The following is a 144,179-nucleotide window of genomic DNA, read 5'->3' on the forward strand; positions in this document are numbered from 1 at the left end:
GAGGTTACGGCCACACAGAGGGATGACTTCTGCTGCTGTTACACAGTGGACATGGCTGACGGTGTCACCCTGTGTGTATGAATGCCATGCCACAAAGAAATAAACACTCAAGGTGCTAGATGTACAAGTTTCCATGATTTGACATTACACATGCATAAATGTATCAAGATATCAGATTGTTTTGCTAAGCAATATGAATTTGTACAATTATTACTCGTTAGTTATCAATAAAATAAAGAAAAATTTAAAGGGTGCAAATGAAGTTTTTTTTAAAAAAATATCTCATGTACATATTTATAAACTAGATCATATCAAAGTTGCTTCTTTGAAATCTGCCTGTGATAGTTGGTGTTAATTGTCAACTTGACTGAATCTGGAGTCACCTGGGAAGTGGGACTCTGGAAATGCCTGTGGGGATTATCTCAATGACCTTCATAGATGCTGGAAAGATCTACTCACTGTGGGTGGTGCCATTCCCTGCCTAGGATCCTGGACTGTGGACATGGAGGAAGCAGGCAGAGCAGATGAGGCATGCATCACTTCTGTCTCCTGACTGGATGTGAAGCGACCAGCTGCTGCGACCTTCTGCTGTCCTTACCTCCCCATCACAGTTCATCATGCCTTAAATCGTGAGCCAGAACAAACCCTTTCGCCCTTGGTTGCTTTTGTTGGAGTAGTCTATCCAGCAATAGAAGAAGAACCTAAGACACTCTCCTCCCCAGGGTACATTTTTCTCTGTTCCGTTGTATTTTTCTACTGGTCCATTTTTTTAAATTTCTATTTCACATTCTTTTAAATAAATGTGCCAGCATTTAGTTAATCAGTCACTTTTACATATGGAAATTGTTTCCAGACATTCATAAAAGTGCTGTAATAATCATATATGGAGCAAAATTCATCCAAAGTATTCATATTTATTCCTTTAGAGGAATTGGATACAATCTAGGATCCTCTTAATTTATATCTATGTTTTGTCTTTTCTGGTAGTGGGATTGCATAGTCAAAAGGCTATAGATAACACACCATTTTACATTCCTACTTGTGTAGTGGAGTTGTTCCTGCATGCTCCAGCCTCACCATTTGGATATGTGGTCACATTTTGAACAAATTTCTGAATGACCAGATTTCAAAAGATATGGAGCAACACAGAAAACAGCCACCAACAATAAGCCCTCCAGTCCACATGTAGGCAGGACAGACTACAGAGCAAAGCCAGCTCAACAAGGAAGCACTTTGTTACAGTCATGTCTACTTATGGTAGTATGGGGGTCTCAGAAAGTGATAATTAACCCATCACTGGTGGCGTCTACCTTCAGACTGTGCTAGAGAAGGTTTTAGCATATGGACTAAGGACCTTCAAGACTGAAGATAAACACATAGTCATATTGATTATCTCATTTTAAAACTCCAGAGTCCAAGAGCCTTAATTAGGCCTTTAGAGCTGCTTGGAAATCATATTGTCATATTACATGTCTGTAGTCATTTACCTTCTCATTTACTTCTGTCTCCTGCTGTCTCCTTATCCCTGACCTCCTCCATCACCCATATTATTGCTTGTAGTTCATCGGCATCCATTAGAGCAGAGTCCTCACAGATTTTCCCTATATCCCTGCACCTAGAGTCATCTGCATATGTGCTCTTCCTTCAGTGGTTGACACAGTAAATCTTCTGTGCTCCTAACTTCCTGAGCACCAGATCTTTCTCTACCAGTGATCTATGAGCATCTCAAGGTCCAACTTTGCCCTAGTCACAGTTGCATCCTAAATGATGTACATAATGCCAGGCCTTCATAACTTAACACTTGATAAGCTGAGTTTCATACACTTAGTGAAGTCACCATGTTCCAAAGCAGCAAGTTGTTTGGGAATGTTCTTACCCTTCGATGGTCTTAGTGTTCTAGATTGAAACTTGTATGACTGGGAGTTTATGATGTGTGGCCATGTGTGTATGTATGTATGTGTTTGTATGTGTGGGTGTAGGCACATATGTACCATGGTACACACGTAGAAGTCAGAGAACAACCTCAGGTGCTGATCCTAGCTTCCACTTTGTTTGAGCTATGGTCTTTGCAGTTGTTTGCCCCTGTGCACTCCAGGCTAGCTGGTCCCTAGCTTCTTAAGAGCCCATCTTCCACCCCACCCTAGGATTACAGAGCATGCTACTCACCTGGTTTGACACAAGTTCTGGGGATTTGAACAGTAAACACTGAGGCTCCTCCCCAGGCCTCCTCCATATTCTTATGGGGATTAGGCATGAGTAGGTTCTGGAGGGCAGACCTTTCAAACTATGAGTAAAGCTAATTTCATGGAATTTAATTTTTTTTCTTTTCTACAAGGTTCTGGGATTTGTAGGAAAGAAAATCTTTTCTGTGAAAGGGATTCTTTCTGGATAATCATCCATCCATTCTTAATAATGGATCATAGGGTTGACATTAAGGCTTTTTGAATTATTCAAATAGTCCTCTATTTGCTCTTTTTAATGATTGGCTTGTGTGTGTGTGTGTGTGTGTGTGTGTGTGTGTGTGTGTGTGTGTCTGTCTGTCTGTCTGTCTATGTGTCTGGGAGGCTCTGCAGAGATCAGAAGGCTGTTGGGTTTTTGGGATCTGGAGTAAAACAGTGTGAGCCACTCAACTTCGGTGCTGGGAACTGAACTCTGGTCCTCTGTAGGAATAGCGAGCACTCTTAGCTTCTGAACCATCTTTCCAGACCTCTTTCTCTACCCTTGCCTGTGGATATAATGTGAGCAGACCTCATTACTTCAGTTACCCTTTCCCCTGGACCTGGGGAACATGAGAAACAGAGGAAATGCTGGACGCAGTGTTGGTGATACAAAAATAACTTCTAGAATCAGGACAACTAAAGCTGTCCCCAGACCAAACAGAATGAATGAAAGGGCCAGGGGAGGTCCACCCAGTGTCTTCTCATTAAGCATGCAGCCAGTCAGGCGTAGCATCTCCTCTGCTTGTGTCTCCTGTGGTAGTCCTACTGTTTCCAGAAAGGTGTTGTGTAGTTGGAGAGCTTCTCTCCAGGTGCCACCAAGCCCCTGCGGTCCCACAACCCATGTATAAAATAATCACTCAGATGCTTATATTACTTATAAACTGTATGTCCGTGGCAGGCTTCTTGTTATCTATTTCTTCTATCTTAAATTAACCCATTTCTGTTAGTCTATACTTTGCCACGTGGCTCGTGGCTTACCAGTACCTTACATTTCGCTTGTCATGGTGGTGGCTGGCAGTATCTCTCTCCCTCAGCCTTCCACCTCCCAGAATTCTCTTCTCTCTTGTCCTGCCTGTATTTCCTGCCTGGCCACTGGCCAAACAGCATTTTATTTATACAGAGCGATACCCACAGCAGTGTTGTCCTTAAATGTCTGAGGAACGGATCCTGTCAGAGCTTAGGACACATGGCCACTGCTTAGCCTATGGCCATGAGGACACAGGGTTAAATAAGCTGGGTAGGAAGGAGGGTTATTGGCTACATGTGCTGGCCTTGCACCCTGTGGGTTTTTCTTCTCTGACTTGAACTGTCTCTGATCCATTATTTATGAGGCAGAAGCTATAGCCTCTTCTGCTACAGCAGTGTCTCTCAAAGATTATCTGGAAGGCTTGTTAAAGCATGGCTTTAACCCTCACCCTCTGAACTGCAGACAGAGCCAGTTAGTGAAAAGAAGAACCCAGAATACCTGCCATTTTCATTTTCTCCCCATTATGCCCTGACATCAGAATGATGCCAAATGGTGAGTGATCACTCAAATATGCAACTCTGCAATGGTGGTTTTCAGAGTGGCCTGCACTCCATCGGACAGGGAAGTTCTCAGGCCTCACTCCAGAGCTATGGAATCACTCAGGAGCCACCATCAGCCCTACTGCTGATCACACAGAGGGCCTGCTGAGACAATTCCTCTCACCAAGCCTCAGTTTCCCTATTTGTCAAATGGAGGGTTTGAGATAGAATATCCTTGTAGATCCTTGGCTCTCAAAGTTAGCCTGAATCAGAATCATACAGGGTGCTTGAAAACCAAAACCTGCATGCCTGATGTGGAGCCAGTGAGTGGTTAATAACAGGCTTTCTAAAGCACAACCAAACAGAGTGAGACTAAACAGTGTTTGTCCAGGTCTGTGGTGTAAATAAATACTCCTACCATGGCCAAGTTCAAGCTAAGAATGTAAAATCCTGGCAAGAAGTTAAGGCTTGTGGAGGGGGAGGGAAGGATGAGGGGCAGAGAAGGAGAGAGGAAGGGAGGGAGGGAGTGAGTGAGTAAGAGACAGAGAAGACAGAGAAAGAGAGAAAGAGAGAAAGAGAAAGATAAAAATCCCATCAGCACTAGGACCACCTATAACAAAATAGTCTAGGAGAGAGGATTTCCAAGAGAAAGTAGACAGTATGTAAATGACCATTTAAAGGCTCACTAAGCCTCTCAGAGCTCCTCTTCCAGCTCTGAGGCCCTCTCAGGAGCCCGTCCTTCCTTCCTTCCTTCCCTTCCTTCCTTCCTTCCTTCCTTCCTTCCTCCCTCCCTCCCTCCCTGCCTCCTTTCCTCCCTCCTTCCCTTCTTCCCTCCTTCTTTCGTTCCTTTGTTTTCTCCACAAACTGTCTCTTTCCATCACTATTCATGTAACCCTGGTCCAATTCCTTATTTTGAGGTACAAGAACCTGGAAATCTAAGCAGATTCTCTTGGACTCAGATCTCTGCCTGTAAGAAAGTTAGTGTCTTTCACACTGTAAAGAGGTGTATATGTGGACTCCAGGTCATCATCCCTATGCTGACTCTGAACCTCCGGGAGGAGACCTAGGTGTTAAGTCTCAAACCTCAGGGTAAATGGCTGAGGTACCTATTTAACATATCAAAGCAGGCCTGGCCATCAGGTTCTCCCAGCATCCCTCAGTCCCTACCTGTTACAGGGTCCTCCTGGCTTGCATACCTTACCTCCTACTCCAAACTCCCCAGTCCAGGGGACTGGGCTGCTCTTCCCTGTATAATCCAGACATCTTGGTTACCTGCCCCTTTCATAGTATGCTCTCTTAGCTGCTGCACCTAGTTCCCCCTCTATCCTCTTTTCCTCTCCCTCCCCCTACATGGTCCAGCTCAGTCAGGATCATAGAAACCCAGGACTCTCCCCGCTGTCCCTGCCTCTGGCTGTGCTCTCCCTTTTATCTACAATAAACTTTCTCCTCTACCATACATACCTAGGAGCAGTCAGGTCCTTTTCTTTTCATTTCTTTTGCCGTTGACTAGGTTTTAGAATTCTAACACCCAGGCAGGAGACTTCAGAGGATCTTCTCATTTCTCCATTCTGATTAAATGACAGGTTCTCACACTGGTGATGGAAGTTGGACAACTATTCCCTCTTGAGGAAGTGCAGAGCTAGAGAGATTGATCCGCCGTTGATCCAGGGATTCAGAGCTGCTGCTAGAATAGCATTAAAGGCCAGTTAAAACAAACAAACAAACAAACAAAATACCTTCTGCCCAAGAGAATAGAATCCTGGGCCTGGGTGGAGACCTAACATTCTAATTTAAGAGGGTTAATGACTTGGTCAAGGGACCACCTCTTGGGAAGGTGGTTTCGCCTCAGGCCATGCGGAAGAGATAGGAGAAATAATTATTCCTTTAATGAGATAGTATAAGTATATTTTTTCCTTCCCAGAATTCCTGTCTCCTAGCACAGTCTCTACAACACAGCCATGAGGTTTAGCTGCTCTGGCCACCTTTCTGAATAAACTTTTACTTTTTCTGTCTCTTTTGGAAGCTGGCCAGAACCTAAGGCTGCCTTTTCTCATCCTCTGGGTTCCTTGCTCTTTCTCTAATGGTCCTCTCCCCACTGCCTGATGCTGTGTGGCGGACTTCCACGCTGGGAAGTCAAATGGCATGGCTCCTTTCCTTCTCTCATCCATTATTCTCTGAGAAGCTGATGAGATTTACAGATTGTCCTGTATTTTTGTTTGTTTTGCTTCTTCTTTCTTTTAAACCATTAAAAAAAATTGTCCCAAACTTCTGTTGAATTCATTTTTAAATTCTTTTTATTAATGAGATTAGGAACTCCAAGAAGGGACCAGATTTTCATGGTATCATTGTGTCCATTCTAGCCTGTCTGGGACTCTGTGTCCATATGCACTTCTCCCTGTCCTCTGTGAGTGCCTATCTTTCCATCCCTCCTGGATGCTGAGCAGGAGATTGCAACAGAGTAACAGCATCCTAGTTCATCTCTTCTCCCTGTGGGCTGACCCGCCACCATAACCTTCTTCTCTCTGCGGTCCTGAAAGCCTGTCTGTCTGGTCCGGAGCTATTTCTGTGCAGGTGCCTCACCTTGGTAACCTCTGTGCTGACCAAAGGCAGGGGAGAAGACACTTTTGTCATGGGGGGATGCTGAAAAATGGAGGCCACTGGGGAGCCCAGGGGCATTGTGTTTTGAATGTGAGAGGTTCCTCCTAGCCTCATGTGTTTGAATACTTGGCTCGCAGCTGGTATCCCTGTTCTGGAAGATGATGGAACTTTTAGTGGGTACAGCCTCACTGGAGGAAGTAGGTTACCAGGGGTGGCCCTTGAGGTGTTATAGTCTGGTCCTACTTCCTGTCTGCTTTCTTTCCTATCAAGATGTGAGGTGATGAGGAATGCCAAATGCTGCCACCATGGACCAGCTTCTTCCACGCTGCAAGCTCCTGCCATGATGAACAGAGTCCTTTACTGTGCCTTCTGCTCCACAAGAAACTGCATCCCTTCCCACTGTGAGCCTAAATGACTCCCTGTCCTTTGAGATGCTCCTTTAGATATTTGGTTAGAGTAACTAACAAATGTATTGAGGGTTACAAACCCCTCTCTTTCCAGGCTGCCATGCAAAGTCATCCTCAGGCCCTCCTGGGCATGCTCTTTTAGGGGTGCTTGGGAGAATGTCCCAAGTGTATAGATGCTGCTAGTGTAGCAGAAACCATCAGTGTCTGAGTTTCTGAGCTGTTGAGCTCCACTGATCTTGCCTTCTGTACTTGTCTTCTCTCAGTGATTCAGGTGTAGGACTTTGCTGGTCACCCTGTGTCATTGCTGAGTCCTCCCTCCTCTCTACCATCTCTTGGAAGCATGGCTCTCTTTGCAATGATGTCAATGTTCCACAGCCATGCTATGAGCTTCCATGGGCTCCGACCAGCCTCATCTGGGTCTGGAGGGCAGAACTCATGCTGTGGGGTTGGAAGCCCTTTGAGTAGTCTGTAGGCATTACTCAGATTCTCTGAGGGCTCCCTTTATATCACCAGCTGTGAGGCCAGCTGGCCTACAGTCTTCCCTGTCTGTGTAATGGGAATAACATCTGCAAAAAATTACTACAGTTGCAAAATGTATGAGTGATGAGCATGTGCCTCTTTGCACAGCTCCTGGTGTTCATGTGTTGGGCTGATTACCAGACACTTCACATGAACTACTTGATTCCCCTGCCTCAGTTTCTTTGTGTATAAAATGGGCATTATACTGAACTTAGTGCTGATAGGAGGCTTAGAGAAGCAAAAGCCATGAATACCGTGTGCAACTTAGTACTGAGATTCCACTCTCCTTCAGTGTATGGCTGTGTCTGGGGAAAGACTCTGCCCGTGTGTATGTGAACATCTGTGTGTGCAGATATGGCCAGGCAGGCCCCCTTCTCTCTGGGTGGGGTTTGCTGTTTGGCTCATGCCTGGGCTCCCTGAGCCAGCTAGAACCTGCAAAAGGGATGGAATTTCCATTAAGAATTAAGCAGGGCAGTGCTTGGGAAGCCAAGCAGGCAGAAGGGAGGGGGTACAAGGGAGGATACTTTAACACCAAGCTCCTGGGGTAGCTTTATTCCTGATTAGCCTTGAAGATCTCATCAGCCATGGCCCAAGAGGATGGGAGGAGAGAATGGAGCAGCTCTCAGGGTCCTCTGTAAGGTCACCTGAATCACTACAGCCCAGACTGTGGCCATGAGGCGGCCACCAGGGGATGGCGAATCCACCCGAGAGGGTCCAGGCAACTGGGGCTTATGGGGAGCCCAGGAGTCCAGGAGGCTGTGCTGTGTTGTAGGTATCTGGGAAGGGTATGTGTATGCATTTGTGTGCATACATATGTGCGCATGTATATGGGCATGTATGTGTGTCAGTGTATGTGTGCATGTGTGTATGTGTGCTATGTATATGTCTCTGTGTATATTTGTGTGTTCCTGTGTACATGTACACATGTGCATGTATGTTATACATATGCATGTGTGTATATGTGTATATGTTTGTGTGCATGTATGTATGTTTGGGTGTCTCTGTCTTTGTGTGTATATACGTATGTTTGTGTCTGTGTGTATTTATGGGTGTATACGTGCATATGTGTCTGTGTGTATATATGTATGTATTTGTGTATATGTATGTATGTGTTTATGTGTTATGTGTGTGTGTGTACGTGTGTGTGTGTGTGTGTGTGTGTGTGTGTGTGTGTGTGTGTGTGTGGTGTGCATGTGTGTATGTTGGTTGGGTTGAAACCTTAACCACAAGAGCCTAAAGAGTGCAGGTAACAAAATAAATGATTCTTCTTACTTCAGATATAAGTACAAGATTGGACTGAGGATAAAAGCCCTCTGAGGCCTCTTGCTAACAGGGTGCTGATTAAGACCTACGCCTCCCTTCTGACGTGCTATATACCATTTTGTCTTCCCTGAGCTTTCAGACTTTTAAAGCCTATGAGCAGGCAGACCTGGGGATGAGTCTGTTACATATTTGGGGAAACTAAAGCTCAGAGCAGTTGCGTGATATGACAGAGGTAGAGCCAGAAAGTAGTAGAGGGAGACAGAGTCCAGGTTATGTGCGTGTCCCTTCACCTGCCAGTGGCACATGGAGATACGGGTCTGCAAACTGCCTACTTGAGGAAAATGTGGTGGAGTGTCAGCACCCAGCCCATGTCCCCTAGAGGCCCCTACCCTGTTCCAGGGAAGGAAACAGACCTGAGGATAAGGTATTGAAGTCCTCTCACACAGCTGGGGGCAAAGTCCTGCTGTCTGGGTGGAAGCAGACTGGAATTGAAATTGGCTCCTGGGGAATGACTGGGCCACCTGCAGAGCCCTGAGCCCCCAGGGAGCCAAGGTGAGTGATTTGATGTCAAAGTTGTGGTATGCCCAAGGCCAGACAGCCCAGGAGCCAGCCAGAACCTGGAGCAAGGAACAGGAGTGTTTAGAGTCAGGACATTGTCCCATGGAGGTGACGCTGAGCTGGCTATCCCTAAATATACAATGTGAGCAAACCGGCAAACCTCCCTTCAGGCCCCAGGTGGTGGAGAACTGTCTTTTCTTGGCACTCTAGGAAGGGAGAGGCTCCTCAGGTTCCAGGGATTCATAGCAGGGTGGGAGCCATTAGATGGAATGAACTAGAAGCTTCCTTTCAGTCTAAAAATGTAGCATTCCAGAGCTTTTGGTCCTGGACCAGACTTTTGTGGACTTTGCCATCTGACATGGAGCCCAGGGGTGAGGGTGAGGTAGGGAGGCGTCTCATCAACACCCCCTGTCATTTTTGGCAGGTCTGTGATGTGGAGAGTGACTTAAGTGGGTAACTGAGTTTCCAAAGGGAAGCACCTGCCGTGGACAAACCCTGTTACATTCCTGGCATTTGGGGCTGCTCAGTGAGGCTGTGCCCTCCTCAGGGATGTGAATTGCGCCCAAATCTCTCCCTGTTTTCTTTCAGCTCCAGGAAACTGATCGTGGCAACACAGTCCCTTCCCCTCTCCAGATGTTGGCATGCAGGACACATGTGGGCGCCCTCGCCTGGCCGGCTCTGGTGGCTCCGGGTGATGGCCCAGCCCAGGGGTGAGTCGGGTCTCTAATTAGACCCGACCACGTCCCCATTCCAGAGCTCCCACAGATGACAGCGCGCGGTCTCCACTGTGGCCAGGGGCTCCGAAATAGCCCTCGCTCCCCGGCAGAGCCTCTCAGGCCACGGTGCTTGGCGCAGGACAAACGTTTAGCTGGGTGTGCACCGCTAGGGAAGAGCCTGGGGTTTGGGGGGTGGGGGGAGCAGGCAGCCTCCAGCAGCGCCGGCCCCAGCGGCCACTTTGTGCCTGGCCTCTGGAGTTCCAGCTGCTGTGAGCTGCCACCCATCGCTGGCCTCTGCACACAGCCGCTTTCTGCCTTGTAAGCTCAGAGTAAGTAAGCAGAGGGGATGGCTAGCTCCTGTGGCTGGATTCAGGGGCTGGGGCTGGACTGGGGCTGCTGGCATAATTATGACCTCTAGGACAGCAGGTGTGATTGTGTCAGTGTGAGAGTTTGTGAGTAGGAGCTGGTATCAGTGGAAGGGAGTGTGTCTAGCACAGGATGTCAGCATGTGGAATTTTCTAGCATGTGCTCGTGGGGGGGGGGAGTGGTGGAGCATGCTCAAAGGTGGCTGCTGTGTCTGTGGCACACAGGTGGGCCTACCTGTGCCAATGGAAGTGAAGTGCCTCTGTGTAGGGGACAGGAACCTGTTGTCTAGAGGGAGGGAATGGGCCAGTGTGGATGATGGATGAGGGTGAGAGACAGCTCAGAAGGTAGATAAGAAGCAATAGACACCTGAGCTCACACTTTCTAGGGTGACCTGATTTGTCCCCAGCTGTTGTCCTCAACTGGGGTGTCTTGCTTGTAGGTCAGGCAGCTTTGGTTTCTCAGGGCTTCGGGCCACATCAGAACTTAAAGCTTCTATCCAATATAAGAATGAATGGATCTCGGTGGACCTTCCTCTGCAGGGCCACTTACATAACCAGGAGAAGAGGCAGGGTGTGGGGTCAGGGGACAGGGGACACTCACTCATGTACACTAACAGTGCAGTCACATTCCACAGACTGTACATCCATGGCAAATGGCATGTGTACAGCATGCATCCATGTTGTAAATGCATATGCAAAACCACACAGCCTTGAATTGACCCTGGCATCTGCCTCTAGCCCCCCTTTTACTTCCTGTACCTTCATTGGGCATCTCTGACAAAAATGGGTTCAGAAACAAGGCCTCAGTAGGGGGATACTTTCCACTGAGGGCTTTGGCTGGGGATTAAGGCGGGAGGTGATATGATGCCTTTGGGTATCTCATCCATGAATCCTAGCCACCCTTTGGCCTTAAGGTCTAGGTGGGAAACACAGTAGTTGCTCGTTTAGAGGGGAGAAGGTCTATCTTAGTGATAAGGGAAATGAGGAGGTGAGTGACCCTGAGCACCTGCAGCTTGCCCCAGACTCAAGTTCATGACTTCGGTTCATCCTGTTACAGAAGTGCAGTGGGACTGTGGGGCTGGACTGGGGAGGGTGTGGTGAACGGGACTGGACCTATTCCTTCTGTGCTTGGGTTCTAGTCATCTTGCCTGCAGCTGCTGGGGAGACAGCCTTTCAACAACCCCCTGTCCTTCAGCAGTTATGTGGAGACCATTGGGAGCACCAATCACAGTGCTTAGAACACTGAGTACCCCCAAATGCCAGGGACTGGTACTTACATTTACAGTTATTTCATTATGGCTTCTAGAGCCCTTCTGCCCAGGCCATTCTCTTCTCCATAGGTTTCTGTGATGTTGTCCAAATTCGATGTGCTTCTTTGGTTGGGAAGTGAGGGAAGATTTCGTGTTTGTGATTTGGCCTGAAGGCTGCCCTTTCAGTCTGTTGAAATGGGGAATGATCCAGGCTTAGTCATTTCCAGAGTTGTCCACTAGGGTTTACCTTTCCTTTGGTCCAAACCTAGATCGGACCCTTAGAGATGGATAACGCGGGCGGGTGTGGCTAGCGTAGCAGGCTTGCTGCAGAGAGAAGGAGCTGTTTCCTCTTTCATGTTTCCCTTCTCCATCTTACTGAGTTAAAAGAGTCATTGCTTGAGTTCTGATTTCCACTTTAACAACTTATAGAGTACATTTCTTTAGCTGTGGATTCCCTTATAGAGGAAACGAGAATAATACTAATACTAATACTAATAAAAAGAATAACCACCAATCAAGAATTCTGTTAGTCTCTGAAGATTGAAGCCACATTGTTTGGACTTTTTTTTCTTTTCTTTTCTTTTCTTTTCTTTTCTTTTTCCTTCCTTCTTCCTTCCTTCCTTCCTTCCTTTCTTCCTTCCTTCCTTCCTTCCTTTCTTTCTTTCTTTCTTTCTTTCTTTCTTTCTTTCTTTCTTTCTTTCTTTCTTTCTTTCTGAGACATCCCACTTGGAAAGATTTCATCCAATTTTTAATCCATATGTCTCAATTGTGACTTCTGTGCTTGAGCTCTGATTGGTAACCATGACTTGGGGCTTTTCTTCCTAGTGGCTGGTGGAGATAATAGCTATCTCTGTGCTGGTTCAGACAATGGGGATTGTCTAGAATGAATTGGGGCATTGATCAACACCCCTGCTCTGAGGGTTTCAGCTGCCAGCCTCTCTGTGTCTCAAAAGCCCTAGTGTCTGGATGCCCAGAGGGGTTTGATCCTTGCCCTAAACCTGGCCATGGCCCCATGACTGCTCCTTCCACATGTGACCCTGCCTTGTCCAGGGCTTTGCAGGGAGGTCTGTGTCTCTTGGGTCTGAGCCCTGCTTCCCTTCACATGATTGAGGCCTTGTGAAGACAGAGGTTGGAAGCTCAGAGTGTGCAAGAACTCTTTGAGGGTTATCTTGCCTCCTCCCCTCAGTCTGGAGGCCACAGGATGGTGTTCAGCCCCATCTCTTTCTCCAGAAGGGGTCCTGTAGTGATATATTGTGTACCCTAATAAACTTGCCTGGTGATTGGAGGGCAGAGCCAGCCACTAGATTAGATATAGAGGCCAGATAGTGGTGGCACACACCCTTAATCCTATCACTCGGGAGGCAGAGATCCTCTGGATCTCTGTGAGTTCAAGGCCACACTGGGAACAGTCAGGCAGTGGTGGCACACACCTTTAATCCCAGTACTGGGAAGCACACACACCTTTAATCACAGGAAGTGACAGCAGGGTGAAGAAATGTATATAAAGTATGAGTTCAGCTGAGACCCTTTTGGGTGAAGACTCAGATGATTTCCATCAGAGGATTTGTGGAGGTGGTGAGGCAATAGGTGGTGGCTGTGGCTTGCTCTGCTTCTCTGATCTTTCAGCTTTTACCCCAACCTCTGGTACCAGGTTATTATTATTATTATTATTATTATTATTATTATTATTAATTAAAAAGCCCTTTAGGATTCTAACAACAGGGTCCCAAGTCTGTCAGATAGTCAGAAAGCTGTTTGTTACTTGGTAGGGCTCAAGTTATCATAAGGCTGGTGAAAGCTCTAATTCTTTCTGAGAGATTGTTTTACTTGTAGAAGTTGCTGTGTTTGGGAAAGAACCCACACTAGAGCTACGCTTGCACAGGGTAGTGGTTAGAATGCCTGATGGTGATCTTTTGAGCCCCATGTGGGTGACTGCTTCTCCAGGAGGGCTAAGTCATCTAAGGTGGTGGCCATTGCTCATGTTCGAGGCTAACTGTATGAGAAACATTTGGCCACAGAAGAAAAAAGAGGAAATACCCTGGGCCTGCTGTTGGGTAAGGTTTATTGGATCTGTTCTTTTCTGGACAAATGTGACCTCAAATAGGAGATTGTATCTCTGCTAAGGATTCATCCTGGTTATGCTCTGTTGGCTTCCCAACACTGAAACTTAACCTGGTAAGCATACTTACAACCAGCAAGAGAGCATGATGTGGGATGTCAGAATGTATGAATGGGAAGTTTACTCACAATTTCCCACACTTAGTAACTAATAAAAAGACAGTTCTCTGTTTTTGGCTCTTTGAATCATGTTTTGTTTCATGAAACCTCTAGGACACCTTCTGAAATGGGAACTTGTATTTTAGACACAGGGGAACAGAAGCATAGCTAGGTCAAATAAGCCCAGGTCAGAGCCAGCCATACCTCCTTGCCAGGTCTCCCATTCTGGAGTCTGAAGTGGATGGCTACTGGCCACTGAGTAGGACAGACAACTCCCCCCATTTTGGAAGCCTGAAAGCAGAAAAAACTACCCCTTCAGGTTAACTAGGAGAGGACTAAGGGCTTGTTCCTGGTAACAGGATGTAAATAACATCAGCTTCGTGGCTGAGCAGCGTCCCTAGCCTTCCCAGCCTCAGATGGGGATAGTCACTCCCTGGGACACAGGCGTACATGGTGAGGGAAGACCTCATGGGCCAGGTGAGGATCTCCTAGCCAACATCATGGGGTGGGCAACATTGGGCTTCTCGGGTTTTATTTTTCCCTGGAACAATCTCTGTTTTTAGAATGTAGTTCCCACCAAAGCGCCCTGATCTAGTCAGTCCAAACTCCCCTCCTCAGGCTCTAGGTACCCCCAGTGCCAAGCTCTGGGGTGTCCCAGATCCCCTGAGGTTGTCTCTGGGCAGACAGGATTCTGCCAGGTCTGATGCAGCATCTCTAGGCGTCAGCAGTCTGGCTGAGTAATTGTGTGCCATGTTCAGTTTGCACTGGAGAAATGGAAGGCTAGTCTTACAAACCAAATATCTTGGTTTGGAAACCCTGCGAAGTGTGGGCTGTGGTCTGAGAGTGTGAGCTGCATTGTGGGCCTGTGGGCCCTGCTGGTTTAAGAGATGCCATTGTGGGACAGCGTATTTCATCCAAGCCAGTTGTCCTAATGGAATCAGAGGTGTGCAGCACACCCTGGCAGTGTGAGAGGAAACGTATACAAGCTTTGCAGGCAGAAGGAAAGACCTGATGTCTAGTCTCAGTTTCCTGACCTGTAAAATGGACGTGTCTTATTACAGTGGTGTTAATAGAAGCAGAGAGGGTATTAGAAACCTAGCATTTGGCATAGAATAAACAAAACCTGAAAGACAATCTCGCTGCTTCTGGTCCCATCCACCTTCATGAAAGAGCACTAGACTGTGAGACAGGTGGATATCAGGTCTTCTCAGCCTCCGAGCTTGCTGTGTTTTCTACCCTCCCTGTTTCCCTTTCCTTTTGTGTAAAGTGAGAGACAAACTCCTTTCCCTCACCCTTCTGTACATTTTGAGGATAATGAAGAAGAACCCAGAGACAAATCTAGAAGTTTAGATAGAACTGAGTCACTATGAGACCATTTGGTTGTGTTAGGACCCAGGCAAATCATGTGATAAAGGCACAAAGGAACATACCAGTCCCCAAGTCATCATCTGACATGTGACAAGACAGACATGCACACAGAGGCCCATATGTTGGGTATGGTTCACACAGGCCAGGTCCTTTACAACTGTGTACATCAGAGAGGCCTTTCCAGAGATGGACACTCATGCTCTTCATCTTGAAAGATAATAAGTTCCAGAAAGTGAACAGGAGGACCAGCATATGCTAAGGTGCTAAGCTGTGTGTATATGTGTTGTGTCCACATGTATGTGGACACATGTATGTGCAGGTATGCATACACATGTGTGCCCATGGAATGTCTTCCTCAAACTCTTCTTTACTGAGTTGCTGAGTCCACCCACTGGCTAGCCTAGCTAGCAAACTTGCCCTGGGGATCCTGTGTCTACCTCCTGAGCGATTCCAAGTGGGCCGCTATGCCCAGCTGGCTTTCACGTGGACCCACTGCTGGAGATCCAAACCCCAGCCCTCATGCCTGCATGGCAAGTGCTTATCCACCGAGTAATCTCCCCAGACCCCACTAAGCTTTTCTTAGCTATAAGTTTGAGACTCTTCAAGTTACAGTGACTGGAGCCTGTGGTGTGTGCTGAGAGCTACTGGTAGAAATGGCTTTACCAGAGGCCGTGGGAGTATACAGCAAGTGACAACTAGTGTTCAGTAGGTCGACCCACCAGATGAAATGACTCTCTGATGGGGAGCCCCACCTGACGAGTGGTGTTCAGTAGTGAGACAAAAATGAGTAGTTCCTGTTCAGAAACTAGATAGGAGACTATGTGGGAAACTTGGGAAGGGTATTGGGCCACGGTACTATGCTCAGTTATCCAGGTAGTTCTCACGAATTTACAGGCAAGGCACTGGACATTTTCAATAGAAAGGTTGTAGTCCAATGGGAGTTCAGTTATTCATTTGTTAAATGTTTATTGGGTGCTTACTACTTTATGCTGCTTTGAATTTAAACTTTATTAAAATTTGCAAGACTAGATAAGAAATTCTTCTTTATCCAGTTTTTAGCTGATCATATGGCATATCTTTTTTCAACTATTCTGCTTTCCTTTCTCTCCAGTAACATGAAGATACATCCTTCTCACTCATCTATGCATTTTCATTGCTTATATAAGTTATATCTCATGGTTATAAATACAGTTTTTATTAACTGTGTGAATGCATGTCAAATTTTCATATTATCAATCTCAGAATGAGTTAGACACACTCCCTCTTTGTCCCTAAGTACTTGAGTGTGTGTTTAGAGGAGGGACAGTCCCCTGTCAGTGCAGGCTGGGCTGTGTTGGCCACCTCACTCCTAGCTGTGCAGTCCTGACAAAGCAAATTCAGGAAGGAGAGGAGTTTGGGCTCATGATTTGAGGAGACGTAGTTTATTGGGATGGTGAAGATGTGAGTGCAGAGGCAGAGAAGTGGGGTGCTGCACTCATCCTGCTCCCCCTTTGTTGTTGTTTATTTTTACTCTTTTGGGGGGCCCACCACCCAGCTCCCAGATAAATCACACATGGAGGCTTATGCTTACTTATGAATGCCCAGCCTTAGCTTCGCTTATTTCTAGCCAGCCTTCCTTAACTTAAATTAGCCTGTCTACCTCTGGCCTCAGGGGCTTTATCTTTCTTTATTCCTGTATACCTTTCTTTCCTTCTCACCCCATGTCTGGCTGTGTAGCTGGGTGGCTGGCCCCTGAAGTCCTTCTCCTTCTCTGGCTCCTTCCTTATTTGTCCTCCCAGATCTCTCCCTCTATATCTTCTCGCTGTCTGCCAGCCCCACCTATCCTTTCTCCTGCCTTGCTATTGGCTGTTCATTTTTTTATTAGACCATCAAGTGTTTTGGACAGGCAAATAACACAGCTTCACAGAGTTAAATAAATGCAACGTAAACAAAAGTAACATGCCTTAAAATAAGATTCCCCAACACTTTGTATTTAGGGTCTCTTCATTATTCAGTTAAGCCTCTCTGGCAACATCCTCGCAGACATGCCCAGAAGTGTGTCTCCTGGCTGACGTCAGTTTCAATCAAGTTGACAATAATGATGATCTATTACAGCCCTGACACCGTCTTTGTGGTTCTACCATCTTCCTCCCAGATCTAGTCTGTGTCTTCTAGCCATCATGCCTTGTTAGTCTCCTCTGCTGCATTTCCCTTGACCCCATTGTTTGGAACAGTCCAGGTAGTTACTACGTTGAACAGCCTCCATCTTGGGTGCCTGGTGGTCTGCATAGCTGTGGTCAGGCTGTATGATTTGGGCAGGCAACTGTGTTCTCTTGAGTCTTCATTTCAGCAAGCCCCAGAATAGGACTTGTCTGGCTCCTGGTGATGGAGGCTGTCTTGCTCACTTCAGGTGATGTCTATCAACTTTTCTACAGTGAAATTGCTCTTTTCCTTTCTTTAAGTTGACAAGTAACCTGTGGAGAGATATTTTGAGAATATTTACATACCACATTTGTTGTCAAACTTCTAGTGATATATCAGTCATAATTTTGAATTCAGTATTTTATATTTATTTATTGTTATTCTATTATGTGAAAGACTACTCATTTTCTCCCTCTCTCAATTCCCCCCTTTCTTCCTTCACGGGGGTCTCATATCTTTTTAATTCATTGGATGAATCAAGTGTTGTATTTATTTAAGCTCTGATGGTCACATGATCTCAGATTTAGTTAGTGGGAGGCTGTCATAAGCTGGCTTCTGTTTCTTTTCAATTTGTTTCCATGATTCTCTGAGTGCTTCCTTATTATCTGATGTAGCAAGAAGTTAGGGTTCATTCTGATCCTTCCTTATTCCAGCTTGGAATCAGTAATTTGTTTGAAGATCCCAGGCTTCTTTTATGGGGTAATGACATTTAGAAACCCAATTTTGGGCAACCTGTGCCCTTGTTATTTGTGTAATGGTCTTTTGGCAGAGCTAAGACATATATGTCTATTTACTTCCCACAGTAAAACAGCACAATATGATGCTAAGTGTTTTTGAGAAGAAATAACCCACTGAGCCTAATGTAGAGAGTAACAGGGCATGGGTATGTTAGGGTGAGGGTGGTTCAGCAAAGGCCTCTTTCAGGAGATTCTATTTTAAAAGACTTGCATGTGATAAGTTAGAGGGGAGAGGGCCAGGATATTGCTTTAATCACACAGAGAATAATTACAGGGGTCTGAACTGAGTCAGTATGGAGACACGGTGGAGTCAACACTACATAGTAACTGGTGGATACAGAAAGTGGCAGAGAGGCAGTCAAGGGATCTCCCAGGTTGATGTCTCCAAGGCCTGTCAAACTCAACATATTCATCATGGAATGCCTGTCATTTCCCCTGCACTGTCAATCTTGGGAATACCTGATCCTCACCAGGTGTTTCAGATCTCACTGAATGACCCTTCAGTCTCTACAACTGCACAAGCCAGAGCAATGAAGCCAACATCCTCATCATCTCTCTGCTCCAAGCTCCAATCAGGCATCCCCATGCCTGTTGATGTTAGTGTGCATCCCTTAAGTCCATCACACCTCTCCATCTTCACCAGCATCCCCTAGTTCAAGGTACCACTCTGAGCACCTGAGTAACAGTTCTGTCCTCCAGCTTGTCTTCACAGAGCAGCCAGAGGAGATGTCAGAACAATTCTGGTTTTGTCATTTCTCTACTTCAAAACACTTCAGTGTCTTCCAACTGATCTTGAGATAAAGATCAAATTCCCAAGTGAGCTGATCAGGTCTCATTTGTCTGGCCCTGCCCACATCTTCCCACACAGTACTCCCATAACTGCTTTGTCTCAGTGGCCCTCTCTCAGGCTTGTTCTTCTATCCCTGCTGCCATAGGCCTTTGCAAGGGTTGCTTCTCTGCCTAGAATGTTCTTCCTTCTCCTTACCTGCCAAATTTCCACCTGTCCCTCAGTTCATTTTTCATATCCATGATCTCCCTGGCTAGATCAAATCCCATTTTATAAAGTTTTAAAACATATCATGCCTCCTTCAAGGCCTCATCACAGTAGGGATCTCTGGTTTTGCTGTAATAATTTATTTTATTTTGTGGCTCTCTGTGCTGTGTACATTGCTTTATCCTGGTTGGTAGCGGCACATAGCTGACACATGCCACAGGGACATGTTGAGTGAATGGATGAATGGTTAAATGAGTAAGTGGATGAAAGGATGAGGTACTGAGCAACCAGAAAGATGATGACATCGTTTACTAGAAAGAAAATTTAAGTGAGAATTTTATTTGAAGATAAAGATAAATCATTCATCTCAGAACATGTACCATCTTTTGGGCCAATGGCTTGGACTATCACTTGGACTTGTGGAGATGGTGATCAGGTGACATTAAATTCCTATCTAATCCCAAGGAGTGCTCTGGAGAAGGCAGCTGAACTCCAGTGGTCTCCCTGAGCTCTGGCCTCTCTGTTCTCCCCACCTCTGGTTTGTTGAGCGCAGACAGATTATGAGTGGGGTGAAAGATCATTACCATTGTAGGTAGGCTCCCTGGAGCATCCCAGTCTCCTGAATGGTTATGTAGATCAGCAGCTGCCAACATGCAACTCTGCTGGATGTGAGCCCAAAGCGAATACAGAGAGCTGGGCATACAGAGCCAGCCAGCGGCCCTTGTAAAGAAGTCAAGCACTATAATAGGCCATGTGGTCCCTCTGGCTCTCTCATTCCTGCATTTCTCACTCGCCTGTCATTCATCAATCTGTTTCCTCTTCTTTTGGTCACTCCCCCACCCACCCATCTGCCACCTATCCATCCATCAACAGATAAGAATCGATGTTGGGATTTTGTGCAACACTCAAAGCTGAGGATCCCCTCCTCTCTTGCATTATTTTAATCCATTGTCCTCACAGCCCAGAGGCCCAGGTAAGGAGACATGAGGGGTCAGCACCATGCTGATGGGCTGCTATTGATTTGTGTGGCAGTTTGTTCTCTGTCTCTGTTCTTTTCCTGTGGACTGACTCTCTTTCCTTGTTTCCCTTCCCTGGCTCCCTCCTTGTTCTCCACTTTTCTGATCCCCCTCCCTCAATAGCTTAGGGAACTGGCTCCTCAACCCAGCAAGATGTAAAGTGGTTGTGGGCCTTGGCAGAGGAAGTCAGGGCTCAGGCCCCAAAGAGAAAGACGAATAGCTCCCTCTGGGGCACCCTGTTTTTATTTTCATGTGTCTACTTTGATTGTCCTTCAACCCCACGGAATGTGTGGAGAGAACAAGCTGTAAAACACAGCATGTAGGAACAAGGCAGTGGTCACCGGGCCCCGCCTCTACACATGCATTAGTCCTTTCAGTTTTCTGAGGACTGTCATTTACAAAACTCCCCAAATGTGTGCTGTCCATCTGCTGCAGCAGACAGGGTGGGAAGTGAGCAGGAGGGGACAATAGCAGCCCCATCAGATAGCACCATCTTGGAACAGTGCCCAGGGTGCCGAGGGTCTAAGTTACAGACTCATTTACTGACTCTCACATCTACTCAAGCATCTACTTAGCATCTGCTGTGGACTGCGCATTGCTCTAGATATCTGAGAAGATAGAGGGGGCAAAAGCCAGCATCAAGTCTTTGCAGGATTTGCTGTTTGGTTTGGGAGGACAGTTAACAGGTCATATGCAGGATGCAAACACAGGTAGAAATATAAGAGACTGTGAAGGAGCTCCAAGAGTGGGAAAGGTTTGGATACGCACACATTCAAGCAGAGACTAGTATCTTCCCAGCCCTTTGGTTAAGCTCAAGCTGAGGCCCGGAGGAGGAAAAGGAGCAAGCTATGTGAGTGTTTTAGAGAGAAGGGGCGGAGGCCTGGAGGCATGTGTGAGGAACGAATGGGAGTGAAGTGGGGGTGGAGTCCAAAGAAGGCAAGGTCAGCGCAGTAATGGCAGCCGGATCCAGAGCTTTGCTGCACGTCATTCATACAGCAATCGGAGAGACAATTGGAAGGGTTGAATGTTGTCATGTTTTGATTGCAATAAAGAGAACAGATTGCAGAAAGGGGAGAAAGAGAAGAGAGAGGTAACTCAAGGGACATAATTGACCATCTATTCTTTCCATCTCACAGGATCTTTCCACCATGCGTCATGGTTTTCTAATTTTAATTTTTATTATTTTAACTATGTATGAGTATGTGTCTGCATGTGGGTATGTGCATATGAGTGAGGGTGCTAGAAGAGGCCAGAGAGATGTCAGGTCCCCTGGAACTGGAGTTATAGACAATTGTGAGCTGCCTGATGTGGGTGCTGGCTCCTCTGGAAGAGCAACAAGTGCTCTTAATGAACGAGCCATCTCTAGTCCCAGGCTTGGTGGTTTCTAATACATGGGAAGACCATGCCAGATACTGGCAGTGGTGGGCATATCTTTATGGAACTTTGGCCTTAAACAGGGAGACATAGTATACTGTAGGAGGTCACTGGACAGTTAGGGAGTCAAACACTCTCAGCAAATCCAGCTTAAATGGAGCCAGCACTGCAGTCTTGCAGTAGGCCTGCCATGGAGGCCAGAGTAAGATTCAAGTGACGGCCTTGTTTAAACCAAATATTGACTGCCAGGGAGAGCAGGGTAATCCTGAGGAGAACAGGACAGTGCTCTTGGGGCTGGAACCTGAGGGAATACAGGATGGTAATACTAGAAGATGTGGGGAGAGCTGGGGCCAGGGTCTAACAGCTGTGAGGAGGATGCAGAACTTAGATCTGCAGGGAGACGCGGGCTGAGGGAAGTACAGTAGCTTTCCAGGAGGCTTTTACAGTGAGAACCATATTTGAAGAGATGGAGACTGACATTAGCACAAGCAGGGTGGGCTGGGAACCTTCGAGACTGTGACAGCCTTGGGTGACAACCCGGGGAGTAGAGGCAGCAGGAATGTGGTACCCTAGAGGTATATAGCTGGGGATACAGTGATGCAGCTCTTACAGTCAGCAGGAGAAATGAGCATCCATCATTTGGATAAATCCCAGATGTCTTTTGTCACTTGAAGCTATCTTTGAACAAAGACCACAGAGTGACCTGGGTTTGGGGCAGAGTAAGTTGTAGGAGAAAGACTGGGGTCTAGTCTCTGAGAGTGGGTGATTTTCACAAGCATCTAGGGAAGGAGGCCATTAGGCTGTAGAAATATCAGTCTGAAGCAGGCACTCATCACACACAGCCCTCTCCTCTTACAGATGGGGAATTCGAGGCCCAGAGAAAAGGCACACATGGCCCTGAGCCATATATTTTATGGGGGTTGTTAAGGCTGGAGTCTGGGCCCTGGCAGCACTAACAATCTAGGCACTTTCATCTATCCTCAAAGAGGCTTCAATTAAAGAGACAAATAATAATAAAAAGAAGAGAAAGGAGATTGCCCAGTGTGGTCACATCAGGAAGAGGGACAAATAAAGAGGACCAATGACCTCTCGAGCCCATCTTCAGGGTCCTGACATAAGTTTTAGATTTAAACAGAAAGTACAAGGTATACATAACAACTAGTCCTGGTCAAGGTGTGGTCCTGCCCATTTTCATTATCTCACTCCAGTTTCTCCTGCAAAGTGGAATGACAAGTTGTCAGCACTGTGTACATTCTTTCTGGAGACACCCTTTCCTGACCAGCACCAGGTTTCTGCTCTTCCTTCTCCAAGCTCCGGAGACAGTTGTTTCAGTAATCTGATAGCTGAAGGGAGCAGCACAAGACTTTATTTACAGCATCTACATTCCCGCCAGGATGTCTGCATATAGAGTGTTCACCCATGGCAAAAGAAAGCTCGGCATCTCATTGAACTCATGCTCCAGCAATTACTGTACTTTACTTGATTATACATTTGCATATCTCTGCCAGTAGAAAAGGAAATCCTATGAAAAGGACAATTTATCCATCTTTATATTTAACATAAAATTGGGGCTTGAAGCAGAGAGGATGCTGTATTCTCTCTCTCAGCCTTGACTAAGGGGCGGGGGGGGGGGCAGGGGTCTGCTCTCAGAGATGGTTGACCAGAAGACCCACCTGTGGATGGGACTTTATGCATTCATGTGGCTTTCTTCAAGAATGGTTTCTGGCAGTTTCCATTCACAGCTAGTTACAATATGTCACTAGACATGAGCTTGAGTGGTACAGTGGCTTTTGCTGTGCAGTTGCCTGGTACTACTACAAGAGAAACCCTTCCCACTCAGAGGGAGAGCAGCACAGGGAGACCCACAGCTTCCAACAGGCACTTGGAATGTATGTGTGTGCAGAGGTAGGGCTGAGGTCCAATGCTTAGCCTAGCCTAAGGCTTCATGTCTGGGGACTGCACAGGCCTACTTGTCTGTTCTGCTGATGTCTTAAGGACCAGAAATCCACTTTTTAAAGAATAGTCTGTAATACTTGTCATATTGGTGCTGGAGCTGGGCTCCTTTCTTATGACTGGAGAATGGTCTCTAAAAGCAGTCCTCTGACTCTGACTCTCTGACCCAGGCCAGCTGCATCTCTGCTTTGGGCAAGGGTGATGTTCAGGAGCAGCAGAGTGAAGACAGGCAGGCAGGCAGGAGCAGCAGTCAACTCCCTCTGTCTTCCCAGTTCTGTTCTCTTTCTGCTTGTAGTTGGAGATATGTGAGTTCTGAATCCACCACCCTCTGTCTCCTTGTTGCTATTACTAATCAAGTTTTAATATTCTTTGGGGGAAATATTTGGACTATTTTTCAACTTCCTAAGTTCATTCCAAAATCAATATTCCTTTGTATTTGCTAGTTAAAAAAAAATCTTACCCAATAGGAAAAGTACCCTATTTTCAATATATCTTGGCTATGCATTTCAGATTCAGATTGTCAAATTCTAAGGAAAAATGCTGTTGAGATTTAACCGGAACTCCATTGAATCTATTCAGTAGAGCTTTTAATGGTGAACTGATGGTTCTCAGCAGTCTCATGCTATTTTAGATATCTGAATGATCTCGATTTATCTTGGCATTTCTTCATATCTTTTAAATAATGTTTTACAATTTTCTCAATTAAGGGCTTGCACAGAAGGATCATTTTCATGTTCCTTCTGTGTTTTATTGCTCTTGGTAAAGGTCTTTCTTCCTATGCCTCCTCTTACTCCCCCCCCCTCCTTCATATGCTGATGATTGGGACTACTCAGTTTTGTATATTTGTTTGTCAACAACTTTCTAAGTTCCTTTATAGCTTAGGAATAATTTATTTGCAGACACTGTTGGGTTTTATACATGGATAATGAGTTGCAAACTCACACTGCATTCGCAGAAGAACTAGAAAGAGGTACAGGTAAGGGTGTACACAGATGTCTGGGTGGACACAGATGTCTGTCTGGGTAGACACAGATGTCTGGGTGGACAGAGATGCATAGACTCTTGATTTGATCAGGGGATCACAGGTTGACATACGTGTAGGTGTGTGACTTTGTGAACAAGCCTCCATTTCCTCTGTGGCAGTGTGCTACATAACAACAGTTTTGATCCTGACATTTCTTACTATCCCGGATCAGATTTCTAATGTAATAATAAATCGAAGTGGTGAAAATTGGACATCTGCTCTCATAGAACCTGCTTTCAACAGGTCCTTAAGCATAGTGTCCGTGACACTGTTTTCACATAGATGTCCACTGAAGAAAGTCTCTTTTGTTCCTAGTTTGAGCAAAGTCTTTTTTCTAAGTTACTATTGAATTTCATCAAATTATTTTTCTTTGGCTGTTGACAATAGTCATGATTTTTCTACTTTGTTAGTATGGTGAGTTTCATTATAATGTTAAACTAATTACATATTTTTAAACTAAACCCAATATGGCCAGATTATGTTAGCCTGCCTACTAATGTTGGATTTTGTTGTCTAAGTTAGCATATTTTCTTTTGTGTTATATATGGGATTGCTCTATATATCTTCATTCTTGTGCTCTTCTTTATTTTTTAAAAACTGTATGTGGTATGTGTGTGTATAGAGGTACATATGCTTCTGTACACACGTGTGGAGGCCAGAGCTTGACATATGATGTCTTCCTCTGTCATTCCCCCTACCCTGCTTTTTTGTGTGACTGTCATGTCCAGGTTGGAAACCCTTTTGAGGGATTGTCTTGCCTCTGGCTCTTGGGGATTGGGATTATAGGTGTGAGCTACCAGGTCCAGCTCATTTCTCCTTCTAGACTGAATTTTTCTTCGTTACTGGTTTGTTTTCCCCTCTACGTATTTAAATTTCTATCTCTTCTTTTACTTAGTTTCCTCTGTATTATAGAAATGATAAAAAGTCACAAATTTAAAGTTGATTCACATCATTATTTTTCTTCTGTCTGTAACTAGAAGAAAGTTAATGCACTTTAATTTACTTTAATCATTCCTTTCTGAATTCATGAACAACATTTTAGACTCCGTCTCTTCTTACCTCACAGATTGATTATTATATTTGTTCTTCAGTCAATGCTTGTTTGGCTTATTCACAGTGTCAGCCAGGTAGAGTAATCATTCCCTTTTGTGTCTCCACCTTCCCATGTAACTTTCTCTTCCTTCTGAATGCCTTCAGCATTCTTTCTCTTCCTTGAGAGACTTTCACTTTTCTGAGATGGTCTTACTTCATCCACTTTCCTCTGGATACAGAACTCCAGGACAGTCCTCCCCAGCCAGGTGATTTCAGGTTGTCTTCTGTCTTGTGATGACACTTGGCAGTTCTGTTCACTCTTTCTCTCTGGATGCTAACCACCATGCTGTGAAATCCACTTACCTTTGGATATTTCCAAAATTCCCTGTGTCTTGGATGTTCTTTAGTCTTTTTAGTTTTTTTTTTAAGGAAGGTGTGTGCATCTTTTGTATTTATTTTGTTTGATACTCATTGTTATTTCTGGATGTGGAAGCTATTCTGTTTGAATGCTACTTTGCACATATGCTCTCTTATCTTTCTTGGAATGGTGATGAAATGCGCATTAGACTGTGTTACTCTTCATTCAGAGCCTGGGTTTCTCATTTTTAAAGGTGTCTGTGTCCTCTGAGCTGCATTTTGGTAATTTCTTCTGTTCTATCATTTAGCACACCAATACATCTTTTCATTCTTCTTGGTTATTTCTTGGATTTGAATGGCTATAATTTGTAGCCCTTGTTTCTTGAATCTGTTTCCAAGCACTCTCTTTTGTTTCTTGGAATGGAATTTTCTAATTGAGCTCCATCATCAATCCTGTAACAGGTGATGCAAACCCAAGCTTCAACCTCTATGAGGGTCATAGCATGGTGATTAATTCTCAGCCTTCTATGGCTGACACTTTGCAGAGAAGGTTGATTTCTCATTTTCCTGTGCATTGAGTTTATTCTCTTCTGGACTTATATTCGATTCTTTGCCTTGGGGAATCCCTAGCCTTTACCCCCTATCTCTCTCGCCCTACACACAAAAGAAACAAGGGCTTGAAGGATACAACATCTCATAGATGCTGTCAGTGGAAAACTCCTTTTGACACCTCATCCTGCTTTGGATTCTCCAGATTTATTCCACTTCTTCTGCCAGCACAGCAATACATTTTTAAGACCATCAAGTGGTGGATCTTCACTGTCAACTTGACTGGATTTTGAATCACCTGGGAGACACACCCTTGAGCTTGTCTAGGATGATGTTTCCAAAGGGCAAGACCCATCCTGATTGTGGGTAGCACCAACCTTTGGCCTGGGCTCTGGGCCTAAATAAAAGGGAAAGAGGGAGAAAGGCAACTGAGCACTTACATTCATCGCTCTGCTTCCTGATTGTGGACACAATGTGCCCTCTCCTCCGGCAGCTGTGCTCATCTACCATGATGGGCTGCACCATCCATCTATGAGCCCAAATCAACCCTTTTATTCTCTAAGTTGCTTTTGTGAGATATTTTGTCACATAAACAAGAGTAGTAACTGATATTTATAAATATCTTTATATTTAAAGCAGTTTTCATGGAGAAGTATTGTAGACTGTCTGATCTATCATTTTACTGGAATTAAAAATATAATGTTAGTTTTCTGTGTAAGAAAGGGTTCTGAATAAATAAATAAATAAATAAATAGATCGATCGATCGATCGTTAGATAGATAGATAGATAGATAGATAGATAGTTAAATGTAACTAAGAGAGCTCTGTTGTCAATTAACAGTTAGCTGCTGAAAACCAGTGATATGCTGTAGAGGGTTGGAAGATAAGGTATTGTTTTCATCCCCACTCAACTTTTTAACCATGTAAGCTAATAAATTAAGAAACTTTCAATTTTCTGATTTTAGTTCTCTGAAATTGGCATAACAGTGGGATGGATTGTTTTGGATGTTTGGGGGTATAAATGTATTTATTTATTTGGAATACTTAGAAAAGTTTTTGGCACATAGTTAAATGGCAGATATCACATTTCATTGAATTTAAGGTGTAATCAAATGAAAGACACCCTGCTGCTTCATAAAAAAGGAAAAAAGGCTAGAGGCAAACTATGACAAAGCCAAGATGCCATTGGTTAGGGTATGACAAACTGAATCTTAGAATTGCATGGCTGTAGCAATATTAGCTGTTATTGTGAATGGATGTGTGCGAGCAGAGATGGCCATGTCTTGCAGACAGGTTCAAAGCCTCAGAATGAATAGGGCTTTATTCAAGGCCACCCTCATGTTGACTGAGCTCCTACTCTGCCTTAGACACCATTCAAGTGTTGCTATGACAGGTGGTGTGCTAGACCTAGTGGCAAGTCTTATTAAAGCAGCATTCTACAGACTCTGGCCTTCATGTCTGAAGTCTACATAGGTACCTTGAGTAGACAGATTTACCTGACATCTCCTTTTCCAAACTGAAAGGATTATTTAGATATGGACATTACAGAAATGTCAATAGTGTGTTGAGAATGATTGTGCTTGCTCACACCCTGGCTTATTCTGTTTATAAACACAGGGTGAGTCAAGCCTTGGAGTGGGTTAAATCTTGTCTATGGTTTCTTTTCATTAATGAGCTGGTGAGAATACTTTACCACTGTGGCTAAGCCAAGGTTCTGATTCAGATTGAATGTCGCATAATCCTTTGGCTACATGGTATGTGAGCTGGGATGGTAGCTGTTTCTTCAGGGCTAGTGCTGCTGATCACAGAAATGTTGCAGTGCTCAATTTAAAACATGATTTCTGTCCTATGCTGCTATTCCCAAATGCCAAGACTGTAATTATAATGGGAAGAAATATATTGGCTCACAGTATAGGAGGTTAGGAAGTCCAATCTCAAGAACCCACCAGCTTTGTATCCGGAAAGGCACTGCTTTTCTTCCAAGATGATGCCTGAAAGCTGCATCCTCCAGAGGGCAGAAAGGAATGGTCCTCGTGTGGCAGAAGATGGAAAGATCAAGATAAGCAAACCCACTTCTGTGAACTTTTATATATAGTATTCATCCATTTGTGGGGATTCACTGTCATAATTATTTAGCTCCCTAGATTCCTTTGCTCCTGAGGCTGTCACATTGGGGATTAGATTTTTATGCATCTTGGTAGGAACTTGAAGTTTCAAACCACAGCAGTTTCTATGTACTGGTTTTTCTTTTTCTTTTTTTTTTTCTTTTTTCTTTTTTTGGTTTTTCGAGACAGGGTTTCTCTGTGTAGCTTTGCACCTTTCCTGGAACTCACTTGGTAGCCCAGGCTGGCCTTGAGCTCACAGAGATCCACTTGCCTCTGCCTCCCGAGTGCTGGGATTAAAGGCATGTGCCACCACCGTCCAGCATACTGGTTTTTCTTTACATTCAAATTTCCTTTGCTTCTTTCCAATGTATTTAATAGAGTGCTTTTTAGCCTTTTGGAGGAGAACAGATGTTTGACATCTAGGTAAGAAATCAGGCGCATGGAGGGATGCCATGACACTTCTCATGTAGTAACTTATTAACTGGCTTTTGGGGTCAGAGTCGATTCTTAGGTGTTATTAGCTTCTGAAGTGTCATGTAAGCACTATGCTCTTAGGGCAGTTTAACAACACAGAACAGGTTCTATTCTGATTTTACAGATTAAAAAAACCAAAGGTCAGAGAAGCAAGCTAAAGTGGGATTAGTTATGGATTTCTGTGGTTTTGGTGTTCTACCCTCTCAAGGCCACTTAGTAAACCCCAGCACAGAGAATTGGGGAAGGAAAAGAATCAGGGTTCCTGGCTTGTCCTGGATGATAGCTTCTGTGCTATCATCCTGTCATAGATCGAGAAGAATGCAAAGACTGCATTCACAAAGATATAAGATGCTGTAAAATCCTTCCTGTGTTCTCAAGAGTATATAGACCCCTTTAAGCTGGGTCTTCATCATGATTCAGAAAGGGAAATAGCTTGCCCAGTGTGACCTCTGAGTGTGATTTATGAAATAGGATGTATCCAAATTTTCGCCACATTGGAGCTATTCAATTTTCTCTAATGGCCTTTATCTGAGAGTTATGTCTATTTGTGGCAGTTACAACCAGTAACTCATTAGCTTAGAGCATGGTGATGGTTAATTTTAACACCCTGGGATCTGGGCCCAGTGGGGAAGGTTTCACTCTTCTGCAAATCAAAGATAAGCAACATTTGAGCAGTTGGATAATATTTATATCAGGGAAAATTAGAAAGTAAGAAGTAATCATTTAAAGTTTGAGTGTGGAAAGGCCTTTGAATACTTAGAATTTAGTTGGCAGAATGGCTTTTGGCGCCTTCCTTCACTCCATGCTTTCACCAGAAGCCTGGTGTGATCTTTATACCAGGCACCCACTGATCTTATAGACATGATCTCACTGGTATATACAGAATTCTCATTTTGTGGTAATTATTTATGTATCCCATCTCATAGAAAAATGAATCTTGATGTCCAAGGTCACACACTAATGAACTTGGGGAGGTTAATGTACCTGAATGTATATTCTTAGTCCACAGAACTCTGGTAGGGGAGGCTCAATAGCCCAGGCAGGCCCTTTTCCAGGGAATAGTCCACTTCAGGTCTCAGGGTTCTGGCTGCCAGTTTCTCAGTTATAACCTTCAGAAAAAATACCCAGCTCAACCAGGTGCCAGAGACAATAGCCTCCTGTGCAGCTTCCAAAGCACAGGGCAGCTAGGTAGTCTTTGGCCCAGAACAAGGGAGGCTGTATTTCAAGCCATACCACGGGGGCAGCAATGGATTTCCTGTTTCCACACAAGACTTTTGGTGGAGGCTGCGTGGTGGTTTCCTTGGATGGGGTGATGCCATTTAGAGATGAGTGGTTGTATAAATCAAGTACCGGGAGCATGGATTCCAGTAGGGATGTCTTGATGCTGTGTGTCTTAGTTAGGATTACTATTTCTGTGCTGAAACACCATGACCAAAACAACTTAGGGAAGAAAGGCTTTATTTTGCCCACAGTTCCATATAACAAACAGTTCATCATCAAAAACAGTGAGGGCAGGAACTCAAACAGGGCAGGAACCTGGAGGCAGGAGCTGATGCAGAGACTATGGAGGGGTGCTGCTCACTGGATCACTCCACATAGTTTGCTCAGCCTGCTTTCTTCTAGAACCCAGGACGACCAGCCCAGGTGTGGCACCTCCTACAATCAACTATGTCCTCCCTCACTGATCACTAATTAAGAAATTGCCTTAAAGCTGGATCTTATGGAGTCATTTCCTCAATTGAGACTTCCTCTTCTCTGATGACGCTAGCTTGAGTCAAGTTGACATCAAACTAGCCAGCACAGGGTGTTTCTCCCTCTCTCTCAGGCTCTTTAGAGACTCACACACATTCCTGAGCTAACTTACCTGTTCTATCTCATTCACAGAAGGACACTATCCAATCAGGACTCTTGAATTTCCCTTAGTATGCTGCTTCCCTGTATGTGAAGCAAATAATAAAAGCAGGCGCAGGTATCCATGATATATAACGGGGCACCAATTGTGATTTTCTACTGCAGACACTGGGAAGTCTTGGTTGGTCTTCCTACAGATCTCTCCTGGGCAAAGGCACATTGGGATTTCCCATGGGATGACAAGCAGTTTACGGGGCTTGTGTGCATGTCCCAGGCAGAGCTGTGTTCTTCAGCAACAAGGTTTCCTTCCCTGTGAACTTCTCTCTCTGTCCACATTAACCTCTTCCATGCTTCTGTGACTCATCTGAAAGACAGGGATAACATAGTGACCTAGCTAAGGGAACCGTTTTAAAGACTAAGTGGAAAGTATGTAGAACAGTTTTACAGCCGTTAAGTGTTTCTTACTCTTTCCCTCTTTATGATTATTGCTGTTATTACTGTGGCAAAGAGCTGGTCCTGAGATCCCACAAGTTCTAATATCCTAAGAGTATGATGTAAGGGCCTCTAAGACCGGCCTATTTATTCCTTGGTACCACAGACTCAGTCCTGACAAGTTCATAATATAGTTTTATAGATAGAATTTTTGTGGACTTTTAGGTAATGTCTTGAAGGTAGATAGATCCAGTTCATTGGGCAGAGGATTGGGACCTTTGCTTTGCTGAAGCTCTACCATATCACACAGGCCTGTGGGGCCTAGAGCTGGTAAATCATTTTGTGAGTCCCAAGGTCCGTTCTGCCGGCTTCTTGGCCTCTGTGGCCTGACAGCTGTGAGGGGCCACCAGGGCTTTCTTCAGGGAGCCAGCGCTTTCTATATTTCATGAGGCTCAGTCTATCAGGCAGGGCCAGGTGGCAGCTTGCTTGGTTTCTTGCAACTCCCCTGGGAATGAGAGTACTTGAAGTATTGATTGCTGCGGGATGCCAGGCACCTAGCTAGTGGCTCAGGGACAGCTCCGATGACCATCTCCATTCTTGTCCCAGATCTGAGGCCCCAAGTTCAGATGTTGAGGAGGACTCATCGTTACTTAAAAAGCTTTTCACTATTATTTCTTTTTCTCTTTGTTCCCAGGCCTCTAGTGCTTTCCCCAGAAGCCTCCACTGTTTTCTGAATCAAGCCCCTGGTGCTGGTCTCCCTCCCTGGAGTCCATCCACTACTCTGAAGCTCCAGTCTGGTCATTTCACTTCCTTACCCAAACATCTCCCACAGGATGGTGACTTAGAGACTGAAAACACCTGTGTCCTTTATTTCCATTACTGTATGGCACACTCCCTCCAGCTTCATGAGAAGTATTTGGGTCCCCAAGTTCTTGCTACATTTTCTGGTACAGCCTAGACTGCCCCACTGGCCCTGAATGCCACTGTCCCATCTTTAATTGACAAAATCCCAACCTGCCTTTGAGGGTCACCACAGATATTACCTCCTCCTCACCCTGCTAAAAATGGCCACTCCTTTTTCTGCATTTTTATGCCACTGGGGATATTCTCCTTTAAAGTCAGCCATATCCCTTCCACATTCCAACATCCTGGCATATTCCACCTTCCAGAAACACTTCCTGAGCTCATGGTACTGGTCTGGTACTCACTTGGATGTTCTCCTCAGTCTTCCCTCCAGCCCCTTTCCTTTCCCTGTTTTTAATAACTCCAGATTCTTTTTTGGAGTTTCAGTGTTGGGACCATGCTCCAAGAAGCTCTCAATGGCACTTTATCCCCACTTACTGATCTTGGACTCCCAGGTGTCCTCCAGATCTCTCCTGATTACCCTCAAGAAAACACTGTAGTTTTCATGAAGCATCCTGACTGTCCATTGGTTCATCCATCTGTCCATCTGAAAGAGCCTGATAAACACAGATCTGAACGTGGGAAGGGAAGCTGCTCAGCTGGGCATGACTAGACAGTGAGGACTAGAGGAACTTGGAAGGGACAGGTATCTTTATCTGTGTCACCATCATAGCCCCTCTGAACACTTAGGCCACACTGAGATGGTGACCATTGTCTATCAGTGAAGAAGCTGAAGTTACTTCAACAAGATCTCATCTAGCCAGTCAACAAGTCTTTATTAATCATTATGTATCAGACAAATTGTCAGTTATGGAGGAGACAGCATTGAGCAAGCAAGGCCTTTCTGCCTGTCCCACGACCTTGAGGGGAGAGATATACTAAGTTGCTAATGCCATGGTTAAGTTTGGTAAGTTCTGTGCAGGAGAAACATTCAGGGAGCTCTTACATCGAAGGGCTTGACTCCATGGTCTGGGGAAGTTTGCCCTGGGGAGTAGTGTTTGTGCAGAGCTCTAATGGACCATAGGGATGACTGGATGAGAAATATGGAGGCGAGGCTGTCCTGGAATAGAAAGCATTTGGGAAAAGGAGACATTGGTGCTAAAATGATGAACAACAACCAGAGTGTCTGGATAGCAGAAAGGGACCAGATGAAAGGTTAGAGTTGTAGTCAGGTGTCAGATGGATATCTGGGCTAGGTGGGCTACCCAGAGAGTTTGGCCTTGGTGTAGCAGTAAGAAGCCACTGGTGGTGGGGGTAAGGTAGGGGTGAATAGTGAGATGATACAATTTGACTTGTGTTTTAGATCATTCTCAAAGTTGCATTGAGAATTTTTGTGTTGAATGAGTCTGGAGAGAAGTAAGTGATAGGTGGTGACCTCCAGAAGTTCTTTCATAGGTCTAAATGAGAAATGGCAGGGGATAGTGAAACATGCAGAATGAGGGAAATGAAGCTGTTTGGGATAATTTGCAAACTGTACATCCAGAATTTATCAGACTTTATCTGCTAGGCATTCTGCACAAATTCACTGATTAAGGAAGAAGACTGTAATAAAAACATATATTTCAGGGCTATTTCAAAGTGTTACTTGCATACCAGGTATAGGAGAACTTGATCCTCCTGCAGCTACAGGAAGAATCTCCTAGGTTCAAAATCCAAGCTCTGCACACAATTGATAAAGCTGAGGTCATGTGTTTCTGTTCTGTGTGACTGGTTGGTATTTGTTATTGTTGCAAAGGGTTGCATACAAATTGCCTGGCCTTTTCTGTTTATATATTGTATCATGAAAATTCATAACATAGGGGCATTTCTCAGATGTAGGAAGTAGGGGCATACGTTAGAAACCAAAGGAACAATGTTTGTCTGTGGGTTATCTTAATGCTTACAATATTACAAGTTTCTCATTCTGCAGATGGGAAACAGGTATGGAGGCCCTAGAAAGGTCCTGTTTGTTCCCGAATAAAGCAGTGTTCTTCTCTAAAGGACTTTTCAGTTCTAAAGGTGGAATGACTTAGAATGATGGGTTGGCAAGATGCTTCCATCACTTACAGCCTCTGCACTCTGAAGTCTTGGAGAAAGGGGGATCAGAGCTGCATCTGCATGGTCCTGCTCTCCCCAGCCCCCACTTCCAGAAGCCTCCTGGCATTACTTCTGGAATTGAGTGTTTTCCACAGTATTTACTATCTCTCCCGTGTGGTTAGTTGTACTGGATGCATCAGATTAAACAATCCCAGCTGTGCCATGAGCTGTCCCCAGATTGTCCCATTGGACAAAAGCAGAAATACCCTTTGCTGCTGACTCTAATGGAATACTTTACAGTAAATAGTCTCAACTTCCTGCAAAAGGCCAGTCTCCTTAGCCAAGTGCAGGTGAGCAAAGGCTGCTTTTAATGAGACCTGGGCACAGAACTAAGTCATATAAATTGATCTATTGAGTTGAATTAAGTCAGAGATACTCAAGGCTTCAAGTTCTTGTGAACAGACACTCATGGTGTGATGCAGCCCAGGGAAACATGGTGAGGGTAAACACACCCGAAGAATCCAGGGAGCGACTTGGTGGGGGTGGGGGTATGGACAGAGAGTTCCTCTTTCCTGTTTACTTCTACTTGTGTCCTTTTCACCTCTTCTACGTCTCTCAACTCTGTCTCTTAAGGAAAGGATACTCCCTTCTTCACCTACCCAAGCACAAAATCAGAGCCTTTTGCCTGTACCGAGTCCTCAGGGAGCTTCTAGAATAGGTATAGTTGAAGGGACCACTGTCACAGAGGGGTGGTGATTTTCCAAGGTCATGTGCTAATCAGGTAGAATTGGGATTTGAATATATCAGCCCCACCCCATTTAAACTCTTTCTTTCATAACAGTAAGAAGTAGGGTGTCCCCTTGAATCTATCTTGGTTTCCTGGTAGATCATGTAGCTTTGGATTGGTCTTAACTATTTGAACCTTTGCTCAGTGTGGTGATATTTTATTTGTGCACCCTAATAAAACTTGTATGGGGATCAGAGAATAGAGCCAGCCACCAAATTAGACATAGAGGTCAGGTGTGGTGGCACATACCCTTAATCCTATTACTTGGGAGGCAGAGATCCATCTGGATCTCTGTGAGTTCAAGGCCACACTGGGAACAGAGCCAGGCGTGGTGGCACACACTTTTAATCCCAGCACTTGAGATCTCATGACTTTGCTTGGGAAGGACACACACCTTTAATGCCAGGAAGTAATATGGCAGGGCACAGAAAGGTAAATAAGGTGTGAGGAACAGGAACTCACGCTCTGGAGGTTGAGGAGTTGATAAGGTGAGGTTGGCTCTGGATTGTTCTGTTTCTCTGATCTTTCAGGATTCACTGCAATATCTGGCTCCTGTTTTTTTTTTTTAATTTAATTTTATTTTTTTTATTAATAAGACTGTTTAGCAATTTGTATTACAGCTCAGAGGATGGGTGGGACCCAGGGCAGTGGGATGCTGGAGATGTAAGGGCATCAGAAGTGGGTGGAGAATTGGTGGGAGGAAATCCATGAGAGCTCCATGCTTAGCAGTTCACACTGTTAAGGGTAGCAGCCCTACTTGATGCTTTAGCTGGGGCTTCTAGTGAAGGTCCTTGGGGCTTGGTACAGCCTCCAGGGAATGGAGTTGTGCCTCCCATCATCCTCACCTGCTCAGCACCTGTCCTCCAGGCTCCAATGTGGAGTCTAGTGCACTGCCTGCAATAGATACTTCTCTCTTCTGTAAGGTGATAATAATTAATGTACCATGAGTTAATAGTGCATGAAGTATTTAAAAGAGCACCTGGCATATAGTTCATGTTCCATGAATATTAGCAGTTAGAATTATTGTTATGGGATCTTCAAAAGCATCGTCTAGGTTGAATGCCTGGTGTTTACTACCTGTTCTTCCAGATAGTCACCCTCATCTCTTTGTCATCCCCATGAGTGTAAGCTATGGTTCCACACAGACTCCTGACTATGTGGTGGTCATTGGGTAGGGTCCTGTGCCTACTCTCATATTGAGAATGAAACATCTTAGAATAGAGCCTGTGAATAGGTTAGTGATACATAAGAACTTCATCTGTCCCTGTTGGGCAGCTGTAAATGAAACACCTGCGGCTCCTTTCTGAAGGTGCACAGATCATGTGTTAGAAGGCACTGCCAGAATATTGTGGTCTCCAAAGTCATGCTTTTGGAACCTTATCATAGAAACTCAAACATTGGTATGCATCTAGGTTTCTGCTCATGATTACTGGGCTTTCTCTGGGTCCCCCAGGTTCAACTGGAATTAGATCCAGGTTTCCTCCAGGGTCCTATGGCCTCTTCCTTGACTTCAGAATCCTTGGTTTACACTGTAAAGGGCCCTGATGTTTGCCAACCATCTCCTAGTCTTCTAATCTACCATAGGCATTAATTCTCTCTTCAGTGTTTTTTATTTACCTCTTCTTCGCAATGATGAAGATAAAAATAAGAAAAAATGTCATTTCATTATTACCATCTCATCACATGTTAGATTTTATTCTGGGAAACCTGGATTTTCCTTTATACTTTATGTTCTAGAGACTTTTAGGGCCTCCCTGACCCACAACATTACAGGCGGTTGCCAATGCTCTTGGTTGCTCACCAGAATGAGATGGTAAAACCCTTTTGCTGAGGACACCACACATTTGGGTTATAGGATATTGAGAAATCAAGTTGAGCTGGAATTTCCTTCCTGCTGGCTAGCTTTCACAGTCTGGAAGGTGCTACTTAAGCTGCTAAGGGATGAAAAATCATCAGTGTTCCTACCCAACTGTGCATCCTATGAGCTACAGTGAGGACCTGCCTAGTAAGATATGTTTACCCATGTACTAGTATTACTATTATAAGGGTAATAATCCACTCTCTGTTTGGATTGGAGGCCCATTCTACAGGAAGAAAGTGAAAAGGGAATGTGGAGGAAATTCTTCCCAAAGCAGGGCAGAGGTGAGGTGAGGTGAGATATCAACAGCTGGGCGGTCAGTTTTAGGAGGGACGAGGACCACCCCAGCTGTAGCTTGTTACTGTGATGTTAAAGTAAGCCAAGTGCGCTCTTAGCTTTGGGATCGGAAGTCTCTAACCTCATCCATGTTCTTCCCATTGGTATGCTTTTGGCTGTACAGAGGCTTCATGTCCACTGCCTTAACCAAAGAGACTGTGTGTAATCTCAGATGTAGGAAATGTAGAGGTGGGTCAGACTACAGGATCAGCTGATTCCGAGGGTCTGTGATGGGGACCTAGACAATGTTTCTCTGCACTCTGACTCTGTTCTGTAGCTAGCTCTTCTCGTGACTGCATGATTAGTCTCGTCGAAGTTGATTTGCATTATCTTCTGGGTCTCACCTGGTGAGATAAAGAAAACCTTCCCTAAGAGCCACTTTGTCATGATTCGGTGGCCTAAAGTGAGCCTTAGGTCATATCCTGAGCTTTCCACTTGCTGTTCAGGTGAAGTGACGTCATCTGAAGTGGACTGCATTTGGCTGCTTTTTTAGTATGCGTATGTCCTGTACAATATTTGCTGGCCTGTGTGTCCCAGCGTCAGTCACACCAAAATGGGTAAATATTTGGCAATAGGACAAAGGGGAAGATCGTAGTGGGTTATAGTGAGCCAGGGATTTAGAAAGAAGGTCAGCTCTGAGGCCGGCCTTATCTGTGTGAGGACATCAGAGTGTAAGTCAGCTCAGAAGAAGAGGAGGCCTGGAAGGCCTTCTGTCACACCTACTTTGGTTCCTTAGAGCTTGGATTTGAGAGGTGAAGAGACTGTATCCTCTCTGATAGGCCCATCTTGACCTGTCTCTTCAGGGTCCCGACCACTGTGGGCAGGCGTTGCTGCAGATTGGGATGAACATGATGGCACTCCCTGGAGTTCAGCACCTGGATTCCATCCCTGTGCAAGGGCAGAGGTAAGTCACGCTGCTTATCCTGCCCAGGAGAGGATTGCTAAGATCGGGTCCTTGGGAGGTACCAGTTGCCTTGAATGGAGTGGTGTGGACGGGGGAGGGAGATGATATTGGCAGTGTATGAAGGACAGGAGTTTGAGAATATTTACTCTGGAAGAGAGATGTGGGGCCACCAGAGGTGCCTACACCCACTTGGAAAGTCCACAAAGAGTTGCTAGTGCAGATTTGACTTGTCAGGCCCTGGAGGCCTGAACCAGAAGCTGAGGTGCAAGTCCAGAGTACCAGATCTGTGCCTGATGAGCTCTCCTGGGACTGTCCTGACTGACATGAAAGATCCATGTCTTTAGAAATTCTTCAGTCTCAGGCACCAGGATAGAAACTCTGAGGTAGGCTGAGGCTATAGAGGAGCTGTGCAACCTGGTGTTCCAGACTTCTGACAGCTGGACTAGCCTTGGCTCCTTTACACCCTCCATCATCATCAAAGGGACTTTGTCTTTATTCCTATCAGTCAGCATTCATTAAATCCCATTTGTTTTCTGATTTTTTGAGATATTTGATGAGCTGTTTAGAGGAAATGTAAGCCTGTTAAGAACTGTTTGGTTTTATTTTTTCATATTTTGTTTTGCTTCATGGATTTCTCACCTTTTCTGTATCTCAAACTTCCCACCAGAGCTGCCAGGGATGCTGAGTTACTTCATATTAGTTCCCATACTGCCCATTTGGTTTTGGGATAGATGTGTATATGTATGTCTGTATGTATAGATGGACAGATAGACATGTTAATAGATAGGTGATGGATGGTAGATAGGTACATAGAAGATAATGTGATGCTTTTAAATAAAAGGATGAATTATTTGCTAAACCTCCCTAGTGGGAGAGAGTTAATCACTCTCTGTGAAGGCATGGCCTATTCTTCCAAAGCCGTCATTAGAAGGAGGTGTATGAATCTGACACACAGTTCTTGCATGTTCCCTAGGACACAGAACATCATTAGAAGTGTAATCTAAAGTTTCCTGTACAGCCAGAAGCAGAAAATAGGTGATCATATCTTTGCATGTAGCCTGTATGGTGAAACTCAGAGATGGTGAGATGTGACTGTCAGTATGTCTGGTGGTAGAGCTGTCTCAAGATGATCAAGTGTGGTCAGCTATGGCCATGTGGCTACCTGGTCTTAGAGCTGGGTTGTACTTCTTATTCACCATGTGGCTGGTGAAAATTCTGGAGCCCCATCTGTTCTCCAGTCCCCTTATGTTTAAAATGGGGGTAGTGACAGTACCTACCATGCAGGGTTGATGGGAGGCTAATCATATTAATATATGCAAAATATCTAGAGAGCTATGTAGAGAGACTATTGTTTAATAAATGTCTGCTAATGTCAGGGTCACTTTGTGTAGGTGTTGTTAGAGAATTCTTCTGGAATTCTCCCTTCTGACCCTTTCCCCCTCAGTGGGTGACCTTACCAATAAATAAGAAGGCATAGACTCTTTCAAAGCCTGGTGTTCTAAACTTGGAAAATTGGGAAAGTCCCATCAGAGACAGTGCAGTCTGCTTGCCACTGCACTGCCCACCCCTTCCCCGTGTGACATTAAGTTGGGCTGTGGAACAGCAGTGATTCTGGCAATGGGATCCTAAGAGGGTGGGACAAAGGCCGCTCTAGGGCTGGAGAAGCATTTAGGACAGTGTCGAGAAGGCCAGGCTGCCTCAGCCTGACTCTGGGCTCCGCTATAACAAAAATTCTGTTTCTTTATCTGTGAACTGTGAATAATTTGTACTTATGTCAGCGGTTTCTTATAAAGCTCTCTCTCTCTCCCCCTCCCTCTCTCTCATACACACACACACACACACATAACACACGTACACACACATACACACACATACAAACACACACACATGTACACACATACAAACACACACACATGTACACACACATACACACACACACATGTACACACACACACACACACACACACACACACACACACACACACGGTGGAAGGTAGAACCTGTTGGCATGTAGGAACTCCTCAGTTGATTAGCTTCTCTTTCAGAAGAGGAACAGGCTCCCCTGAATAAAGGATATGGGGTGAAGGTCAGATCTTGGCAGCCTTCATGTCTCTCTGCTTACCCACCGGCCTTCCTTTTTCCCTTTCCACCTTCCAATGCCCTTAGAAGTTTAAAGTGGAAGCAAGAGTTAGATTGCATCAACACGATATAGGGATCTAGCTTGCCTTACCCAGCAGGCACCTCAGGAACTCCAGGCATTCAGACTACAAATTCCATTTTGTTCGCAGTTTCTCTCTAAACCAAGGGCAGATATAGAAAGGGCATGCTCTTCCTTTCTGAGGACATTCCCAGAGGGTTTCACATTAGAGGCTTCAGGTTTTGAAGCTTCCAGTAGCTGTGTGACAAGTCTTTCTGTAAAGCACTGATTGGAAGCACTGATTAATCTGTACCCCAATGGAGAAACTGAGGCTTGAGAAGGAGACAGAGTTGCTGTATAGCAGAGCTAGGATGGGACTTCTACTCCTGTGCTGGATGAGACTCAAGCCAGTCTGTTTTTCCAGTGTTCTTGGGGCAATACACAAACACATGCTCAACTCTTTAAGCAGTCATGTGTTTATTTGCCTCCTGCAAAAATACTTATTGACTGAGGATCACATCTTTTGTATGGTACGGTGTAGTTGAGGACTTAAAATGACCTGGTTGGATGTGGTCCCTGCCAACAAGAAACTCACACTCAGAAGACAGTTCCACAGTGTCCCACCTTTTCCTCTGGCCCCTTTCCACTTCTGCCATGTTCCCTAAACCTTGGAGATGGTCATATACATATTCCATTCAGGGTTGAGTGTTCAACAGTTACTTATTCTCAACTATGAGTCTCTTCTGTAACTGTAGCCCACTGAAGGGAGAAGCTTTTCTGAGTGAAACTGGAGGCATCATGGAAGCATAGTCAAAGGTGATGTGACAAGCATATCATGTCCATTCATAAAAAACAAGAGCAGGAGCTTCCCCACTGGTGCTTACAATCTGCCCTGCCACAGCATTTTACACCCTTGAACACTGAGCAGCTGCGGTTACCTATTACTGGCGTGTTTGTTCTTTTTGGGGGTCCACCACCCAGCTCCCAAATAAATCACACACAGAGAGACTTAAAAAAAGAAAGAAACTCACACTCTATTCAGTGACTTCTCCATTGGTTAATTGCATTAGATTTGCAGCATCTGTGACCTTTCACTGACATGAACCTTTTTGTTTTGTGAAACTCAACCAGAAGTCTGAGATGACTGGGGCTGGGTGCCTCTGTAGCTAGTGACAAGTGGTCCGCTGGTCATCCAGCCTACTGTGGAGAACCAGTGGGGGCCATTGCAGGCCAGCCTGTCTCTGAGTCAGTAATGGCTTACATGTGTGCCCACCGCTCTGGCTGCTGTTCTGATGCTGAGGGTCATTTTCTGGGACTGTGGTGAAGTGTGCAGACTGTAATTGTCAATGGGATAATTGTATGTTTTTCTGTTGTTTAAGCCAAAAGGCAGACCAATCAAAGCTAGAATTAAATTCCCTCTCTTATCCCATTTCCCAAGAGAAATCCACAGAAACATGGCGTGCGACCTCGAGAAAGCAGACTGGAGTGACTCAGTAGTTATTTTTAAGAAGAGTTGGAATATAAATTCCCATATGCTTCTGGGAACTGGGCTTACAGAATCATTGAACGTTGTTGCTGCAAGTTTCCTCTGAGGTCATCAATACCGTCCTTCCTATGCAAGCCTGGGAAACTGAGGCTCAGAGCAGGGAGTGGAGACCCTTTTGAGGAAACCTTTCTTCCCTGACTTTTATTTCCTAAGTTCATTTCCCCACCCGGCCTCCAGGAATTTTCTATGACAGGGATCTGTGATAAAGAAATGACTTTAAAATAATTTCCTTTTATTCCCTTAATCAAATAAGATTAAGAGTTTACTTAATCTGAGACATGACACCTTATCCAGTCCATAATGAATGTTGTTAGTACCCAAGAACTAAATGAGTATCTCATTTATATTTCTTCTCCTGGCTATGATTAGAATGTATGTTATGGGGGCATCATAAGTGGTTGTTGAATGACTACATGTTCCCCAAACGTTTGATGGCCTGAGGAGATGGCTAAGTGGGTATGAGCACTTGTTCTGTGAGCATGAGGACCTTGGTTGGAATCCTCATCACACACATAAAAATCCAGGCATGGTCACAAGGTGCCTGTAACCCCAGAATTGGGGGACAGGAGGAGAAAGACACATCCTGGGAGCTCACTGGCTGTCCAGCCTATCCAAACAACACTCTTCAAGTTCTGTGAGAGTCCCTGTCTAAAGGCAATAGGTGATAAATGATAAAGGAAGACACTGATTCCTGGTCTAGCACCTTCACTCACATGCATGGGCACACACACCAGACTCTTGTATGCATGCCCCTCCCCCAAAGTCCCCACAGATATTTAATGAATGGACAAGCCCTTTGCTAGGGAGCTTCAGGTGAGTAAAAGTACTCAGACATGCATGGCTTAGCAATGGGACTTAGTTCTTTTCCCTAAGACACTTCTCTTCTGTCTCCAGCATACTGGTCTTTCTTCATCCCTCCTTCCCTCCCCACTACGCAGTCTCCCCCACTTCCTTTCTTCTTTCCCTCTCTCCCTCCCTCCCCCTATATGTCCCTCATTTCATCTCTTCCTCCTTTCTTTCCTTATTTCAGAGAAAACAGTTGTTTGGAGGGAAAGGATAAGCTATTTATCTCGAGAACTCTGAGTGGGAGCCAAAGGTTTGGTTGGTTGAAAGATTCAGAGAGTTGAGAGAGACATTTTTTTTTTCCATCTAGAGAAGAATGATTCAGAAATAGTTTTAGTCTTTGCTTTTAAGTTCATTGGAAGAGACAAGTCTATAATTTGCTCATCAAATCTCTTAGGGGAGAGCACAGTGCAGCAGGGAGCATGGGTTGGGAGCCAGAGGCCAGCCTGCCACCAACTTACTGTCTGTCCTTGGACAAACCTTCTCCTCCAGGGTTCAGGTTTTTCATCCCAGGAAGGGGAGATGGTACAGATTCCCCCGAGGCATCTCTAGATTCAACATTCTAGGAGTACAGGGTCAAGTTTTAGATGCTTTTGTCCCTTTGTGGACAAAATGATCTTTAGTGCCCAGGCCAGGGAAAGCAGCTCCATTGACTAGCAGGAGGCCTCCTCAGTCTCTCCTAGGAGATTCAGCAAGGTCTTGCAACTGCCTTGTACCTGAGGTGAAAGTGTTGAGTGTATTAGTTTTGGAGTATACTAGTTTCAGCTCTGAGTGTGACCTCTATTTAGCTTGTATGAACTCCTTGATATGGCTGGATGTGTGTTAAGGAAGAAAGGTTTGTCCTGTTTTTTTGGAGTATAATGCTGATAAACCTACAGGTGAAAGCATTCCAGCATGCTTCAGAATTTTACTCAGTCATTTCAAACTCACCCCTATTCCTCCTCTGGCTACACTTGGCCACTCACCGCTTCCCTAGTCATGATTCCATGCCTCTCCTTCTTGGCACATGATACTCCTTCTATCTGGAGCTGTCCTCTTCCAAATCCTGCTGCACTTGAGAGCATGCTCCGAAGGCAGGAAACTTACAGGGATACCCTAGCTCTAGTCACACACCCCTTTTCTTTTCTCTCATAACTCTCTGCTAAGTCCCATGCACCGTGTATAGCACACACTCGGCAGAAGGAACATATATGCATAATAAAAGGTTCCACCCCATGGAGATCATATTCTGTATTGGCTTAGTTACTTTTCTGTAAAGTAAAACACCATGACCAATGCAACTTTTAAAAGGAAGGGTTTGTTTGGGGCTTATGATTCTAGAGGATTAGGATCTGTCATGCCAGAGACAGCATGGCAGCAGGTAGCAGACTTGTTGGCTAGAGCTAGAAGCTGAGAGTTAGGCCCTACACATCTTGAACATCAAGCAGGAGGGAAAGAATGAACTGGAAATTGCTTAGAACTTTGAAACCCTATATTCTGCCTCCAGTGATATACTTCCTTCAATAAGGCCATACTGCCTCAGCCTCCACAAACAGCCACCAACTCGAGATAAGTATTCAAACACCTGAGTCTAGGGGGGCGGCATTCTCATTAAACCTTCACAGGTATCTCCTCTGCAGAATCCTAGAACACCTAGCCCAGTGTTCACAGTAGATTTTGCACATGATAGCTCAGTGCCTTTTATATAGAAAAGCATTCTTTACAGAGAATTCCCTTTGCACAGCAAGTGGAAAAGAGTGGGACAGAGGAATCCAAATTCTAGACTTGGAAGGCTTTGAAATGAAAATACCACTTAGAGTACAAATAAATTAAAATGAGTCAAGCAAACAGTAGATGTGGTGTTCCACTAACTATCTACTCTAGAGTTTGGAAAACACTATACATAGGACCGATAGGATAAGCTAGGAATGGGGAACTGGTGCCAGGAGCTGGTGACCCAGTATAGGTCTGCCACAAGGTGGAAATATCATTCCTGTAGCACGAATCTCTAAACAGTCTTATTAAATAAAAAGCTTGGGAGGCAGGTATTGAGATGATAGCTGAGAGAGAGATCAGAGAAACAGAACAAACCACAGCTAACCTCACCTTGATAACTTCTCAGCTGATCCTGTTTCCTCAGACTGGAAGCCTCTGAGTCCTCATCCAAATGGATCTCAGCTGCTCCAAAGCCTAAAAGCTTAACCAGACTCTAGTTCCTGGTCCTCATGCCTTATATACCTTTCTGCTTCCTGCCACCATTTCTTGGGATTAAAGGCATGAGTCAAGATGCATGGCTGTTTCCAGTGTGGCTTTGAACTCACAGAGATCAGAGGGATTTCTGCCTCTGGAATGCTAGGATTAAAGGCGTGTACTACCACTGCCTAAACTCTTATGTTTAATATAGTGGCTGTTCTTTTCTCTGACCCCCAGGTAAGTTTATTGGGGTGTACAATATATCAACCACACATTCCTTTTGGTATGCAAAGATCAGCCCTAGAGACTTTTCCTCAGTGGTGGACTTCAAAGAATGAAGGGGGAAAATCTAAGAGGCAAAGATAGGGTGAGGACAGTGAAGAGGTGGGGAGACCCTGAAGCTCTCAGAGCTCTGATAGTGTTACTCTCCCAGGACCACTGTCCATGTGATCTCCTCAGCTTCTCTGCTCTGCTACAGAATCATCAGAGATTTGTAATAATGGGACCAAGCCAGCAGAGTGGCTCTGAAGTCTTACAGACCCCATGGCTTCTCAGCAAAAAATGAGTGAAGGGTTTGGGAAGTAACCAGCACACAGTGGGCTGTAGATGGCCCCAAGCTTTACAACGGCACCACTATGCAAGATAAGAACAGGTTTGCATAGTGGAACAAGTTAACCCTGGGTCCTAGGGGCCGGACAATCAGCTGAGTTGCTGGACACTGTTCAAGGGTACAACATAATAGAGAAGATCAAGAGTCTGGTTTCACAGTTTCTGAGGTTTGTTCCCATACCTTCTCTGTGTGACATTGCCCAAATCCCTTCAGTGATGGTAGCTTCATAGGACTGCTTCAAGGGTTAAAGTGAGCAACTGATATTGAGTCAAGTGCTTAGCCGGGTGCCAAGAATGCCTGTTAAAACAGTTAGCAGTGGGGTCTTAGACAAATAACCTGGTGCCCCTGAATCCTTGTTTCTACATCTGTAAGGTAGAATGGGCATCTCCAAACACTAAACCACCTTGAAGGCTGATACCCAAAAGGTACTCTAATTGGTAATCCTTTACTGGTGGGTGGGCAGTCTATTCCCTCTGACCTATAGCAGTCCTGGAGAAATGTTTTTGGAGTGCATTGCTTGGTACTAGAGTTCTTTAAGATGAAGTTCTATAACTCCCTCCCCCTCTCCAACCCCTCCCCCCTGCATAATTCCAGTCTAAATAGCATCATCTAGTCAGGAGTCTGGTTGTGGAGAGGATTGTGGTTGCATCTGGAGTTGTGTTTGCAGTCTGCAAGACTCCAGCAGAACCAGATTTGGGTCTCAGTCACCTCATTCTAGATGTCTAGGAAAGCCTTGGTCTGAGAGCGATAGAGGAGCACCATGGGGAACAGGAGATCCTTAGAGGCCTGGCAGAGCTGCTAGGAACCCCACCCCTGTAAGATACCCTCTCCCTGCTCCCCAGGCACAGGAATGGTCTTTAGAGCATCAGGTTCAGGTTCCTGTTCATCATGGATATGGCGAAAACTGAACCTCAGTCCCAGCCATGACCCCTCTGACTCCTTGAGCAGAGACCCTACAGGCTCCTGACTGGTGATTTTCCACCATGAAGGGAATGTGACTCATTGCCAGGCCCTCTGCCTTGACCTCAATTTTCAGTTCTCCTCTGCCGTGAGTAATAGGATCAGTTGTCTGGACTTGCAAAGGACAGATTTCATGCATAGTGAGATGGCAGCTTAAAGTTCACGGCTGAGGACAGTTGAACCACTAGAAGTTAGGGTGTGGCAAGGACAGCAGGATCCCCCACCGCATAGCCAGAGCTGCCCTTGTTAACTAGATATTTTATGTTGGGGTCAGTCAGCAAATCCAATAGAGAGAGGTGGGGCCTAGAGATTTAGAGAGCTAATGACAGAGAACCAGGCAAGCTATGCAATTATGGGATGCTCAGTGCTAACACAGTCCAAACCTTAATGAGCCCCAGTCCCTAGACTCTGAAATTGAGGAGAGCAGCTTATTCTGTGGCGACACAGTGACCAAGGCTGGGTGTGGATGAGTTGGTACTGGGGCTGCATCTGGGGGAGGGGATGTGTTTCCTTGCCTAGTCGCTTACCTAGGAGACCCTAAGGACTCTTAGATGTATGTGTCCTCAGGGCCTAGTTCCCCCTTCTGCGGTGGCCTATGGACCCTACTTATTATAGAACCTTGCACTGCAACCAAACGAAATGAAAACTGGCTCTTGCTTGGCTTTGATTCCTGTCCCAACAACGACAGCTTCAGCCACCGGGACCTGACATCCAGGGATCAGTTTTGATCTTCTCTCCTTCTCCCATGTCCCCTCACTCCCTTCCCTTCTGGGGCAGCCACTTCTTTCCCTCCCCAGGCACTGTTGTTCAGGTTCTGTTTTCTCTCCTCCAGGAGCGCTCTCTCAGGCAGCCCCCATCTGGTATTGAACCCTGCTTCACTGCTCTTCCAAGTATCTCCAAATGCACTCAGAGCTAAATCCAAATTCCTAAACTTGCTGCAGTCAAAGTCGTTGATGAGGACCAGCCTCTCTTCAGACCCTTCCCTTATCTCCTCCTCACAGGCCTCCTGCTTTAGCCATGCAGCTCCTGCTGTATTACTAATCTGATCCTTTTGGCCTTTGGACATCATGTCCCCCTCGGCACAGAAACCCACTGACTCTTGTCATTTTGGTCAGCTTCTCTTTCCCGAGGACAGGGTAAATGCTATTTCCTTTGTGTAATATTCCCAGGCAAGGTCAGGCAGGCTCCATCTTCTGTGATCCGGGGCTACTGTTTCACAGTTTCTTGATGACAGCCGGTGTTTAGTGAAGCTGAGATTTGGGGCCCTGGGGGCCTGGGTTTGAGTAATGGCTCTGCCGTGTACTTAGCCTGTGCTCTCTCCTGGCAGCAGTTTCTTCATCTGGAAGTAATAATAGTCCTTCTGTCATCATGCTGTGGGCAGGATGAAATGAGACACTCTAGAGAGGGGCTCGGAATCCCAGCTGGCTTCTTGCTGGATCTCAGCACATTGGCTACAGTTAGGATTCCTTCCGGATTTTTGGTACTGCCTCACCTGTCTGAGGTGCTAATCATGAGCCTTGTTAGGACTGAGAGTTTCTCCCCCAGCCTTTGGAGCCTCTACTGCTGTATGGGGAGTGTGTAGAAAACATCTGCCTGTAGCCTGGGCCTGACACATCCTGGCTAGGGGACTTGGTATGATGAGCAATTTCTAGTTGCATCTGGGGATGTTTTGGAGGGCAGAGCCACCAATACAACTCAAAGGAAGAATTGTGTGTTTTTCATGGGGGAGCTGGGTGTGATAATAATGGGGAGTGCCATGTCGTGACCAGCAGAGGGCCTGCCTCAATACTGCTAAATCACTATGGAGTTTTTTTCTCCCTGGATTACCATACCCCCAAGAAACAGAGAGATTAGAAGTTGCTAGTGTTTGCCATTATCATTCACAAGGTACTTAAGTTTAATTCATATATATGGGGAACAGCTTCAGGGTGCTAGGCCCAGCAGCTGAGGTACAGGTAGGAGAGATGAGACAGACACAGGCTGGATCTGCTCAGGCTCAGCCTGCTAGGGGTCAGCCCTACCTAGACTTTTGACCGTTTATCTACTGTGACCCCTTTTACCCCAAAAATTGATTATATGACCCCAAGTATATAGGCATATAAACTAGGTATACAAATATTTATTAGTAATAAATCAGGAATAAATTTCTCAAAGCAACTCTTTTTGTATATATATACATATTTATAGTTTTATCAGGTATAAAAGCATATCTGCATGCTAAAGAGATTGGATATGTTGTTTCTTTTTTCATAAAGAAGTAAATCTTAGCTGACTGACACTACAGAACATAAAGAAATGTCTCTGTTTTTGGAGTTGATTAATACTTTGACTTCATAATTAATTAATTTTGTCATTGTTAGTACTAAGAATTCTGTTCATATAAATACATAGTACAAAATAGCAGAAGTATATATGTGCCATTTCAGAAATTGTTAGAAATTCCATCCTAATCCCAAGCCAAAATTAATGATGTTCTATGAAACTAAAATTAACAACTCAAACAGCAATTTTAAAGTCAAGAATTCTAATACAATTCAGGGATATGCTAATTTGATATTTACATGCTGAGGAGCACAATAGGAAACTATTATAAGGATTTAAACAGTTGATACTGGTGCTTGACAGTGGATTCTATGGAACAGGCAGACATGTGGAGCATCATGTGAGACATGAACTCATCCAGGAGGCTTCCTCAGAGGAGATGAGTCAGCACACGAGGAGAAGGTGTGAGCAAGAGGTCAGGATTGAGAGATTGAAAGGACTTGGGGACAGTGATTGGAAATTATAGGGAAGTTGTAGGTGAGCAAACTGAGGCCCAGAGCACAAGAGCTCAGAGCCACTAAGAGGGGGTCATGGAGGACGATGTAGGCAGTGGCTTAGTCAGGTCTCCTCCTGTAGATATTATCACACCAACTCTCAGACATGTACAGAACCAACACACACACACGCACACACACACGCACACGCACATGCACACACGCACACCCCTCACAGAGGTTAAAGATAAGTCACAGATTGCAGAGACAGTTCTGTGGGGAAGGTGCTGGCTGCCAGGCTTACTATCCAAGTTTGACCCTTGGACTCACATGGTAGCAGGAGAAAACTGACTGCTGCTGTCGTCCTCTGAGTTCCATATGTGTGCATGTGAGTGCTCACAGATGCAATAAGTAAGTAATTGCTAAAAATAATAAATCATGAAGGAATTAATGAAAGGCAGGGAGTATTCATAACTTATTTCAAGCTAAGGACATCTTGAATGCCAGAGTTAGCAAGGGAGAACTCCAAGTCATTAGAGAGGGGCAACTGTCAAAGGTGTGTGCTAGCTCCTTGTGCTGGGCACAGGTGCTTGGTTCATATCCCTTGGCATTGCGAAGCAGAATAATGAGTCTCATGACCTGGACCCAGTTCCCATGTAGGACCCTCTTTGAGTGAGGATTCTTGATAAGTGCATCTATGAGTACAGGTCAGGATCGCATGTGCTCAGTATGCAGACGGTATTTGCATGACCACATTTCTAATCTCTGTGACAAAATCCTGACAAAAGTGACTCATAATTTGGGAAACAGCCCACTATGGTTTGGAAGCCATGGAAGCAGGGGCTTGAGGCAGCTGGTCACATGACGTTTGCAGGGATGTAAGGCAGGGTTCACATTGTGTCAGCAGTCAGGAAGCAGAGAGAGGTGAATAGTGGTAGTCAGCTTGCTTTCTCCTTTGTATCTATTCTGCGACTCCAGTCACTAGAATGGTGCTATCTTCAGTTAGGGTAACTTTTCCCGTCTCAATTAAGCTGATCTAGAAAATTCCTCATAGACAAGTCCAGAGGTTTGTTTCTTCTGGGTGATTTTACATCCTGTCAAGTTGGACTGGTATTTGTTATTAATTATCATAGGATGCAATAAATAGTTTCTCTTAGAAACTGTTTTGTTGAAAACCATGTTAGGTTTTACAAAAAATGGGGAAAAAGTAAGATACCCTCAAAGTTGCCTATTTCTTGAGAAAGTAATATAGACTATGGAATAACTGGAGAGATCACTTTGTCTTTTGCACCCAGGTCGCTGATGAGTATCACTCCCCTTTGTCAGGATTCCTGGAGTTATCCAGGATGGAGGCTCCAATCTTTTACTGTTATGCCAAGCATTTTAGTAAAAAGAAAATGGAATGGGGTAGAGAAGGGAAATATTAAGTGGGCAGGATGAATAATAAACATGGGAATTTTTGGTGAATGTTGGGGTAAAATCTTAGCTTGGGGAAGAAGGTCAGTGCATAGAGACAGGTGAGAACATGGAGGATCAGAGGGCACAGAGGCCATTTGCCATGTTGTGCGTGGACAGAGGGAATTTGTACGGTCTTCTGAGGTAAAAAAGAGCTCACTAATGTTTCTAGCAGTGCACAGATGCACTCATGGTGAGTGGGGAATCATGCTGTCTGAGCACTGCAGAGCGGTGAAGGCACTCAGCTAACCTGGTAACTATGTGTGGATAGCCATGCAGAACTAGAGACTTGTCTTCCCCAGTGCCTGGAAAGACTCCCACTGGTGCTGCTCAGTGTGGGACTCGCAGGAAGAGCAGAGGCCAAATGACGAACACAGTGGAAAACTTAAGCAACCTCAAGTGGAGGCGTTTTCTAACCCTGCTAGTGCCTGGAGCAGAGGGTTAGAAGTTAAAACCCCAACCACACTGTCAATTATTTATACTCATTTCATAAATTATTATGTTTAAATTGGCTGCCTAGTAAACAGTGTACACTTTTGCACCACAGAGGTTAGGTCATTCTAAATCAATCTATCCTTGTTTTGATGAGAGGAAGGGCTGGGAGGGAGAACAGGGAGAGAGAGAGAGAGAGAGAGAGAGAGAGAGAGAGAGAGAGAGAGAGAGAGAGAGAGAGAGAGGTAGATAGTTTTCTTCATTGGACCATTTTGGTTATAGAGAGGCACATGGGATGGGTGATCCCCGATGACACTTGTCCTTGGGGGATCCAGGAAGCATTCTATTACTCAGAGCAAAATCCCCACTTGTTTATGTTGCCTGGGAAGCCACTGACGTGCTAGCCAGTCTTTTCTGAGCTCACTTTCCACTCATCTTTCTGCCATATGCCCACTATAGCTACCCTGTCTCCCCAGTAGTTTCCTTCCAGGGCCTTTGCCTGGGCCCTTTCCTCTGTCGTGAACACTCAGTTTCAATATTTTATCATGTTCTTGCTTCCTGGGAGAGTTTGCTCCTAATTTACATTTTACACTTATTTAAAATGGCAATGACTTTCTTGTGTCTCACAGGAACATTTAAAAAATTTTTTTTATATTCATCTGTTTATTTTATATCTCAGCCACAGCCTCAATCCCTAATCTCCCCTCAAAGTCTCTCTCCCCCATTACTACATCCCACCCTCCAAGCCTCTCCTCTTCTGTTGCCATCCAGGGAAGGGCAGGTCATCTATGAGGATTAATAAACCTTGGCATTTCAAGCTGCAGTGAGACTAAGTACCTCCCCATGTATTAAGGCTGAGAAAGGTTACCCAGTATGAGTAGTAGGGTCCCCAAAGCCAGTAAAAGTCAGAGACAGCTCCTGTCCCTGCTGTTAGGGGTCTCATAAGAGGACCAAGTTACACAACTATAACGTATATGCGGAATGCCTAGGTCAGTCTCATGCAGGCTCCCTGGTTGTTGGTTCAGTCTTTGCAAGCTCCTGTGACCCCAGGTTAGTTGATTGAGTGAGCCTTCCCATGTTGTTCTTGACCCCCCATGGCTTCACAGGAGCATTCTTGAGCTCCCTGATTCTGCCTCACCCTTTTAGTAGAAAGATCAGTTAAACACCACACAGTTCTCATGTATTCTGTTTTAATCATTTGTTTTCTGGCCTATTGTGTGCCCTCCATAAAGGGATGGATGCTGGTTGTTTTGTTTGCTGCTTTACCCCCCTTCCTGGTACATCAAGGGCACTATGTGAATGGTGGTTACATAGAAAAATGAATGTTCAGACAGGCTCTGTGAGGACACGTGGGACACATATCTGCATATGTGGATTGAAGATTCATGCTTGATAAAGCAGAAATGGAAAGTCTGTTAGAAGTCTGTCTGTCTGTCTCAATCAGAGCCCATCATCTGCTTCCAAGCCCCTTTCTGCACCCATTCTGCTGTGCAGTCATAGACCAGGGACTAGTTTGACTGTTCTCTCATTCATGACACCAATGAGCCAATGTCAAAGTCTTCATGATTTTATCTTCTTCACAGCCTTTCTATCAATGCTGAGGCTTGAACACAGAGCCTTGAGCATGGTAGGCAAGCACTCTGCTATAAAAGCATGCCCCCAGCCCTTCCTTAGCCATTTAAAAAATTATTGATTTATTCAGTATGTGTGAGTGTTTTGCCTACATAAATGCATGTGCACCACATGCTTGCACAGAGCCCGTGTAGGCCAGCAGAGGACATCAGATCCATGGAATTGAGTTACAGGTGGCTGTGTGCTGCCATGTGGATCCTCGGAAGGGAACCTGGGTCCTCTGCAAGAGGAGTCAGTGCTTTCAACCGCTGAGCCATTTCTCTAGCCCTTTTTCTTAACCATTCTTGAAGGACTGTTCTCCAAGAACACTTTTTCTACTGAGGCTCAGGATTCTCCCTTGTCTTCTATTTGAGCTGTTTTGGCTGAATAGAAAAGTCCTTGGCTCTCAGCTCATTTCCTTGAGCATTTCATTGTGACTACTTTTGAATAAGATGTTGGTCTAAAAATATCTAATGTTAACATAAATTTCTATTCTTTATCTGTAACTTGTACTTTCTTCTGGATGTACAAGGGACCCCTCCACCCATCTCTTCCTTTATTCCATTATTCTCTTGTTCAACTATCTTTGTTAGTCTTTATCACTTACTCCCTCTTAGACAGCCTTATGTAGTCTCTTCTGGCCTTGAACATAGCTGAAGATGACCACGAACTTCTGATTCTTCTATCTCAAGCATGCAGTACTTCACCTGGCTTGTTTTCTGTGCAGTGTTCTTACTAGACCAAGTCTCAGATGGACATCTTTGGTTCCATGTATGCAGGATGTTCTTTCACTGTGTCTCTAAGTGCAATACTTGTTTAATTTGGTTTCTAGATGCTCTCCAAAGGTTCCTTTGTTGAACACTTGGTTTCCAGCTGGAGATGCTGTTGAGAAGAATAATAGAAGGTAGGGGCCTACTGAAAGGAAGTGAGGTTGTTGGGGCATGGACCTTGAAACAGGCATTTTTACCCCACCACAGTCCCCAAACAATGGGACAGAGTAACCATGGACTGAAAGCTCTGAAACCATGAGCAAAATCAGTCCTTTCTTCCTCTTGAGTATCCTCGAATGTCCAAGTCACAGAAAGCTGGCTAACATACCCCTGCCAGCCAGGGCTAAGAGTGTCCACTTGGAAGATCCAGTACTCACGCTCATTATCAAGGAAGTATATGGAGAGCTGGCCCTGGCACATGGTCCTGAACACTGTGATTTACCTATCTTCTGTCTCCTCCAGTCTCCACCTCTGCTGTCCTGCCCTGTCACCCTTCAACAGCCTGTGAGGGCTTTCAGCCTGAGTGTCTGAACCCTGCCCTCAAGGTCAGGTTTCTGGCCTTCTGTCTCCTCAAATCCAAGGAACTGACTCATTGTGCCTTTGACTGTCATACCTCAAATATATTTCCTCTGCCTTGATGTGTCCAGACAGTATCCTGCCCTACAGCTTGCCCCTCCGAGAACACCTTGCCTTGATCTCTGTCTGAAGGGAAAGCCTCATCCTCCTCTCAATTCCCAGAAGACCTTTACTCTATGGGAAGGCACTGACTAAAATCATCTTAAATATTTGTGTTCTTATGTGTTTCAGACAGAGTTCTATAGCAAACAGGCAATAGATATAACTCTTGGAACCCCAGCGGTCCTGGAGTTTCTCCTGCATAGGTCAAGTTCCACAATTGGCATGATGTGTGGGCAACAGCTCCAGTTGCTATGATTCTTGGCTTAATTTGGTGGCATAGGAGGGGGATTAGATTAATCCAGCTTCATGACAAAGCTTTCTCATTGTGCCCGGGAGTGTATTAGTTACATCTAACTAATTGCTGCGACCAAATACTCGACAGAAGTAACATGGAAGAGTTCAATTGGGTTCATGATTTGAGAGGGTTCAGCTCGTCATGGAGGCACGACAACAGGGACATGAGGTGTCTAGTCCTGTTGGCTCCACGCTAGCAGCTGTGGGTGGTGAATCCCAGTGCCCAGCTTGCACACAGTCTGTACATGGCCTGTTGAGTTTGTAATTAGCTGCCCTGTCATACTGGGGGTGCTGGTGAGTTCTTCTGCTGTCTTCTCACTCCTTGCTCCTCTTCTTCCTTTAAGCTGCCCAGAGTTCCTGTGTCAGTTTCCCCACAGGACCTGACATACATGTGATGCTACATACAATGAACGCATGTGTTCAGTGTTTCACTAATGTCTGAAATCACTGAGTAAATTTTATCTGTGGGGTGGTGATAATGAGAAATCATGGGGAGAACTGGAGAAACAGTGCTGAGCTGAAACTAGATGCTCAGTGAACATTGGTGGCCTGGGAAGGGAGCTCTCTGGGAAAGGTAGAGGGTTGGCAGTCACCCTGCCACTGTTCCCTGGTTGCAGGCTACACTTCATGCAGGTGGACTCGGTCCAGCGCTGGATGGAGGATCTGAAGCTCATGACCGAGTGTGAGTGCATGTGCATCTTACAGGCAAAGCCCATCAGCTTGGAGGAAGAGACACAAAGTGACCTTATCCTAGCAGGTGGTCCTGGCCCAGGAGATCCACTACAGCTGCTCCTGAAGCGGGGCTGGGTCATCAGCACAGAGCTTCGCAGGATCGGGCAGAAGTTGGCCCAGGACCGCTGGGCACGTGTGCACAGCATGAGTGTGCGTCTGACCTGCCATGCACGCTCCATGGTCAGCGAGTACAGCACCATCAGCAGGACCTCCTCCCAGGAAATGGGCCAGGTCAGTCATGCCAGGCTAAGGCTCGTAGGTGCTGGGTGTGGGCATGCCTTCCTGTATTCTGGAGTTTGAACCTTTCCTGGCCAGTGTGCTCCCATCTTCTAATAAAGGAGAGAAAGATAGTGAGAACATTTAATGACTATATGCTTGTGCAAGGCATTGTGACAGGTGTTTCCTTTGCACAAATATCTCATTTAACCTGCACACCCTCTGTGAGCAGAAAGAGTACAGGCTTTAGTACAGGCTGCGTGGCTTCAATTATCAGTTTGTGTTATGTGACTTTGCAGGTCACTTGACCCAATTATGCCCTGTGCTTTCAGTGAGTCCAGCAATATCTATTCCGTGAGGATGACTGGGTTATTACATATAAAGCCAGCCTGTCATGCAGTTGATTGAAAAGATTAGTTTTATCATGGCCATTTTATGGTTGAGAGGATAGACATTCAAAGGCTGAGTCACGTTAAGCAGGGGATGATGTGAAGGAGGTTCAGAGCCAGCTTTTCTGATTCCAAAATGCATTCAAATCTTCCCACAGTCCGAAATGAACCACTGAACCTCAACCACACCCCCATCATGATTTCCCTCTCTCCATCTTTCACCTTAAACTTCCCCTTCCTCACTGTCCAGGCAGTGAGTGTTGGTTCATCCTTTGAACCCAGTTTAAATGCCTTTTCCTCCCTGAGGCTTCTCAGACCTCTAAGTGTAACTAATTGTATGCTTCCTCTTCTTACTCTCTCAATGCATCTGACCTTGGCCTCTTTGGCTACTCATGTCCCAGGTTGCAGTGCATTCTAGTTCTGTGCCTGTTTCCCCGTTCACTTTCAGGCCCCAGAGTGCCCAGCATGGCAGCTGGCCCTCAATGAAATGACATGGACCTTTTCTAATTACAGGCAGAAAAGCTGCTCATGGATAAATGTTCTGAGCTCTCGGCAGTCACAGAGAGGTAAGTGCACCTGGGCGCTCTGCTTGGCCAGCTGGCCTCCTGGCTTGGGGTGGGGGTGGGTGTGTTAATATCTTTTCTGGAGGTCAGGAGCTTACACTAGCTGGTGGTAGGCAGGAGTTTCTTTTTTTGGCATTCTCAGAAATGTCAAAAGATTATCTCGAAAAGTCAGTGTAGTGATACATGTCTGTAATTGCAACACTTAGAAGACAGAAGCAGGAGGATTGCTCCAAATCCAGTATGGTTTACCTAATGAGTTCTAGGCCAGGAAGGCCTGCATAGTAGAAGCAAAAAAGTAAAATAAAATAATAAAAGATTCCCATAAGGTTTTTGCCCCATATCCAGAGCTTAGGTAAAGGAACAGTTTAGAAGAGAGCCTGGGGTGTTAGTGGAAAGCTGTTTGGAGTAAGCTGATAATGGGAAAAGGTTTCCTTCAGGTTTGGAGAACCCCCTTTGGTCTGCAGAGTGAAGGCAAGATCCCAGTTAAGGTGAAAGCTGAACTCAAACTTCTACACATATGCACAGAGACAGAGATGTTCACAAACACACACTCACTCACACACAAACATATAAACATACACTCATAAGATCATAGAAATCTGCTTACAGCCTCTTGCCCCTATATTATACCATAAACATATATGAACTCACACTCAGATGCACACATACACACTCAACTTCATATGGACATGCTCCGAGTGTTTGTTGACATGTTCCTTGACCCTTCATGCCTCGAACCTGGATTTTGGCATCTGTGGGAAGCTAGAGAGTCTTTCCCTTTTCTGGGTAGAATATTCTCATGCCATGGGGTGGACATCAATCTAATCCCCTCTACTTTTCCTGCCTGGGAGAAAACCTTTGAGACAGCTTCTTCTTCTATTTTTTTCATATTGTGGCAGCAATCCTTTTGTTTTTCTTTCTTGTTAAAAATATGTTTTATACCAAAATAGAAGCATATCACTTTCCACATCCCTTTCACCCCTCAATGCCTCTCACGACCCCCACTCTCAACTTAATAGTATATTTTATTTTGATTATATGTGTATATATGTATGTAATAATACATATATATTTATATATGTATGTATGTACAGGCACAAATATATATAAATGCAATTCTGAGTCCATTTTTGCTGGTGGTGTGTATGTGGTTTCAAGGCTACCACTCTGGATTGGACAACCAATAAGAAGCTTATCCCTGGAAGAGGCCAGTTCTTCTCCAACAGTCATTTTTTGCCTGTAGTTCCTTGTCTAGCAGTGGGATCCCTCAAACTTCCCCCGCTTCCATGTTAACATGTCTAAATGTATTGTCATCATTTCTATCTTGTTTATTCAAGGGCAGCAATTCTTACAAGCTATAGTGAGGACACTAGTGCTGCCTCGTGCTCTAGCTACCTTCTCCAAAGCTTACTGCCCCTCTACCTCAGACAGGACTGAGACCAGATGACTGGGCCATATTGACAGCCCACTCCCCCAGGGAGAACCTAGAGATCTGACTTTGCCTCTTCCTGTGATAGCACTTCCCAACAGCAGGGAATGGGATGACTCCAGCACTTCTCTAGATAGCAAGAGGCCAGGGAACAAGTCAAGCTGGCAGATTCCATCTCTGATTCTCTTGGAACTGGTGTCTTCCCTCTAGTCCATTCTTTCCACACACCATGCCTTGAGCAAGTCCAGGTTTATCCTATCCACAGCTGTGGTCCAACTAAGTACCCCTTCTGGTGGCCCACTCTGTGGTTCTTCCTCCCAGGTGCCTCCAGGTGGAAAACGAGCATGTTCTGAAGTCAATGAAGGCCTGCGTGAGTGAGACCCTGAGCATGCTGGGCCAGCACTTTGGCCAGCTACTGGAGCTGGCTCTGACTCGGGAAGTGCAGGTCAGTGTTGATTGGGAGACAGAGGACACTGTGGGGTCACCAGGGAGGGAGCACTGAGTGACTCAGCCAGGCTGAGAAAATCCAAAATGGCCTTTCTTGAGAGACATCCTCTTCAGACCACCAGTACCCATGCCAGCATCTGTGTGGAGGCTGACAGGACTCATCTGGGGTTTCCAGACTATCTAATCCAACTCTATAGTTTCCAGATGTTGGAGAGGAAAGATTTAGCCAAAGTCACACAAGACGGTGTCAGGGTCTGGTATATCTTTCAATACTGTTCCTAGTACCCTGAATTTTTTTTTGTTGAGCTAGTATTCACAGCACACAGAGGCCCTTCTTCTCTTGAAGAACTTAAGCCACCTGCAGGAGACAAGCAGTTTTTGAAGTCTTGGCCACAGAAAACACTCTAGAAAGTTCATCCTCTGCTTCTAGGCAGGCTCATGCTTGATTCCAGAAAGAGGGTGTGGTGCACTCTGTAGTCTGGCAGATGTATCAGACTGCTTCATAGCAGAGTGTATGTCAAGGCTTCTGACTTCCCTTGCTCTCTACTCCATCTGTGAGGTGAAACTTCATCAAGAATAAAAGTAAGAAGAAGTGAAGAGCAGGTGGAAGGGCTGTGGGTTAAATACACGTCATTTCCCACTCCCTACTTCGGTATTCTAGAAGCCCTCCCAACACAGCAGGCTCTGTAAGGTTTTCATTAGGAAAGCTATTTACATGTTATTTATAGTTCAGGAATACTGTGCCACATACTTACCATTCTTTCCCACCACCAAATAAATGCCTCCCGTAAATAACAAACGTCTGATTTACTCCAAAATCGGCCTCTCCAGTGAGCTCAGAGATCCCCCTCTTCCTTTCCTGTGTGGGTCCCATTTTGCACAGGGCCCAGGCTCTTCTGACCTGATTCTCCTGCTAGTCCAACCTTGATCCATGTTCCCCCACCTGTGCCAGTGCGGCTGGCCCTAGGTATTCTCACCCTCTCAGCCATGGGAGGGTCCTCAAAGGCTACCCCTCCCTGTGCTTAGGTTCTGAAATAAATAGACGGAGACTCTCATGGCTGAGGTGCTGGTGCTCTGGGGCCCTGCAACACTGGGCCTCTGGGGAGCGGGGGCTCTGAGGTAGGCATGCTGAGTTAATGAACCAGTGTTAGCAATGCCATGGAGGAGCAAGGGTGTTCACTTTAGGGTTCATGACCCAAACTGAATCATTAAACATGACAATCCATGTTGGCAAGAACAGCTAGTGCATGATGGACTGAAATATTGAAGTCAGAAGAAGACCTAAACCATGGGGACCCATCTTACCAGAGGAATTTCTAAGCGAGATCCAGCATCTCTTTCTAACAGGCAGGGTTTCTCCTGCTTTTAGTGATAGTCATGGGAAAGGCCAGGATTCTTTGGAGATGTAGACCACGTATCTGACCCCTAGGTCAAGCTTCAATGTGCCTGTCCCTCATGCTGATTCTATTCAGGGCAGAACTCCTGACCTGTACTCCCAAGCTTCTGTCTAGCTACTGCCCCACCAGGAGGTGTGACTGCCCAGGTCTCTGATGCCTGGATCTCTGATGCCCGGCCTGGTAGCTGATCAGGGTCAGCTGCTTTTCTGTAACAGTTGAATCCCTCTCAGCCTTGCTTCCCAGGGAGGGGTGACATAGTCTGTCCTTGATATTTCTGCATATTTATCTTCGTCCTGGTAACCTTTTTTCCTGGTATATCCCTCCTTTCCTCCCAACATTCATCACGGTGTCCTCTGAGTCCCCTACAGGCCAAGCTTGCTGTATCCTCTTAGCAAATTCCCTTGAAGGACAGTAGTGACCTTAAGAAATATATTGTCTGTAGGCAGCGTCACTGGTGTTCAGAGTTGCAAGCACATGGTTATTAAACCAGAGACTCAATGTCATTCCCTAGGATGTTAGGGGAGTCTCTTATGTCAAGAGCCTGTATTTGTGGTATCCTGTTGTAAATAAAATAAAACCTCTTTTTTTGCATCTATGATGTCCATTCTGCTTCTCAGATCTTCCCAAGGACCCATTGTATGGTACCACTCAGACTCAGGATGGGCTTTCTATCCTCTTTAAGCCTCTTTGAAAACATTTTCACAGGCATACTCAGAGATGCATCCCCTTACATTCATGAGTTTTGTCTACCTGTAGCAGGGATTTTGACTAGTTTTGTTCATGGATTTCTTTCTTCCTTTCTTCCTTTCTTTCCTTCCTTCCTCCCTCCCTCCCTCCCTCCCCCCCCTCTCTCTTTCTAAGATTTATTTATTTATTATGTATACGGTGTTCTGTCTGCATATATTCCTGCAGGTCAGAAGAGGGCGCCAGATTTTTTATTACAGATGGTTGTGAACCACCATGTGGTTGCTGGGAATTGAACACAGGACCTTTGGAAGAGTAAGCAGTGCTCTTAACCTCTAAGCCATCTCTCCAGCCCTTGTTCATGTATTTCTAAGGCACACATCTCTTGATGATTTGAACAATATATGGTGGAGAAGGCCAAGTGGTATATTTCAAACTGGTAGGGTCACATTTTTAAAAGATAAGGGTCTGTTTACTTATGCGGGGATCCTGGTGTTTCAAAGCATGCATTTTGGAGACACTTTCTTCAGCACTATGGAGGTGTGTTGAATAGTAAGTGAGACTAATCTCTCTAAATCACACATAAATAACAGTGAAACAACACAAACAACAAAGGTGATAATACTATAATATTACTCCATCTTGTTCTGACTCATCCTGGAATAGAATTAGCTCCAGTTTGGGGCCCTATAGTAGCTATTGGCATTATCTGTGTTGACGAAATGCCTGGCAAAAAGCATCTTAAGGGAAGAAGGATTTATTTTGACCCACAGTTTGAGGGGAAGGCATGGCAGGGTTCACAGGGTCAGGGACATGCAGCGTAGACCCCTCATCTGAGAGGAGGGAAGCAGAGAGCAGAGAATGCTGATGCTCAGCTGACTTCTTCCGTCCCCCCTTTTTATTTGTCCTGGGACCTCAGCTCACTGAATTGTACAATCCACAATCAGAGTGGGCCGTCCACCCTCGTGAAACCTTTCTGAAAACATTCTCACAGGCAAGCTTCGAGGTGTATCTCCTGGGTGATTCCAAATCTAGTCAAGTTGACAATGACAATCATCACACACACCCAGGGGAAGCTCCAAGAACAAAGGGAGGTGCTGAAGATGGAGGTTTGGAAGAATACTTGGAGGGGGCAGGAGATGCTCAATCTAGAAATGGACATTTAAACCCATGAGGTGCTTTGAAGCCACAAAGAGAAGTGCTCTAGGGTCACTGGATTTAACCTCCAGGGTACCCCATATGGAGTAGTGGGGCTTCCCACCAATGTGAGGGGCGGCCTTAGGAAGATTCCATGGCTTGGGTGGGCTGGCGATGACCGGAAGACTGAGGCAGCAGATGGAAGTTGGGCTGAATGTCTTATAAATTCCTTCTCTCTCAATAGGCTGTAAGTCTACGAATGTGGGTTATGGGGTGGAGGGAGGAGACTAAGCATAGGGTCTGGAACCAAATCAGAGTTCAAATCCTAACTGCTACCAACTCATTCTGCAAACTTGGGCAAGCTACTTCATCTTTCTGACCCTTGTTTTCCTTGCTACTACAATGGATTGGATTAGAGTAAGTGAAATAACACATGATAATTGCTGATACTCTCTGGATTGTATATTATTAGCTAGAAATGTGCTCTGCCTTAAAACAGTAATTTTTGTAACAGGAGTGTCATGATTTCATAATTGTATACTGATATTATGTTACCTATACAGTAAGGATGATATGGTGGCAGATAGAGCAGAGGGAAGCCAGCTGTCTGTGGGGCACCCTTCACCTTCCTGAAGCCATTGTCCTTTTGGGATCATAATCAGAAATCATCTTGCTTCTAGGAGGCTCAGAAGCAGTTCATAACATCATGGCCATGAAATCATGCATAGATTCCTTGACACTAGGGTCTAAAAGTTGCTTCTGATTCTGTTTGCCACTCTCAGATTTTGCTCGTCTGTGTTGTCCTATCCAGGTAAAGCGAGGCTGCAGTGAGTTTAAATAGCAACACAGACATATCCCAAGTGCACGTGTCAGAGAAGATGCAGACATTTCCAGACATTTTCCCCATCGTATTTTATAACTCCCTAGAAGACAAAGCAAATGGAAAACAAACTTCCTTCCATCGCTTATCCCAACCAGGAGGGTTTTCCTCCACTTCATCTGCAGGGAACACTCATTACTCATTGCTGTGACAAAACGTCCCATGAAGAGCAGCTTAAGGGAAGAAGTTGTTTGGCTTTAGGTTTGCAGGTTGGTCCATCATGTCACTGCAGCAGGAACGTGAGTGAGGTCACACCTCATCTGTAGCCAAGAAGCAGACAGATAGATGCCAGTGCTCAGCTCACGGTCTCCTTTGCATTCATTCTGAGATCAAAGCCCTTACAAGGGTGCTGCTCACAGTTAAGACTGGTTTCCCTAGCTCAGTTGACTGAATCTAGAAATCACAAGCATGCCCAGAGATGTGTCTCCTGGGTGATTCTAGAACCTGTCAAGTTGACAACCAGTGTTAACCATTATAGGCAGTGTCTGATTTCCTTCGTGCTTCAGACCTGGTTGTCTCTGCAGTAATGGGGAGGGGGTTTTGGGAAATACCGACTTGTGCTGGTTCATGCCAAACAACTGGAGTGCTCAGAGAGTTAGCACCTCAGACTCAGTATTATCTTACTACTACACTCTTTCCAAGGAGATTGAAGTAGACCAGTTCTCAGTCCTGAGCGCAGAAACCCCAGGAATCGTTTTGTCCTTAGATTCTATCCCTGGGGCACCCAGGGGCCTTAAATGTACATTGCAGCTAAGGGAAAGAATACAGTCTTGGATGTGACCTGGATAGGATGCCATCCCGAGTATGTATTTCAGTTGTCCATAGCCACACACTCAAGTATGAACATGTACCTGCTAAGAAAGCCATTGCAGATTACTTGTGCTGCTCTGTTTACCATGTATGGGAGAAAAATGTCCCAGTTCTCATAGAAGGACAGTTGGACATTTCCTCCTTCCTGAAAAGTCAGAATTTGCAAGTATTTTACATGGATGTGCTTGGTGTGCATTCCTTCCCACCCTGCATGGTGGAATCTCCTTCAGTGCTTGCCTCCTCTGTACATGTACGACTCACACCCCAGGCTTCAGTGGCTCTTTCAGGTGACTTGAGCTGCTGAGCTTTGAACCACTTTGGATGCACTGCACTTGTCAGGTTCCCAGCAGACATGCAAGCACATTGCATTTCAAGTAAATCTGTTTCTAGATCTTTTCATCTGTCTTCTTTCTCAGGGATACATGTGGCTTTTGTTAGCACTTGTGTTAATTCTCAGAGGGAAGCTGTGCTTATCACACACCCGACACTTGGTCTTCCCAAAACCTGGAAGTCAAGCCAAGGAGAAGCCTCCATCCCACAGATTTCTCCACATTTGTGTTGAGAGGGGCATTGGAGATTGTATGTTTTCCACAGAGCAGAGTCTTCTGAATTCAGATAGTTGGCAGAGCATGAGATGGGGTAGGGGAATTTCCAGGTATTTTATCTTTTCTATCTATTTTGTTCTGGAATAGTGTGTGGCTCTTGAATTGGAACAAAGAGAAGATGGGTGGGACACATCCAATCTTAAAAATTACTGTTTTAAAGTCCATACTTTAATGAAAGCAGTTCCCTTCAGTCATTTTTCATACTCACCCCTAGATTGTGACATTAACTGGAAAGAAAAGTATCACAGTAGAGTTAAGTTGTTTTGATATTCAAATTATAGTGACTACATCTCAATGACTGATGCAGGGATTTTATTTTTATGTCAATATACATAATCTGCAGGAAATTACATAATACTATGCTGAAAAATTTTAGCTGTAGGGTTAAAAATATGCAAAATCACAGACACAAATAGCATTATGTCATGATGGTTGCTGCCTCTACTTCTCACTTGAAGATTCCTTGCTCCTACAGAGGATTTCCATCTGGTTCCCACCCTTGCTGCCTCAAGGAACCCTCTTTGGGCCATGAGGACTAACTAGCTCTGGAGCCAGACACTGCTTGCAGCACCATCTTCTTATAGGTTTGAACCATTTGAACCATTTGAGTAGTATTTCTTTCAGCTGCATCATTGTTTTTCAGTAGCAGTCTGGTCCCTGGTTCTTCCTGTTGATACACTAACACTTCCAAAGAGACTACCAAATTTGGAGCCATCTGGATCTGCTTTTCCCACATAATATGGGTTTCTGGCACATTCTTTTGTTTTGTTGCGTTTTCCATTTTCTTCTAGACTTAGGGATATTTTTCTTCTTGAAAGAAATAAAGTCACCCACGATTTGGTCTTCCAAAAGCCTCTGGTTTCCACATCTTATCTACATTTACCTTTCTGTATGGGGTATTCTCAGCCAAAAGATATTTCCCCCTGATCAACAGTTAATCCAATTCTGGGCTGTTGAGACTTTGTCCAGGTTCTGTCCAGTGTGTCCAGTCTCTGTGTTATCCCCCCAGAATCATGCATTTTTCCAGCATGTTCCCTAGATGTGAGCTGTTCCCCTTTTCCACTTCCCAGAACTTTGAGCTGGGCATTTCTCCATTTACCCTTTGGAGTGTCTATGCTGATCATTGTGGCATTTCTCTATGCTTCATAACCTTGTTAAAGAATATAAGCAAACCCCAATGGTAGTTTTCATTATATTTCATGATTGTAAGTGTAAGAGATTTGGGTGGGGCTTAGTTGAAAGACTCTACTGTCTCCTGTCTCTCAAGGAGATACTGTCCAGCTGGCAGATGGTTCAGTGACCTCCAGTCAGCTTCCATCATGTGTACGTATGTTACAAGTCTGTTCTCAATGGAGAGTATAGATAGGGATTCTTCAAGAAACTCTTCAGGCTTCTCAAGTGTCTTACATACCACTCTAGGGCTCTGAAAGGACTATCTAAAGAAGCCTGGGTGGAAGGCTCAAGGCTTCTTATGACTTCATCTTAGGAGTCCTGGAACATCAATCCTGCCAGGCACTGACTTCTATTGGTCAAGCAAGGCATCAAAATTCAAAGGAGGGGTGATTAGAATGCAAACTACTTTGGGAGGAATAGATTGGGGTCTGTAGCTATCTCAATCCGCTCTGCCTGGTCAGATCCACCTGGGTCTAATGTAATTCCCTAGCTCACTTTGTCCAGCTACACACTTCCCATCTAGAGCTCCAGGAAAAGTCTCACAATATTTTCCTTGATCCTTTGAGAAATGCATTCTAGCCAGGTTGGTTTCTCTCCCTTCTGACAGAATTCACTGGCTTTCAGTGGCTCTTTCTGATTGAGACATAACTGAAAGACACTGCACTTTCTAGTGCCTTTTTCAGAGCTGGCAGACTTCACGAGTTCTTGCTTTTCCGTGTCATTTTTCCTGGTCTTAAAGACATTGTCATTATTTTTGTTGTTTTATGTCCATGTGGTCTATCTTTTAAGAATGTATTTGTCACTCACCCTGCTAAGCCTATCTTGTTATTTTGTCTCCAATCTTTGACCTTTCTTATGATCTAGAGTAAAGCATCTTTTTGGAATGTCTCTAGTTTCTCCTTGATTTTCTATAAAACAAAAACTGAACCAAAATCCCCCCAAAATTAACCTTTAGAAATGCATATCAGTTACCAGGATAGACAGGCTGTTCCCAGGGATAAAGGGAGAAGCTGACTATGGCGGAGAAGCTGACTATGGCGTGGAAAACTGTTTCAAGTCTGACGAAGAAGGACTTGAGTAGGGGGACAGACTTTGGGAGTGAACACAAAGGCATCAGTTGGGAGAGACCTCCATACTACAGACCTGCTGAACTAATCTCACCTGAAGTATTTCAGGGGAAGTGTGGTTTTGGCAAGGGCGTGATGGAAGACCCTGGAGTCAGCAAAGGGCTCTGGGTCAGCTCTGCCTCCTGTTGTGGGAGCCCTGGTGACTCCATGGACTGTTAGATGCTGACAAGGCCAGGATACAGTTAGTATTGTTGATGGGATTGAAAGGCACACTTGCTTCGGCTTTTGGCTTTTCCAGTCTAAGTGAGGTCACGTGAGTACTAGTAATGGGACTGTTGACCTTCGCAGTAGAAATGCAGACTCACAGGGAGTAGTTGTTACTTACTTTTTTGTGTGGCTAGGACAAAATATCAGACAAAAGCAAGTTTAAAAAGGGAGGGGTTATTTTGAGTTGGTTTTTTGTTTGTTTGTTTGTTTTTCAAGACAGGGTTTCTCTGTGTAGTTTTGGTGCCTTTCCTGGATCTTGCTCTGTAGACCAGGCTGGCCTCTAACTCACAGAGATCTGCCTGCCTCTGCCTCCCAAGTCCTGGGATTAAAGGTGTGTGCCTTGGCTGCCACCACCACCACCACCACCACCGGGTGGGAGGGGTTATTTTGAGTTACTGTTGAAAGAGGGATACAGTCCATCACCATGGAGAGGCCTAGCAGCTGGGACATGAGGCAGCTGTCACATTGTGTCCTCAGACGGGAAGCAGAGATGAATGGTGGTATACAGATAGACGGGAAGCAGAGATGAATGGTGGTATACAGATCACTTTCTTCCTCTTCTTCTTCTTCTTCTTCTTCTTCTTCTTCTTCTTCTTCTTCTTCTTCTTCTTCTCCTTCTCCTCCTCCTCCTCCTCCTCCTCTTCCTCCTCTTCCCCCTCCTCCTCTTCCTCCTCCTCCTCTTCCTCCTCCTCCTCCTCTTTCTCCTCCTCCTCCTCTTTCTCCTCCTCCTCCTCTTCTTCCTCCTCCTCCTCCTCCTCTTCCTCCTCTTCCTCCTCCTCCTCCTCTTTCTCCTCCTCCTCCTCCTCTTCCTCCTCCTCCTCTTCCTCCTCCTCCTCCTCCACCTCCTCATTCTTATTCTTATTCATTCTGGGCCCCTAGCTCATTAGATGGTGCCTGCACTTCCCCCTCAGTTAAACTTGTCTAGAAACACTCATAGATGCACCCAGAGGTATGTTTCCATAGTGATGTGAAATCCGGCCAGACTGGCCACAAGGATTAACTGTCACACTGGGAACAAAGTCCAGCTCCTATGGACCATGTGTGTTTGACCTTGGTCAGTTGGTATACTTCAGGTTCCTCCCATGTGAAATGAGGGTTGAATTAAAGACTGACAATGTAATGTTCAGAGCTTTGATCTGTTTTTCCAAATTTGTGCTGTGGGAAAGTATGCTTACAACTTTTCTTTGTCCCCGGGATATGTCTGGGGTATAATTACTGTATATATGTGTATAGACATTAACATGAAATTATTCTCAGACATAAATGGTCTAATATTAGCAGTTGATTGCAGAAGACATTGGGCTCGGATTGTTTAATTTAATGCTAATTTGCTTCAAGTGCAAACACTCATCAGGAACATTAGGTAATTATCATTTAGGTACAGGACCCCAATATGTAAAATCTACATTTCCATTTGAGTGTGTGTCACATGTGTAGCTGCTCATGGCAAAAGTGGGGAAGAAACTGAACATGTATGTTCATTACAGAGGTCTATGCTAGCTTTTGTTGAATCTCTTGTATGAGGTACCTACCAAACCTTAGAGAATAAAATATTTTTATTTTTAATGTAGTTTGCTTAAATATATACTTTTTATTTTCTTTCTTTCTTTCTTATTATTATTATTATTATTTTTATTTTTATTATTATTATTATATTTGTGTTTTAATTTTACACATCAGCCATGGGTTCCCCTGTCCTCCCCTCTCCCGCCCCTACTCCCACCTTCCCCCCCATCCCCTCCCCTCCATTCCCATGTCCTCCAGGACCAAGACTCCCCTGGGGATTCATTTAAACCTGGTAGATTCAGTACAGGCAGGTCCAGTCCCCTCCTTACTTAATCTAAGACTGTTCTATGTAGAGGGTTAACATGCTGTGTGTGAAGAATTCTGTGAGTTTGAATAAAGAAGAAACAAGAGAGAGACACCCAAATCTTTTCATTTTAATCAATTTATAAGTGGTGAAACTAAGTCCTAAGAAGTTTATCTCATTTTCCCAAGACCACAAAATGATGACTTCTAACAATGTTTTACTTCACTTATGGTAGGCTCTTTTGGAAGTTCTCTCTGTACATGTTGCCAAGTTCAGGATAAGAGCATCCTGTGAAAGACAGGTGCTGCTTATTCCAACATTGTACAGATGGGGAAACTGAGGCAAAGAAAGGCTACAGCAAATCATCTGCTCTAGGGTATAGCATCAGAAATGGAAGAGCCAGGATTGGAACTCAGGCATTTTAGTTTCAGAATCTGCCCTCAGCCAGATTCGTTCTTGGTTAAAACAGAGCACTAAAGATAAGCAGAGACTAGAGCCCGGATCCCTTTCTTTCTTTGAGAGTCCTTTCTACAACACCAGGTTATTTAAATACATGGCTTCTTAATATTTAAAATAAACAGTGCAGGGGTTGTAGTACATGCCTATAATCTCAGCACTTAGAGACAGTGGCAGGAGGATTGGGCCTGGGTTGCATGAGTCTCTGTTTCAAGACAAAATGAAAAAGGGCTGGGGAGAGGGCTCAACCTGTAAAGTAATTGTTGTTCAAGAAGAAAGACCTAAATTCGATCTCCCAGATCCACCCATGTTAAAGAAGCTGGTGCAGTGTTGTGTGTCTGCCATTCTAGATCTGGAGAAGAAGACAGAAAGACCTTTTGAGCTCACTGATGGAACTGGTGAGCTCTGAGTTCAGTGAGAGACCTTGTATCAAAATATTAGATGGAGAAGTACATACATACCTATGCATGCGCACATGTGCACATTTTTGCATACATACATATATGCATGCACACAGGCATATATACATACACATGTGCACACAGATGCATGCACATACAAGTTCATATACATGCAATCATACATGGTACACACAGGCATGCACATATGCTCACACACATGTATATGTATACACAGAGAACCACTAAAAAGATATCTGAGATTTGCACCCATATTTTCCAGATGTTGTTTTCTCATAGGAGGCCCAGGAAGGCAGGTCTCCATATCTATACTTCTCAGGGGAAACTTGAGCAACTGCATTCATTAGTAGGTGAGAATAGTTGATAATCAATAATGAGTCATATGTGCCAAAGCTAATGGCTGAGTATGAAGTGATTTCAATTTGTAAGCTTTTCTCCCCCAGGAATTAGCTAAACTCTTCTAGGAATAATATTCATATCTTATTTGTTAATGGCTTCCCTGGCTCTTCCTTAATATTGTGGTCCTATATCCAAGCCTCTCCACACATACTAGAATATTTCATCTTTGATCAGTATAGCATTCATTACTCTTAGAGTTACCTGTCAGTAGAATTCTGGTGTCACTATTTCTCATGGTTATATTCCCAATGCAAACATCCCCAGGCAGTGTGATGCTACTGGGGAGTGCTTGTCTTAGCCCTTGAACCCATCACCAGCTGGGGTTCATCCTTGTCTAACAGCTACGCAGAATGAACAGATTCTTTGGCTGTAACTATGGACATGCCTTTGCTGTCACAATTGATGCTTATTTATTTTATCTGTGGTTTCTGTTCTCATTGTGAACTTATAGCACAACCAAGTGGTATTTGCTGAGGCCTTCTGTGAACTAAAATGGAGCTCATTTGATCCCCATGCACTATTGGTTTGAAATGATGCTCCATCTCTGCATCTTTTCAATGGCACTCAGACCTCACCCACAGCTAGTGTCTTATTGCTCCTACAAGTAGGTGGGACAGGCCTGTAGATTCCACAGAGGTGGTTAGAAGTATGGACCCACTGGTATTCCATTGAGGAAGAGGAGCAATGGGCATGTGAAAGTTAACCAGCTGACTTTTTTCTTTTCCTAGGCACTTGTGAGAAAAATCGATACCTCAGATAATATCTACATCATGGAGTCTACTACAGGGAACTTGTTCAGCCTGACCCAGGAGGGGGCTCCTTTGTGCCGCATCATAGCCAAGGTGAATTTCAGAGAGCATGTCTGGAAAAAGTAGGAGGAATGTATGCTTGTTTGGTAGGTGGGAACAGCTTGCTCAGATTTGTCTTGGCCACAGAATTATCTTGCTGTGTGACTTTCGAAGAGTCACTTTTCTTGATGTTTCCCAGGCCCCATGATTTCATTTCCCACTTTGACACAAAAAGATAAAGTAGTTTGAGTTCCCTAAAGGAGTATAACTTATAAAATGCATGTATTAAAGCAATATTTATTTGAATGACTTACACAGTGCAGTCTGGGTAGTCCACAATGACTGCCTTCACACTGGAGAGACTGAGAACCAATAGCTGCTCAGGCCTGGGGGATTCCTGAAGAGCCACTGGCTTCACTCCATGGTGGAAGGCCAAAAATGCTAGTTTCCAGTGTCAATAGAGGATGTAGTAGAAGCAACAGCATCTAAAAACAAGATGAGCTTGTGAACAGAGTGAATGAACTTGGCAACAGGGTAGACGAGCTTGCCAGCAAGATACAAATGGAAGCAGGCAAAAAGATAAAGTTTTCCTTCTGACTTCCTGATATTCAGACCACTACTAGTGGATACTACCCACATTTAGAATGAATCTTTCCACTCCAATTAGCCTAGGTGAGAAAATCCCTCGCAGCTATGCTTCTTAGTTCCAGATTCAGCCAAGTTGACAGTGGAGATTAACCATTGCGGATATGTCCTCAGAACTTCTGCCGTCTTTCTAATGAGGCACCTGAAATGTCAACCCTTCTTTTCCATTCTACACACTTCTTCTTGACAATGTGATATCCCTGGTGTCTATATGAAGATGTAGTGGTACAAAGACCATCTGGCATATAGCACCAATGCCATAAACAAACAAATAAATCCATAAACATTGATTTTATATGACCTCCTTTCATTATGGAAGTAAGAAATGTACCTCCTTTCATTATGGAAGTAAGAAATGTAGTGTCTTAGACCCAGTTCAGAAAAAAGTTTTAAAATACAGCCTTACCTATAGCTAAGCTCCATTCACATTCTCTTCACATCCCTTAATAGCTCTCACTGTAACTTCTACCCCATAATAATCAGCAGCAGTGTTTTCGGAAGAAATAAGAAGACTGTGTCTATAAACATGAACTTCATCTTGTCAGACACGTATGTTCTTAAGGGATCTATCTGAATATCCCCTCCTAAGCTTCTTGGTTGGATCCTCAAAAACCCATGTCCACTTCAGCACTACATGGGAGAAAGAGGAAATAAAAGCGACAGCTGTGTGAATCACCAACGTCCTGGTTGCCTCACCTTGACTGTGGCTCTCAGACAAAGTTAGGTGTATTGCTTTCTTCTTTTTCTCCAGAGAAGTGGTGTCACTACAGAACTAGTAGTCTAAGTGGAACCCAGTTCTGTCTTCTATAGACTCAGGTGCCCATCTCAGGAGGAGGGTCCAGGGGTGTGGTCCTCAGGCCCACCTGGACAGCAATCCTTCAGAGAGTTTGAAAACACCAGAGGCTTCAGTGCCAACACAAAGTTATTTCAATTCTGGGCTGTGCTTGGGACTCTTCTTTTCAGCAAGTTCTCTGGAAGATTCTGACTTGAGGAATTGAAATTGGGGTAAAGGTTTCTCAGCTCTGGTCAGGGAACAAGTAAATTGTATTTAATGGCAATGGCTGACATGTCACTCTCATTCATGTCTTGCATAACTTGTTTCTTTTAAAACATGAAAGCAGCCTATGTCATTGGGACTGTGTTATTCCCATTTATAATAGAGTTATGTCTTGAGGAACTTATCCAAAGTTGTATACATCCCTTAAGAACACATGTGTCTGACAAGATGGAGTTCATGTTGCCAGACACATTCTTTTTATTTCTTCTGAACACACCAATAGCAAATAAGTGGTCAGTTCAGAATTAGAACCAAGAGCTCTGGTTCTAAGTTCATAGCCCAAAGCCCACAGTGGTGACTCCTGGTTCAAGCCTTAGGCCAAAGCATGACTTAGAATCATGGCAGAGTTTTAAGCAATTTCTAATTCTGTTTTAATTGGTCTGGAATGGTAGATGGGTTTGTTTTTCAGGTGATTTCTAATCCTTTGCCAACTACTATTCTCTTTAGGAGGCATTGGATGAGGTTTTACTTGAATGCGCATGGTAGTACTGGGGAAAAGAAATAAGGAAGGAATTGGGTCGTCTCTCCCAAGGATTTTGTGACTCCATCATTCAACTTGGTGGAGAGTCTTGACTTGGAGAGGTCACATGATACTGTGCAGAAAAAGACATTCTTCAACCTCTCAACTCCAGTTGAGAGATTAAATTCCCACAGACCTAGCTGAATTTATTTTGGAACAAAGAATATTTTTCTCTTAAAAAATTAGTGGCAAATCTTGGCTTGCCCAGGTTCTCAAAACCTCCTTTTTATGTGCTGCTGGTGTAGACAATGTCTACCATTTTTCTGCCCCACCCCCGCCATGTTCCTCTTTCATGAAAACAGAGAGTAGACATGAGTTTGAATCTGAGCCAAATGTAGTGCTTAACTTCTTGCTAGTTAGTCTTCTCAGAGGTCTGGGACTCTCCCTGGGTTAATGTTGATTACAAACATGTCTGGAAGGGAAGAGAGCAAGGGAGAAAGGCCTGGGCAAGGACCACAGGTAGTTCTCATCCCAGCCCTGCCGTTAGCTTGTGGCAGGAGGCTGGCCAGGCCCCAGTAACATCAGCCCTACCTCTGTCAACTGTGGGTTTTAAGAGACTTCCTTGATCTACCACAGTGTCTAGCCTTCCTGGTGGAAATGTAAGCCTGTAGTTCTCATCTTGTCAAACTCTAGTCTGAATAGGCAGCCATGGTGAACTGTTTTTCTCATTGGGTTACTGCTTCCTCCATTTCCTTACCCTTCCCACTCTCTCCTCAGCTGCCCACACAACTCCAGGCTCCCAGTGTAGCCTGGACTCTGAACAGCCTTGGCTAGAAGTTTCAAATATTTGTTTTGATGCTTTTTTTTTTTTTTAGAGTTGAGGATCGAACCCAGGGCCTTGTACTTGCTAGGCAAGCACTCTACCACTGAGCTAAATCCCCAACCCCTGTTTTGACGCTTTGAGCCATACCCCACAATAGCTTCTCTAAGGGAAGCCGTGAGCCTTGTTGAATATTAATGACAAAATGATTTAAAAAAACAAAAACAAAAACGCTTTGTCCTGGTTGTTCCTCATGTACCAGGCCCTTGAGCTGGAACTTTTTGCACAGCTGTGGTGTTTGACCCACACACATCCTCTGAGATGAGCAGCAGTGTTCTGTCACACATAAAAACTCCAGGACTCACAGTGCTTTGCCCAGCTCAAGCTTGAAACCAGATTATCCTTTCTTTGGAGTCCATGTTCTTTGCATTTTACCAGCTTAACTGATTAAAACTTAGACTCCTTCTCTGACAGGGCAAAGTCCCTGCTCCAACAGTTCTGTCTCTGTCTCAATCATTGTTTCTTCTTTCTTGGCTTCTGGTGCATTACACAATAGATAATTAACTTTCCCTGGGTGTGAGGCTGGTGAAAGTCAGGACTGGGAGGCATTGGTGGGAGTGGGGGAGACATGGAGCCTGATTTTCTAAAGCTGGAAATGGTCACTGTGATGATGATGGTGATGATGATGATGATGATGATGATGATGGTGATGATGATGGTGATGATGATAGATAGATATGGTAGCACCAGTATTAAAAACAAAACAATATAGCATTCCTACAGTCCTTACTATGTTTCTGACAATGTTCTGAGTACTTGTTTAAACCTTCTCAAAGGCCTGTGCAGAAGACAGAATCTACTCCAACTGCATAGGTGTGGAGCGGAGACATGAGAACCAATAGAATTTAACTAGGCTGTTCAGCATTGAGGGTGACATGCCCTTGGCTGTTCTGAACTGTCTCCCAGCAGTGTTGCCTTCCTCTCCCTTTTCCTTTCTTTCCTCCCTTCTTTCTCTCTTCTCTCCACTCTCCTGCTCCTCCATGTCTTTCATTAGTATCAGAAGCACTGGGCTGTACTTTCCACTTGGTATCCCAATTGATGGATTAGCCATCCTCAGATGTATTAAGAGTTATAATTGCTGTATTGTTTGTGTGTGTATGTGCCTTATGTCATGTGTACATGTGTATCCATGTGTGCAGCTACACCTGTAGGTACATACATTTGAAAGCCTGGGCTGATGTTGCTTGTCTTCCTTGACTGTCCCCCCCCCACCTTGTGCATAGAGGTAGAGTGTCTCAATTCAGAGCTCACTGACTTTGTTAGCCGCTTTGGCCTGGGAATCCCTTGTCTCTACTGCCTGTGTGCTGGGATTACAGGAGGAATGCCAAACCTGCCTGGCATTTGTCTGGGTCCTTGGGATTTGAACATTGGTCCTCACAGTTGTGCACCAATTGCTTTACCCTCTGAGCCATCTCTCCAGATCCCTTAATAATTCACATTTTTAAAGGGAGGAAGCAGGTTCTCAGAAGGTCGGGGCTTGTTTTAGGTTATGCCCATTCATGTGGAGCTGGAATTTTAACCAGGTCTTCTGATGCCGGTCTTTATTTAAACTTCATTGTGTCTGGTCTTTGGGATAGAGTGGACTGGGTGCAGAAACAGGAGAGGATGTAGTGATACCTTCTATATTTCCAGTCTAGAAGATGGCAAAATGGGGTCCAGTAGCAGAAGCACCATGTGGGAGTCCAGTGCTGACAACATCCTACCTCAGACACTCAGTAAAGAACTCAACACTGGGATCAATGTGAGAGGTCCCCAGTGGTCTTCCTCATGACATCTGCAGTGCCCACTGTGATCTCTGGGCCATTCATCTGTCCAAGCTGCTCCTAGTTGGGACCTAGGCAGTCTGTCTGAGGTCCATCTTCTGAGTATATCTGGATCCAGACACCCATGCATGAGCCCAGTCCTCTCATGATGATGGTGGCAACCCCCTCCCTCCCCAAGCAGAGCACACAAAGTGCCACTATGCTGTGTCACAGTCTCCCCAGCTCCTCCGTGATCCCTTCCATCACCAGCCTATACTCCCTGGAGTGGTCCCTGACAGCATTATGACAGCTCATCCCATGCTGTCTGAAGAATTCATTCTGTTATGCATCTGGGCTTCAAGCCCAGAGCTTTCTATAAAATTAAACAAGCCCCAGCCAACAGTGTCATCTGCTAGCTCAGTCAATCCCAGTGTTACCCCAGGATAAGTGCTGCTGTCAGTCCTGGGTGGGGATTCTAGGGTGGTCTGTGAGATGGATACATCCAAACTCCTTGGTAGTTCTCTTTTCTGCTTCCCCTCTTCACATGATCTGGGCCTTTACATACCTTTCATGAGGGGGCAAGGTCACCTTCTGATTAGGAAGCCTTCCATAGCCTAACTCTCACATTACTGTCAAGAGCTAGTGCCAGGTCCTTCCATACACACCAGCTCAGCTACTTTTCCTACTAAACAGTTACATAGCATTTTAGCCCAAACTACCCAGACATGGAGCCAGGATTGAGACCCAAATCCCCTTAGCAAGGGTCTAGGACTTTCTTTCTTTTATAATTGAAAATGCTAAGGAGGGCATTTTTCACAGGCTTGGGAAAAGACATAATGGGGACCAGATACAAATGCAGAACTCAGATGGATGGGTGGCCTCAATGCCTTCTGAGCAAAGGAGGCTGCCACAGCCTTCCTGGCTTTGGTCTTGGGTTTCTTAAACAACAACAACAAACAAGAACCCCCCCCCCCCAAGCCCCAATAATTTTACTAATTCTTTGAGAATTTCATACATGCAACACAATTATTTGGTCACATTTACCCCCAATCCCTAACTCTTCCAAGACATCTCCAACCCTCTCTCAACTTCATGTTTTTTTATTTTTAAACAACCAATTTGTGTTCCCATATACTCCTGAGTGTGGAGCTGCCTCAGTGTGGTGTGGTGGTCTACCTATTAGGAGCCACACCCTTAAAGAAAACCCGGCTCTCTCCCGGAAGCCATCCATGGCCCTAACTCCTCAGTTAGGGGTGGAAGCTTGACTAGCTTGATCTTGCACAGGTCATATGCAGACAACTATAGCTGCTGTCAATTCTGAGTGCCATGGTCCCCGATCTTTGAGGGAGGGGGGATGTTCTATCCCATTTGAACAACTCACAGAAACTTAGTCTTTGTACATGGACAGGTTGTGAGTTTCTGCTGTAAGTGCCATCCATTGGACAAAGAAACGTGTCTGATGGTGAAAACCAGGAGCTGCACTGCAGTATGGGTAGGAAGATACACACTGAGAAGGCAGTTTGGGAGACTAGTCCCATGTAGTAAAACAGTAGTTGTAGTTTCATCCCTGGGTCTATGGGCTTCCACCTCAGATTCTATGGCACCATTTCTTCATTGTCTGATCCCAATGTACAGATTTATATATGAATTACCAATTGATAAATCTAATAAAATGGTATCTATGCAACATAAATGACTAAGTATTAATGTACCCAGATATAAATACCTATCCATGTATGTTATATTCTGATGGAGATTATTGACAACCAGTGAAGCTGGTGGCAAACAGCTTAAAACTCCTGCTATTTTCTTTCTGTAACTTGATGGTGCTTTGTTGACTGCCTAAGGAAGGTCTTATGTGGCACTTCCAGATGTACCATGAGAAAATTAGAAAGCAGAGTAAGGGATTATAGATCATTGCTAAGTGTATTTTCATTCTAATAAAAACATGAACTTGAAATCTGAGAGGTTCTGTCTTGCCATTCCACAAACCCTTCCCAGATTAAGGGGTTCCTGCTCTGTGCTCCAGGAACCCTGTCCCATGTCTGCCTTCTTTTTATTGCATCTCTACCCAGCTTTGTTCCTGCTTTTATAACTGTCTGCTCTTCCTGCCAAACCATGAGTTCAATATGGACCAGGACCACAGCAGTATCTAACATATAATAAACTACTTTATTTTGAATACATGAATGCATTTGCGTAGGCCCCACCAAAGCAACCACCCCAGGAGGAAGAAGGGATATAAAGGTTTGTAATCAATGTTAGCTGGAATCAATGAAACATCAGGAGTTAGTAAATACCACCTCCCTGAGTTGGACAATTCATCTTCATCCCTACAGTGGTCAGAAGCAAGACTCTTAGAGCAAGAAGGGCTCCTGAGCCTCTGTTTGGAGTGGAGGGGAGGAAGAGCTGAGATTGTTTCAGGGCAGCCATGCTGCCCTGCAGTGGTCCTTTCTTCCTGTAAAGATGCTCATTCCTTATCCTTTCAGCCAGTCATGGCTCCCATCCCCAGAATGTGGTCCATGATAACTTCCTGATAAATTTATATCATCAAAAAGCTGATGGGATAGTAGTTTGCTGAACTCACCTTCCCATAACATTTTGCTTGATTCTTGGAACAGGTGCTAGGATAGTTAGCAAGGTTAACAGTGACTATCCTGAGGACTTAGATCCCTTGCTCACTCAATGCCACCTCTAAGTACCTTCCAGCCCTTGGAGAAAGGGAAAGAGGAAGAAAAGTGAGATATGGGGTACCAACTTTTGCTCTGGTTCACAGGGTAGTGTTGCCATTGGTCTGTGAATACTGTGGTGTGTCCCCTGTGTGGTCTGCTAGTGCTCTCACTCTGAGTATGGGAGGACTGCTGTGGTGACTACAGAATACCTCTTACGTCCTGATTCCACTGGGGGCACACACTCTATTGGGCAGTCTCCATGGGATGAGAGAAAGAAGATCTCATTAGCAGTTCCTACCAAAGACAAAGGACTCACACTTGAGAGCTGGAGTGTCCTGAAGCCAGTTGTCTCCTTCTACGAGCAAGAGTAAGGGTGACATGGATTTAGGGGAAATGTCTTTCCCTAGCTGGCCTTTAGCAGTTTTTCTTTTTCCTACTGTATGGCAGGAATGAGTAACAGATGTGACCCTCCTTTTCTGCCTGCCTTCCAAGGACAAGTACGGTGGCTGATGGAGTGGGAATGGGCACTGAGTTCTAGACACTTTCCCTTTATCTACTTCTACCAGTTTACAGGACCTGTTCTGGTGACTTGGGGCCTGTTCTTCTGGGAGCTGAGCAGAAGGGCCTGGATCCTCAACCATACCAAAATGTCTGTTGCTGGTACTCAAACCCAAGATGCATCTGGGGAATCTCACTTCCAACTGGGACTATCGGGGGGTCAGGACTTCATTTTTACAGTATGTGTGAGGAGTACCTCAAAATATGTCTGCTGAGTGAGGGCTGTCAGCTATTATTGGGTCAATCCAGGGAAGACCACAAGGTATGATCATGTGATATTCTCTTCTCCACAGGAAGGTGGGGTTGTAGCCCTTTTCAAGGTCTGCCGGCAGGACAGCTTCCGGTGCGTGTACCCCCAGGCACTCCGCACACTGGCCTCTATCTGCTGTGTAGAAGAGGGTGTCCATCAGCTTGAGAAGGTAAAGGTCTCAGTGGGCTGAAGTCTCTGAGCCAGCTGGTGTTGGAAGCCCGGTGGTGACGCTTGGCCCTCTTTATGTAGCAAGTCCAAGCTAAGCCCTTCTGCTGCCAGGCCTCTTTCACACGGAACTATTAGGGACATCGGCTGTGGGGGATGGTGAAACCAAGGGGAAAGGGACCTGGGCTCTAACCAGGATCTAAAGGGACACGAAGCATTTTCAGGCTAGGGTGACAGACCAAGAAAGTCCAGTGTGTGAGACAAACGAGGTCTGAATGTTTGGGATGGTTGGTCCTTTCACGGCAGGATGCCAGATGGAGAGGATCCAGCTTATCTATGGGTAAACGTGGCAAGAGCAGGATGCCAGTGGACATTGTGCCAATCACTTTTCCATTCTTGTGAGAAGATCAGCTTAAAGAAAGAAGGCTTGCCTCTTAGTTTCAGGCCAAGGTTGATGGATCCATTACACGGGGCCTGAAGTAAGGCAATGCATCGCAGTGATAGAGGAGAAGGATAAGCTTGGCGACTTTATCATGTTCTTGTAGCCACCACCAGAGAGAGAGAGGGGGAGAGGGAGAGGGAGAGACAGAGACAGAGACAGAGAGAGACAGAGACAGAGAGAGAGAGGGAGAGGGAGAGAGAGGGAGAGGGAGAGACAGAGAGAGGGAGAGGGAGTGACAGAGAGAGAGACAGAGACAGGGAGAGAGACAGAGACAGAGAGAGGGAGAGGGAGAGACAGAGAGAGAGACAGAGACAGGGAGAGAGACAGAGACAGAGAGAGAGAGGGAGAGGGAGAGAGAGGGAGAGGGAGAGACAGAGAGAGGGAGAGGGAGAGACAGAGACAGAGACAGAGACAGAGAGAGAGACAGAGACAGAGAGAGAGGGAGAGGGAGAGAGAGGGGGAGGGAGAGGGAGAGAGAGACACACAGAGAGAGACAGAGACAGAGACAGAGACAGACAGAGACACACAGAGAGATTTTGCTGTGCTTTCATTTCCTCTGGACCTTGTCTCATGGAATGGTACTACCCACATTCAGGTCTTGCCTACCAGTCATCTCTGGAAACTCCCTTACAGACACACTCAGAGGAATGCCTTACTAATTTCCTAGATGTCACCCTAGCCAATCAAGTTGACAATCAAGATTAATCATCACAGGTGCCTTGGTAAGCAGGGAGGGCTCCACTCCATGCAGGACTAGACAGCTTGGGTAGGGGAATGGGAACCAGTCCAAGGTCTTGCTGGGCCAGTGTATCACAGGGGAGTGTGTGGTCAAATAAAGAGTTTGGTGCTTTGCAGGCCCTAGGTGCTTCTGTGTCAGCCTAACCTGGGGCAACATATCTAACCTTAGATACTCCTAACTCCTGGCCAGGCTGTAGGTCTGGGCCTACAGCTGAGTCCTAGGGATACTAGCCTACAGAACTGGGGAGGCTGAACTGTTATTTGGGTGTTTCCCAACCTAATTTGAAGGAAGTGTGGTGAACATTCTTGTGGCTTAAAGCCCAGTGTGTCTCAGGATAGCTGTGGTGACTGTGGGATTTGGGGTGCTCTACATCCATTCCTGAGCATCTGTCTGGAGGAGTAACAGCCCTCCTTCCTTCACACTGATGTCCCATAGCATCAGTTCAACTACCAAGTTGACCCTAGCCTTTCCCCGGTTTCTTTGCTTAGGTCTAGACTCTAAGGCAATCAGTCACCTGCCTTCCCACTCTGCCTCTGTCCAAATCCTTTCTTTCAGCCAGGCAGAAGAGTAGGCAAGGTGGGGGATGAACAGTGGGTCTGCTTCTTTTACTGCTCCTAAAGGGGAAGCCATTTGGGTAAGGTTACACAGTGAGAGAGCAGAGAAGCTAGTGCTTGCTCTCTGAGCAGAATGCTTTCTTCCCATTGGCTAGAGGCTTTTGTCCCTAGTGTATGCTGAGAGCCCTGGATTGGAAGTAATATGTTAAGGTTAATGGTGTCCGTACCTGGGTCCTGCTACTCAATGGGCAAATGGGTTTGGAAGAGGGAAGCTACTTGCTTAATGGCTTACAGCTGAGGTTGTGGAAGAGCCCAGATCAAATCCTAGATCTTCTAAGACTAAACTGGAGATCATCTCTCCCCTTCCCAGTGCAGTGTCTGGATGTGTAAGTGTAGTGTGTATGTGTGTGTACTTGCTTGTGTGGTGATGAGACAGACAGACTCAATGAAGGAAATGGGTTAAGTATGTTAAGCTTATGTGCTGCATAATCCACCAGCATCCAGGCTCCTACAAATCTTTCCTGGATGTTGACCAAATGGCCAAATGAGGTTTGTTTCTTTCTCATCCTCTTTCATTCTGGCTTGGTTGGGCTTGCTAGGGAGCACAGAGGAAAAAGTAGGGGGACTGATATCACCAGACCTCCAAAACATTCAGTTGCTTGGCTTTGGTGAGTTCTCAGGGCAGTAGGAAGAAACTAAGGAAGAAACCGAGCAGCATCCTCATGCTTGGAGCTAAAAGCTGCAGCTATAATGACTGGAGGCAGTTTACTGTGCCCATCTGATGCTGCTCAAAAAAGCTAGGATGCTTCAGCTCACCTTTTCCAGGGCTGGGTTGGCTGAATATCATGTTTGCTCTCTGAGGATGAAGAGAAGGGATATTCATCAGTGAGGGTATACACTGGGTCCTGACTGCTCCAGTGCACACATACCTTCAGTTACCACCAGTAACTTTTGAGCCCAGCACTATCAACATCTCCAGCTTAAAGATGAGGAGTCAGACTCTCAGGCAGTTTTTGTGACTTGTCAAAAGTCACATCATTAAGCAGGGCAGTGGTCCACACCTTTAATTCCAGCACTAGGAAGGCAGAAGCAAGTGAATCTTTGAGTTTGAGGCCAGCCTGGTCTACAGAGCAAATTCCACGACAGTCAGAACTACACAGAGAAACCTTGTCTCAAAACAAACAGACAAACAAAAACACACAAACAAAGAAACAAACATCGTATCATTAGCAAGTGTTACAGGCAGGATTTAAGTCTTGATCCCAGAGCCCCTCAGCATCCCTAACTTGCTTGCTTCATGGATACTCTGAGAATATCAAAAATGTCCCTGTGACTTAACCCAGATCACCAACCCCCTACCCCAAAAGGAAAAGGTGTGGTGGGCATTCCTCTCCTCCAAGTCAGATTGCTAAGGCACTGATAAACATCTGGTCTCATCCAGTCACTCACTTTAAGCCACTTACTGCCCTTTCTTCCTTCTGGCTGCCAGTCACCTACTTAGAAACCCATTCACTTGACCCTCATGCTACACTCTACAGACTCATGCTTTCATCACACATATCTATGTGTGTTGGGAAGCCATCTCTCCAGTGCAGCAGAGCCCTGTAGACTTTGAGACACAGGCTGTCCTTGGTTCTCCACACCATGAACTTTGAGAACTCAACGAGTCACTCCAAGCATCCTGAGCCTCTCAGACACTCTTTCCTGATAAATGATCACATTGAAATCTCACGGGACTGTTGTACGTGTGGCACCAAGTCACTGGAATCATGATTGTGACCAGGGCAGTGTTAATGGCAAGGGCTTCGGGAGACACTGGGCTCTGGGGGTTACTGTCTGTAGGAGAAAGTGGTCTAGCCTGAGAGGGAAGGCTATCCTAAAAGAAGGGTGTGAAAGTCTGGTGAGGAGCATCTGGGTGGGCCTGGAGCCCCAGTCTTCCCCTTTCTACTTCATATATGGTGAAACTGAGCTTCAGAGATGATGGTGGACACGTGGATGGTGGACATGGATGCTAATACACCTATGGCTTATTCCAAACCCCAGGTTCTTTCTCTCTGCTACCCTGGAAAGATCTGGCCCTTCTGAGATGGGCTCCACAGGGGAATGGCTCCCTTGGAGCTAGGCTCAAAGTGTTGGTCAGGGCAGGGGGCAAAGCTAGAAGAGATAAATTGTCAACACCTACAGGTCTCTCTAGCAATGCCTAAGGGGTCTTCCAATGTAGAGGTCTAGTTTAGTTCATCCACACACTCCACACTGTTTGGTACCCAGGGTCAGTACACTTCTAGAAGTCAGCCATGGAGACAGTCATCTCTCACTCACTGGTCCTGTGATAGGCTCAGAGGAGAAGGTAAGCAGCTTGTTCTAAAGGCCAGGAGTGGAGAACCCAGAAGTGCAGATAGAGAGGGAGCTGGCCTGTGACCTCAGAGGAAGCTCCCTCTTTTCACAATTCCTGGAGAAGAGAACCAAAGAGCCAGTGCAGACCTGGTCGCAGTAGGTATATAGAGGTGCTTGAAGGCAGACAGGGAACAGCAGTCTTAGGTAATGCAAAGGACCCTGTGGCTGGCCTGTGGGGCTTTATGTCTCTAAAGAGCTCTATGCTCAGTGAATCAGGGAAGCCCAGAGAGATGGTCCTGTCCTCAGAACCACATTTTGGAGATGGCTGGAGCAAGATGACCCAGAGCCCAGAATGGGATGAGGGCTTGAAAGTCATACAGCTTGGTGAGAGCAGAACACCTGACTCTGTTGAGGTGGGCAGGTCAGAGCTGCCTTCCTGGAAGGCTGACAAGGCAGTGGCATTGCCAAGGATCTCAGAGTTTGGGGAGGAAGAAAGTGCCCCCAGGAGCTATTTACTTCCTTCTTAACTTTGGCTTTGTCTTCCATGCAATGAAGTGGAACATGGTCAGAGGGTAACAATATGATGGGTCTCTAGTTGGTACTTGAGTGTGGGACATCCTGCCAGATGCTGCTGGCTCACAAAATGGGACCAAAGAGGATGAGAACTAGAGGGTCAGAGCTGAGTACATGGTCCAGATGAGGAGCTGGGTACCTGCAGAACAGAAACATCCCAGGCTAAGGCCAGAAGGAAAAGGAGATGGTCAGAGCCCAGTGCTCAGCCAGCTTTAGACAATTCTAGAAATTGCTCTTTTAGCCTCAGATAAGGGACAGTCTCACTTTCAGAAGAACATTCTTTAATTTTTACCCTCTACCCTCCTCCCCCCTTTTTTTTTGTATGTGCAATAAGGAGTTGATTCTCTTTGTCCTGGAGCCAAAGGGAGAGTTTAATGAAGATCGATAAAGAAATTAAAGATGAGCAGGGGAAGGTAGAAGCGTTCAATTTCAAGTTGCAGTAGAAAATCCCTAGGGTGTGGGCGGGTGTGGGAAGGGAAACCGTTGCTCTCTCCCCGCAGTGGCTCTGGGCTGGATGGAAGATGGAGACAAGGAGGTCTAGGCAGGGAGACCCTGGCCAGGGAGAGGTGGGCAATGGGGAGGCTCTCCTTGGTAGGAATCTCTCTCCACTGAGCTCTGCACCGTTGCCAGAAGTAGCACATTAAAAATAAATTAACCATTTCCCCATCCTTTAGCCTTTTCTGATTCTCACAGCCGCTCTTTAAGTAAGTAGGGAGCGGTAGGCACCTCCATTCCATTTTACAGAAATGCAAATCGAGGCTGACAAGGCTAGATCGTGGCAGGCACAGAGTCAAACTGGGAGTCCTGTGCTTTTCCTCTTTCCTTCCTGTGGATTCCTTCTCTCCTTCAAGGTTCAAAAGAGGCCATAGTGTGCTGTCCTAGGGCAAGGCAGTTCTGATATTCAAGTGCAGCTGTGTGGGGAGAGCAGGACTGTGGACTAGGCCTTCTTCTTTCTCTAGAAGCTCTGATTAAGAGACAGGAGTGCTCTGAAAGCAGATCCCAGATGCTCCCCTCTCCTCTCCAGGGGCTTATGTGCGGCTTTCACCCCCATGCCTGCCAATGAACTCAACTCCCCTGGGAATGGGCTAGGGCTGAGCAGAGAGCCTCACATCCCCTGTCAGCTGCCTTGCTTTGACTGGGGTGGGCTAGCTTCCAGTCTGTCTCTTAGGGCAGGAATGAAGAGGATTAAAAGGCTCAAAAAGGTGGACTCTAACTCAGCTCTTCCCTGCTCCTGGGCCTTTCATTTGCTTTTTCCCTAGGATTCTGCTGACATGGTTGGCCAGTACTGTCCCGAGTGCTGGCGGGGAAGCTACCCTCTTCCTGACAATCCATTCCAATCTGATTTTGAAGAAGGGATGAAGCTGCTTAGCAGTCTGGATACCTAAGTGATTCAGTTGGGGGAGTGGAGGTGCTCTGCGGGACACCATGTGCTGTACAACAGCGGCCCCTCGTGGACAAGAGCTTCATTGGCAGCCCTGTCAGGTTGCCTAGGGCAGCCTTTTCCTGGAACTGCTGTGGCTTCTGGCCTCTGGGCCCCAGAGCCAGGGGTTAGTTAGGACCCAGAAGAAATAACCTGAGATATGTGTGTGGGTGGTCTCTAAACTTCAAGACAAGCAATGTTTCTTACAGGGATATCATCCTCCAGGTGGAAGATGAAGACATCTTACAACCTATGTCCTAAACCCCTATTCCTGAGGCTTCCCCAGAGAATCAGTTATGCATCTTTTACAGTTAATTAATTAATCATGTATGATAGAGTGATCACATGCACATGTGGAGGTCAAAGGGCAACTTGTAAGAGCGAGTCCTTTCTTTTCTTCCACCTTGTGGGTTGAGGGATTGAGCTCAGGTTGTCAGGCTTAGCAGCTGGCCCTGCTCTGTGTCTTTTTGGCAGGGAAACCCTCCTGTCACCCAAGAGACTACTGAGCATGCTCCCTGTTGCTCCCTGCCCTTCGGCATTCAGGGTTGGAGCTGCTGTCTAGCTACACTTATAACTTTGCACCCATCTGAGCTCATCTGAGGTAACATTGGAGTGATGGTCTTCTGCATGCTTCTAGTACAGACACTGGGCCCCTGGCACGGCACACCCTTCTGTGGATGCTCTGCTTCTGCTGGGCCATCTTAACTGACTTTTTTTCATCTCTGCATGTTAACTTCAAGTTCAGAACCAGCTCTGATCTCCTTCCCAACAGCTCTCTTGCCTCTTTGGTGCTCGTAACTCAGAGCGCTGCCTGGGCTTTCCCTCCAAGGGACACTATTCTGCTAGCTGCTTTGGTTTGCCAAGGAAACCGCTTGCACATACAGTTGTGCAGGTAAATGATACTTGGAATGACTGAGGAAACGTTTGGCAATGTGAAGATATAGAAGTGTGTGTGTGTGTGTGTGTGTGTGTGTGTGTCTGTCTGTCTGTCTGTCTCTCTTTGTGTCTATGTCTGTCTGTCTGTCTGTCTGTCTCTCTCTCTCTCTCTGTGTGTGTGTGTGTGTGTGTGTGTGTGTGTGTGTGTGTGTGTGCTGTACACACCCACATCATTCCCACCCCCGGTCACAGGGCTGAAGTAGGTGAAGAGGGTCTGTCTTGCAGAGCCTCAGCCAGCAGTTCAGGACCCTGTGAGAGGTGGAGGCAGCAGATGGATGGGTGGGTGTGGGATATAAAACCTATGAGATCCTTCAACAAGGAAATAATGGCCATAAAATAGTTGAATATCTTTCTGTGAGATATGAGCTAAGTCCCATTTGCACACTGGACCTTCATGGTTTGCTTCAGATTCTTCTCTCTCCCTCCTTCCTCAGATCCTGGGCTCAAATTCCTACATCTCCAAGCAGATGTAGGAGGCTGGTGGGGCCAGGATGAGTAGCCATAAGAGAAAGGTAAGACTCACACAGTTGATGGTGCTAGCAGTGAGGCCCCTTCTCTTGGCTATTGGGTTGCTAACAAACCAGAAGGATACTGCCCAATACCAATGGAAAAGCTTTCCGGTAGCAGGTGGAGAATGAAGGAATTCTGTATGACACAGTGTGATATAGGAAACCCAGGAAGTATTGAGCACTCTCAGCTGGGACATCTGTTACCTGTTCCCTTGGTGTGTGAGGGATGTTCCCAGAAAAGACACCAGAGCAGAACTTGCAGCCTTCTGTCCTGTGTCCTCCTTTTGAATGCTTCTTCCTGCCTCTGTATATGTGGTGACAGGGGTGAGGAGATGTGGGTAAAATGTTAACCAGTGTTCACTTCCTCCTTAGAACCCAAAGGATTCAGAGAAGAAAGAAAACACATAGAAAGTTGGGTGTGAATATAGTACTTGTGCTGGGGTAAAGAGAAGCTGTGCCTTAGGGGACATCACACAGGGGACCTGACTTGGTGTAGAGGTGATGCTTTTGGCTACCAAAAATGGGCGGGCTCTCATTTGGCTTCTGAGTGGAGAAGTACCACTGGGAAGGGGCAGGAGACATGAGGCTTCCAACAGCAAAAGGAAATGGGAGACTGAGAGCATCTATGCAGAATGGGGTGGAACTGGACCAGGAGTTCCTGTGACGTTCTGGTACTGGCAGTGTAGAGGGGACAGCAGGCAGCCCTTAGATCATGGATCAGGAGTCAGCATCTTTCATTCCCTAACAGCAAGTGGTGGGCTTGCTGGTCGCCCACAGAAATGAGGAGAGACAGGGAAAGGGGAGGGCTGTGAGACAGGAGAGGAGATTCACAGGCAAAGGGAGACAGAAAGACCCACGGAGATGATGAATGTGCACCGTTTCCAAAGCGATGCTGGGGTCTCTCCTTAGACTGCTTCAGAAGAACAGATCCAGTTGTTTGTAGATTTATGAGGCAGCCCCCTGCCTCTGACTTACTCAGGCACACACTCATCTTTTACTATGACTTTAAAGTGTGTTTTTCTGATGAGTAATGATTTGGACCACATTTTCATATCCCTGTTGTCCATTTAGTTGTCTCTATTATGGGTGAAATGTCGGTCTGAGATGTTTTCTCATTTAAAAATAGTGCATCGTTTGTCTTGCCTTATTGATTTATTTATAAATTTTAAAATGTATTCTAGACACAAATCCCTTTTCAGATAGAGATAGTGAGAATAAATGTTGTCAGCCTGTGGTTCACTTTATCATTCTCTTAATGTTGTCATTTAATAAATAGAAATTCTTGATTTTGTTAAGGTCCAGGTTATTGATTTCTTTTGTAGTGAGAGCCATTTCTGTCCATTTAAGAAATCCTTGTTTTCTCCAAAACCATAAGGAGATTCTCTTGTATTTTATTTGGGACTGTCCTTGCTTCATTTCTGTTGCTGTGATAAAAACATCCTGACAAAAAGGAGCTTAGAGGAAAAAGGGTTTATTCAAGTTGACAATTTTTAGATTACAGTTGTATCATTGGGGGAGGGCGCTTTCACAGTGGCCAGAGCTTGAGGCAGCTGGTCATGTCACATCCTCAGTCAAGAGCAGAGAGTTCATGAATCCTTACTTGCTCTCAGCTAGCCTCCTCCTTTGTTATACTGGTCAGGAGTCCATGCCTAGAGACTGGTGCCACCCCAAATGGGCTAGGTCTTCCCAAATCAGTTAATCTTGGCAAATCCCCACAGACATGCCCCACAGGCCAACCTGGTCTAGAAAGTTCCTCTTGAGACTCTCTTCCCAGATGGTGCTGGATTGTGTGTAGTTGGCAAAGCTAACATCCCAAGGAGGCTCATTGTTTTCCTGTTCATGGTTTTGACTTGTGACTCATTTTGCTTGGTGTCCAATGTTCAGTTTTTTCCCCTACACAGTTAGTCAGTGGCGCCTACACCATTTATTGAAAAGACTGTCCCTAAGTTGAGATACTTTCATGTAAACAAAGTGATGGATACAGTCTTTTTCTGGACCTCATTTTTCTGTTCTATTCATCTTTTTTTGGACCATCCTCATATCAATATAGCACGGAGACCCCAATCTAATGCACTTTGGTGTTGGGTTATAAAAGTCCTCTACCTTTGTTCTTTAACATTATATTGACAGTCCTTTGTATTCCTATATTCATTTTTATAAACAACTTGTTAGCTTCTGTAAAATGCCCCCTGATACTGAATTAGGAGTTCTTCAAATTTCTATATAAGCTTGACACCCCTCAAACAATTAAAGTGTTCTGATCAATGAACATAACATATCCCTCTCCTTAGTATAGACTTCAAGGATTTGCCCCTTATCCATCTTTCAAATATTTATTGATAGCTATGTTTTACAGTAATGTAAGTGGTATTTTTAAATGAGTATTTTTGAAATGTTGCTAAAACATAGAAAATACACTTTTGCTATTGTGTCTAGTGGATGTACTAAGTCTACTTACACACTTTAGTAGAATGCTGACATTTCACATTTTTCTGCACATCTGCACCATGTGTAAAGAATGGTATCAAGAATGGCAGGTCTGCTTATTCAATCACTGTTCTTTCTTTTGTGTGATCACATTGGCTAACACCTCCTTAGATGGAAGTGCTGCTGATGCTTGATTCCTATGTCTTGCTACTGATGTCAGAGGAAGGCTGATGTATCATTGACTGTCTCATTGCTGTGTATGCTGTATCCTGAGGAAGTAAAGTCAGAAAGCAGGCCCACTCTGCAAACTCTGAAGCTTGTGTAAACTTTCTTGTACCACAGTTGTCCCCAGGACACTGGTGTTCAATTCGATGTCTGTTAGACTCACATGAAGAGTTTTTAAAAGACATAAAGATAGATCATTAAAATCAAATTTCTTGTGGTTAAAATTCAGGTAATATTTATTTGAGGCACGATTTCTCTGTGTAGCCCTGACTGTTCTGGAACTCACTCTGTAGACCAGGCTGGTCTCAAGAGATCTACCTGCCTCTGCCTCCAAGTGCTGGGATTAAAGACTTGCGCCAGTATGCCTAGCCATTATTATAATGTTTAGTACTTCCCTGGGTCATGGTACCCATCATTGGAGAGTTGCTGACCTAAGCACTTTGACTGCAGCCCAGGTCCCAGCTGGGTCTCCATGGGACTTTACTGAAAACTTGACACTTTGACATCAACACAGGGCTGGTAACACTGATCCAAGGAACAGTCATCCCAAGCCAAATGCCTTCCAAACATCTATTTGAAATGTGCTTTAAGGAAAATCCCCTGCTGACAGAGAGATTATCTTCTAGTTGTACTCCCAAGCCATGATTTCTCTGAGCTCCCCTCAACCTCCTTTGCCTGTGCATCTTCCTCCCTTGACCTTACTGACTTTTCTCTCAGAGGGGCTACATAGCCCTTTCTATCCACTCTGCCATTTCTTTTGTGTTGTCGTGTTTGTATTTATCCACTTGTGTTTGAAATAACAGGAGATGTGGGGCTGGAGCCTGGATATGGCCGCTTAGGGGAGGATGCTGTTATCTTTTAGAGGATTGCTTAGTTTCTGTGGCTTTTATTGAGTGGCCATCTCTACCATAACTCTAAAACGAACACATCATTTTATAAGAGGAGCCTTGGCTCACAGGCATAGCTACGACTTTGTGCTGAACATTGTCCAATCTGGTTCCTACTTTGATGTTTGCTTCTGACCCACCAGATGCTCTGCCCAGTCCTTGGCTTCCATTTGTTCTTGTTTTTCTCTTCAACAATTGAATTTTCCTTTTGACTGGTTATATGCTAGATGAGCTGAACCATTCTCCTTGGATTCAGGAACAGGTTTCCAGTCTCTTTGGAATTCTCATTTGTCTTTTGTTTCCCTGTAGGTCTTAGATATTTGGGTAGACAGAATCATGAAGGAGAAAATTAGCAGTCTTAGGAGTTTGGCATGGTGGTGCATGCCTATCATTCCAGCACTTAGGAGGCTGAGGCAGGAAGATTGTAAGTTGAGGCAGAGGCTGGCATGGACTAGATGGGGGATTTGGTGGGGGAGACAAATAGACTATGTAGCTCTTTGTAATTTTCTCCCATGTTTTCTTCATTTACATGATTCACTGCATTTACATAAGGCACTAGATCGCTCCTCTGGCATTCGCCGCAAACTGAACACAAGGCAAAAACAAAACATGTGCTCTAACACAAAACTTGATGGCTGACCAGTGATGTTTGGTGGGCTTCACATACAGCCTGCGTTCCTTCAGTGTTTGTGTAATGGCCACCTCTGACACTGTGTGTGTGTGTGTGTGTGTGTGTGTGTGTGTGTGTGTGTGTGAGAGAGAGAGAGAGAGAGAGAGAGAGAGAGAGAGAGAATCAATGGGAGAATGCTACTCATAAATCTGACATAGTTTTCTCACTTTGAATGCCCCAGATGCATGAATTCCAGACCCCTAGTGAGAATCTCCCTATTTTCTTGCTCCCTTTTTTTTGCCAAACTCTGGGTCTGTGCCCCAGCCAGACCAACCTCATCCCCACATATACACCCACCCACCAGGAACACCTGATCTACGGCCCAGGCCCATCCCCCTCTGTCTAAGAGCTAATTATCTGTAAGTGCTTCCAGCAACTGTTTCTTTAAGGATGTCAATGTGCTTTGATTAGACGACTCTCCTGGCACCAACTTTATGACTAGGGTGGGAAATAGGTAATTAGGGGTTGGAGACTTTCCTGAAATGGGACTAGTGTTTGAAGGAACTGGCCTCAGGCAGGGCTACTCCCAGGCCATTCATAGGAGTGGAGCTGAAAGACCGCCGCTGACCTAGCCATGTCTTCAGTTCATCTTTCTTTCTTTCTTTCTTTCTTTTTTTCTTTCTTTCTTTCTTTTTTTCTTTCTTTCTTTCTTTCTTTCTTTCTTTCTTTCTTTCTTTCTTCCTCTCTTTCTTTCTCTCTCTCTCTCTTTCTTTCTTCTTTATTTTTCCAGAGCTGAGGACCGAACCCAGGGCCTTGTGCTTGCTAGGCAAGCGCTCTACCACTGAGCTAAATCCTCAACCCCCATCTCTTTCTTTCTTAAAGACTCCATGGAGGAAGGAACATGGCAAGGAGCTCAGGAACAAGGACCAGAGTTAACGTGCTGTATTGTGTGGTCTGGGATGTCTCCTAGCTTCTCTGTCTGATTCCTCATACTGTAGCATGGCTGTTGAATACTGGGTCTCAGCTGGGTTTCAAGGACCTAGAGAGAATCTAGTGCAGGGCTTCCCTGAGGGTCCCAAAGTAGAGAAAGATGTGCACATGACTTGGACAGCCATACCAGATGACACATGTTGTAATTGCCATCAGATCAGAGTGGTGTGGCAGCTGGGAAGACAGAATTGGCCTCTGTCTGGGGATGCAGGTGACTTGACCTGGGTCTGACATGGTAGGCAGGAGGGAACCAAGGATAATACTCCAGCTTTGAGCAAATTGGGTTTGAGGAGCTCATGGAATATCCAGACCAATTATTTTTTAGAATTAAATACAAAATGATCCAGTAGGGGTTTGGAAATATAGATGTGCATCTTGGGGGTGAGGTGGGGGGTCAAATTTATCCCCGAGAGGCACCAGAGTGAGACATCAAGGCCATGTGGATATGAATCCAGTTTGCAGCATGGTACAGAGTGGCAGCAAAAGATGGCGTCTGGGTGAGGGGAAGAGGCTAAGAGGGTGAGCAGAGAAATGCTGCTAGCTGAGGAGGACACACGCCCTTGAATTACGCTGGAGTCCCGGGAGAGAAGGCCAAGATGGAGAGAGAGCTCAGCCGGAGGAGTCAAAGGAGCAGGTCTGACCCAAGTCCTCTGTAATCCTGTGATTCTCCCTCCCGTCTCCCTCAACACCCCCTCTGTCTGTTTCTCTCTGCTCTTGTCACCTCTCTGCCTCTGTCACTTGTTTCTGCGCCATCCCTGTGCTGATGACTAGTTAGGCACTGGTCACACACAATGCAGGCACTCAGTGACTGACCATCATTAGACATCAGGTGTAGTGCCAGGCATGGCCAGACTCCTTGCTGATGGATTCTGATTATGCATCTTAGTGTTTCCAGTCAGTCATGGATGATACCCAGTTAAAAAGTCTTGGTTCTGGATTGTGTGATCAGATGCCCACACAAGAGGGTGGATCCCCTGCCAAGTGCTATGGTTTGTATCCTAAATGCCTCCCTGACAGTCATGCTAGAAGCCTGGTTGCAAGCCTGTGGTACTAATGGGAGGTGGTAGAACCAATGGACAGTAAGGATTAATGGAAGGAAGCTAGGACATTGACAGTGTCCTTGAAGAAGACATTGGAGCCCTGGCTTCTCCTTTGTCTTTACCAGCTAGCTGCCATGAGGTGAACAGGCCTCCTTTGTGACATGCTCCACCATGATGTACTGTGCTGTCAGGAGCCTGAAACAAAAGAGGCCAAGCAATTAATGGCCATGAGACTACTGAAACCAGGAGCCCGGATAACCCTATCCTTCTTGTGAGGTGATTTTTCTCAAGTATTTTGTCACAGTGAAGGAAACCTGACTGACACATTACCCAGAGGGCTGAGATTCTCACTTTTGGAGGAGACTACAGAAAGGGGCCTTGGAGGGAAGCCCCATTATAAGGCTTTGAGGCACACAGAATTGAGGGACTCCAGGCACCAGGAGATAACTGCAAGCCACAGGTGGGGATTGGATGGAATGATGGCACCACCATGTGGCAGGCACTGCTCATGCAGTCTCTCATTGAATAATTTAAATAGTCCTTTAAAGTTGGTATTTCAAATACCCATTTTGTAAGAAAAATGAAAGTCACAGATACTGGCATTATTCACCTAAATTTTAGGATACAGTCTCAAAGAGGTAACAAAAAATTGTTTAGGTAGTTAAGAGACAGCCAGGATTCAGACAAATAGGTCTGGCCCCAGTACCTGCACATTCTGAATTTATATAAATGGTAAAAAGCTCATAACCCAGATGCTTGTGGCCCTTGGTGATGAGTTGTGGTGAGTTGGGATGGATTGGAGCTTTGGAGATGGTGGTGTGTATGGAGAAGAATTTGTGTGGCAGCCTACTAGTGATGGGTTGAGGAAAATCACCAGTCTCAGAACCAAGAGCCAAGGAAATCTGGCCCCTACAAAAAGCCACCAAATATAAAAACAAGCAAGAAATATGAACAGGGTCCCCTGTAGCAGGAATCTTAAAAGGTCTTATTAATAAAATCAAACCTGAGGCCAGTTATTGGGGTGAATGCTGAAAGATCAGAGAAGCAGAACAAGCCACAGCTTCCTCACCTTGCCCGTTCCTCAGATGATCCTGTGCTGTTCAGGCTGGAAGCTTCTGTGTCCTCATCCAAATGGATCTCAGCTGAACTGTGCTGTTCAAAGCCTAAAAGCTTAACCAGCCAAATGCTTCTAGTTTCTGGTCCTCACGCCTCATATACCTTTCTGCTTTCTATCATCACTCCCTGGGATTAAAGGTGTGAGTCACCATGCTTGGCTGTATTCTTGAACAGATGGATTTCTGCTTCTGGAATGCTAGGATTAAAGGCGTGTGCTGCCACTGCCTATCCTCATATTTAATATTGTGGCTGTTCTGTCTCTGACCCCAGATAAGTTTATTAGGGTGCACAATATTTCAGGGAACACAATACCACCACAGTCCCCTAACTTACCAAACGAAAAAGTCCAAGTAAACCACACCAAAGCAAACCAAAATTGTGTAAATGGCTCAATCTCATTAGTATTTATACACACAAGTTAAAATACAGTTTTATGCCTCATCTTTATTAGCTACTTTTCTGTTGCTGTGATAAAACACCATGACTAAAGAAACTTAACGAAAAAATTATTTTGGTTTACAGTTCGATAGGGAGAGTCCATAGTGGTGGGCAAGTTACCGCAGCAGGTGGCCAGTACATGAAGCTGAGGGATCACATTTTATCTACACACAGGAAGCAAGGAGAGGAGGAAGTGGGGTGAGACTACAGACCCTCAAAGCCTTCTCCCAGGGATGTAATTTCTCCATCAAGGCCACATCTCCTGAAAGTTCCATACCCACCCTAAACAGCATCACAAACTGAGACATTGCTCATCCAACCATCAAATTACTAAAATCATAAACATAATATGCAAACCAGAGAAGAATCTTCCTATAGTGTTGGTAAGTTTTTACTTGCTACAACTGTAGCTGAAATTTTCCTGTGTCCTGCCCGATCCACAGTCTCTCAGACCCAAGTAAACACAGAGAAGCTTATATTAATTAAAACTGTTTGGCCATTGGCTCAGGCTTTCCACTGACTAGGTCTTACACTTAAACTCAGCCCACTTATGTTAATCTATATGTCTCCACGTGTTCTGTGGCTTTACCTGTGTGCCATTACATGCTGCTCTCTGGATGGCAGACTGGCATCTCCTGACTCAGCCTTCCTCATCCCAGAATTCTCCTTGTCTGCTTATCCCACCTATAATTCCTGCCTGGCTACTGGTTAATCAGCGTTTTATTAAACCAGTGTACAAAAGCATTATTCCACAGCATACAACAATATGGTAAAGCAAATTGGCAGTATCAGTAAAGATGTTCAAATGCTGTGCCCTAAAAATCCCTACATCAAGCCTCCCAGGGAAACTGGCACATACTCAGAGGACATTTAGAAGAATCTTTGCGTCAGCACTTGTCCAGTACAGCAAACCTCAAAAGACACTCAAGTGACTATCGTTAGGAGAATGTGTGTATGAATTTCCATAGATTTGCACAGTAAAATAACATATAGCCATGAAAACATATGGGTCACAGACACACATGGTGACAGGAAAGAGTTTTATAAACCCAGGGATGTCTGAGGGAGAAAGAAAATCCCTTTATAGACTATAGCACCATTTACATCAGTTATAAAAATCACAAAGCTAAGTTTATTAGACAGGGAGCTAATAAAAACAAGGACATCAACAACACAGAACCCAGGGTGAGGTCTTTTCAGTGGTACCTGATTACAGAGATGAGATGAAGAAGAAGCCTTAGCTTAATGCCATTTCTAAGATTTTGAATTTCTGAATACTCAGCATACATAGATCTTCCCATGGTTTTCCATTTAATTATTGGAATCCTTTATAAATCATGTTATCCCTTATGCATTTATATATTCAATATATTCAAATGTAAACAAATAAGCATATATTCTATATTCTCTTACATAGATGATATATTTTATGAGTATATATGAATATATGTGCTATATATGTTCATAATAATTTCTATCATGTGATCCATGTTGAAGGGATGATGCATTTCATAATTCAGAGGCAATCTGAAACACAGTCAACCTATCAGAAAAAAGCAAGGCAATGAGCAATTTGTCCTTTGAATATCCAGGATCCCACAGGTCCTCTGGAAAACCCAGGAACATGAACGGCATCAGATTCACATCACCTGGGGTCAAGGATCTGTGGAATTGATGTTGAATTGGCTTCTGTTCCAATGCTGTCCTTTTTGAGTCTTTGCTCACAGCCTCCTCCTATTTACAATGTCATCATGCTACTTGCATAAATCTACAATGTACCCTCAAGTTTTAGGTCAAATAGTTTCTGCTATTTGTTCCCCATCTTCCACAAACCCCACTCATTCCAGACATCAAGGAACTCAAAGTGAACTAGCTGTGGTCCTCATGTTTTCAGAACAGGGGTCCAGGTAGACACAGGATCAGATAACCACTTCATTGTGTGTTGCTAATAGTGGAGTAGCATGAAAGTTCGCTGTGGACCTGTTACCAAGCTGACTCCTGGCCTAACTGTGAATATGGTAGGATAGCTCTGAGAGGGGCACAGGGATTCTCTTTTAAATAACCCACATTTGGGGGCTGGAGAGATGGCTCAGAGGTTAAGAGCACTGACTGCTCTTCCAAAGGTCCTGAGTTCAATTCCCAGCAACCACATGGTGGCTCACAACCATCTGTAATGAGATCTGGTGCCCTCTTCTGGCCTGCAGTCATACATGCTGTATACATAATAAATAAATGAATCTTAAAAAAAAAAAGAAAGAAAGAAAGAAAAGAAAAGTAACCCACAGTTAATTAGATGCAACCACAATCCCACTTGGAGAAACAATATTCTGTAGTGTTAAAATATGAAGATAGCGGAAGTATCTTCTTGAGCATGGGAGCCCAGAGTGAGCCATCTTTCTAAGCTGGACTGTGGGTATGTTAAGTCAAAGGTGGCTTCCAGAAGTAGAGCGTCTTCTGGGAAATCACTCTGCATGATGGTTATCTGTGGCAAGAGTCACTTCTTCTGCTACAGGGGCACCCTCTCCTGGGCCAGCATTTCTGTAGCACAAGGCCTGGCCCTTGATTTGCACTTACACAGGCCACAGACTGACTGACTTCTGGCCTGCAGAAAGGGGCTCATATTTGAGCCTCGGGTCTCACTGGATCCTGGGACCACCAGCTCGGATTGTGCTGAGCATCAGGCAGTATACTTGTTTGAGTCTGGCTGGTGTTCCAAGTGAGTCAGAGACCAGCGTAGCAGTGGCAGCTACAGTCAAGACACATTCGAGGGCACTGGATCGATGGAGATCTTTTCCCATTAGGGACCTCATACTTCTTAGCAACACTCTTGACTGATGCTGGAAGGAGGAAAAGGGATGTGAGCCAGTCAATTGAGAGGCTTCTTCCTGTTTCCAGGCCTGCAGCTGTCCTGTGGGCTCAAATGAGGTCTCTCTCCAAGGGCCTGTTAATAAAATACCTGGCTTGAGTCCAGTCCCACCAGGGGCAGGCTGACTGCTGTTTGTTCCTTTTATTAAGCACAGCCAGGTGGGTTTTACTGTGGACTATTCCCTAGGCTCTTGCTTCCACATTTGTCTCCTTTGAGTCTGAAATTGCCAATGGCCTTCACAGCTAATGGACCTTTCGGGTCCCAAGAGCCATTTAAGAGAGGTGCAGGACTGCGGGTGGTAGTGGTAATTAATCAAATGAAAGGCAAGCTCTGGGAGCCCACTAGAGCTAGTAGCAAGAAGTAGGGATGCAGACACCAGTCAAGGCTTCCCTCTGTTCCTGCCTTGCCCCTGCCCTACCTCCAGCACTGGTTCTCAGCAGCTTAGCATCCTAGATCCTGGAGGAGCTGCAGGAACACTGATGGTCTATCTGTGGCAAGATCCTGCTCCTTCCCCTAAAGCCCTTGTGCTGACTCCTGATGGAGGGCGAGGTTTTATGCTCAGGTGTGACTTCTCAGGGTGAAGTTTAATGTCCCTTTCAAATGCAGGTGCTAAAGAGCAGAGTATTCAGCTTAAGTCCCAAACCCATGAGTTTGAAGTTAAGGATCCAGGGTAGGTGCACAATCTCTTCTAAGTTTTTCTTTCTGTCACAGTGGGATGCTTGATGCAGTGATACAGTGCCATACACATTCTACTAAGTGTGGGACTTGGCACAGGCACTCTAAAAGTGTCTCCTACTACTGTTCCAAGAGCGGGTCTGGCTGGGGTAGGGCTGGGAAACAAGTCTTTTTCTGGCATGTATGTCCCACAAGACCTTAACTTCTCGGATTGGGCAGAGAAAGCAAGGCTTCCATGGAGCCAAGCTTCTATGGGGAACAAGAGTGGAAAGGAAAGCACTGAGCTCAGCCTGCTGTAAAAGGCAAAGATGGGAGGAGGGAGCCCACACTTCCTGAACTTGTCTTCTCTATAAGGCATTACCTGTTTTAGCATCTCCTGGCTTCCTGATACCCTGCTTCATGTGAGAAGGAACAGTGTCTGGGACATAAAGTCACACAGCCTGAAAGATGGAGCCTGGCTTGGAGCTCAGGGTCAGAAGATCACTAAGTAACTCTTGTTTCTACTGCATTTTTCAGTGATACATGGCCAAGGTCAGTCCCTAGATACTTGGCTTACTGTCTGCTATCTAGAAAGTCCATGGGAGGTCACTTATCTTTCCTGGGCTCAAAGCAGAGGCATTTAATAAATATCCAACTTTGGGGTCATTTGGGAAGGGGTTCATCCTCAGGTATCCTCTGGCTCCACAAGGAGTGTGAGCTGATCTCAAAAGTGAAGGTTGGTTTTGTAGGATGAGAGGAGCTGGTTCTGCTGCATGACTGCCCTAAGCAGTGGCACGGTCCCTTTCAAGGTACACCAAGAAGTCTTTTCTCTCCATCTGCAGGTGGATGGTATCCTGTGCTTGGCCGACATCTTGACTGATGACAGCCACTCAGAGGCTACTCGAGCTGAGGCTGCAGCTGTGGTGGCCCAAGTTACCTCCCCACATCTGTCCTTCACCCAGCACCTCACTAGCTTCCTGGAAAACATGGAGGAGATTGTGACAGCCCTCATCAGTAAGTTCTCCTGGGTTGGGTGGAACCCTTATGTGAGAGGGCCTCAGCACAACTGCCTTCTGGAAGGATCACGAAGGCCCTCCAACATACTTCTCACTAAACTCACAGTTGGCAAAGACAGTCACACTAGTTGAAAGGTCACTATTAATGGATCGGAGGCACCCTTGAGGAGCTGTGTAGTCAAGAGTCTCCTATTGAAATGCACGCAGCTCCTTTAGCATCAACTTAAGAGGAGTTAGGGATCATGTGACTTTTCAGAGGGAGTCCAGAGCATGGGAGCCTAGAACAAATATGGACTCAGACTTTGGCTTCAATAGGTTTTGTTCCTCAAATTTCAGTCATCGCACCCAATGACTGAAGCAGTACTGATTAGCAGAAATGACTTCCCAGAGAGAGCTAGCTTGCTACAACCTGCTGTAGGAAATCCCACCATTTGGTCTTGTATCACGTGGCCATGAACATATTGGCTCTTCTTGGTCCCTCCCATTCAGACCTATGCATGCTTGGCAGGAGAGAGATTCCACTAACTAGAATACTCTTTCTCTAGCCTTTCCTTTGCAGAACTGCAGTAACTAGGACTAATCAGGGTAACAGTGTCCAGGAAACTTGTCTGGAGAGGTCTGTATTTCCACCTCCATTCATACCTTTGTAACTCACTATCTTCATAGCCGTCCTTTCTGTTCAAAATGAAATGAAAATTAATTAGGACTGCTCTTAGAGTTGCCACACCAGGTCAGGGAAATCTGCAGCTGCCTGGATTTAGAGACAGTGTAGGGCATGGATAGGAGTTGGAACAGCTGAGCTTGGGTTCTGGTTTTTCACTTATCCATCAACAAACAGCTACTGGCCAGCAACCCAGCATAGAATTGTGTGCAATTGGGCCACTCACTTACCAGGACATCTTGTAAGTCTCACTTGACAATTTTCTTCCTATGTACAATGAGGGACTGCAACCCACTTCTCTAAAGAAGCCTTATAGTTCTAGGCTTTTACTGCCAGAAAGAACTTTGTATATAGGAGACATCAGTTACATGGACTTTATGGTCAACCCTGGTCAGATCTCTTATGCGCCAGGTTTGGAAGGTTGAGTATGCTGGCAGATATTTACATTGATCCAAAGTCAAGAAAGCATGGAATGAATAGAAAACCCTGGCTAGAGGGAGCTCAGGAGACCACAAAGCCCAGGATTTACTCTATTTGAAAGGTGTAGGTTCAGAAAGGGTGAGAACTTTTGTTCAGGCTCAAGAATAGTATTAGGATCCACCATGCCAGGGGTCTCATGCTCAGACTCCCACCAGGGCCTGGCAGGAAAGAAAGGACTTGAAGGGAGCTATATGGAAGAAGAAAACAAGAGGCTTAAGGACCTTCTTAAGTTGAGGAGCACATGCACAGACTGAATGTGGACAGGCTTAGGTGAACTGCAGTTGATTATTGCCCTGTGGGGAAGGCTGACACATTTTAAGATAAGAACTAAATGCCAAACTGTGTAGCTCTCCCAAATAATAAACAAGCCAAAGTGTGTATATCCAAACAACCCTTCACATTTGTTACCTGCTCATTCCTGTTTCTTTGTCCAGACTACATTTATCCCTGGAGAAGGAGAGCCCTTTGTATGTAACCCATCCCCATGAAGATGCACTGTCCAGCCACTCTCAGAGTCAGCAGATGGGATATATCTTCTGGGCAGGATGCCAGAGCTCTGTTCTTTGGTGGGAAATAGCCCTCCAATTTCTTGCTGTTCCCTGGAAACATTTAAAAATGAGTCACTGGAATCCTCAATTTAATCTCCCTAACACATCCCAGGTGACTCAGATTGTAGTTCCAATAAATGTGCAGCAAAATTAAAAGGCACTTAGATGGCTGTGCTAATAATCAATGTGTCAGCATCACCGGCAAGTGCAGGAGGATGAGGGGCAATGTTTATACCTAGGGATGAATCTGACAGTGGAGTGGCCCCGTACCAAAGCCTGGATATAGAGAGATGAGCTTGGAAGGAGTCAGTTGCCCCCAGTGATTTTCCTCAGTCAGGGGATGAGGGGAGCATTGGCTGTGAGGAGCATTTAATTATTTGGCTAATCTGTGGTCCCAGCCCTGGGTGATGAGATCTAGATATTTGCTGGTCTCATCTGGGCTAGACTACAGGGAACAGAACAACTCAGAGGTAATAGACATTACCTCTCTGATAGAACTGGAACCTAAGTCTAGTTTAGAAAGAATGGGGATTTTGGAATCAGGTTGGCCTAGATTTGTTCTTTACTAGCTGTAAGATCTCAGTAAATCATAGCCTCAGGTATTTAATTTATAAAGTCACAACAAAATTAGATTACTGTAAAGATCAAATGACTGAGTGATGTGGAAATTTAAAGCAGCTCCTGCCCCAGAGTAAATGCTCATGAAATTGTACCTGTGGCTGCTCCCATGGGACTTAGCTTCCATACATGAACATATCCTTTTCTCCCTTGAGAATGGGTCCAAATGCAGTGGCATAGCACAAGGAAGACCTTAGGTGTTTGGCTGATATCCCCGTTCATCCCACTTTAGGGGGACCAAAGCTCCCTCTGTGAAGATGCCAGCTGCAGTGCCAGACCTCTGAAGAATCAACCAGCATGGGGCCTATCTCATCTTTGTCTCTGAACTTTCTTCCTCTTCTGGGGATATTTTCTGGAGTGTGGCCTTCCTTTCTCTGTCTCTGTAGAAGTGTTACATATGGGACAGGACTTGACCTGTCACATTCTGACTGATAACCCAAGTTAGAGCTGAGACTTGGAAGCGTGGGTCATTGGGACAAGCAGCACCATGGACAGAGCCTCCTGTGACTCTTGAGGTCATCTGTTTTAAGTTCTGTGATGGCCAAGGGAACTGTGTTAGGTAATGGAGGGATAGGCATTGTCCTTCTAAAAGGCCTTGGTACGACTACAAATGGCAGGTGGGGACATTTGGTTGGTGCTGGATCATAACCACTAGACTGAAGAGAGAGCCATGGTACCCAGGAGCTTGTGTAGTCCTTCTGCAGCCACATGACCTTTGCCATCTGAGGCCAAAAGGAGATTCAGAAGGGTGGCTGGAAGGCAGAGTCTCCGTTTTAACTTCAGTCTCTTCCTTCAGGCAAATTTAACATCCTAATGTACATCATTGGAGAGATGGGAATGCCCTCCTGCCTCATGGCCTCTGCACACGCTACTCCTCTCATCTAAAACACATCCTTCCTCCAGATATTTTCACAACTGGCTCCTTTCCTCTTCAGATTTATAGTCACATTCTTAGAGACATTGTCCTTCTGTGACCCAATGGATCCCCGTTTATTCTCTGCCTTAGCACTTAACTGTTTTCTTTCTCATATTTATCAGAATTGGCAATTATTTACATCAACTCTTTTTTTGTTTATTTGTTTGTTTTTGTTTTTGTTTTTGTTTTTCGAGACAGGGTTTCTCTGTGTAGCTTTGCGCCTTTCCTGGAACTCACTTGGTAGCCCAGGCTGGTCTTGAACTCACAGAGATCTGCCTGCCTCTGCCTCCGGAGTGCTGGGATTAAAGGTGTGCGCCACCACGGCCTGGCTTACATCAACTCTTAAAGGTTCACTTTCTATTATCTGCTAGCAGAGAATACATATCATAAAGGCAAGGGTATGACCTTTTTGGTCCGTCTTACCATCCCAAGAATCTAAGCACCTAGGGTTCACTCAATAAAATACTTACAGGTGAGCAGGAATCACATACAACAGTTCCAATCCCAGTTCTGCTATCTATGCAGATGGCATAATTCTCTCTTAGTAACTAATTTGTTCATCTCCAAAAAGAGTATCAAGACTCCCACCCAATAGTGTCCCAGAGCTATTGTGGGGATCAAGGGAGATCAGTCTTGTGCAAACCCTTGGCCTTGAACTGTTTCTTCCTTTTCACTCTCCAGAACTGTGCCAAGAGGCCTCATCTGGGGAAGTCTTCTTGTTGGCCTCTGCGGCCCTTGCCAACATCACCTTCTTTGACAAAATGGCCTGTGAGATGCTTCTACAGTTGAATGCCATCCGTGTCCTCCTGGAAGCCTGCAGTGATAAGCAGAGAGTGGACACACCTTATACTCGGGACCAGGTGAGAAGCCTAGGGAGGCCCAGACTTCTATAGTTTACCTCTTGGAGCAGGACAAGCACACAAATAGTCAGGGTGGGAACAGGAAGAGATCACATTCACATAGGCCTAGTATTTGCCTGATTGATTGGCTTCTGATACTCAGTGCCTATTATAGTTCTAGGTGTTAATTATGGGCACAGGGCTGGAGGGTCTACCCCATGTTGGTCTTTATTGTGTGTCTCCTTCTTTAGCTAGGTGCCTCCTCTTGAACCTCTCTCCCACATGATTTAGGGCACCTTCACCTTCAAGTGCCCTACCCTAGGCTTACCCTGGTCATGTCAGATGAGATCAAGTTAGGACACAATAAGAACAAGGCCTTTGGAGACAGGTGATGATGTACATTCAGCAGATCTTCGCTGTAAATAATCATGTTACTTTGGGCAATTCATTCTTTCTTCATTTATAAAATGTATATATGTAATTACAGAGTTGATGAAGGAATCAGATGAACTAGTGAATGTAGACTCTTAGTGTAGACTCTGGCACAAAGATGCTGTAGAGTGAGTGGATGCCCCATTGGAGCTAACACTTGTACACAGCACTGAGTGAGAATCTGCCGACTGCAGCCTCCTTGTGTGTAGAATGTGATGTTTCTTCCAGTGTGAATGACCCATGACTCTGCAGAGTCCCTTACCTGACTATGAGGAATGGCAGCTTCCCACCCTTCATGAAGTCTCACCGAGGGTACTTCATAGGAGTGAGAATATTGTTAAATAGGAGGCAAGGGGACACTCTCCCTGCATCTGTGTTCAGGAGGTGTGTCCCCCTGCCTGAGCCAGGCACATCTCCCGCTGTCCTCAGGATGGCTTCACCTTCTGCCCTGGCTCTGAGCAGCCACTTAGCTAGAGAGAGCATACCCATTAAAGAAACAAATGGCTCTTTGCTATGGCAGAGGGAGGAGTAAGGTGATCAGAGGGCTCTCTGTAATGAAGACAAAGAAGATGAATTGGGCTCTGAAGTGTTCACCGCCCCCTGAAATACTTAAGAAATTAAATGCCCCATGAGGCTTCCGGTAATGAGCATGCCAGTGACGCCAATGCTGTGCAAAGCTTCCTGGTCTTGGCTATGTATGTACTTAGTGAACCTCTGTTTGGACAGTGAGAACTCCTCCATCATCTAGGCAAGCCAACTCCACTTAATTTGTCAAACTAAAGCCTCACTGGAACATAGCCATGGATCTGGGGTTTTCCATCTACTTCTGCTAATCTAGAAGAAGATAGCACAGGTTACATCTGGATATGGGGCATCAAGAAGATTGTCCTAGGCTGGGGCTGTAGTGCAGTTGGTGGAATGTTTAAAGCCTTGAGTTTGACTCCCACAACTGGGCTCAGTGGTGCATGCCTTTAATTTCAGCCCTTGGGAAGTAGAGGTAGGAGGATCAGAAGTTCATAGTCATCCTCAGCTACTTAGAGGGTTTCAAGGCAACCTAAGACAATATCTTAAAAAGAATAAAAGATAAAAAAAATTTAAAAAGTAAAAGAAGACCCTGTTCAACTAGCAGTTTTCATGGTCCCGTGATTTCACACCCATGGGGTATTATACAGAGGCTGTACTGTGCAGGAATCTAACCATAGACACAACAGGGCAGGGAAGGACAGCCCCTAAGGCCTTGCACAAGCAGCGTCTATCACAAGTGGAGGGCATTTACAACAGAAATGTGACGAACCTGTCTGTGAATTGCTTTCACAGAGGTAGTATGCTGCCTACATTTCCGTAGACATTCATAGTCTGTATCATTTGTAGTCTGTTAGAGTGACCACACTTTGTATCATTTCTGTGACTTCAGTATCTATGCTACTTATCAGAAGTCCACTGATCAGAAATGCAAAATACTAAGAGTTGTGATAGTGACTTGTGTCTGAAAAGCCCTCTGTAGTTTCTAAGTCACTGCCATGTGTGTAAATAAGAGTAGAAACAAATACAAGTTTGGAGCTTAGGCACACTTCAGCTCAGATCCTGTCTCTGTTGTGTCCTAGCCCAGTGACCTTGGGCCAGTCTCTTAATTTCTCTAAGCCACAATTTTCTCATCTGTGTAATGGAGATAATAACACTTCTTCTCTCCTCTGGCCCTTATATAATTAAATGGGATGGTGTCTATAAAGCATTTAGAACCGACCAAAGTGGGTACTCAGTAGTGAATGGGGTAGATTGAGATGGTCTAGATGGAGATGTCTAATTTAGGGCAGGAATGGGGAGCTAGGAAGTACAGTTAATGCAGTGGGGAATGTTGTATTGTGTGAAGTAATGGGTGGCATGTAGGGCTTCAGGTTGTGTGTGGGCACACACTGTGTGTGTGTGTGTGTGTGTGTGTGTGTGTGTGTGTGTGTGTGTGTAAGGTTGAAAAGTACTATAATCTGGATGGAGCTGGGGAAATGGTTCACTTGGTAAAATGCTTGCTGCCCAAGTATGAGAACCTGATTCAAATCTGTAGAACCCACATAAAAACTGAGCAAAGATGCATACACCTGCAGTTTTGGTGCTGAAAGGAGGAGACAAGTGGGTCCATGGAGCTTGCTGGCAAGTCATTCTAGCTGAGTTGGCAAGCCCTAGGTTCAGGGCAGACCACTCAATATACACAGGTGGAGAATGATTGATCTCTGGCTTCTACATGCATGCATACATACATGAGCACACACATCATAGGGGGAGAGACAGAGAGAGAGAGAGAGAGAGAGAGAGAGAGAGAGAGAGAGAGAGAGAGAGAGAGAGAGAGAGAGAGAGAGAGAGAGAGAGAGAGAGAGAGAAGAAAAAAGAGGAGTATGGAGATTCCAGAGCCATGCTTGACATTGTTGGCTAGCTTCTGATTAAAGAGTAATGTTAATTACAGTTTTATGAGCATTGGCTTCTTCCTTTTTTTTTTTTTTTTTTTTTGAATCCCTGGGCAACATAGAAGTACCCATGATTCACTGTTAGATGTATACCAGGTATTCTGTATCATAAGGTCTATCAGGCCAGACCACCTGTCTCTGTTGAGTGTTCTGGACATACTCCTCTTGTCTTCCATGCACTGTAATCTTCAGGGTCATCCTACAGCACAGCAGGTGAGGAGAGATGCTAGTGGAGTCAAGGTGTGGTCAGAGTGACTACTAAGAGTGCTAGGGATATGACACAGCCTGGGCCATGACGTCATGTCTGCATGCAAGCAAGGATTTCTGGACCACCTGCTCTAGGGGAGCCCAAGATGATCATTTTCCCTGTGTGTGCTGCTATGAGAAGACTAGACAACCCACTTCCCACCAATCAGAAAAACTTATTTTTGAACTAGTGACATGGGACCCCCTGCTGGGCTGGGTTAATTTTCTATCTACTTCAGTTTTCCTAAGGTCTTTGTATGCCAACTGAAAGATGATTTCAGAATGCCACAGAAGGCATTGGTTGTTTTCTAGCTAGGAAGGGTTCTGCCTTAGTTTTCTGTTGCTGTGGTAAAACATGATGACTGAGGCAATCTGTAAAAGAGTTTCTTCAGGGCTTATAGTTTCAGAGGGTCAGAGTCCATGACCATCCCAGCAGGGAATGTGGCAGCAGGCAGACAGGCAGGCCTGGTGCTGGAGCAGTAGCTGAGAGTTGTGTGCAATTGTGGAGTCTCTCCTTTAGCCTGGGGCTTTCTCAACTTGTCATTTGAATGCTGGAGCCCCGACTCTTGCAGCACTAAACCATCTCTCGAGCACAGATGAGAGAGAAAGTCCATGCCACACAGATTACAGTTCATCTGGTTCTCCCCAGAAATCCCCAGCATTAATATGTGTGTGTGTGTGTGTGTGTGTGTGTGTGTGTGTGTGTGTGTGCGTGCATGCACCTTAATCAAATATGATCTGTTTAGAACTTCAGACCTCCAGCATTGCAAGATAATAAAATTGTTTTAAGTTACTAAGTTTACAGTAATCTGTTAATAGCAGCAGTAGGAAATATATACCCTTTTATTAACAAAGGCACAGAAGGTTGGGTACCATTGCTAGAGTCATGTGGATAACAAGAGATGGAGCCAGGATCCATCTACCTCTCATCTAGGGTATTTCTTGAGGCCAATGTCCTCCATGCTCACCAGGGAACTACAGAGGGATCATGAAGAACAGGCCTTAATTTTGCATCAGTTGAATAAGTCTGGGCCAGGAGAAACTGTGGACCTGGCTTCTGCATTCTGTATCCTGACAGCATTGCTAGCTTGCTTCCAGCCAGCTGTCCTTAAAACGGCAGTTGTGGGGCTAACTGCTAGGTGAAAACACTGGATTCTGTCACGGTGGTACATACAAGTGTGTTTCAAAAGGGAGACTCCAAGCAGGGTATAATTGGCATTTATTCAAATTGTGCTTAATTGATTACTTCATCTGCACCTCAGAAAACCACATGGGGTACAGGCTCTGTAAGGAGGAAGTAATTTTCATTAACAGGATCTAAATTAGTCCAACACAAAGACCTACCTGGTGCCTGTGACTCAGCTAATGATTGCCATATAATGAAGCTGCTGCTGAAGACAAAGCTTTTATTCCGCTTCCTCCCTTCCTCGTTCCCTCTCTTCCTTCCTTTTCTCATAGATGTCCAGGTCAAACAAGAGTCTGTATTCAGAAATGTCTGTCTGCTGAAGGGTGGAGCACGGCAGCCCCTGTGTGGTCAGAACAGGCTGTGCTCTTGCTGTTATTAGCAGCCCAAAGATAAACGGATGCACTGCAAGCTGACAGACTTGACACCTGTGTCTCTCTTATGACTGTGTACATTATGGTTCCTCGGGAACCCTCCATTTGAGGGCCGCATCTATAACCTATCTTTTCTCTCTAACTTCCTCTGCTGAGCCCACAAATACTCCCTATTCTGAAATGGGAGAAAAAGAACTTTCAATGTGTACTTACCACTGCTTTCATGAAACCCTGGGCACTGTGGTTGACTTCAGAATAAGGTTTTTGAGGTGTTTCCCTGCCTTCTCCCATCATCTCACTCCAGTCACTACTTACTCATTCAGCTCCTGACCAGGTCTGAGTGAGAGGGGCTGATGCATAGATCTGTCTCCATAGTCAACATGCATTGAGAGGGAGGGGGAGATAAATATTCTATTATTATGACACTTTTTTTTTTCTTTTCTGCTTAAGAGATCTTTTAGATGGTTTATTACACTAACATTAAACCAGTTAAAATTCAGTGATTGCTCTTTCTTGGCAAACCCAGCATACCATTCATGCTTAGGGTTGAAGCTTCCTGTGCTATCCTCTGTACACTATCAATGCCATCTCAGAGTTGGAGCATGGCTCCTGCTCAGACCATCCCACCAGCATGAAAGAAGCTGTCTGGGGAGTGGGCTCACGCCTAGAAGAAATACTATTTTTATTTTACTATTTATTTTGATTGCTATCTGTGCATGCTCTCTGCTTCTGTAGAGACAGGCACATTTTCACTGTGTGGTTTCTTTTAGCAACACTATTATAGGCCATCTCTGTTGATAGTGCCCATACTTCTATCCTCAGCTTGCTCTGGAATATTATTTTAAGATGTGTTACATTCATTTGTGCTGTGGAACATTTGTTTAATGATGCAAAGATGTGTTGCATTCTTCTATGCTGCATTTGTTTAACTCTATGAAGCTCTGCTACTTTGCCTGTCTAAAACACCTGATTGGTCTAATAAAGAGCTAAATGGCCAACAGCAAGGCAGGAGAAAGGATAGGTGGTGCTGGCAGGCAGAGAGAATAAATAGAAGGAAAAAAGAAAGATCAAGGAGCAAGAAAAGGAGAGAAGTATGCTAGGAGTCAGCCATCCAGCCACACAGCCAGCCATGGAGTAAGAATGAAAGTAAGATACACAGAGGTAAGAAAAGGAAAAAACTAAGAGACAAAAAGTAGATGGGATATTTAAGAAAAGCTGGCTAGTAACAAGTCAAGCTAAGGCCCAGCATTCATAAGTAATAATAAGTCTCCATGTGTATTTATTTGGGAGCTGGGTGGTGGGGCCCCAAAGAGAAAAAGAACCAAAGAGTAAAAACAACCAACAACATCAGCTAGTTTTTGTTTTTAATTTTTTACACCATTTATAGTAGTTTGGATCTCTTGTTGGATATTCCTTAATTCATTTTTGTGCAGTGAGACCCCTTTATCGTGCCATGGAGGACTGGGGTATGTTGAAGCCTGTAACTATAAATTGACTATAACCAATCCTGGATATCCACTGAATGTCAGTGTCCTATCATTAATGACAAAGTCCTCCAGTAGTGATCCGTAATTGAGGCTTGCAGGCCACAGACTTATAAAGTGTGGCTAAGTTAAACTTTCTCATCAGCATCTACCTTTTGTGCATGCTCTCTTGCCTCGAGCTGAGCCTTTTTTCATTTCACCTTTAAGGTCAGTATCAGGAAAAGAAATTGACGTAGGTGAACCCAATTAAAGGTGGATCAAAGAGCCAGGAGATTAAGCCAGAACAGAAGAGATAAGGGGCCAGGAACCTGCCAGTTTTGTCTGGATTTTAGGGGTCAAGCTAAGAGGGCCCTGTATCCAAACAGCTGGGGCTCAATTTCATCCCCTGTGAGGCTGTTGTCTGCTGGGGCCCCAGACAACCATTGCAGAGCCACCCACTGATGAATGGGCACCAGCCACTGGAACTTACATCTGGATGGCAGGAGTCCATGAGAATGGAAGACAATACCATGAGAGGATGGGCAGTTGTACAGTAGGGAGCCAGGTTGGAGGAACACTCTGCAGCCCCCAGCTGACCTGCCTTCAGAGAGTACCCTGGGAATTGTGTATGTCTGTTTTACAGTTTCTCAATTCCATTTTCCAGATTGTGACCATCTTGGCAAACATGTCTGTACTGGAGCAGTGTGCCTCTGACATCATCCAGGAGAATGGTATGTCTGGGCATGCCCTGTGGATTATCAGGGTATGGCACCACATGCCTTTGTGCTTGTGTAAATCCTATGTGCAGATATATAATATACATATGTTTCTGTGTCTGTATGAGCATGTCCACACAAATACATGAATGTGCATGCATGAGTACACACACACACACACACACACACACACACACACTCAAACACACAGAATTCTGTGTATGACCTGGTCAAAAATGAAATGCTTATTTGCCTTCATAGGCTTAAATTCTAGTGGGAGATAGAAAACAAAAAAGATAAGGCCAGGTCGTGATAGTGGCATGAGGACCAAAAGGCAGTGAGGGAGGCAGGATTGTCCCCAAGTGAAGAGATGTTGCTATTTATTCACATTATTGCATTTGGCTTCCACGGAAAGCTAATGTATGGGAAGGAGTGGGGATAAGGAGGAGGAGAGGGCAGCTGGGCTGCCCCCACCACTCTCTGAGGGAATCTCCCTTCCAACTGGCCCTCTCTTCTGCCTTATGCGTTCATGGTCAAGGAGAGCTGGAACCTGGGTTTGTCAGCCTCAAGGCTGGTGTAAGCAGTCTCTGTCAAAGACAAGGTGGCTGCCTGCAGCTGGGAACAGAGCTAGGGTGGCTGGGGTTTCCTGTGACTGAGGAATAAGGGAGCAATTAGCAAGCAGTTGGAGACCTGAGACACTAATGAGAGTGAGCTGGGAGCCTGGGTACCTCTGCTCTCCTAAAGTCCCTTCCCCCAGGCTGCCCCGCTGTCTTAACAAACATGCACTTGCCCGTTCCCCGGGACTAATTGAAACACACCATTTTGTGTTAATTTCCTGAGATTGAGCTAATAATGAGAAACTGTGCTGAGCCAGCTGAGGCCAAGAGGAGAGGCTGCGTGGTGTCACTTGTACTCTCCTCCTTCAGCACTTGGAGTCTTGGCTGAAGTGGCTGATGACAGCAGGCTGCCACTTGCCTGTGCCTTTGAGGTTGGGATAGCTGCCATCTGGAGAGTGCTTTGTGGCTTACAAAGTGCTGTTGACTAACTCACTGAGTCCACAGTGGTGAAAACCTACCGTGTGCCTGGCATTGTGCTGGGCAGCGGACACATGGAGTTTAATGAGCCCCCAGGGACATTTATCCTAAAGTCCTTTCCTGTCCGTACTGACAGCCTGCCCTGGCCGAAGTGTTGATGTATAAGATAGTATAGCCACAGAGGGAGACAGGAGGGTAGTAGAGTCTGAACACCAGAGCCGTACTGGGTAGGCTGGAATTCTGGCTGTTTATTCATGAACAACATGGCCTCTCTCTTTTCCCTCTGAAAAGTGAGAACAATAATGTTTGCTCTCAGGAGAGTATGAGGATAACCATGAAGAGTGTCAGGGCAGTGTCTGACCCAGGATGAGCCCTATGCCAGGTCTAGTCTTTCTTTCAATGGCAGTCTCATGGGATTTCACAGAGAGAGTTTAAGAAAGACAGTATTTGTCAGAGTAGAACAGATTTGAGGGATCCAAATGGCAATGACATACCAATAGGCCAGTAGAAGCCTCCAGGAGATTCCTGGGTCTTGATAAGGAAAACCCTGTTAAATAGTCTGGGCTCTGAAAGCCCATTGCTAAGTCACAGGTTGTAAGTGTAGATCCATTTGCAGGATCCAGACACAGTCAAATAGACAAGGTGGACAAGGATTAGCCCGATCTCATTAATAATAGCAAACTGAAGATGGTGTGGAAGCACATACCTATAATCTCTGGTTCAGGAGGCTGCAGTGGGAGGATTTTGAGTTCCAGGCCAGCCTTGGCTACATAGCCAGTTCCAGGCCAGCCTGAGATATAGCACATGCCTGTCTTAATACAAAAGTAGAAATTAACAACAACAATAAGCTTCTGGCCATATTGAATGTATGTGGGGTCACTACTGTCAATTCAGAAGATAAATGTTAGAAATCAGAACTTTAGATTTTGTGGAAATCATCAACTCTTATGCAACATAATTCTTGAAGCCACAAAATAAGTAAAGCATATCTTTAGATCATGTCTAGTTAAAGTTCCCATCTGGCTGGTGGGAACTAGGGTGGTGGGGGAGGGGCAGCTTACACAGAAGGTGGGCAGCTGCTGCAAACCTGTAGATGGGAGATATTGGAGAACAGGAGGGAAAGGGGCATTCCCCTCAGAAAGGGTGGGCAAAGGCAGGCTAGTGACATGGAAACAGGTATTCTTTTTTTTTTTTTTTTTTCTGGAGCTGAGAACCAAACTCATGGCCTTGCGCTTGCTAGGCAAGTGCTCTACCACTGAGCTAAATCCCCAACCCCTTTGGGTATTCTTTACAGAGCAATCAGGAGACAGATCTGGTTTAGGGAGGAGATAGGAGGCTCCTGAGTGAACTAGATGCAGCCTCAACCTGGCACTCCCACTGAGGAAGCATTGGCTCTAGTGGTTCTCCAGTCTAAAGTTGAGACACTTGCTGCCATGGGACTCAGCACCTTTGGCCTGTCTCAGATGCAGCCTCATCAGAGGTGACAAGGTAATGGGACCAGTCATCCCAGTTCCACCCAGAACCCTCATGCACTGTGTGCTCTGGGCAAGAGGCTCACCCTGCTCTGGACCTCAAAGTAGAATTATCATGGTCATGCCTATGAGGCTATTGTGAGGTTTGAGGGAACTGGAGCATTTACTGTGCAAATAAGACAGCATGAGATAAATCATAAAACCAATAATGATGTCCTAAAAGGTGAGAATGTCTTCTAAATGTTTTCAGTGATGTGGTGCCTAGAATCAGACACATCCCCATGGATGAGGAGAAGAAAAAGGCGACCATATCTGGCTTCCACTTCTGTTTGAGACTCCCCTACCCCAAGCCTTTGCTTAAGCCTTTCATCTGTCTGTCCAGCTAGCCACACCAGGGAAGCTCAATACTGGGAGTGAGTCTACACTGCCCAAATTGTCTGTTGCTCCTGCCCAGGTGTCCAGCTCGTCACGGGCATGCTGTCTGAGAAGCCAAGGTCTGGGACTGCTGCTGAAGTGGCAGCCTGTGAAAGGGTCCAGCAGAAGGCTGCAGTGACGCTGGCCCGCCTCTGCCGAGACCCAGATGTGGCCCAGGAGGCCGTGCGGCTCAGCTGTAAGTGATGCTGGCTGGGGTTGGAATGGAACAGAGAGCTTTGGATGGAAGTAGCTGTGATTTCATGGTGGTGTCAGTGGGCAGCATATTAGGGCTAACTGGGGTGAACCCCACTCTCTTGTGTGTTGGGGCATGTGGGGTAGAAACTGTGGGGATAGCCCCTAGTTTAAATTGTAACAGGAGATAAAGTTGGCCAGGATATTGACTCAACTGCAGACTCCTTGTCATTCAGAACCCAATTATTTCCTTCACATCCATGTACTCATTTATTTACTTTTTCTTCATTCATTTATTTATTTACTCAGTAATTTATTCATTGGGTTATTTGTCTATTCACTAGTTCACTTATTTGCCAACAGAGTATCCATTATTTCTATCATTGTTAGCTTCCTATTTGCCTAAATATTTCCAGAACCTCCATTCTCTGCTAAGCTCTAAAGCAGTGGTTCTCAGCTTGTGGGTTATTACGGCACCTTTGGTGAAGGTCAAATGACCTTTTCACAGGAGTTGACTAAGACCACCTGAAAACACAGATTTTTACATTATGATTCATAATAGTAGCAAAATTACAGTTATGAAGTAGCAATGAAATAATTTTATGGTTAGGATCACCACAACATGAGGGACTGTATTAAAAGGCTGCAGCATTAGGAAGGCTGAAAAGCACTGTTCTAGAGGAATACATTCCAGCCCTGAGCACAGAGTGGTGACAGACAGAATGGTCTGCATGTCAGAATCATGAGAGTGATGCTCTGGTAGACAGAACAGTCCCTGCTTTATGGGTGGGTTGAAGAATGTTTTTTAGCAAGGACATGTATCTTTTTTGTGGCTTGTGGCAACATTTTCCCAATAAATCCCTAGGAAATGTTAATAGGGCCTATAGCATTTTTTTTTTATAATTTTAGCTAAAGTATATTTTCTGAATGATATAGCCAATTAGAGAAATGCATAGCTGTGAGGTCCCAGTGCATAGGTGTGAATGTTAAACATTAGGCTGGTAAAACTGGAAGTCTATACTCCCAAATCCTTGCTCAGAGAAATGGGCAACATGTCTGCAGCATTTACCAAAGATCAACCCAGGCCAATGCTCTGGCAACTATGGGTTTGACTTTGACATTTTTTTTTTTTTTTGAGCTGAGGATCGAACCCAGGGCCTTGCGCTTGCTAGGTGAGTGCTCTACCACTAAGCTAAATCCTAACCTTGGCTTTGACATTTTACTTTTCTTGCCTTTGAGCAGAAAGTAAAAAGTTTCCTGAAAATATTCCTCCAGGTGGGTTCAGCATCTCCTCTGTAGACTTGCACTAACATGTACTGTGGGTGATGCTGGCCAGTGCCTCTAGGTCAGCCTGACCAGGCTTCTCTAACCTAGCTGTGGTGATCTCCTTGTGTCCTGTGCAGGCATGTCTCGCCTTATTGAGCTCTGCAGATCCCCATCTGAGAGGAACAACAGTGATGCTGTACTCGTGGCCTGCCTGGTGAGTTCTTAGCCTGCCCTCAGCTTCCCCCAAGGCTTTTAGGAAGGTAGACTGAGGTCAGGGCTGCTGGTTCTGTCATAGTTGGATATGCCTTGATACCTCTGTAGACTTTAGGTTTTAATATTAAAATCGTATGCTGTTGCTTTCTATTAACTGATTAAGTTATGATGAAAATCAAGTAAAAGATGAGGAACCTTTTAGGTTCTAGGGACTCACAATAGCATGTGAGGAGAGCTGGAGGGCTGCTAGGTGGTAGTGTTGATGTCATCAAGCCTCCAGAACACAGGAGTCAGGAAATAGACAGCTGTCTGTCCAAAGTGAACAATTATGAGAAAGTCTCCTTTCACTCCCAGGAGTAACCCTGCAGGGCCCCTCCTGCCAAATAGCTGTACCATCTGCTGTAGAAATGTCTATAGAGGGCATGACAGGACAGTGAGGGTTACTCAACCAGCTGCTAAGATCTTCTTCTTGAACCCCAGCAAGTGTATCCTGGGAGCATCCCACTTCTGGGTACTAGGAAACTAGTCTACTATAGCAGATGGGCAATACATGCTTTGTTCACACTTATCTTCCAGTGGGGCTGTGATGAGCCCCAGAGCAGAGTGGCAGAGAGCTAGAAGTGTGGTGTCATGGGGAAGGAGTTAGCTTTCAGAAGAGAGAGCCCGATCTTTGGCTCTCAAAGGATGCAGGGGAGAGGCAGTGAATGTAACAAAGCACTCTCCTTGTCCCACTCACTGAGCTCAGCTCATTTCTGGGAGTTCTAGATGGACACCGTCAAGTTGTAGAAGCAGCTGGAATTGCCGTCAACAGGCCTGTCCTGGCTGTATTTTGGTGAGCTGTGTGTCATTGAGTAGGTCAAAGTGCTCTGGTTCTTACTTAGCAAATGTTTGCTGAGTGGTTTGATGTGCCACTCTTCTAGGCTCTGGGGAGATAGGAGAGAGCTCTCCTCCAGCGTGGACGCTCTTATCTCTCGTGCCTTTGGAAGTCTGGTGAAGATTTTTAACCTCTTCTTGGACTCTTGACAATTTCATACATGTATATAATGTATTTCAAGCATATTCACCCCCATTGGCCCCCTTTCCCCCTACATGCACTCTGGATTTCTTATTCCTAACACATTCCCCTCCCATTTTCTGAATAATTTTTAAATGCATAAAAGAATTAATGTGGAGTTTTAAAAGGGCACCAATTATGCTAAAACCACTATTCAATATTTATGCACAAAGCATATTAAAACCATGCTTGCTCGTGATAGTGAATACTATTTGAAGGCACCTTCCCCATCTCTAATGGGGTCTGCAGATATCCGTGATTTCTGTTATAGAGCAGGGCTGGAGATCACCAACACTGACAACTGGAGTTGCTATTTCAGTGAGGAGTTTGTGAAAAAAGAGATCAAATTTTCTTGAGTCTATTTTTCTATCAAGCAAAATGAGGAGCAATTTATAGCTGACAAACACATAGTAATTGCCCCCCAACTCCCTGGTCTTCATCACTCTGGCAGTAACGACCGTCTGACTGAAGGGCTTGATAGGTAGAGTCAAGGACATAGGGAGCACTTGAGAAACTATAAGCTGCCTCAGTTGTGAGGGCTCATGGCTATTTCTACTGGCATTTCTCTCAAGAGTACATGGAAGGTTTTGGTTGCCATCTTCAATCACTCAGAGAACTTTCAAGTGGAAAGGGACTACATTTGTTCTTGGATGTTGAGAAGAGCCCCTTTCTAACTCACTGCCCCCCCCCGCGCCCCCCATGTGGATTCTCCTATGAGAGTTTGACTCATGATGCTTTCATCCAACTTGCATGGAACTGTCCGTGATTTTCCATTATTTACCCACCTACCATCCACTCACTCAGCCCTTTTTAGTGTGGGTCTGACCTGACCCTGGAACATAAAGGCCTCCTACCACTTCCAGGTCTTGTTCAACTCTGCTGGAACTATTCTTTCCCCAAACCCCAAACAAATGCCATCTCTACAACTCTGTTTGTTCAGCCCTGGGGGCTCAGCTCTGAATACCCATCTGATAGTGTTTTCCAGGATCCCCCTGTGATACAAAAGCTGGGAATACACCATGCATAACTCAGTTTCTCTGCTTGTTTTTTGATATAATCCATGTCATTCATGTTCTAGACTCTTGAAATTCTCTGGAGGTCTGGGCCTTTTGAAAAGACTCTCTTGTTCTAGCCATGTTCTTCCTTTTCCACTCTCTCATGGCACTGGTCTCACTATTTTAACTTGAGGAAGATTTGTATCTCTCTCCAGATTCTAGAATGTTCTAAGGGCAAAAGCCTTTGTGTAGACCTTTGCATTTTTACATGACCTTGAGTTTGGATACTATTTCTTGTGTAACTTTTGCAGTTAGTTGACTTGTTCCCATCCCCTAGCCACCGATGCTGGTGGATGTCCATTGCTTGGCTTATTAAAGGCTCCAACATTGGGGTGCAGGCCTCTGGGCAGCACGATGAGAGATGCAAGGAGCCTAGCCAGGTTGATGGAGTTGGAAGTCTCTTTTCTGTTCCCAGGGCTTTCTTTCTGGCCTGAAGACTGTCCTCAGGTGAGGAGAGGATAATTCAATTACTATCTCCATGTGGAGGAAATGGCAGCATGGATTGCCTCTGGCAAACAGAATTGATTTTTCCATGGCAATAGGCAGCTGTCTTCATTGAATACTTGAGTATCTGGGAATGAGATCCAGGGACAATTGATTTTAACCATCACAAGAAAGGAGACTCTGAAAATAAGGCTGGGAAGGGTGTGTGAGCTGTGGGTGTGCACAGAGGGAAAGGGACACAGATTGTTCCCTTGTTAGGGTAACCAAGGATGGCTTTTCTGGGGAGCTGAGGGTAGATAAATGCTGCTGACTAGGAAAGAATGGGGAGACACATCACAGTGAAGTAGATAAGCAAGGCACCTGCCCAGGAACAGAAGCAAGCTCACTGCTCAGTGAGGTGAGCAGGAGAGCTGGTTCATTGTTATGCACCCCCCCTCCAAAGGGGCCACTAAAGTATCATGGGACAAGTACCAGGTAATCAGATCAAATTGCCTGGTTAATGCAGCGCATTTCTCAAAATGCATCCATTGGGGCAGCTGAAGGAAGCACATAGGGCCCAGTGTGACCTCTATCTTCTTTTCTGCTTTCTTCCCAGGCTGCCCTGCGTCGGTTGGCCGGGGTCTGCCCAGAAGGCCTCCAGGACTCTGACTTCCAGCAGTTGGTACAGCCTCGGCTTGTGGATTCCTTCTTGCTGTGTAGCAACATGGAGGAGAGTTTTGTGTAGCGAGTGTGGGAGAGGAGGCACACCATGCACACTTCTCAGAACACACTAGCTGTCCTCACCTCCTTATTTATATGTAATTTATTTTTTTACATGAAATTAGAAAGGGAAAGAGATGGTCCTTGGGAATAATTTTGCATTTTGCTTTTATTTTTTTTTTGGGGGGGGGTCTTCTGTGGCCGTGCAGGTGTTCATAAAAGGATGTCACAGGTGATTCCTCTTCATAATGCTTTTTCTCTTTCCAGCATATAATCTTTCCCATTAATAAAAAAAGGAAAAAAAAATAACTTTGAACCAGGGTATTTCAACTGCCCAGCATTTTTTAAGTTAGTTTTACTCTTTTCAGAAATTTAAAGTGAATTTTACAGTTGGACAGATGTACTGTAAGGAAATGTTTTTCTTTAATAAATGGAATAATGGAAAATGTGTCCTTTTTATTTTCTGCTTGAATTGTATTTTAAACTCAGTTTTTGCTTGGCATAGTTGCATGCCATAGGAGTTTCTCCAGCTGTTAGGAGTACAGAAAGAATTGTCTTGTTTTTATAGGTACCTTTAAAATGTATATCTAAGCACATTAAAACTCAGCCTTCCTTGGTTCCTCTACCCTGGTAAACTTACCTCTTGGTAAAGAGAGTCCTGAGCTGAGGCACAGTGCATGAGTCCTCTGCAGAAGGCTTCTGGGAAGGGTGGTGCTTGAGTGGCCTGACACTGAGAATTTCTTACCAGCTCTGTGGTCAGTGTCCTCATGCTCATCATAGTTTGACTGTGGTGACAGTATTCACACCACAGAAATAAGCCTTTTGATCTCAGGGAGCTACTTTTTCAATATCACTGCTCTGAAGTATTACACAGATTTGTGAGTCCTGGAAGTTATGATGTCATCATGTGTAACATGATTTTATTATTTGTGTGTGTGTGTGTGTGTGTGTGTGTGTGTGTGTGTGTGCGCACACACACCCATCGTATGTGTGTGGAGGTCAAAGGATAACTTGTGGAAGTTGTTTATGTTGTTCTATTATGTGGGTCCTAGAAATCCATCTCAGGTCATTAGGTTTGGTGACAAGTTCCTTTATCCTTCAAGCTGTCTTGTCTGCCCTATGATACGATTTTATAAAGCTCAAGAAAGATTTATCAAACACCAAATTATTAATATATGAAGTAATCTAATGCATCAGGTTCTAGGCTAAGCATCTAATATCTTCTTTACCCCTCACAATAACCAAATGGTCATTCATCACTGTACACAGATATATTACCATGCATGATCATATTACTGAATCACTTGGCCGAGGTCAGTAACTTGCACGTTATGCTGGAATATGAATCTGGCAAACAACTTCTATTGCCTGAGCTGTTGTTGTTCCAAAGTCCCATAAAGAAAAGTGATGAGGATGTGCTAGTGGGAAACACTTGCATGCCATTTACCATGTCTATCCTTGAAGCTTCTAAATTAATTTATGAATACATTAATATTGACCTATATCTTATTCATTTAGCTATTTTCTAACCAGGCAAGGTCACTTTACAGATGAAGAAATAAGAAACTCTCTTCACTGCTGAGACAATGGAGCTCAGACACCAAGTAATGGCTTCTGAGTCCCTGTCCAAAGCTTGCACAGTTAAGAAGAAAGTTTTATTTTTAAAAGATTTTATTTATTTTTTTGTTTATGGATGTTTTACCTACATGCATGTCTGCAGCATGTGTGTGGAGTGCACATGGAGGCCAGAAATTCTGGAACTGTAGTTGCAGATGGTTGTAGTCACCATGTGGGTACTGGGAACTGGATCCAGGTTCTCTGCAAGAACAGAGGTGCTCTTAACCATTGAGCCAGTTCTCCAGCCTCAGTTAGCTGTTTGGGTGTTGACACCTCTCATCATATCAACACATGACTTGTTAATATCATGGCTGATTTTATCAGATGAGTCCTTAAACACTGGGAAGGTCCCATGCTTGAAAGCTCAAATTGTATTATTGGGAACAAATATTATCAGTTTCCAAATATTATCCAAATGTTTGGAAAGATAGATTCACTTTGTTCATTTTTGAAAAAAAAAAGTCTTTCTAGATGTTTCAGTCTTAATAGTTATAGTTGGCTTGTCAGCTGATCTTTTGAGTAAAGACAGTGGGGAAAGCAACTAGATCACAGTTCAGTTACATAGCTGCCTTCTTGGAACTGACACCCTTTATAGCTTAGTATATAGCAGAAATGTTTAGAGTCCAGTTCTAATTTTTGTCAATAAGAATTCCAGAAACTAAAACAGCACTATAAATTTAACATTTTCAAGTACTATACTAAAATTATTCCTAAGTGACATTGTTACTCAGACTTTGAAGTGTTGCAGAATTCAGCAGTTGATGCCACTGCCTTGAACCTTGAATGTACAATATTATCTACCATTACTTATGTACCATTAGTAATGTTATCAAGTGGAAATACAAGTTACACAAGTAAATCTTCAGTGCTATGAAAATGGCCTTGGCCTTTGAGAATTCTAAAGAGGATTTTGTGAACTGTTGGAGATTGTGGGCCCCACTTGAGCGTCATTGATTTAGGTGAATGTTGCATTTAGTTATTAAGGAAACTGGAGTCTATGATTTTCTCATAAACACATAGACTGAGGACTTGTTGGGTTCCAGGTCAAAGGTCTGCCCATTCTGCAGGCTAGTTGGTCAGTAAGGCAGAAAAAGAAAGGAGAAATAAGTATGTTGAAAATCTTTAATGTAACACTTGTGGGTTTTTTTGTTTTTTGTTTTTTAAAAATATCTATCAGTCAGGGTCCTGATAGAAAACAGAATTTAACTCAGTTCAAATAAAGAACTCCAGTAAAAGGACTATCTGGGGACTTGTAAGATGAGTTCAGGGAGCCACTGGAGACTGTTGAGCCAGCCAGGGACTAACATTAGACTGCTCTTAGCAACCTTAGGCAGAGGATCACATGACATAAGAGAGTTGTCATAGGCCAAGAGAGCAATTATGGGAGTGACGGAGACTCAGTCTTGAACAGAAGTGGAGAGCCTGAGCAGAGAGGCCACAGAATGGATATATCTGCACTCTCTCTTCTCACCTTCTGACCTTCCATCAGAGTCTCCTATTGCCTAGTCCCCTCCACTGAGAACCAGATGGCAGAACATTCAAGAATCAGCTGCTTGAGGAGAGAGAAGAAAAATGGAGCCAAGAGTAGCTTCCTAGTTTGTGTCTCTCATGCTGGCTAAGGGACAGAGATGCTGTGGCATTCGAGCTTGACCATGGTACACGGAGGCATCTCTAAGGATATATTGCTTTGGAAAGAAGGCTCTGTTTTTGTTTCCATAGGAAATGAGAGGCTATGGATTCATTCAAAATTAAAGATGATCAGATTTGATTGAGGAAGCCCCCTGAAATCCTGACTACAGACATAAAAACATAAACCTGAAAGAACTGCAAGACATGTGATGTATACTTTACCTGCTCAATCACATGACAAGAAATTATCTTTGGCTGACTTGTGTAAAAGTCTGTTCTTATATTAATGCAGATATATATGTTACCTTTAAAAGTTTATGTATTTTCAGGATGAGGGACCAGACACCAATGAAAACAAATGGCCCAGATGACCCAGCATCTCAAAATGCCTCTGTTGCAGTTTCCTCTGTGTTCTGCATCCAGAACAGGTTCAAAGCTGCTGGCTGAGATGATCCAGCCTCATAGACAACTCAGTCAGGACTTGACCATAATCATACACTTTCTCAGGATTCCCCAAAGATTACCAGGGCCTCAATTAAGCAGGAAGTAGCCTAGAAAACTATGCTCACATTCCCAAAACATGGATTATGGATGTTTGTTTTAGTTTAGGGGGTTAATTACAAATTGTTATTGGTCATAGTCAATCTCTTTCTAAAAGAAAAAAGGGGGATATGATATATAAATGATAGAATAAAAAGGCAGATTATTGATTCTGCTTAAAAATAACTATTAATCATATATTTTACATTAGTATGGATTTTGGTTTATTGATACAAATTTAAAGTTAATTTTATTATACTGTATATATATATATATATATATATATATATATATATATATATATATTTCTACTCTTGTTTAGGGTATTATGCTTATGTAGCTTATTTAAAATGTGATATATAATTAAGAAATACAACTTAATAATCATCTTAATAGTCAAACTTATAGTCATGTTAGTTAGGTTTTATAGATATGCAGAGATATATTTCAGATGGATAAGTAATCTTTAAACACTTCAAAGACCTACTGAATATGGTATTTAACATGTTTTAAGAACTTAGACTTTTCTGGACATTAAGACATGTCTGCTCCTGGCAGCACCAATCTACTTCAGAGAAGATGATGGGCATCAAAGAAATCCTGTATGTAGTTTGCTTTCTTCATGGCAAAAGCTAGCCATTTGGGCAAGAAACTGCTCTTGCCTGGACTGCTTGACAGTTATACAAACTGGACATACTGGACCCATAGGAAAGTGACCACTGAACTTTGTCAAAACAAGGCAAGATGGTCCTTCAGGTTCTTGCTTCACAGAAGAAACTGACAGACATTCTGCAGGACACAGAGGAGAACAACTGATGAACTTTGTCAATAGATGAAAAAATCCTTCAAATTTCCTGCTTCACTAAAAAGTCTGCCAGGCCTGTAGGCTGAAGATAGATACCCCCAACATTGCAGAGGAACTTTGAGTGACTGTCCAGGTAGCCAGCTGTCTTTGTTTTTCTGGAATTTTGGAAGTTGCTTACAATACACTTTCTGTTTACTTAGGTAATATATCTTAGGTAATCCTTCTGGAGTCTTTGATGGAGTTGAAGACTAGACAGTTATAATTACAGTTTTCCTTAGTTATGATAAAAGGTAAATTAGAGATAAAAGTTTAGATGCACAAATATAGGATAGATGATAGAATATTTTCTTTAATACAAATACAAATAGACTAGATATTGTAACTGTAATTCTTATTTGATAACTGTTTTGTTATATATAATTTTACTATGTTAAAATTAAAACCTTCCTTTTTTATTAGACAGAAAATGGGAAGTGCTGTGGGATGTCTTTCTGTACGCTGTGAATATTTGTTGCTCTCATTGGTTGATAAATAAAGCTGGCTGGCAAATGGCGAGGCAGAATAAGGTTAGACAATACAGTCAAAGTGAAGATGAGGACAAAGAAGGGTGGAGTCAGATGAGACACCAGCCCACAGCCCAAGGAGCAACAAGATGCCAGCAGACTGGTAATGCCACGGCCACATGGCAACATATAGATAATTAGAAATGGGTTAATTTAAGATGAAAGAACTATCTAGCAAGAAGCCTGAGCCACAGGCCATACAGTTTATAATTAATATAAGCCTCTGTGTGTTTACTTGGGACTGAGCAGCTGCAGGATCGGGCAGGGCACAGGAAAACTTCTGTCTACACTACTGGGCATTTTAATCTGTGGATTATTATAAAGGTGATTTCTTCCTAAACTGTACTATCTAATTGATAATAATAATGTTAGTTTATACAGAGTTTTGATGAATAAAAATATATACAAGGAAATGTCTTTGTATAGACAAATATACAAATCTATGACATTTGCCTATGAGTTTCACCTAAGGAGCTACATAAATCACAGTTCAAGTTAATGATAAAGAAAAACAATTGAGTCCCCAGGAGCCAGGCTGGCTCTAACTCTCTTATTGCTTAATGATTCAGTCACAGGTTTTGTTGTGCATCATTAGCTGAAACAAAGCTTTAAAATAACTTGAGGTTAGATCAGATGTTTTGATAATAGCTTTGAGATGAAAAACCCCAGAAAACAATTTAAAGTTTACAAGGACACATAGCTGAATTATAGATTTATTAGATTAGGGCAAAAAATACAAAGTAGCCCAATTGTTGCTAGCTGGCATACTTTCTTTGCTAGGTTTGGTTGGTAATCAAAGATGATGATTAATTCCTTGTGCTCATTTTTGCCCTCAGTCTCCTGACATAAGAAACTATTGATGAGTGGGTAAGCATCCCAAAGATTTAAAGTGGAGCTGATGATACTTTTTCATATATAAAAGTTCAGGTTTGTGGTTTCTTTAAGATTCCTTTTAAGATTACCTTTCAAGATAAGTAATAAAGTAATTGGCCCTTTGTTTGTAACTGCAAAACTGCAGCCTGCTAGCAAAAGACCTGACGGAGAAAAATATCTTGCTTGTCTACATTGCTAATCTATAACAAGTTGCTTGAGTATGAATGTATGTAGGTTCTTGGGATAATTTGTTTTTCACCTGTAATATGTAAAATGTTTAATCATGTAAGGAATATAGGAAATATGCTATTTTTACTCTTTGTTTTGTATTCATTGTAATCATTCACTTGAAAAACAGAATGTAACCACATCATAATTTTTATATTGCTTGAAAGATTTTGCTGGGGTATATAAACTGTAAGAAAAAGAATAAAAATGGAATTAAAATGGACTAGAAGGAAAACATCAAGAATAAGAGTTAGGAGGAAAATATCAAGAATGAGAGAGATGAAATGAGTTAGAAGGAAAACATTAGAAATGAGAGAGTTAGAAGGAAACATCAAGAATAAAGATAGAGTTAGAAGGAAAACATTAGAAATGAGAGAGTTAGAAGGAAACATCAAGAATAAAGATAGAGTTAGAAGGAAAACATCAAACATAAGAGAACAAAATCACCAGGAAAATAAAGGATAGATAATGCAAAAGAAGAACAAAGAAAATGTCTGAAGGAAATCATCAAGAGAGTATGTGAGTATCCCTAAAACCCTCAGATTAAAAAAAAAATCTAGTACATGCTGATTGTGGATTTCCCTTTGAGCCCTGTGCTGGGCTGGTCTTCAGGCAGCAATAGTTCATTAGCTGTAAAGCAGAGTGGCTAACACTGCAGGCTGTCAGTTTGAATGCTAGTTGATATATTGTGTGTCTTTGGACATGATGTAGGTCTCACTGTGCTTTGCTTTCCTCATCTGTAAGATGAGAAGATGATATTACCTTAATTATAGAGTTGTGGCCATAATGGAATGTTTTAATGCTTGGAAAGGGAATAAAATAGTATCTCTGGACAACTTCTCAGTAAACATAGCCTAATTTTACAATTGTATCCATCCAGTTTCCTGGTCTCACATGACAGTACTTCAAATGTGGACTCAGTGTTGGAAATGAAGATGGTCAATCCTGTGAGGGATTTACCAAGCATCTTGTCTTATCTCCATTGCCTTCATTTAAGAGTACAGAAACATACTTGTAATTGCAGAGCAAATGAGTAGAAAAGCTGAAACTTTCAACCAAGAAATGTTACTGTTGCCATAGCTATTGTGTTGGCTGGTTTTATGGCAAATAGACACATACTATAGTCATCTAAGGGGAGGGAATCTTGATTCTGAAAATGCCTCCATAAGATTTAGCTGCAGGCAAGCCTGTAGGGCATTTTCTTAATCAGTGATTGATGTGGGAAGGCCCAGCCCATTGTGGGTGGTCCCACTCCTGTGCTGGTGGTTGCTGTGGGATGTTCTGTATGTCAAATGTGTTGCCCTGATTGGTTAAAATAGATAAAGTGATGATTGGCCAGTAGCCAGGCAGGAAGGATAGGGTAGGCGGGACAAGGAGGAGGAGAATGGTGGGAAGTGGAAGGCTGGGTGGGAGACACTGCAAGCCGCAGTGATGACAAGAAAGATGTAAAGTACTGACTGGTAAGCCACAAGCCATGTGGCAACTTATAGACTAACAGAAATGGGTTAATTTATGATATAAGAACTAGATACCAAGAAGCCTGCCATGGCCATACAGTTTGTGTGCTTACTTGGTTGGGTCTGAGCGACTGTGGGACTGGCGGGTAAGAGAGATTTGTCCTGATAGTGGGCCAGGCAGGAAAACTCTAACTACAGGTGGTCCTGGGTTCTATAAGAAAGCAGGCTGAGTAAGTCATGAGGAGCTAGCATTCCTCCATGGCCTCTGCATCAGTCTCTAGGTTCCTGCTCTATCTGAGTTCCTGTCCTGACCACAGTGATAGACATGGCATGAAAGTATAAGCCTAATACATGCTCCCTCCCTGTGTCACTTTTGTTCCCGGTGTTTCATCACAACCCTAGTAACCCTACCTAAGATAGGTACCAGGATTGTGGGGTACTGCTGTGACAGGTCTGACAATGGTGTTTTTTGTTTTTATTTTGTTTTGATCATGGAAGGACTTTGGAACTTGGGGCCAGAAAAGCCATTGCGTATTCAAAGCTTGGTGAGATGTTCTGTGGAAGCTTGGACTATAAGACTGTTGAGAGCAATGCAGATGATGGAAGCCTGGCTTGCGATGTTTCAGAGAAAAGTCTGAGTTTCTTTAATGACTCTGTCAGGGCCATTTGCTATTTTGAGTTAAGAATCTTTGGTTCTGGTTAGCTTGGGCTGAAGAGCCAGCAGTGATCAACAAGACACCAGAATCATCAAAATGAAACCTTTGTTGTACTGGGACAATTGATGCTTGTCAGATGGAGCTGAGAAATTAGCAGTGATTAAGAAGAGACCAACATCACTGAGGTGAAGTCTTCTAGAAAGTGTTTTCCTCAGGGTCAGCACAAAGAACATGTGTTTCAGAGGCTGCCAAGGTTGTACCTCATGCTAACAGAATAGCTTGGTAGTAGTGTAAGAGTCACCTAAATGGTACTGGTTTTGAAGATATGAAGAGGTCTTGGAGAGCAGCTGAGGTATTTTCTTAACTAGTGATTGATGTGAGAAGGCCCAGCCCATTGTGGGTGGTGCCTGCCACCTTGAGGCTGGTGGTCTTGGGTTCTACAAGAAAGCTGGCTAAGCAAGCCATGGGGAGCAAGCCAGTATGCAGCACTCCTCCACAGCCTCTGCATCATCTCCTGCCTCTAGGTTCCTACCCTGTTTGAGTTCCTGTCTTGACTTCTTTTGATGATGAACAGTGATATGGAAGTGTAAGCCAAATAAACTGTTTCCTCCTCACGTTGTTTTTGGTCATGGTGTTTCATTACAGCACTGGTAACCATGATTGGCATTAGCTCCATGCCAGCTTTTGTGCAGGCTCTATATCACCAAATTCTAAAAAAAATCTCAGGAGTGCTTACTTGACCCCCTTTTTACAAATAAGAACACAGAACCAGAGAGACTATTGGTTTCCAAGAACACACAACTAGTAATAGACTGGATTTCACCAAAGCTGATAATTACTGTTGTTGGCGCACTTACATTTAATTGGATTTTTAAATATATAACTTCAAGTATCATATATAATCTTAAAAATTGAAATATATTTTGATAAATTCCAAGATTATTTTGAGAAAAATAATTTACCTTCTAAGTTAACTAATATATGTTTACTTATTCACAGTCTTTAGTTATTTACTTATTGAAATTAACCAAAGTAGACACAAAAATTATTTCAGAGAGAAAGAATAGAATTGGGAGTGAAATATAGCTTAATGAAAGCAGAAGCCCCTGATGACTCCTGACTAATGCCAGAAAAATCTTCAAATGGCTTCTCTCTACTCTAACTTTGAACAAAAGGCCAAGGGCAAACCAAGGAGAATGGCATACACTGCTGATTCCATTTTCAAGTCACCAAAGACTCGGATAACAGTTGTAATATTTTTTTAGACATTTCCACTGATCCATTTGTAGAGATTCTATTTATGTTCATAATCATATTTTCTTCATGGTGACTTTATTCAGATTTCTTACAGAGTTTTTTTTTGGGGGGGGGAGGCTCTACATGCCTGATGGAAGCAGAAATGAGAGGATGTATTTATATGTGAATGTGAAGATTTCTTTTGATTTGAAACTTTTATAGGAAACTTCAGAGTCCAATTGGAAGTCCATAGAAAAATCCATAAAGTTAGTGTGCTTATGTTTAAATTTTGTTATCATTCAGAAACAAGATTCTTATCAGTTTATGGACACAGTAAACCTGACGTTTTCTTTTAGGATCATGGCTTCTCTCCTTTCTAGCTTGAGACTGAAACAGTCCCAGTGTAGGTAGAATCCACCATCAAGTAGAATAATAGAACTTCTCACTGCAGGGCCTGGTGACCACTGATGGCAGCTGGGAGTCGCCTTGCAGATAGATGAGGTTCCTTGGTTATGGGTCCTCAGGGAAGGCTGAATAAAGAGCAGCTTTTGAGATGTGAGCTCCACTCAGTGCTCCCAGCTTGGCTTTAATTTCTCTGAATCCACACATCCTTTTAGGAATGCAATGGTGTGGGGGTTGTGCTAAAAGATTTTGTTCTTTAGACCTCAACATGTTAAGATTTAGTAATGAACTTAGACTTCCAAATCATTTCAGTGTCTACCTGGAGTAGACCATTTGGATGGTTTGTCTGGAGGACACATCACACAGCCAGCTAACTCATAACTCCATTTTTATTTGATAGTTTTGTACAACGGGCCTTTGAGAGAATTTTCAAATTTTGAATAAGCTATTTTTATTTGTTTGCATGTTTGTATGTTTGGTGTATGGTGTGGGGGATATACATGTGTGTATGTGCGTGAGGGACAGATACTAATATTGGTTGTCCTCTATCACTCTCAGTCACCAATTCAGCTTGACAGGCTGGGCACCAAGTGCAAAGGGTCCACCTATCTCTGCCTCTGCAGCACTAGCATTATAGGTGTGCATCGCCATATGTGGCACTTTCACATGGATTCTGGGGTTTTAGCTTTACTGACTGAGCCATTTCCTCAGTGATGTGTCCTTGCATGTCTCCAGGGATTGACCTATCTATCAGCAGCAAGGGAATGAATAAAGGACAGACATGTGTACTGAGAAATGCTGGGATTGGGTACACCAGCTCTCTGATGGAGAAGCCACAGCATCCTGAAGCTCAGCATATTTATCATATATGTTGAACAGGGAGGTGAGGTTATTGAATACAGCTGAACAAGGGAATGGGATTATTGCATACACACTTGCCCTGAATGAGTTATTATAATGGTCAGAGCAGCAGGCAATGAAAGCAGATATCTTTCCTGAATTCATTTCCAATTTCCTTTCTGGATTCTAGAAAACAGATTCTATCCAGCATTATCCTAAAGCATTCAATATCTGGGAATGCTATGGGGTTTTCTCACAGGCTCTTCAGGGAGTAAGATTTGCATTGATGTTTTAAGGCCTGGTTCCTCATGTTCAGAAAAGCATGAAGGAGCTTAGACCCCGATGTCACACTACCATCTAAGAAGTGGTTCTGGGTAATGGTATTGACATCTCTTTGTCTGAGATCATTTCCCAGGAAGCCTCATAGGTCCATGCACTGGTGGACCTCATCTCTGCTGAGGGCTAAAACAGCCCACCTTAGGCGTGCCACATATTCTGACTCTCAGGTTGAGAATTGCTCCACTTCCCCAGTTCTTGGTCACCATAACAACAACCCTGGGCAGCAGAGAGTGCAGCAAGCAGATAGGTCATAGGGTATGTCATCAGGAGGGCCTGGAAGCCTTGCTACAGCATCCAGTTGAGTAGCTCCTTTGGAGGTTGGTTGCTTGGTGTAACTCATGATCAAAAGTGGAATCAATTTCCTTCTTAAAGGCCCTCTTAGAGGTCAAGGGAATGGGTCTCCTACCTACTCCCTAGAGGTCTATTCTTTGGCTTGGGACATTCAGCTGACATCTCAGAGATGCTCTCAAACCCCACACTTAAACATATTCATCAATGAAAACCTCTTCCTTGTTTAACAGCATCTTGTAATTATGAAGTGGCTTTCTTCTTGCTGCCTGGAACTTCCAAAATAAGCAAGTCTTACAATGCCTGAACTCACAAAAGCTACAAGGTTGTGAAATGCAGTTAGAGCGACACAATCTTGCAAGGGCCCAAACCAGGGAACTGGTTTTTGTATTCTGGTTGGGTGCTTTTTTGAACTGTGTAGTTATTTCACTTTTCAGTATAGAGAATAGATTGATGCTGGTGAATTCACATGATGAAACCCTGTAAATGAGCTGGAAATATGAATACATCTCTAAATTATATTTTTTGTTAAAAAGAGGAAGTTTTGAAAAATATGCATAGTACAATGCTATTTATGCCAAAGTTGAAAATGCATTATATAATATAATATGGTTATTAGAAAATTACATAATATGAAAACATTAACACATAAGTGGTAGTATGGGTTGACTTTTACCCCCTTGAGATTCACATGATGAAATTCCTCAGAATGTGACCTTAAGGTCACTTTAAATGTAATTTGTTAATTTGAGGTCCTATCATAGTAGGCTGGGTCTCTAATCAAATATGATAGGCATTTTATAAAATGAGGAAGCTTTGACATAACCATAGAAGGTATCATACAAAGTTGGAGTTTTGCTGGGCCAGCCATGGAAGTCCCAGGAGCTTAGAAGCAGTGAGAACAGAGCTGACACTAGCTGCCTCAGAAGTATGCTCTTTTGTTACTTATTGTCTTTGTTTCTGTAACAAACTATGAGACAAAAGCAACCTAAGGAAGGAAGGGCTTGTTTTGCCTCACAGTCTGAGGGCACAGTCTGTCATGTTGAAGATGTCACCACAGCAGGAGCTGGAGACAAGTCGTGGCTACAGTCAGAAAGGAGAGGGCAGTAAATGTGAGCTTGTTCACTTCCACCTTTTTGTTCAATTCAGGTTTTCACACCAATGAATGGTGCCACCAACATTTAGGGTGAGTCTTCCCACATCAACCCAATGTAGATAACCCCTCACACACCCAGAGTCTTACCTCCTGGGTAAGACTAGATCCTGTTAAGTTGATAATATCAACCACCACAACCCTGCCAAATACCTTGATCTCAACTCTTCCAGAAACATGGGATGATACATCCCTGTTCTTAAAGACATTCAGCTTGCAATGCTTTGTGACATCAGCCTGAGAAAACAATTACAAAGGTGATACACATGAACCTGAAGATAATGTCTACCCCATGGAGAGGAGGAAGGGGAAGGGACTTAGAAAGACTATTTCATTAATAATAAAATAAATGACCTTCAGCATCCACAGTAAAATGTCACTTGTTATTAAATCTAGATATTGAACATACAGATACTTGTTATATAGTCTCTGTCATTTTTTTCAATATACAAAGAATCCTAAAATTAATAAAAAAAAATTAAAGGAATATTGACATACCTATGACTGGTATGGCAATATTACTTGCAAATTATAAAGCACTGAATAACTTAAAACTCTGTCTATGGCTGTCAAGTGACAGCTTCACAGGTTAGACCAAAGGTGCTGAGAATCAACTTAAGAGGGGCTGTGCATGGGAAACCAGACAATGGGCATCAGTAGGTTTATTTTTGGAGACAGACACCTTATTCTCACATCTCATCCCTTGAAGCTTCTTTAACATGGTGACTACATCTCTTATCCAGCTTTGGGGTTGAGATGTAAGGTCAGAATTTTTATCATTTAGAGGGATAGATTACTGTGGAAACTACTGTCTCTGAAGCTAGTACTTACAAGATCTTTTCTAGGGCAGTGGATGATGTAAACCAATATGTTAATATGCAACCAGAAGAGGCTCACAGATTTCACACTGACATCTGCTGGACCCACTGAATACTTCCTGGTCTATGTTAGAACCACAGATTATGGGCAGGAGAACTCCCAGCAGCCCCCTCAGGAGCTCTCTGACCTGGGGCGGGACTGACTGGCATGCTGAGATAGGCAACTTGAAATCAAATTTAAGATCTTTTGCTCACTAAACACATTTAGCATAATACATCCATGACAGAATGAGGCAGGACATCTAGGGTATAATTAACAATCACTATTCTATGACAGTCTCAGAAACACAAATGCCAATTTGCTTGTCAAATTCCAAAGAGAGAGGACGAGACCATGTGGTAACCACACAAAACAAAGGCCTTGTTTTCAGGATCAGGCTCAGCAATTGCTCTGTCCTTTGTGTAGGAAAAAAAGAGAAAAAGAAAAAGAAGAAAATCCCATGAGGTCTTGGTCTACTGGCCCCTAGGTGCAAGTTTACTACCCAGTTGTCTCTTTAGAAATCATCAAATCCCACTTGATTCCCTGGATCCATGTGGACATTTATAAAGATGTAAACATAGAGCCCTGAGCCAGAATGAGATAGTTCAGATGACTATGATCCTTCAAATACCTTTGATTGAGATGAACTGGATACATACCCACCTGAACCTCTAATTGCTGCTATAATTTATTATTGCCTAAGAAAGACAAGAATGTCAATTTAGATTTCAAAAAATTATTGTTATTATTATTACTATTATTATTATTTTGTGTGTGTATGTGTGTGTGTATGTGTGTATGTATCTGTTTTTCTAAACATCTGCCATATATGTATGTACAGGTGCTCTGGGAGGCCAGCAGAGGGCATCAGATATTCTGGAGTTGAAGTTACATGCTGTTGTGAGCTGTCCAACACAGATGCTGGGAACCGAACTTGGGTGTTTTGGGCAGACTCCGGTAATAAGCTCATTAAAAATTTTAGTATAATCTTGATCTATGGGTCTGGAATTCTCCCTCCTTTTCTGGTTGGCACCTGGGCACAGCCCCATCTCCTAGAGGCCTCTCTGATTCTTAGACTCAGTTGTCCCTATCTTGGAACCAGCAATAGACTAGGAAATTCTTTTCACGCTGATAATTTTCAGACTTCCTGCAACTCTCTTCTTCTTCCCTGTGCATGTTTTTTTTTTTTTTTTTTTTTTTTTTTTTTTTTTTTTAACCAGGGACAGAGAAAGTTTTCTGTTCTCAGAGCCTTTTGTGGTTATATTGGACCTGCCTGAAGCTTGGACCCACCTGGATACTGTAGAACAGTTCCAAACTATAACCCTAATTATACCTGTAAATGCCCTTTTGGCATACATTATAATCTATTGATAGATTCTAGACATTAGAGTATGGGTGCCTTTTGGAATGGACATTTTTCTGCCAATCACATATTAAGAGTATATTTGAAGTAGAAGAAATGTCATCTTGAAGGAAATCATGAGATATAAGAAGGAATGAAAAGTAGAGTGATAAATATATGAATGTGAGTAGACAATAGTGATCACTGTTGAGACAGTAAGTAGCAAGAGTGTTTGTGAATTAAGAAAAATAACATTAAAATAATGTTGGGTAGGAAGATGGCTCAGTGAAGAAAAGTGTTTGCTAAGTTCAAACCTCCAAAACCTATGCAAAATCTCTACTTGTTGTATGAGTGTCTATGATCCCAACACTGCTACAGGGAGATGGGAGGTGGAGCTAGAAGATTAGTGGGATGCTTGCTGACGACAAAGATACCCTGTCAAACTGGATGGAAGGTGAGGGCTGACATCTGAGGTTGACCTCTGAATTCCACAAGTATGCCATGTCACACCCACCTCTTCGTTCACACACATGAATGCACATATACGCACAGCCATACCCCAAATACATCCTACATACATATATCATGAAATAAATTTTAAAAGAAAGAAAATACATGACAATAATGTGTAAATGACATAGACTGCTATAGATATGTTCTTGGAATTCAAAAGACCTCTGTATTATAACCATTTACTAATTTGTAGTAATTTGGGGCTTTAAAAAAATATCTTCCTTGTTCAAAATTATCAGAAGCTTGCAAATTTAATAGCTCATTCCAAGAATTAACTCATGGTTTTGCCTACACATTCTATTTTATGTTAGTTTATAATTCATGAATATTATGACTTTGATAGCGTCAGAATTTTTCAGATATACATTTTTTTCATTTCCCTGTGTCCTAATATTTTAGCACTATATCTCAGTCATCAAAAAATCAACTTAAAACTTGTAAGTAAATGAAACTCTTTGAAAATGGAAATGAAATGTCTTGTTCCGATGAGCTAGACGGTCCTGTGGGTAAGGATATGAGCAGGGACCAATCCGTTTGAGAACTCAGCCACTGCTTGATTTTCAGCACTGGAGAATATTCATCCAGAATATAGGGAATGAGTCACAAAATGACATACAGAACAATTATTGTATAAGTTATGAAGTTACTTGTGTAGAACTCAGTGAAATCCAGTCTGCAGTTTCATGGTGAATATGAAAATGTCATGTTGGCTCAAAAGAAAAGAACCTTACATCCTTATACAACTAACAAGGGATACCACACTACATCCTACCCAAAGATGGGGTGAAGTTATTAAGACCATGGTCCTTGATAAAGGATCACTGGGTGTACTTCAAAACTCCATTTGACATTTAAAGGCTGAATACAAGTATTTCTGTGCCATTTATATAAAGAATAGAAGTAATGGCCAGTAAGATGGCTCAGCTGGTGAAAGCAATGCTTGTCAAGCCTGATGATCTCAGTTCTACATAATAAAAGGAGAAAACCAACTCCTATATGTTGTCTTCTGACCAACATACATGCATGTCTGTACACACACACACACACACACACACACACACACACACACACGTATAAAAATAAAGGTACTAAAATTAAAATAGAAAAATAATATAAAATATCAATACACAATGTAATCCTTAAACACAATAAAATTATTAAATATAATAAAATATAAACTTATCAAATTATAATTATTAAAATTTTATAATATAAATATGATATATAAAATTAAAAAATAAAAAATGCAGTAAAATTTTTAGAGAAATATCACAATTTTCTCTCCCCCTCCCCCCTCTTCTCCGTCCCCCCTCCTCCCAACCTGGTTCTAGAGCTCCTATTTCTAGGACATCACCACTATTCCTATAAAAAAACAAAACAAAACACTAGGTCCTTGGTCTTGGGTTGAGAAAACCTGTGCACCCCTCTAGATGAAGCTGAATCTACACAATAGATTTAAGAGAATTCAAAACAAATGTGTCACACAAATTTCAAAGTGATTTCCTCTGTGAATGAACTGGAACAAACCCTTGAACCCGTGATTTCTTTGCCCATTGTGGGTGGTGCTATTCCTGGGCTGGTGGTCCTGGGTTCTATAAGAAAGAAGGATGAGCAAATCACAAGGAACAAACCAGTAAGTATCACTCCTCCGTGGCCTCTATATCAGCTCCTATCTCCAGTTTTCTACCCTGCTTGAATTCCTGCCCTGACTGCCCTCAGTGATGGACTGTGACCTGGAATTATAAGCAAAATAAACCCTTTCTCCCAGGTTGCTTTTGGTCATGGTGTTTCATCACAGTAACACTAACCCTAAATAAGACAGGGAAACATAGTAAGACCCTACCAAGAAAAGAAAAGAAAAAATAAGATATGGGGACAAGTCCCAGGAACCTTAACAATTAGTGGGCTCACAGGCAAGCAACCCTGTTGAAAACTACTGTGCAAGTTTGACATAGTTGTCTTCCTCTGTCAGATTAAATCTTTCCTGCTCCTTAGGAAATGCTTTTCCCTGTAGTCCCCACATGATATGAGATTTTTTTTTCCTCTTCTGGCTATTGAGAACATATTACTCCCAGCTCTGGTTGAGCACCAGATATTTTCACTTTAATCATTTTGAAATCTTTTTTTTTCCCTAGCCCTACGTGATTTCCTTGTATGTCATATTAAGCACTATTTAATGAAAACCTTGAAAGGACACTGGTTTTCAGATCTCCACCCACTTCCCTGTTCTCTCTCAAAATTGAGCCCTTTAATCCTGTCTGCCTAATTCTGGATCCATCTTCTTACTTCAGAGAGGTCACTAGGTTCTGCCTGTGTCCCATCTCCTTGAGGTCTAAATACCCATCTGCTAATAGCAAGGGTGTCAAAGCTGTCGCTTTGTTTATTCTCTGTCAGTGAGTTTATTATCTCCTTAGAGTCTAAAAGCAACTAATACACACACACACACACACACACACACACACACACACACACACACACGTATGTATGTATGTATGTAAATCATTTTTTTCTCACATAATAAATACTGATTATGGTTTCCCCTCCTCCTACTCCTTCCAGTTCCTTCCCCTATCCAGAGATCTACCCTCTTCTGTCTCTCTTTAGAAAACAGACAGACATCTAAGGTGTAACAGTATAATACAATATAATACAATAAAACAAAAATTACACACTGGAATGGAACAAAACAAACACAAAGAAAGAGCCCAAGAAAAGATGCAGGAAAAGATACAGACACGAAACCCACTTGTTTGTACACTCAGGAATCCCATAAAAACACTAACCTAGAAGCCGTAATATATACCCACAGGACCTGTAGGGGAAAAATAAGAAAAAAAATATAAGTAAAATAAAAAATAAGAATAAAATTAAAATTAAATTAAACAACAACAACAATAAAAATGGATAAGCCCAGACATGACATTATGAGACAAGGAACCTCAAAGACACTGTTGAATCCACTTTCTGTTGGCCATCTACTGCTGGACATGCAGTCTACCCTTAAGAGTAGTTTCTTTTTCTAGTGAGACTCCCTTGTAAGAAACTAAATTTTCACTTGTAAGTAGTTATCACTAGCCTGAGTTTTCAACTGCTTAAGATGGTGTGAGCCTCGTCTTTATTGAAATCTTGGCTAGACCTGAAGCTGCCCTCACAGTAATGTTAGAACACAGAGATTCACCAGCTAGGAACACGCTGACGTCATCTGGAAATTCTTTCTGGCCGCTGGGCCATCTTTCAACACACGATGGAACACACAGTGGTCATCTTCCAGGTGCTGAGCAAGGAGTGGAACGAGACTGTTCCCTTTAAAAGATGCTCCTTGACTAGTAGGACCACAAACTCTTCTCATGTCGGCATCATTAGGTTCAGGAATCTGAAAATCAAAATGGCAAACACGAAAGCTTCTGAAACAGCAGATTTTAAAAAGTGATGTGGAATATTAGCAGTTCTATGGCCTAGAAGAAATGTCTGTCTTCAGCATCCAGAAGAGGTGGTACAGTGGAGACATTAGTCATTGTGATATCAAAAAAATTAAGTCATTTAAGCCTCATACTATTTGTTGTTCCACCAGGACTGGTGTGTTACCTTAGGTAACTTAGGGTATATCCATGTTATATTTTAATTACAGATTTTTTTTTTTTGAACAGCACTACAACCCCAGCCTAACCCTTCTGAAATGGTCATGGGTGCGCTGAAGTTGGTGTGGTAACATGGGTAGCTTATATACTATGGCGGCTTTTCTGATTACATCAGTTTCTAGAATGCTATTTAAAAGTAAGGTTTACCCTAAATATCTACAATGCTAACTTCAAATTGATAGAGAAAATTCGACATTTGCTATTCATACAGATAAGTACAGAGTAATCTGCAATTTTTACATTTTTGCATTCATTTGAATCTGAATTCCTTATAATAAAATATGCCAATTAATTAACAGTCACTGCTTGTGAAACAATGATATTCCACTCAGTATGCCAGCAATTTTGTCTTCAAAGGTATATATGTATATATCATTAGCAGTCATTATTTCATCAGTATGGTAACACAGTTTTTTCCTTCCAGGTGCTCAGATATTCAGAATACGCTGTAATCCTTTTGGATTGGGTACTTTGATTAAATCTTTGTTTATTATATATTAAGCTAGCCTATTAAATGTTCAATTAGTCACAGTTATGAATTATCATGGCTTTTTCTATATGCTCTGAGCCTTCTTTTGAAGCACCACTGTTGCTGTTTCCAATCTCGACACAATGGCTGTGGTCTCCTAATGATTGTAAGTTACTTACAACACATTGTATTCAACTTCCCATCTTTGCAGGCCTCTTGTCCCTTCTTAGCAGTGATGTGGTGCTTTTTTGTCCGTCTCTAACTTATGCAATTCCTAATGTCCCTTACATGTTATTTTTTTTTCCTTTGAAGAATCCTAGAGAAATGTCTTTAATAGTAATTAAGAGGATCTCATATGTATAGAAGACAGTTTACACTGCATGTATTATTTTTTCTTATTTATTTGAACAGCACTGTGGACTGAACCCTGTGTCATGGACATCCTAGGCAGGCACTCCACCACTGAACACAGCACCATGGAACATTGCTCACCTTGTGATACAGTTGTGCAGCGGCCTTTGGTGTTATCCTACTCTGAATTCTAGAGCCATGTTATCCTTTGACTACTCAGAAGACAACTATTTACTTTCTGGATTCACAACCTTTTATGAATTGTCATGGTGAATTTGTATAGTAAACTAACCTTGAGGTCTTCTTACAGAATGACGATCTTTAGATTTTCAGCGATGATTTTTTCATTGTGAAATTCTTCACAGACTTTTAGAGAATGGTTAATTTTCATGAGATAGAAGTCCTTTTCTGGATGCTCTTCTACTTCTCCGAGCATCTTGTTCTTGTTCTTATAGTCATCTTCATCGTAGATGGCAACAATCCTTCCATCTAACTGCTTAGGCCTAAGCCCCTGAGTAATGTTCAATTCTTTTTTCTCATGACCCAGGGGCCAGTTAAACAACAAATCTACTCCTCTCTAACATCCATCTAAATATCTATCATAGTTTTGGGGTGGTGTGGTTTCTGTTGTTTTAAAAGAAATTAATTTTTTTTACTATATTCATGAGAAAATTTTATAAGTGGCAATCCAAAACAGATGTTTTGAAGAGTTGGGTTGGAGCTAACATTTAAATAAATAAGTTCAGTGGTGTGTAACAGGCACGAATGCAGAAAAGCACAACTGGTTTCAAGAAATAAATATAGCATCAGTTAGGAAGGTAGAAGAGTCCTAAGCAGGAGGCTTGATTACTGACCTCCCATGTGGGCCATACCTGGGGACCCAATGCTATTGTTGACGACACTTTCTGGTCACAGTTGGTACTTCAATTAAAAAATAATTTAATTATATTTGTCTTTAAATGGGCCCAGTTGTTTTATGTTTATACTGTAGCTATCTATTACCTTATTTTGTAATTTCTGTGTGTCTTGTCTTGTCTTTTCTTCTTTTCCCTTAGTTAGTTCTTACCTGTTTTCAAATTGAGTATTTTTGCCTTATACTTTTACCTTAGTTATTTCCTTTTGGTAGTGATCTTGGAAATAGATGATGTATGGTTAACTAATAGAGGGGAAAAAACAAACAATAAAGTTTCCAGCTTTCCAAAAATTACAGGGACCCTAAGATATATCTTCAATCAGTTCTTGCTAGAAAACCATTATTGTTTCTTTAGCTTATTCTTGCTTGTTTTCTAATCAATTAGAGACTGTTATCTTGTATAATCAAAATATGCCTAGATCTACACGTATACCGATGTCTTTGCTGACTTACACCTCACATATTCTGTTTTTGGATAACTTCCTATATAGAAAGTTTTGTTCAAGCTCATTAGGAGACATGTACAAGAATGAACACAGCACATAATATCTGGGTAATGTTCAAACGTAAAGATAGCCCAGTGGTGTAGGCATTGTATTGCTTCATTCAACAGTAGGTATGGGCATTGTAGTCTTTCATTCACAGTAGGCATGGACATTGTAGCCCTTCATTCAACAGTTTTTGTGGACATTGTAGTCCTCCATTCAGCTTTAGGTGTGGGCATTGTCTTCATTCAGTGTTAGGTGTGGGCACATAGATCATCATAGTGCCCCAGTGGAAATCTATGAAAACACTAAAAAGTGAGTTGCAACTGTGCAGAAAAAAATGAATAAATTTTAATAATGTTGAACAAAAAGTAAAGTCACAAAATGAATACTTTGTGATTTTCCATTGATGTGAACTTCCAAAACTGAGTAACCTGGTGCCTAGAGGACCAGTGTCATGTAGCTAAAATGATTAAGACAAGAAGAGATCAAATTCAGGATGATGATTATTTCTGAGTTGAAATTCTGGAAGAGGGAGGGCTGGTGTCAGAGAGGTGCATGTAACACACATAAGAATATTAAGTTCTTCTTTTTAAACTCCACAAGTGTAAGACTGTTTGCTCCATGCTAGCATGTTGTAGCATGAGCATTCTCTCATCTTCCAACCCCTTTCTTCCCAGTTTTAACCCCCTTGAAGTTAGGTAAGGTCATATGATTGGTTTAAGCCAATGAACTTCAGAAGCACCAGGCAGGCTTGGTATGTGTGCATATGATGCTGTGTGTTCACATGTGACTTCTGGACCAAAGGATGAAAGAGCCAGTGTGTGTGGCTCTTACCCCCACGGCCTTCTCCTGAGATGAAGGAGCCAGGATGACAAAGTGTTATCTTCCAGGCAAGAAAATTACAGACCACCAAGCATATAAGGCCAAATTAGAGTCATTTATTAGCTGTTGACTAGCACAAGCCCTTGCCCCAAAGAACTCATGGCACTGAAGTTCAGGGGTACAGTGTTTATAAAGGCAAAAACCACAATGACATCGTCAGGCATAGGCCAGGGTAACCTTGTATCATCTATTTTGGTTATACATCTGGGCCATGGTCAGGGTCATGTAAAGTCCTAAATGTGTTGCCAAGGTGGACAAGACTGTTCAGAGTGTTAGGGGCTGAAAATTGCAGTGGACACTCTGAGTAGACATGAAATGGAGTCAAAGTAAGAGCAGCACAAGACAGTTACTGCAGTCATTCTCTATGCAACCTGCATCTCTGAACTATTGGCCCAAGAAGAATTAATAGCAGAGTGAAGGTGGCCAGCAGCTGATTTTACAGAGGTGAGAAACCTGTGTTGATGGGGTTAAGCCACTGGCAATTTAGAGTTGTTGCCATAGCAAACAATACCTATCCTTCCTTCACTAAGACATACACTTGAACAAAATATTCTTTTATATTTATTATTTCATCTTACCAGTTAAAAGATCCATCTTGAAGCTGGGCACAGTAGGAGGACATCTTTAATCCCAGCACTTGGAAGGCAGAAGCAGGAGAATCTCTATAAGTTTGAGACCAACCTGGTCTATAATGTAAGTTCCAGGACAGTCAGGGCTACACAGAGAAACCCTGTCTCGAAACAAAACAAACAAAAGACCCATATTGAAAATACCAAACAGTGCAAACCAATTATATAGTACCACTCAAGAATTGGGTCTTAGTGAGTCATGACTGAATTTCCAACTCTTTTAGTTTAATATTAATGAAAATAAATATGTTCATCTGCTGCGTGGTCCAGAGAGGAGTAATGGAGTTGAGATGGAATCAACCAGACAAGGTTTAACCAAGGGACCACTACTAAAGCTGGCTTGCTTTGCTTACTTGACCCACATGTAGGTCTGGGTTCTCTGGTGATGTGAGGCCTTGTCTCTTGCATCTCTCTACTTTGCCCAGCCTAGTACCAGGCCTGAGAGTTGTCTAACAGTACTTGTTGAACAAAGTTGAGAAAGCCTCCCTTGGCAGCTGGCACCATGGATAGCTACTACATCTACCCTGCCCTGTCCCACCTCACCATGTACCTTTGGCCTGGGGCCTGCCAAACAAGACCCAAGGGGACAGAGATTTCTAAGAAAAGATGACTTCTCCAGCAGCGGGGACTTGCCAGCCGGTGGAATGTCATGCGAGACAGATTGCAGACGCTTCGCCTCCATGGCCATCAGAATCAGAAATGCTTGCCTGCCAATCAGCATTACGGTGAGGAGCTGTGACATGACAGTTGTCTGACTTGTGTTAATATGTTCTAATCTTGCAAACTAATTTTCTTCCCCCATTTGGCCATCCCAGCATTGTGTTTGGCCTGCCAGGGCTGGCACCATCCATCAATCTTAGTTAGTGGTCTGATCCATCTATCTTACAGCTGAGAATATCTGTGGTTCCTGTGATATGCCTCAACCCCCCTCTACAAAGCTTCCTTTGCAATCAGCCCTGTGAGAATGCGTCCATCTGGTTTCAAATAAAGATGCATGGCCTTGTCTATGAGAGCTGACAAGATGGCCATTGTTGTCTGGTAATTTTTTACAGAATGGCTCTTCTAGGAGACAGGGAAGCCCCATGACATAAGGAAATCATTGTGGTCCTAGTTACTTAGGAATCAGTGATACATGCTACATTTGTTGAAATTCATCTTGCTGACTTCTCTTTGGGCTTTCCTTTCCCGTGTGGATGGGGTAGGGGTGTCCTAACTGAATGCTTTCCAAGCTGTTTCTTGTCTCTGCAATTTGACTGGTTCCGTCTATTCTCTCCAACTGTTGAATACTTAATAGCAATTCTTTTGTATGTCTGTAAGCCACTATTTTAACACATTTGGGGGATATGGGACTTAATAAACCTGCAATGTTTAATAAAAGCTGTAAATAATGTCGTCCTGGAAAAATATGCACTCACAGAACTTATACTTAGTTATGTTTAGTTTATAAGCCCTGACACCCACCTATGCTCTGGGATGGAAAACTCATTTTGACTTGTATTCTGGTTTTATTTTTTTACCCAGGTATTTACTTCACTTTTAAACCTGTAAGCCATCTTAAACACAGTTGATTTTACATTTTTTTTTAACTTTTGTCTTTGCAATAATTCAAAGCTGAGAAAGATATGAAGAAAACTTCAATGAGTATGGGTATCAATGTATCCTGCAGCTGGATTTCACTGTCCATTTCAGCCTCTTCTCTCCTTCTTTCTTCCTGTTCTTCATCTCTCCTGAACTCCTCATTTCTTCCCTCCCTCCTTCTCTTCTGTACACCCCCTCCCTCCTACTTCCCTCCTTCTCTCCCTCTTCCTGAAGTATTTGAAGATAAGTTGCAGGGATCCTTTAAGTGCAGGTGGGCTATGGTTTAGCATAGATAGCTGTCTTTGCAGAGTTCTCAGGGGAAGGTCTCAGTGCCTTTTAAGATTAGCCTACGTTCCCTCTGTCATGGAATGGAGACATTGTATGTGGGTGACTCGCATTCACGAAATGTGCACACGTACCTTCTATACAGGAGGCTGGATCCCTGGAGCTTTGCGGAGCCCAGGATTATCCCTTTCAGCCCTAGAAGAGGACAGCCATAATTCCGACAGAGAGCCAACCAGGCTGGGGCTGCATTATGGAAAGAGACAAGGTGTAGTGGGGAGAGGAGAGACAGCACATATTCACTAGAGGTAAGGCCTAAGAGAGAGTTGTCACAAGGCATTACAAAGAGTGGCATTTACCCAACCCTTTAAAGAAGGGGCACTTTGGGTATCAGTGACAGTGTAGCAAATTGGCATGAGCTGGCTTCAATGGGGTAAGTATAGCAATAGGGGATCAGTTCTCCTTCAGACTTGCTTGTACATATCATCTGTCTCTCCGCTGGCTTGTCCTGAAATGACTCTATCCCAGCAGCTCCTTATGCCCCTTGGGGTCTCGCTCAGAGGATTTGGCTGTGTGTGTCTCTTGGGGCTATTCTTCCCTTTAAAAATGAGAGTGGAAGGTTCTCTTTGCTCACATGACATTTGGAAAGGACTTGGGGGTGTGCACCACATATCTTGGCTTCCCCTCCCCATTCTGTAATTCAAGCAGTGTTTGACCTAGTTGTCTTTGCCTGGCTCGCCTTAGCCAGGCACATTGACCAGTTTTGAGCACAGAACAGCGTCTGTGGTTTTCTGATGAACCACAAGAGGGAGAAGTGTGAACACAAATGGAAAAGAAAATTTAAAAAAAAAAAAAAAACAACACTGGCGAAACACAGCTGGCAAGTGAGCATCTTTTCCGAGGCTTCGTTCCTGCTGCCAGGCTGGCAGTTTCAATCTGTTCTGCCTCCCTGTCTCTGTCTCTCTCTCTTTTCTCTGCCACTGTTCTTTCTCCGCCCCTCTCTCTCGCCTCTCACTGTTCCTCTGGGATTTCTCCAGGAAAAAAAAAAAAGATGCAAATTTGTTTTGCTGCTTCTAGAACCAAAAATTAATGAACAATTCCTAGATTGGGTGGTGGAGGACCAAGGTCTGAGGGGTTTTCATTCTAGTCTTAGTCAATAAAAGATTTTTTTTAGAAGCTCTGCTCTTTTCTTCACAAAAACAGAGTAGAAGAGCCCTCTTTATCCTCAGGCTGGTGAGTGTTTAGCACAGGTGAGCCCCCTTGCTCCCCCTGCTGACTTCTGAGGTAGGAATATTTGATCAACATCATCATTTTACAGAATGTAAGCCTGGGCATGGAGATGCTCACGGGTTTGGTCAGCATCACGCGGGTAGAATTAGAGCTGGTTTTGAACAGGCCACTCCAATTAGAGACACTCTGCCCTTCAGCCCCTCTGTTGTCACTGAATCTTATCAATGAATGTAAAATGTTCAGGGCAGGGAGCGCATGGTCCTGATGCAGGCCCTTGTGAGCAACTCAGATCAGAGCTGTGCTCGGCTTACTTACAGGAGCTGGTTTCAAGTCCAGTTTGAGACTGGGAGCTTCTGCGTGGAGGTGGTGAAGGGTAGAAAATGAGTGACATGAAGTGACATGCTCAAGGAAGGGAGTTCAAGTGGGCAACATCAAGACCACCTAGAGCAGTGGCCAGGCCAACTGCTCTCAAGTGTTTGCAGGGATCTGGGACTTTTGTATCTGAGGACCTAGCAACTTTCTTTCTGAGGGCCTGCCTGCTTGGAACGTCCCTAGCTAGTGGGGAGTTACAGACTTATTTGGGCACATGCTTTCTGGTTAGTCTATGATCTGAGAAGGTGACTGACCCGTGGTTATTTTTATTTGTGTTCTCTCTGCCTCTCCCCAGGCTGTCTAGGGAAAGGCTTCATTCCCTAGGCTGTGGGAACTGCCCCTGTGTATCAATGATAGAATGCATTTCAATTAGTTCCTCATGTGTCATTGTACATCAGGGCAGAGCTGACATTTTCATAGAGTTAACACTGCATTACCGTGCACACAAAGCATACTACATATAGAGAATTAAGAAATCAAAGTACAGAGAAGACAGGCTCACCGTCCTGAGAAAGCCAGTGTTTGTTTTTTTTCTTTCTTTCTCATCCTTATTTTCTTCTTCTGCTCATCCTTGTTCACATTCTTCTTAATGGATGTCATGGGGGTCTTTTCTGGAAGTTCTGTAAAGAAAAGCATGTCACAGTTCATTGTGAAGTGTGAGACAGACAGACCTTCCCTAGGCTTTCATTGCTAGTACAAACGTTTCAAGAATCATCATGTAGAAGAACTGTGGTGTGGCTTCTCCTGGGCCTTCTCCACAGAGTGGGCATTGTTGGACACACTGTGCAGCAATCAGACTTCATAATGCCATGGGAAATGGAAGAGAAGGGATGAGAACACAGTTCCTGTGGGCTGAAGTGGGCCAGGCACTGAGCTGGACACTATTCTTGTATATTCCTTTGTTGACGAAAGAGTCACTACAGTGATGGGGTGTAGTGGTCAGTACAGGGGGCATGTGTGACTCCTCATGCTCTCAGAAAACATCATCTCTGCTGAATGTGGCCAGCAGAGAGAAGAATGTCACACACTTGAATGCAGGGGTTATAAATCTTTGGAGACAGTAAAAGGTTTCTGAATGTTCAAAGATCAACCATTAATTCAAAAATCAAACCTGTGCAGCATCTTGCGATTTCATTGTAGCTTTGGTTCTGAAAACACAGCATGTGCACTTTGCATTGAGCAGCCTGTCATACCATCCAATGTTAAAGAAAGCTGCCCCAAACAACT

At 44.1% G+C, this 144,179-nt stretch overlaps 1 protein-coding gene across 1 annotated transcript; it reads left to right on the forward strand.

Moving 5' to 3' along the window:
* Positions 1–10,072: 10,072 nt before the first annotated feature.
* On the forward strand, positions 10,073–117,240 carry Insc (INSC spindle orientation adaptor protein). Its single transcript, XM_036175839.1, has 12 exons — positions 10,073–10,115; positions 37,769–37,869; positions 54,751–55,096; positions 55,984–56,036; positions 57,784–57,907; positions 69,742–69,855; positions 97,833–98,004; positions 101,911–102,089; positions 108,887–108,953; positions 111,899–112,054; positions 113,454–113,530; positions 116,678–117,240. Exons 2-12 carry the CDS (start codon positions 37,808–37,810, stop codon positions 116,804–116,806), a joined length of 1,479 nt encoding a protein of 492 aa, XP_036031732.1. The 5' UTR covers positions 10,073–10,115; positions 37,769–37,807; the 3' UTR covers positions 116,807–117,240.
* The last annotated feature ends 26,939 nt before the right edge of the window (positions 117,241–144,179 follow it).

Source organism: Onychomys torridus, chromosome 1 (genome assembly GCF_903995425.1).
Source record: "Onychomys torridus chromosome 1, mOncTor1.1, whole genome shotgun sequence".
Classification (NCBI taxonomy): Eukaryota; Metazoa; Chordata; class Mammalia; order Rodentia; family Cricetidae; genus Onychomys; species Onychomys torridus.

What these genes read in the sequence shown, in the direction of transcription:
- Insc (XM_036175839.1), top strand. Translation starts at nt 37,808, where the DNA reads ATGAACATGATGGCACTCCCTGGAGTTCAGCACCTGGATTCCATCCCT. An exon ending in CTCTCGGCAGTCACAGAGAG is followed by an intron (nt 56,037 to 57,783) that starts GTAAGTGCACCT and finishes TCTTCCTCCCAG; the next exon opens with GTGCCTCCAGGTGGAAAACG. An exon ending in GGAGGCCGTGCGGCTCAGCT is followed by an intron (nt 112,055 to 113,453) that starts GTAAGTGATGCT and finishes TGTCCTGTGCAG; the next exon opens with GCATGTCTCGCCTTATTGAG.